General features: G+C 45.6%; 1 protein-coding gene across 2 annotated transcripts; it reads left to right on the plus strand.

Annotated features, from left to right (window-relative positions):
• The first annotated feature begins 15,160 nt into the window (after positions 1-15,160).
• Positions 15,161-99,594, plus strand: LOC141220973 (5-oxoprolinase-like). 2 transcript variants are annotated; one of them, XM_073666432.1, is made up of 27 exons: positions 15,161-15,415; positions 19,308-19,498; positions 19,591-19,782; positions 19,980-20,094; positions 20,216-20,339; positions 23,987-24,182; positions 24,262-24,427; positions 31,536-31,674; positions 31,823-31,890; positions 32,193-32,458; positions 33,728-33,840; positions 33,927-34,097; positions 35,466-35,603; positions 37,151-37,289; positions 38,278-38,390; positions 53,701-53,852; positions 53,931-54,091; positions 54,888-54,989; positions 57,366-57,540; positions 85,041-85,225; positions 92,395-92,541; positions 93,551-93,685; positions 94,321-94,470; positions 95,172-95,329; positions 96,115-96,275; positions 98,466-98,563; positions 99,294-99,594. In XM_073666432.1, exons 2-27 carry the CDS (start codon positions 19,331-19,333, stop codon positions 99,441-99,443), a joined length of 3,882 nt encoding a protein of 1,293 aa, XP_073522533.1. In that variant the 5' UTR covers positions 15,161-15,415; positions 19,308-19,330; the 3' UTR covers positions 99,444-99,594. The 2 variants fall into 2 exon arrangements, with proteins under 2 accessions (XP_073522533.1, XP_073522534.1); XM_073666433.1 differs by lacking the exon at positions 98,466-98,563.
• Positions 99,595-144,179: the final 44,585 nt, after the last annotated feature.

Genomic DNA, 144,179 nt, shown 5'->3' on the forward strand with positions numbered 1-144,179 from the left:
CGCTCCGGTGGCTTCTCCCTGCTCTGACTTACCCACAGCTCCGGCGGCTTCTCTCTGCTCTGACTTGGCCTCCGCTCCGGCGGTTCCCCTCTGCTCTGCCTAGCCCACCGCTCCGGCGGTTCCTCTCTGCTCTGCCTTGTTCACCGCACCTGCGGTTTAGTTCTGCTCTGCTTGCTTACCGCTCCGGCGGTTCCCCTCTGCTCTGCCTAGCCCACCGCTCCGGCGGTTCCTCTCTGCTCTGCCTTGTTCACCGCACCTGCGGTTTAGTTCTGCTCTGCCGGCTCACCGCTCCGGCGGTTCCCCTCTGCTCTGCCTAGCCCACCGCTCCGGCGGTTCCTCTCTGCTCTGCCTAGCCTACATCTCCGGCGGTTCCTCTCTGCTCAGCCCTGTTCTCCGCACCTGCGGTTCCGCTCTGCTCTGCCTTGTCCTCCGCTCCAGCGGGTTCGCTTTACTCTGCTTGTCTACCGCATCTGCGGCTCTGTACCTGTCTCCCAGTCTGTACTGGACCCTATCCAGCCTGCGCTCCAACCTGCTAGTACCTCCCGGTCTGCACTCCAGCCGTGCTTGCCAGTTTCTCCCTGTCTGCATACCAGCCGTGCTTGCCAGTGCCCACATGTCTGCATACCAGCCATACTTGCCAATACCCACCTGCCTGTATGCCAGTCTACCTGCCTGTTCCTGCATTCCCCGGTGTGGGTCAACAACTGTGACCGGGGTCTGACCTGCAGTCGCACCTGGTCCCTCTGCTCGGTTCCTCCTTGGTTCACGGAGTCGTTAGCCGCCGTTCGACCTTGGTCGGATTGGGTAGATACTTAGTTACGCCCCTCCAGGCACTCCTTGGTTCATGGTACAGTGGGATCACTAATCACGCTCACGCCAGTCAGTCCAGGCGCGATCGTAACAGTTTGCTCAGGCCATGGTTCCCGTTGAGCCCCACAGCCTTTCGCTCTCAGAGACATTTTGAATCCTTGTCTGGCGAATACGTGCACCAAGAAAAAAAAAATTCTCAAGCTATGGCCCAGGCGATTTATGCACCAGCCCAAATGGATTTATCAGTACTCATTCCTGCGGATCCTCCACGGTACTATGGGGATCCCAAAAGAAGCCGTGCATTTGTGGAGCAATGCATGCTGCATTTCAAGTTCTATGCTCACTATTTTCCTAACGATCGGGTTAAAGTGGCATTTATGATGTCCTACCTAGCGGGTGATGCCTTGAAATGGATCACCCCCCTATGGGAAGCATGGGATCCTATCATCTTTGACCTGCAGGCCTTCCTGGTGGCCTTTCTAATGGTCTTCGATGACCCTAAACCTGAAACCTCTGCTAAAGCTTCCCTTCCCAATATCCCGGAGCAGCCCCGATGGGTAATGTGTGTAGGTAGCCTACCAGTCCTCCAGCCCGAAGAGACTGCTGCCCACCCAGAATCCACACAGGATGACTATGCTCCACAGAATACTTCTCTTCCCAACCTCAAGAGACAGTCCAGACGTGCAAGGCGTAGAGGTAAACCGTCACGCCAGGTTCTGTCCGCCCAAAGACCCCTGTTCCCCAACCTGTAGAGGCAGCTTTCCGCACTGAATCTATGAAGGATGACTATGTTTGTCAGGCAAAGCAGAAGCCAGAACTCAGTCACAAAATCGGTTTGCAGCCCCGCTGCAGTGGTCTGGGACCCCCTGACGGTCTTTGTCCAGCGAAGGTTGGAGTATCCCAAGACATTAGGCCTGTAGGAGAGGCTGCCCTTGGCGTTAGTGTTTCCTCTCCACAGATGACCATGACTGTCTCCGTGGCAAGTGAAGGCCTCGGATTAACTGGAAGTTTCGGGCTTAAAGCCTTGAAGAGTCGGTGTCTGATTCCCGTCCGACAACTCCAGAAGCCGGTTTGGGCATTGTCAGCAGAAGGACGAGCCCTACTCAGAAACAGTCAAAATATGTCTGTACAAATTAAGCTCCAGATTGAAGCATTACACATGAAGAAATTCACATTCCAGGTGCTGACTGGCTTACCCACAGGTTGTCCAGAGCCGAGAGATCAAGTGCCCGCTCAGGTCTGGAGATCCTGCATGTGGTATCCTGGGGGACTGCTAAGGTACAAGGGGTGTCCAGTCCCCATATCTTCAGGACAGTCAGCAGTTTCTTCTTCATCTTCACCAGATCTGCTAGTCTCTGTCTCGCTGTGTGCTAAAGTCTCCGAAGGAAGAGAAGCGGAGGCAAATTCCCCACACAGTCTCGACGATTGTACCAATGATCTGGCTTCAGGTACCGTCCCGCCTTACAGACATGTCATCTCTGAAACCAGTTTGAAGATGGTCCTAAAGCAAGGACTCTCCGTCTCTAATAAATCTGGTCTTACGTCCATCAAGGCGGTGTTTACCCCTGAGTCTCTGCACCCCTCCAACCAGGCGGAGGACCTCCAGTTGTCTCCTGAATCCTCCGTGGTTCTACCTGATAACAAAGGGAGAGAGACTTTCCTACACCCTGTACCTGGTACTTTGCCCTCCTCATCCTGTAAGCCTGGCAAAGCGTACTTCGAAGCAGTGATTACCCCCGGGTCTCTGAACCCCTCCAACCAGGTGGAGGACCTCCAGTTGTCTCCTGAATCCACCAGGGTGCTACCTGATAACAAACGGAGAGAGACTTTCCTGTATGCTGTTCCTGGTACTTCTCCCACTTCATCTGTTGCTGAGGATGGCTTGATAGGAGGAAGCATCCTAGTCACAAAGATGATGAGATCAGTTTAGTTTCCTCTAATGTACAGAAGAGGTAATCCTCTTGAAGAGAAGGATTGGCCTCCAAATTCTCTGGAGAAGACCCTTGCAGGCTTGAAGAAGAGGGGGCGTAAGGGGGGGGGGTACTGTAACATCCCTGGCGGTGTGCTTGCATAGTGCACCACCTCCCACAATGCAAGACCGCAATCTTACCTGGCTGTCCAGTCTGCAATTACTGCTCCGGTTCATGCTGTGTGCATGTCCCTTGACTGACTGCTTAGGGCGGCGGCCCGGTTACTTCCTGATTCTTATAGCTGCTGTGGGCGCACCCCTAATGCATCTCCAGCCTATTGCTGTGAGTCACTGAATATTTAAACCCCCTCCACCCAGTAGGAGGTGCCTGAGCAATACCTTCACTCAGTTTGTCTTTGCAACTGTATTGCCAGGTCCTGTCCTCTTACCTCTGACTTCTAGTCTGTTTCCGCCTCTCTGGGGGCTGCATTCCCAGACCTGTTACCTGTGACTTCTAGTCTGTTCCCGCCTCTCTGGGGGCTGCATTCCCAGACCTGTTACCTGTGACTTCTAGTCTGTTTCCGACTCTGGGGGTTGTATAACCAGGCCTGCTCTTGTATCTCCTTGCAGTAGCAGTTCCTGTCTGAACTGCATCCTAGCCTGTTATCTGTTTGTCTCTATGTCCGTACCTTCCCTTTTCCTGCAGTATCTGAACCTGCACCTAACTCCAACTTGTTGTCTCTGTACTTCTGTTTGTGAGTTTTGTGTCCACTCGCTACTGCATAGTAAGTACCTTGTGTGTATCTGGTTCTGCTTGTCCCTTTTCCCTTCCTCCGTATCTTCCTGTATTTTCTAGTCTGTTCCATGTAAACAGAGCCCTGTCCTCTCTGCCTTGTCCACCGCACTTGCGGTTTCGCTCCACTCTGTCTTGCCCACCGCTCCGGCGGGTTCTCTCTGCTCTGACTTGCCCACCGCTCCGGCGGGTTCTCTCTGCTCTGACTTGCCCACCACTCCGGCGGGTTCTCTCTGCTCTGACTTGCCCACCGCTCCGGCGGCTTCTCTCTGCGCTGACTTACCCACCGCTCCGGCGGCTTCTCTCTGCTCTGACTTACCCACTGCTCCGGCGGCTTCTCTCTGTTCTGACTTGGCCACCGCTCCAGCGGTTCCTCTCTGCTCTGCCTTGTTCACTGCACCTGCGGTTTAGTTCTGCTCTGCTGGCTCACCGCTCCGGCGGTTCCCCTCTGCTCTGCCTAGCCCACCGCTCCGGCGGTTCCTCTCTGCTCTGCCTAGCCTACCGCTCTGGCGGTTCCTCTCTGCTCAGCCCTGTTCTCCGCACCTGCGGTTCCGCTCTGCTCTGCCTTGTCCTCCGCTCCAGCGGGTTCGCTTTACTCTGCTTGTCTACCGCATCTGCGGCTCTGTACCTGTCTCCCAGTCTGTACTGGACCCTATTCAGCCTGCGCTCCAACCTGCTAGTACCTCCCGGTCTGCACTCCAGCCGTGCTTGCCAGTATCTCCCTGTCTGCATACCAGCCATGCTTGCCAGTGCCCACATGTCTGCATACCAGCCGTACTTCCCAGTACCCACCTGTCTGCATACCAGCCGTACTTGCCAATACCCACCTGCCTGTATGCCAGTCTACCTGCCTGTTCCTGCATTCCCCGGTGTGGGTCAACAACTGTGACCGGGGTCTGACTTGGAGTCGCACCTGGTCCCTCTGCTTGGTTCCTCCTTGGTTCACGGAGTCGTTAGCCGCCGAGCGACCTTGGTCGGATCGGGTAGATACTTAGTTACGCCCCTCCAGGCACTCCTCGGTTCATGGTACAGTGGGATCACTAATCACGCTCACGCCAGTAAGTCCGGGCGCGAGCGTAACACGCCGATCAGAACGGACAACAGCAGGAGTGCCTCCTCACCGTTACGAACAAGATCAGTTTATATGGCAAGGTATGGTGCAGGAAGTCCAAGAATGTGAACGTTTGGTGAAGGAACCCTTGCCCGTGGAATGGCGAGTTAAAGGAGAGAGGGAGTGTAAGGGGGAAGACCGGGATGTAAGTACTTTCAGAACAAGTGATCTGGAACTGCCGGGGCCGTGCCTCTGGTTGCAGGGGGAAGACAGACTGCGAGCACAGGAGTCAGGTGACCGGGAAGCTGGGGGCATGTCCAGAGCTCAGGGGTCAGGTGACCGGGGAGCTGGGGTCGCATCTAGGAAGAGAGAAAAAAATGGAGGTTTGCGCTGGAAAGCAGAGAGTTGATAGTTGGAGTCAAGCCCCACTAGAGGGAGAAGAGACGCAGGGTCCGTGGAGCCGAGCAAGTGAGATGCAGTGTTATGGACTAGGGGCTCAACAGGTCAAACCAGAGACCGTTCGCTGCCGCCAGAAGACGGAGCATTGTTTAGGCGGGGAAACCAGAAGAAAACAACACCGGCATCAGCCGGCAACTGCCTTGTGGGGAACAAGAGTCAGCTAAATGTAAAACTGCCGATTACAACCGTGTCGACTCTGCTACATTTAGCCAAACTGTGGATTGTCGGTTATAGTCTGCTACCTGCTACTCCCCTTGTTGTCCCCATATTTCCCCTGTTACAATAAATCCCCCCTGTTTATTAACCCTGTACTGGCTGCTCTGTGTTTCTGTGTCACTGCATCTAAAGTACCTGTGTTACACTGTATCTAGGGATCTACGTGCGGCTGCGTACTGTATATAGGGAGCTGCATGCGGCATCATACTGTATATAGGGATCTGTGTGCGGCCTCATACTGTATATAGGGAGCTGCGTGCGGCCTCATACTGCATATAGGGAGCTGCGTGCGGCCTCATACTGTATATAGGGAGCTGCGTGCAGTCTCATACTGTATATAGGGAGCTGCGTGCGGTCTCATACTGTATATAAGGAACTGCGTGCGGTCTCATACTGTATATAGGGAACTAAGTGCGGCCTCATACTGTATATAGGGAGCTGCGTGCGGCCTCATACTGTATGTAGGGAGTTGCGTGCGGCCTCATACTGTATGTAGGGAGCTGCGTGTGGCCTCATACTGTATGTAGGGAGCTGCGTGTGGCCTCATACTGTATGTAGGGAGCTGTGTGCGGCCTCATACTGTATGTAGGGAGCTGCGTGCGGCCTTATACTGTATGTAGGGAGCTGCGTGCGGCCTCATACTGTATGTAGGGAGCTGCGTGCGGCCTCACACTGTATATAGGGAGCTGCGTGCGGTCTCAAATTGTATACAGGGAGCTACGTGCGGCCTCATACTGTATATAGGGATCTACGTGCAGCCTCACACTGTAATTAGGGAGCTACGTGCGGCCTCACACTGTATATAGGGAGCTGCGTGCAGTCTCATACTGTATACAGGGCTCTGCGTGCGGCCTCACACTGTATATAGGGATCTATGTGCAGCCTCACACTGTATATAGGGAGCTGCGTGCAGTCTCATACTGTATACAGGGAGCTACGTGCGGCCTCACACTGTATATATGGATCTACGTGCAGCCTCACACTGTAATTAGGGAGCTGCGTGCGGCCTCACACTGTATATAGGGAGCTGCGTGCAGTCTCATACTGTATACAGGGCTCTGCGTGCGGCCTCACACTGTATATAGGGATCTATGTGCAGCCTCACACTGTATATAGGGAGCTGCGTGCGGTCTCACACTGTATATAGGGATCTACTTGCGGCCTCATACTGTATATAGGGATCTACTTGCGGCCTCATACTGTATATAGGGATCTACGTGCGGCCTCATACAGTATATAGGGATCTACTTGCGGCCTCATACTGTATATAGGGATCTACGTGCGGCCTCACACTGTATATAGGGATCTACGTGCGGCCTCATACAGTATATAGGGATCTACTTGCGGCCTCATACTGTATATAGGGATCTACGTGCGGCCTCACACTGTATATAGGGATCTTCGTGCGGCCTCATACAGTATATAGGGATCTACGTGCGGCCTCATACTGTATATAGGGATCTACGTGCGGCCTCACACTGTATATAGGGATCTACGTGCAGCCTCACACTGTATATAGGGAGCTGCGTGCGGTCTCACACTGTATATAGGGAGCTGCGTGCGGCCTCATACTGTATAAATTTACCAGTAGCTGCTGCATTTCCCACCCTCGGCTTATACTCGAGTCAATACGTTTTCCCAGTTTTTTGTGGTAACATTAGGCGCCTCGGCTTATATTCGGGTCTTCTTACTGTATATACGGTATATTTGTAAATGTGTAAAGTTCACTTCTGAATGTTTTCTCCAGTGGATCCCGGAGTGGATCATGCATTGTGGTTGTACATATACCCCTTCCCTTTCTCTTTCCCGTCCCTCGGTTAAATTTGAAGCACATTTGTCTTTTTTTCAACCTTATAAACAGTGTAACTATTCGTAAAGAGCGCGTTTCACACCCTTTTTCCTAGAAAGTGAATAAAATTTGAAAAGATAAAAATACATCAGAATCTCACTAAATTAGAATATCATCAAAAAATTAATTTATTTCAGTTCTTCAATACAAAAAGTGAATCTCATATATTATATAGAGTCATTACACGCAGAGGGATCTATTATATAGAGTCATTACACACAGAGGGATCTATTATATAGAGTCATTACACACAGAGGGATCTATTATATAGAGTCATTACAGACAGAGGGATCTATTATATAGAGTCATTACACACAGAGTGATCTATTATATAGAGTCATTACACACAGAGGGATCTATTATATAGAGTCATTACACGCAGAGGGATCTATTATATAGAGTCATTACACACAGAGGGATCTATTATATAGAGTCATTACACACAGAGGGATCTATTATATAGAGTCATTACACACAGAGGGATCTATTATATAGAGTCATTACACACACAGTGATCTATTATATAAAGTCATTACACACAGAGGGATCTATTATATAGAGTCATTACACACAGAGTGATCTATTTCAAGTGTTTATTTCTGTTAATGTTGATGATTATGGCTTACAGCCAATGAAAACACAGAAGTCATTATCTCAGTAAATTAGAATAACTAACAAAAAAACACCTGCAAAGGCTTCCTAAGTGTTTAGAAGGTCCCTTGGTCTGTTTCAGTAGGCTCCACAATCATGGGGAAGACTGCTGACTTGACAGATGTCCAGAAGGCAGTCATTGACACACTCCACAAGGTCCCAGAGTCTGGAGGAAGAGTGGAGAGGCCACAATCCAAGCTGCTGGAGGTCTAGTGTGAAGTTTCCACAATCAGTGATGGTTTGGGGGGCCATGTCATCGGCTGGTGTAGGTCCACTGTGTGTTATCAAGACCAAAGTCAGCGCTGCCGTCTACCAGGACATTTTACAGCTCTTCATGCTTTCCTCTGCCGACAAGCTTTATGGAGATGGAAATGTCATTCTCCAGCAGGACTTGGCCCCTGTCCACACTGCCAAAAGTACCAATACCTGGTTTACACACAACAGTATCACTGTGCTTGATTGGCAGCAAACTCGCCTGACCTTAACCCCATAGAGAATCTATTATAAAGAATCTATGGGGTATTGTCAAGAGGAAGATGAGAGACCCCAGACCCCACAATACAGATGAGCTGAAGGCGGCTATCAAAGCCACCTGGGCTTCCATAACCCCTCAGCAGCCACAGGCTGATCCCTCCATGCCACGCCGCATTGATGCAGTAATTGATGCACAAGGAGCCGCGACCAAGTATTGAGGCATTTACTGAACAGACATTTCAGTAGGACAACATTTCAGATTTTAAAAACATTTTTCAAGCTGTTGTTATAAAGTATTCTAATTTACTGAGATAATGACTTCTGTGTTTTCATTGGCTGTAAGCCATAATCATCAACATTAACAGAAATAAACACGTGAAATAGATCCCTCTGTGTGTAATGACTCAATATAATAGATCCCTCTGTGTGTAATGACTCTAAATAATAGATCCCTCTGTGTGTAGTGACTCTATATAATAGATCCCTCTGTGTGTAATGACTCTATATAATAGATCCCTCTGTGTGTAATGACTCTAAATAATAGATCCCTCTGTGTGTAATGACTCTATAATAGATCCCTCTGCGTGTAATGACTCTATATAATAGATCCCTCTGTGTGTAATGACTCTATATAATAGATCCCTCTGTGTGTAATGACTCTATATAATAGATCCGTCTGTGTGTAATGACTCTATATAATAGATCACTCTGTGTGTAATTACTCTATATAATAGATCCCTCTGTGTGTAATGACTCTATATAATAGATCCCTCTGTGTGTAATGACTGTATATAATAGATCCGTCTGTGTGTAATGACTCTATATAATAGATCCCTCTGCGTGTAATGACTCTATATAATAGATCACTCTGTGTGTAATGACTATATATAATAGATCCCTCTGTGTGTAATGACTCTATATAATAGATCCCTCTGTGTGTAATGACTCTATATAATAGATCACGCTGTGTGTGATGACTCTATATAATAGATCCCTCTGTGTGTAATGACTCTATATAATAGATCCCTCTGTGTGTAATGACTCTATATAATAGATCCCTCTGTGTGTAATGACTCTATATAATAGATCACTCTGTGTGTAATGACTCTATATAATAGATCCCTCTGTGTGTAATGACTCTATATAATAGATAGCTCTGTGTGTAATGACTCTATATAATAGATCACTCTGTGTGTGATGACTCTATATAATAGATCCCTCTGTGTGTAATGACTATATATAATAGATCCCTCTGTGTGTAATGACTCTATAATAGATCCCTGTGTGTAATGACTCTATATAATAGATCACTCTGTGTGTAATGACTGTATATAATAGATCCCTCTGTGTGTAATGACTCTATATAATAGATCACTCTGTGTGTAATGACTCTATATAATAGATCCCTCTGTGTGTAATGACTCTATATAATAGATCACTCTGTGTGTAATGACTCTATATAATAGATCCTTCTGTGTGTAATGACTCTATATAATAGATCCCTCTGTGTGTAATGACTCTATATAATAGATCCCTCTGTGTGTAATGACTCTATATAATAGATCCCTCTGTGTGTAATGACTCTATATAATAGATCACTCTGTGTGTAATGACTCTATATAATAGATCACTCTGTATGTAATGACTCTATATAATAGATCCCTCTGTGTGTAATGACTCTATATAATAGATCCCTCTGTGTGTAATGACTCTATATAATAGATCCCTCTGTGTGTAATGACTCTATATAATAGATCCCTCTGTGTGCAATGACTCTATATCATAGATCCCTCTATGTGTAATGACTCTATATAATAGATCGCTCTGTGTGTAATGACTCTATATAATAGATCCCTCTGTGTGTAATGACTCTATATAATAGATCCCTCTGTGTGTAATGACTCTATATAATAGATCGCTCTGTGTGTAATGACTCTATATAATAGATCACTCTGTGTGTAATGACTCTATATAATAGATCACTCTGTGTGTAATGACTCTATATAATAGATCGCTCTGTGTGTAATGACTATATAGAATAGATCCCTCTGCGTGTAATGACTCTATATAATAGATCCCTCTGCGTGTAATGACTCTATATAATAGATCCCTCTGCGTGTAATGACTCTATATAATAGATCCCTCTGTGTGTAATGACTCTATATAATAGATCCCTCTGTGTGTAATGACTATATAATAGATCACTCTGTGTGTAATGACTCTATATAATAGATCCCTCTGTGTGTAATGACTCTATATAATAGATCCCTCTGTGTGTAATGACTCTATATAATAGATCCCTCTGTGTGTAATGACTCTATATAATAGATCCCTCTGTGTGTAATGACTCTATATAATAGATCACTCTGTGTGTAATGACTCTATATAATATATGAGTGTCACTTTTTGCATTGATGAACTGAAGTAAATTTACTTTTTGATGATATTCTAATTTAGTGAGATTCACCTGTATATGGAAATGTAATGGGGAAAAATTAAGTGTTTTTTTTTTTTTTGTCCCTTTGCCTTCTCCCCAAAAAATGCAGAGATCAGAAAATGGTGTGGACCTGAGAAAGGTGATGATACATGGTAACTATGTAACCTCATCTCACACCAGAATACAACACTATCAGCCAAAAATATAAAGTGACGGCTCTTGGAAGGCGATGAGGGAAATCAGGAGCCGGGAGGAGTCGGCTGTATACTGTCTGCACAGCGCGGCGCAGGTGACATCTCATATACTCGGTGTTTGCAGACATCTCAGATTTCAGAAAAAAGATGGCGGCGTTAGCGGCTCATCTGCGGGACGGAGCTCAGCGGCGTTGCAGCCGGGAGATGAGCGCCGCGAGGCGCTCATCTCCCGGCTGGTAACAGCAGAAGGAACCCGACCGCCGGACCCATCTGCGGGACGGAGATGCAGCCGGGAGATGAGCGGCGTGAGGCGCTCATCTCCCGGCCAGTAACAGCGGAAGGACTGCCGGCTCGCTGACCTCCATGCGGAAGGGAGGACCGGGGAGCGGTGTTGCGGGTCGGGATACTTCTGCTGGAGCGCCCGCTCATGTCCCGGGTTCTCGTAGCAGAAGTAGCCGCACAGGCAGCGCCGCTCCCAGGTCCTCACCAAGACGATTCGATGATTGGTAGCGGTCTTCGGACCCGACCAATCACTGATCTTAGCGCAAAAGTTAAATACTGCTGTGCTGATTGGTCGCGGACGCTGCCCGCGACCAATCACCGATTTGGGCGCCAAATTTATATATCGGCCGCGACCAATCAGCACAGCGGTGTTTAAATCTGGAGCCAAGATCGGTGATTGGTTGCGGACGATATTTAAATTTGGCGCCCAAATCGGTGATTGGTCGCGGGCAGCATCCGCGACCAATCAGCACAGTAGTGGTTAACTTTAGCCGCAAGATCAGTGATTGGTCGCGGGCCAAGACCGCGACAAATCACCGATTTGTTCGGCACATTTAAATAGCGGCCGCGACCAATTGGATGTCAGCGCCGCTCCCCGGTCCTCCCTTCACACCCTTCCCGCATGGATGTCAGCGGCGCTGCCTGTGCGGATACTTCCGCTGCGAGAACCCGGGACATGAGCGGACGCTCGCAGCAGAAGTATCCCGACCCGCAGCGCCGCTCCCCGGTCCTCCCTTCACACCCTAGCCGCTGATGTCCCCACAGTATCCGCATGGTGTTACAAAGATCCGGACATTTGTGTTAAAAATCGCTGATTGGTCGCAGGTGGTGCCCGCGACCAATCACTGATTTGGGCTCCAAATTTAAATATCGGCCGCAACCAATCACCGATCTTGGCTCCACATTTAAACACCGCTGTACTGATTGGTCGCGGCCGCTATTTAAATGTGGCGCCCAAATCGGTGATTGGTCGCGGGTAGCGGCCGCGACCAATCAGCAGAGCGGTGTTTAACTTTAGCGCCAAGATCACTGATTGGTCGCGTGCGGAGAGCGCGACCAATCAGCTAATCGTATTGGTGAGGAGCGGGGAGCGGAATCGTATTAGTGAGGACCGGGGAGCGCCGCTGCCTGTGCGGCTACTTCCGCTGCGAGAACCCGGGACATGAGCGACTGCTCGCAGCAGAAGTATCCCGACCCGCAGCGCCGCTCCCCGGTCCTCCCTTCACACCCTAGCCGCTGATGTCCCCACAGTATCCGCATGGTGTTACAAAGATCCGGACATTTGTGTTAAAAATCGCTGATTGGTCGCGGGCACTGCCCGCGACCAATCACCGATTTGGGTGCCAAATTTAAATATCGGCCGCGACCAATCAGCACAGCGGTGTTTAAATCTGGATCCAAGATCGGTGATTGGTCGTGGCTGATATTTAAATTTGGCGCCCAAATTGGTGATTGGTCGCGGGCAGCGCCAGCGACCAATCAGCGATTTTTAACACAAATGTCCGGACCTTTGTAACACCATGCGGATACTGTGGGGACATCAGCGGCTAGGGTGTGAAGGGAGGACCGGGGAGCAGCGCTGCCTGTGCGGATACTTCTGCTGCGAGAACCAGGGACATGAGCGGGCGCTCGCAGCAGAGGTATCCCGACCTGCAGCGCCGCTAACCGGTCCTCCCTTCACACCCTAGCCGCTGATGTCCCCACAGTATCCGCATGGTGTTACAAAGGTCCGGACATTTGTGTTAAAAATCGCTGATTGGTCGCTGGCGCTACCCGCGACCAATCACCGATTTGGGCGCCAAATTTAAATATCGGCCGCGACCAATCACCGATCTTGGCTCCACATTTAAACACCGCTGTACTGATTGGTCGCGGACGCTATTTAAATGTGGCGCCAAAATCGGTGATTGGTCGCGCCCAGGGTCGGCGACCAATCAGCACAGCGGTGTTTAAATGTGGAGGCAAGATCGGTGATTGGTCGCGGCCGATATTTAAATTTGGCGCCCAAATCGGTGATTGGTCGCGGGCAGCGCCAGCGACCAATCAGCGATTTTTAACACAAATGTCCGGACCTTTGTAACACCATGCGGATACTGTGAGGAGATCAGCGGCCAGGGTGTGAAGGGAAGACCGGGGAGCGGCGCTGCAGGTCGGGATACTTCTGCTGCGAGCAGTCGCTCATGTCCCGGGTTCTCGCAGCGGAAGTAGCCACACAGGCAGCGCCGCTCCCCGGTCCTCACTAATACGATTCCGCTCCCCGCTCCTCACCAATACGATTCGCTGATTGGTCGCGCTCTCCGCACGCGACCAATCAGTGATCTTGGCGCTAAAGTTAAACACCGCTCTGCTGATTGGTCGCGGCCGCTGCCCGCGACCAATCACCGATTTGGGCGCCACATTTAAATAGCGGCCGCGACCAATCACCGATCTTGCCGCCACATTTAAACACTGCCGTGCTAATTGGTCGCGGATGCCAGCCGCGACCAATCAGCGAGCTTGGCGCCAAATTTAAACAATGCTCTGCTGATTGGTCGCGGAGGCCAGACGCGTCCAATCAGCAGTATTGGCGCCAAATTTCAACAACGCTCTGCTGATTGGTCGCGGCCGGCGACCAATCAGCGATTTTGGCGCCAAATTTAAACCCCGCTTTGCATCGCTCTGCTGATTGGTCGCGGTCGCCGGCCGTGACCAATCAGCAGTAATGTCGCCACATTTAAACACCTCTTTGCTGATTGGTCGCGGTCGCGACTAATCAGCGATTTTGGTGCCAAATTTAAACACGCTCTCCATTCCTCACTAACACGGTTTGCTGATTGGTCGCGGCCGCCGCCCGCGACCAATCAGCGATTTTGGCGCCAAATTTAAACACCGCTCTGCTGATTGGTCGAGGCCGGCAACCGCGACCAATCAGCAGAGCGATGCACAGCGGGGTTTAAATTTGGCCCGAAAGTCGCTGATTAGTCGCATCTGACGGCCGCGACCAATCAGCAGAGCGTTGTTTAAATTTTGCGCCAAAATCGCTGATTGGTCGCGGCCGGCGGCCCCTACCAATCAGCGATTTTGGTGCCAAATTTAAACCTCGCTCTGTATCGCTCTGCTGATTGGTCGCGGTCGGCGGCCGCGACCAATCAGCAGTATTGGCGCCAAATTTAAACACCGCTTTGCTGATTGGTCGCGACTAATCAGCGATTTTGGTGCCAAATTTAAACACGTTCTCCACTCCTCACTAACACGGTTCGCAGATTGGTCGCGGCCGCCGCCCGCGACCAATCGCCGATATTGCCGCCAAATTTAAACACCGCTTTGCTGATTGGTCGCGGTTGCCGAACGCGACCAATCAGCGATTTGGGCGCCAAATTTAAACGCCGCTCTGCTAATTGCGCCCCGTCGGCTGCATACCCGATGCGTTCGAATCGGGCCACCATCTAGTCTATATATATAATCGTCTTATCCCGTCTGTCTGTCCAGGAAATCCCGCGTCGCTCATTGGTCCGGTGGCGGCCAATCAGCGACGCGGGATTTCAGAAAAAAGATGGCGGCCGTTAGCGACTCATCTGCCGGACGGAGGTCAGCAGCGATGCAGCGGGGAGATGAGCGGCGCTAGCAGCAGAACTACCCCGACCGGCGCCGCAGACCTCCATGCGGCTAACATCGGAAGATCAGCCGCGACCAATCAGCGAGATTGGCGCCAAATTTAAACAACGTTCTGCTCATTGCGCCCGGTCGGCCACATACATATTCTAGAATACCCGATGCGTTCGAATCGGACCACCATCTAGTTTATTATAATGTTTTTTTTTTACACTTTATGCAGATCTGATCCTGCCGCTGACTACATGCAGATTGTCCTCCGGCACTGCTGTATACACACAGACTCACGCCCGTATATACCCTGCTCTCAGGTCACATGACCCCGCACAATGCACAGCAGCGGACCATGTGGCTGCACCTTTCAGCTGAATGACTGCCCTGACCAATCACAGCCGGCTGCTCATCACTCCTGCCTTTTCATTGGAGGATTAGGAGGCGTGTGGATAAATCTGCATTCAGGAGTGTTAACCCCTTCAGTGCAGCAGGTTAGTGACACAGACACATGACACCAGGAGGTGAGGAATCTGCAGGAAGGGAATATACAGGACATTTAGCCTGAGTGTTACATCTCCAGGTTATAGGGGGCATTTGTCTGCTGGGTCCCCTCCTATCACTGCGGATCCGTCCTTCCTCCTCCAGGAGCCGGGGGGATTCTACCAGCTGATCTTGGAGAAGCGGCGTCCTGTCCTGGAGAAGCGGGTAGGTGGGAAGTGAGCGGCGCAGCCATACAGGCGTGTGTTCACACTGACGTAGCGGATCTCATCAATCATCACATTATACATAATAATAATAATAATAATAATTATACATCCCGTAACCTGAGAAAGATCAGATCAAGCGGAAAATGGGACAAGTGGAATTGTTATAAAGAACTATTTGGTTTTGTGGATCCCGTCACTTATTAATGCCAGCGTGTTACATAGGACTGCAGGTGACATCTACTACATTATCTGTACTCAGAGAGTTATCACTGTGTTATCTGTGGTGTTACATAGGACTGCTGGTGACCTCTACTGCCTTCTTTGTACTCCGTTATCTATGTTGTTACATGGGACTGCAGGCGGTTGTCCTGTGTGTCCTCTCTGCATATTCACAGTCGGGGTGACCGGCAGTGGTTGGCGGCCATTGCTTTATGTTATCAGCCGGCGTCTCGCACTTGACGCCTCGTTGGACTGGAGATGATAAGTTGTTGGAAATCATAAACTTCTGCTGCCAAAAAAGATTCTATCGCTCGGTGTAAACGGATGATGTGAGTGATGGAGAATGAAGGGACTGGTGTCCAGGGAATGGGGCGGTGGGCCCTGCGGTCTGGGGGGCAACAATCCCCTCTGGTCTTGTGTCAGGGTATTTAGACAGAGAGAACAGCGTTAATTATTTAAAGGGGTATTCACAAGTTTGAAAGTTATCCCCTATTCATGGTATAGGACGGTGTCCCCCCATCTCCGGTCCTCCGGAGCCACCGACGGGTCATGTTTTTTGAGGATTTCCTTAGTATTGATAATTCCGTCACTTGTTAAATTCTAAAGAAATCCTGACGGACATGTTACTGGCTCTTGAAGAAAGGAGTTGCAGAAGATCTTAACGATCCCTGGGGCTCTTATTTTGGTGACCCCCTAATCAATGCCCAGAACGGGGGCTCTGGAGATCCCTGTGTGAGTGGATTTGGTGGTAGATCATGCGCTCCACCGCTCTCTTCACTATTGATGGGGGCTCCGGAGAGACGCAGGTTTTAGTGAAGGGTTTTTAGATAAAGCCGGGAGTTGAACCTGCGGGAGTCAGCGGCGTATACGTCCTTTCTTCAGATTGCACGTTGCTGTTGAATATACTTTTAGCTTTCGCTTGGCAAAATTCTATACATTCTAGTGGTCAAATTTCTGTTGCGGACACTAGCGACTCCGCAAGAGAATTTCACTTGCTGCGATCCTGAAAGACGTGCGGCATGTCAGTGTCCATGGGTGATTCGCTGCCTCTGATGCACGCATAGTGGACATGGGATTTCTAGAGATCACATCCACTATGCGGGTTTGACGCTGTATAAACATGCAGCGTCAAACCTGCAGCGTCTACTGACTGTGGCCACGTACCCAAACTCACCCACAGCATGTCGATTTCGGTAGCGGACACGCTAGTCTCCGCTGCAGATTTCGACTGATTGTAGTGTCATTATATGCGGTGGATTCACATGTACCGACAACAAAAGTGCGGCATTAGAACACTGCGTTTTGGACGCAGCAAAAATAAGCTGCATTCAAAGCGCTCATTGTTGCTGTTCGTGGGAACGTAGCGGCTAACGAAACAGCTGTGAGCTGCTATTAATGGCTGGCGTACATGTTTGCCTAATGGCACCTTCCTAGCTCACAGCTGCCCCAGAAATTACATGAATGGAAATGCTAATGAGATTGGGTGAATGGGATAAGATGACAACTAGCTCTTTTGTTTGGTGATGACAAGGTGTCAATCAGACCCTTTCATCACCAAACCTAATTAAAGTAAAGTAAAGCGTTAAATAAACACACAGACACAGAGTAAACACTTTATTTGAAATACAACACACACATTATTTAATCATTTAAATTAACTAATATACTCACCCCAGTTTTGAGGGTAATCCAAAAAGCAATGTCCCACCAAATAACTTTATTTAGCTCCAAAGAACATTCATTGATCTACAAAAAAGCGTCAAAATCGCCCGGTTTTTCAGCAGCGTTTTTCCTGCCAAGGAGATGCAGAAACGCTGTGAAAATTTCTGCTTCAAATCCTGAACGTGCGCACATAGTTTAAGAGGTGCACACCTCTTCATGAATCTGGTGCATTTGACAAGTGACGTGCGCACAAATCTTCCTACATACTCTTGCAGCGTAAGGAACGCCGCTTGTCATGAATTTGATGAGCGAAAGTCGCCATACCGCTGGTCTGGCCCAGCAAAAATGGTATGAAAATGACGAAAAAGTTGCAAAATTTTAACACAACTTGATGTTGCTCTAAAATTTTGCGACTTTTCAAAGCTTTTTACACCAAAATTATGGCGTAAAAGCTTTAATGAATCAGGGCCCATGTGTTTTTGTTGAGTTTTTGGAGCAGAAACAGGAAGAGCTTTTGGAAAACGCCTAGTGTAAAAAAAACATAAAATGCATATCATGTTACTTCTTTGATGCAGATTCTGAAGATTCTCCAAACTAAGTGGTGTGAAATCAAAAGGCTGCAAAAAAATAAATAAAAAAACTCTTCAAGACCACTTTAAAACTCTCCTAAAAATATAAAAAATAAGATTATTTAATGCAGCAGTTTCTGTTTGGGAAAAACTAATGGCGAATGATTCATGAAGACTGGCCTTGTGCACGTCACTTAATAAATTTGGCAAAGTTTACAACTTTCCAAAGCAGTTTTTTTTGCATCAGTTTTCTGGCATAAAAGCTTTTGATGACATAGGGTTGATCGACACCGGTCCAGACAGTCGGACCCCACTAATCTGATATTGCTAATATTGTGATCTTGGAAAACCTCTAAATAATCACACGTTTCGGTGTCCTCTCCAGGGATGATCTTCTCAGGGCTGTAGATGTTCCCAGACAGGTTTTTTTTTCATTTGGACTTTAAAAGTCATTGTCTTCATTGAACCATGAAACTTTTTTTTTTCTTTTCAAATCCCAAGAACAGAAATAAGTGGATTAATGATTATCTCTGAGGAATGGGCCAAAGATTTCTGCTGTCAGCTGTTTCAAACTCCGGTTCAGACTTTGCCTTGTCGCATCGCCTTTCCCTCGTCCCCAATCTACTGATGGACCTTTCCATTCTGTTGTCTCAGTGAACATGTCCAATCTACAGACATCATTTTATAGAGCAGAGGGATATATCGTTTTAGGGGAAAAGATTAATCCATTTCTTTCAGAGGTTAGGAGTCCAGTGGACGGTCCTATCATTGAGTGACTCCACTCATTGGACTCATATGGCAACTTTTGATTTGATCATGCTTTAGTTTTGGATCAGATTCTGTAATAATTCACTGAACGGGAATCCTTTTTTTTTTCTCTTTCCACATGGTGTTTTTTTTTTTTTTTTTTTTTAAAACCTCTTCAGGAAAAAGAAAACACTTAAAAAAAAACTTCCTCTTATGAACCTCAAAGTGGATTCCCATAGAAATTAATAGGAAAAGTTTGCAAAGAGTTTTTGAAGCCCATATTCTTTAACACATGTGCATTGTAGTGTATAGCAAAACTCACAATATCGTGTGAAGAGCAGCCACAGCCCAATATATTATCTATCTTCTAAGGACATGTGGCCAATAGCCATGGACATATTAGATGGACATTCCATCATGGAGTCAAAAGAACAGAAGAGGGACACCATAACAAGTATGTTATAGCAAAGCCCAAAGAAAAGGAACCGCATTGGAGATTATCCTCTTTCCGCACTTGAAATTTTATTGACATCATCAGAATTTCATGACATGGCAATGTTTCCAACAGAGTCCTTCTTCAGGCAATACTGGAATCAGAATATGGACAGCAAGAAGCGGGCTTGCAATATCTAGGCTTGCAACAACATTTCTAAGTTATATTAATTGAGAAAACTATTATTGTTTTTTATCTAGGGTTGTGAGCTGCCCAATATATAATGGGCGAACGTCAGAAGTTCCAGTTTGCCATAGACCGTGGTGGCACCTTCACTGACGTCTTTGCACGATGCCCTGGAGGAAAGGTTCGTGTCATGAAATTATTATCTGAGGATCCAGCAAATTACAAGGATGCTCCCACCGAAGGAATCAGGCGGATCCTAGAAGATGTAAGAGTCCAAGACAATGGTTTTCACGGAGATGGAGCATTGATCTATATTGCATAATTTAATTTCTGGTTTTGTTTTTTCTTCATCTCCAGGAGACTAGGTGTATGTACCCCCGGGACCAACCTCTGGACACACAGCAGATAGAATGGATACGGATGGGGACAACAGTGGCGACCAATGCTCTTCTGGAAAGGAAAGGAGAGAGGATCGCGCTGCTGATTACAAAAGGCTTCAGAGATTTGCTACATATTGGAAACCAAGCCCGGCCTAAAATCTTTGACCTGGTGAGTCTCCATATTCACCATGCACCATATTCAGGCCTATAGCCGTAGGGGTTGCAGAGGTAACAATCGAATCTTGGCCCTGGTACCAATAAAAGTCCTTCTGTCCTGCATTATGTGACACTTGTATTATAGTTGGCATATGGTAGATGTGGCTCCTGTTATAATTTTGCATTTTTAAACCATGTTTTTCTTCTAAGGAAATCCGGATGCCTGAGGTTCTGTATGAAGAAGTAATTGAGGTGGAGGAAAGAGTCGTTTTGCGTCAGGGAGGCTGCCAGCTTCCTAAACACCTTTCTCTGAAGACCTTCATAGGTTAGATCAGATGATGTCAGACGTCTGGCAGATATCACACATAACAACTGTTGGGTGTTTGGTGGTCGCTTCAACAATCATTGAACCATTGTGATAGATGTTGGTATTTTCCTGTATTCAGGGTCCACTGGTGACACTCTAGAAGTCTGGGAGCCAATTAACTTGGAGAAGCTGAGGATCCTGCTACAAGGTGTCTTGTCCAGGGGGATTCGCAGTCTGGCGGTGGTCCTGATGCATTCTTACGCGTGAGTGGGGGAGTCACTTTTTGGGATATTGTCCTTAGCAATTTTTATTCTTTGTCCTTATATATCATGAATTGCACCTGAAGGGAACCAATGGAAACAGGATACCCAGGCAAAGTAAATGATGTTCTTGTTTGTCTTCACTCTCTCCTCTATAGTACTTCACTTTCTACTAACACCTAGTAAGGAACTCTTCATTTCTCCCTCCATCCTCCCCACTCGTCTCACCTCCTCCTCAGAACTATTCCTCAATATTCACTCCTCTGTTTCCAAACACAGACAGCCACTTCATGCCCTCTCCTGATCCCACCTGCTAACACTTTCCCTGCTCCTTCTGAATGCCTGCGATATCTCTCCAAATCCTGGTCCTCTTCACCACATCCCCATAGTCCTTTCCACCTCCAATCCACGATCTGTCACAAACTCTCGCAACCCTTTTAACCTTATTCCCATCCGCCCAGCCCCCGCCTCCCCAGCCCCACTAAAGACAGCTCTATGGAACGCTCGCTCCGTGTGCAACAAACTTTCCTACATCCATGTTCTTTTCATTACTAACAAACTCTCCTTCCTTGGCATCACCGAAACCTGGCTCACCCCCTCTGACAGGGCCTCCCCAGCTGCACTTTCGTATGGTGGATTCCACCTTTTTCACACCCCTCGCTCCAATGGCAAGCATGGTGGAGGAGTAGGTCTTCTCCTGTCAGGCAACTGCTCCTTCACCCATATCCCACTGCCACCCTCCAATACTCTCCCCTCTTTTGAAGTGCATTGTGTGCCCATCTACTCTCCCTCCAACCTCCAACTGGCCGTCGTTTACCGCCCTCCCACCTCCCCCCCGGACTAACCACCACCTTCTTTGACCACTTCACCACCTGGCTGCTTCATTTCCTTTCCGCTGACATTCCCACTATCATCATGGGTGACTTCAACATCCCCATTCACACTTCCCACTCATCTGTCTCCAAGCTTCTATCCCTCACTTCTTCCTTCTGCCTTGCTCAATGGACTTCTGCCGCCACTCACAAAGATGGCCACACACTGGACCTCATCTTCACCCGCCTCTGTTCCCTATCTAACCTCTCTAGCTCACCTCTCCCTCTTTCTGACCACAACCTACTCACATTCTCTACCCTCTCCTCTCCAGGTGCTCAAGCCCTACTCCACAAACTTGCACATCCTCGCAGAAATCTGAAACACCTTGACCTACACTCACTCTCTGAATCTCTTCTCCCTCTCACAGGCATAAGTTCATTACACGATGCAAATGCTGCTACCACTATATAAAACACCACAACAGCTGCAGCTCTCAATTTGGTCGCCCCCTCACGCATACCACATTTCGCCCACTCAACCGGCAACCCTGACACACCAACCTGACTAAAGAAAAGCAATGGGCCGCCAGGGTTGCTGAGCGGACATGGAAAAGGTTCCACTCCAACGAGCATTTAATTGCATTCAAACAGTCCCTCACTACCTTCAAGTCCACCCTCACTGCAGCAAAACAAACATACTTCTCATATCATCCCTGTCTCACAACCCTAAACAGCTATTTAAAACTTTCATTTCTCTCCTCCATCCCCCAGCGCCTCCTCCCTCTCCTCTCAGCTGAAGACTTTGCCACATTCTTCAAGCAGAAGATTGATAACATCAGACAAAGCTTTTGCCTAAAGTCCCCACAGCCCCTCCTCACACCTACTCAATCCTCCTCCAAAACCAGCTCCTCCACCATTAAGGAAGATCAACTCTCCTCTTTACTCTCCAAATCACACCTCACCACCTGCAAACTTGACCCAACCCCGTCCCACCTCATCCCTAACCTTACCACTATCCTCATCCTAACCCATACCCTAACCCACCTTTTCAACCTGTCATTAACAACTGGTGTCTTCCCCTCATGCTTCACGGTGGCTCAGTGGATAGCACTGCAGCCTTGCGGCGCTGTGGTCCTGGGTTCATATCCCACCAAGGACAACATCTCCAAGGAGTTTGTATGTTCTCCCCATGTTCTCGTGGGTTTTCTCCGGGTTCTCCGGTTTCCTCCCACATTCCAAAGATAGGGAATTTAGATTGTGAGCCCAGATGGGGACAGTGCCCATAATGTCTGTAAAGCGTTGTGGAATTAATGGCACTATATAAGTGAGTAAATAAATAAATAAATGCTTCAAACATGCCTCGATGACACCCATCCTCAAAAAGCCATCCCTTGACCATGTCTAGCTATCGCCATATATCATTCTCCCCTATATCTCAAAACTACTGGAATAACATGTCCATTCTGAACTGTCCTCCCACCTCTCCTCCTGCTCTCTCTTTGACCGCCTCAAATCTGGCTTCCGACCGCACCACTCCACTGAAACTGCCCCAACGACCTCCTAACCGTTAAATCCAAGCAACCCTACTCTGTCCTCCTCCTAGACCTGTCATCTGCCTTTGACACAGTCGACCATTCCCTCTTACTACAGACTCTCTCATCTCTTGGCATCAAAGACTTAGCCCTATCTTGGATCTCTTCGGCCTGGGACAGCTCATAGAGTCTCATGGCTTTCAGTATCACCTCTATGCTGATGACACACAGATCTACCTCTCTGGACCCGATATCTCCTCCCTACTAACCAAAATCCCACAATGTCTGTCCGCTATTTCATTCTTCTTCTCTGACAGATTTCTAAAACTTAACATGGATAAAAATGAATTCATCATCTTTCCACCGTCTCACTCAAGCCCCCCAACTGACATATCCATCAAAGTCAATGGCTGCCCACTCTCCCCAGTCTCGGAAGCCCGCTGCCTCGGGGTAACCCTGGACTCTAACCTCTCCTTTAAACAAAATATCCAAGCCCTTTCCACTTCCTGCTGACTCCTGCTCAAAAATATCTCCCGGATCCGCACATTCCTCAACTACGAATCTGCAAAAACAATAGTGCACGCCCTCATCATCTCCCGCCTCGACTACTGCAACCTCTTGCTTTGTGGCCTCCCTACTATCACTCTAGCACCTCTCCAATCCATCCTAAACTCTGCTGCCCGACTAATCAACCTGTCCCCCCGCTATTCCCCGGCCTCTCCTCTCTCTTAATCCCTTCTCTGGCTCCCCATTGCTCAGAGACTCCAGTTCAAAACCCTAACCATGACATACAAAGCCATCCACAACCTGTCTCCTCCATATATCTGTGACCTAGTCTCCCGGTACATACCCGCACACAACCTCCGATCCTCACAAGATCTCCTGCTCTACTCCCCTCTTATCTCCTCTTCCCACAATCGCATACAAGATTTCTCCTGTGCTTCCCCCCAACTCTGCAACTCTCTACCCCAACACATCACACTCTCGTCGACGGTGGAAACCTTCAAAAGGAACCTGAAGACCCACCTCTTCCGACAAGCCTACAACCTGCAGTAACCACCGCTCTACCATACCGCTGCACGACCAGCTCTACTCTCACCTACTGTATCCTCACCCATCCCCTGTAGATTGTGAGCCCTCGCGGGCAGGGTCCTCGCTCCTCCTGTACCAGTCGTCAACTTGTATTGTTCATATGAATTGTAATTGTTTGTTCTATGTACATCCCTTTCACATGTAAAGCTCCATGGAATAAATGGCGCTATAATAATAAATAATAATTCTGGAGTTGTCACTTTGTTGCCCACAGGTGGTCTTCTCATGAGCATCAGATCGGGGAGCTGGCTTGTTCATTGGGTTTCACCCATGTGTCTCTTTCCTCGGAGGTAATGCCGATGATTCGAATGGTGCCCAGGGGCTTCACAGCTTGTGCTGACGCCTATTTGACCCCGTGCATACAGAGGTATCTGGACGGGTTTCGCAGCGGCTTTCAGAACCATCTCAAGGTGAGACTTACAATATCTGTTATTCGCAGCCTCTTTGGCAATGATGCTGAATTCACATGATCTGTTACTTTTTTTGCAGGATCTCCAAGTTCTCTTCATGCGCTCAGATGGAGGACTGACTCCAATGCACAGCTTCAATGGGTCACGTGCCATCCTTTCTGGACCAGCAGGGGGAGTAGTAGGTTACGCTATCACCACCTATCAGCCCAAAAATCCTCAGCCTGTTATTGGCTTTGATATGGGAGGTGAGATAGAAGATCACTGGGGAATTAAAACCGTCCGTTCACCTCCGAGCACGATTATCCACATTCCACATAATCTGCAGAAGATGTCAATGTTAGCAGCTGTCTGTATACAAGCTAGCTGGCTGTTCCAATAATAACCAGCAGAATAGTGAGTGCAGCTCTGGAGTATAATACAGGATGTAACTCAGGAACAGTAATGTAATGTATGTACACAGTGACTGCACCAGCAGAATAGTGAGTGCAGCTCTGGAGTATAATACAGGAGGTAACTCAGGATCAGTAATGTAATGTATGTACACAGTGACTGCACCAGCAGAATAGTGAGTGCAGCTCTGGAGTATAATACAGGAGGTAACTCAGGATCAGTAATGTAATGTATATACACAGTGACTGCACCAGCAGAATAGTGAGTGCAGCTCTGGAGTATAATACAGGAGGTAACTCAGGATCAGTAATGTAATGTATATACACAGTGACTGCACCAGCAGAATAGTGAGTGCAGCTCTGGAGTATAATACAGGATGTAACTCAGGATCAGTAATGTAATGTATGTACACAGTGACTGCACCAGCAGAATAGTGAGTGCAGCTCCGGAGTATAATGCAGGATGTAACTCAGGATCAGTAATGTAATGTATGTACACAGTGACTGCACCAGCAGAATAGTGAGTGCAGCTCTGGAGTATAATACAGGATGTAACTCAGGATCAGTAATGTAATGTATGTACACAGTGACTGCACCAGCAGAATAGTGAGTGCAGCTCTGGCGTATAATACAGAATGTAACTCAGGATCAGTAATGTAATGTATGTACACAGTGACTGCACCAGCAGAATAGTGAGTGCAGCTCTGGCGTATAATACAGGATGTAACTCAGGATTAGTAATGTAATGTATGTACACAGTGACTGCACCAGCAGAATAGTGAGTGCAGCTCTGGAGTATAATACAGGATCTAACTCAGGATCAGTAATGTAATGTATGTACACAGTGACTGCACCAGCAGAATAGTGAGTGCAGCTCTGGAGTATAATACAGGATGTAACTCAGGATCAGTAATGTAATGTATGTACACAGTGACTGCACCAGCAGAATAGTGAGTGCAGCTCCGGGGTATAATACAGGATGTAACTCAGGATCAGTAATGTAATGTATGTACACAGTGACTGCACCAGCAGAATAGTGAGTGCAGCTCTGGAGTATAATACAGGATGTAACTCAGGATCAGACAGGATCAGTAATGTAATGTATGTACACAGTGACTGCACCAACAGAATAGTGAGTGCAGCTCTGGAGTACAATAAAGGATGTAACTCAGGATCAGTAATGTAATGTATGTACACAGTGACTGCACCAGCAGAATAGTGAGTGCAGCTCTGGAGTATAATACAGGATGTAACTCAGGATCAGTAATGTAATGTATGTACACAGTGACTGCACCAGCAGAATAGTGAGTGCAGCTCTGGAGTATAATAAAGGATGTAACTCAGGATCAGTAATGTAATGTATGTACACAGTGACTGCACCAGCAGAATAGTGAGTGCAGCTCTGGAGTATAATACAGAATGTAACTCAGGATCAGTAATGTAATGTATGTACACAGTGACTGCACCAGCAGAATAGTGAGTGCAGCTCCGGGGTATAATACAGGATGTAACTCAGGATCAGTAATGTAATGTATGTACACAGTGACTGCACCAGCAGAATAGTGAGTGCAGCTCTGGAGTATAATACAGGATGTAACTCAGGATCAGACAGGATCAGTAATGTAATGTATGTACACAGTGACTGCACCAACAGAATAGTGAGTGCAGCTCTGGAGTACAATAAAGGATGTAACTCAGGATCAGTAATGTAATGTATGTACACAGTGACTGCACCAGCAGAATAGTGAGTGCAGCTATGGAGTATAATACAGGATGTAACTCAGGATCAGTAATGTAATGTATGTACACAGTGACTGCACCAACAGAATAGTGAGTGCAGCTCTGGAGTACAATAAAGGATGTAACTCAGGATCAGTAATGTAATGTATGTACACAGTGACTGCACCAACAGAATAGTGAGTGCAGCTCTGGAGTATAATAAAGGATGTAACTCAGGATCAGTAATGTAATGTATGTACACAGTGACTGCACCAGCAGAATAGTGAGTGCAGCTCTGGAGTATAATACAGGATGTAACTCAGGATCAGACAGGATCAGTAATGTAATGTATGTACACAGTGACTGCACCAGCAGAATAGTGAGTGCAGCTCTGGAGTATAATACAGGGTGTTACTCAGGATCAGTAATGCAATGTATGTACACAGTGACTGCAACAGCAGAATAGTGAGTGCAGCTCTGGAGTACAATACAGGAGGTAACTCAGGATCGGTAATGTAATGTATGTACACAGTGACTCCACCAGCAGAATAGTGAGTGCAGCTCTGGAGTACAATACAGGAGGTAACTCAGGATCGGTAATGTAATGTATGTACACAGTGACTCCACCAGCAGAATAGTGAGTGCAGCTGTGGAGTATAATACAGGATGTAACTCAGGATCAATAATGTAATGTATGTAAACAGTGACTGCACCAGCAGAATAGTGAGTGCAGCTCTGGAGTATAATACAGGATGTAACTCAGGATCAGTAATGTAATGTATGTACACAGTGACGGCACCAGCAGAATAGTGAGTGCAGCTCTGGGGTATTATACAGGATGTAACTCAGGATCAGACAGGATCAGTAATGTAATGTATGTACACAGTGACTGCACCAACAGAATAGTGAGTGCAGCTCTGGAGTATAATACAAGATGCAGCTCAAGATCAGTAATGTAATGTATGTACACAGTGACTGCACCAGCAGAATAGTGAGTGCAGCTCTGGAGTATAATACAGGATGTAACTCAGGATCAGTACAGGATCAGTAATGTAATGTATGTACACAGTGACTGCACCAGCAGAATAGTGAGTGCAGCTCTGGAGTATAATACAGGAGGTAACTCCGGATCAGTAATGTATGTACACAGTGACTGCACCAGCAGAATAGTGAGTGCAGCTGTGGAGTATAATACAGGATGTAACTCAGGATCAATAATGTAATGTATGTAAACAGTGACTGCACCAGCAGAATAGTGAGTGCAGCTCTGGAGTATAATACAGGATGTAACTCAGGATCAGTAATGTAATGTATGTACACAGTGACGGCACCAGCAGAATAGTGAGTGCAGCTCTGGAGTATAATACAGGATGTAACTCATGATCAGAAATGTATGTACACAGTGACTGCACCAGCAGAATATTGAGTGCAGCTCTGGAGTATAATACAGGATGTAACTCAGGATCAGTAATGTAATGTATGTGCATAGTGACTGCACCAGCAGAATAGTGAGTGCAGCTCTGGAGTATAATACAGGATGTAACTCAGTATCAGTAATGTAATGTATATATACAGTGACTGCACCAGCAGAATAGTGAGTGCAGCTCTGGAGTATAATACAGGAGGTAAGTCAGGATCAGTACAGGATCAGTAATGTAATGTATGTACACAGTGACTGCACCAGCAGAATAGTGAGTGCAGCTCTGGAGTATAATACAGGATGTAACTCAGGATCAGTAATGTAATGTATGTAGACAGTGGCTGCACCAGCAGAATAGTGAGTGCAGCTCTGGAGTATAATACAGGAGGTAAGTCAGGATCAGTACAGGATCAGTAATGTAATGTATGTACACAGTGACTGCACCAGCAGAATAGTGAGTGCAGCTCTGGAGTATAATACAGGATGTAACTCAGGATCAGTAATGTAATGTATGTACACAGTGACTCCACCAGCAGAATAGTGAGTGCAGCTCTGGAGTATAATACAGGATGTAACTCAGGATCAGTAATGTAATGTATGTACACAGTGACTGCACCAGCAGAATAGTGAATGCAGCTCTGGAGTATAATACAGGATGTAACTCAGGATCAGTAATGTAATGTATGTACACAGTGACTGCACCAGCAGAATATTGAGAGCAGCTCTGGAGTATAATACAGGATGTAACTCAGGATCAGTAATGTAATGTATGTACACAGTGACTGCACCAGCAGAATAGTGAATGCAGCTCTGGAGTATAATACAGGAGGTAAGTCAGGATCAGTACAGGATCAGTAATGTAATGTATGTACACAGTGACTGCACCAGCAGAATAGTGAGTGCAGCTCCGGAGGATAATACAGGATGTAACTTAGGATCAGTAATGTAATGTATGTACACAGTGACTGCACCAGCAGAATAGTGAGTGCAGCTCCGGAGGATAATACAGGATGTAACTCAGGATCAGTAATGTAATGTATGTAGACAGTGACTGCACCAGCAGAATAGTGAATGCAGCTCTTCCAAGCAATTTCCAATATGTCTACTTTACATCAGCACAATTTTTGAAACATAATTTTTTTGTTAGGAAGTTAGAAGGGTTTAATGTTGACCAGCGATTTCTCATTTTTACAACACAATTTACAAAACCATTTTTTTAGGGACCACATAACATTTAAAGTGAGTTTGAGGGGTTTCTATGACAGAAAATACACTATTCTAAAAACTGCACCCCTCAAGATGCTCAAAACCACATTCAAGAAGTTTATTAACCCTTCAGGTGCTTCACAGGAACTGAAGCAATGTGGAAGGAAAAAATGAATATTTAACTTTTTTTTTCACAAAAATTTAACTTTAGACCCAAATATTTTATTTTCACAAGGGTAAGAGGAGAAAATAGACCCCAAAATTTGTTGGATTATTTTTCTTTGGCATGCTGACACCCCATATGTGGGAGAAAACTACTGTTTTGACGCACGGCAGGGCTCGGAAGGGAAGGAATGCAATTTGACTTAAGGAATGCAAAATTGGCTGAAATCATTAGCAGATGCCATGTCGCGTTTGGAGAGCCCCTGATGTGCCTAAGCAGTGGAAACCCCCCACAAGTGACACCATTTTGGAAACTAGACCCCCTCAAGGAATTTATCTAGATGTGTGATGAGCACTTTTAACCCACAGGTGCTTCACAGAATTTTACGTTGATCTGTGAAAATGAAAAAAAAAATAGATTTTTCCCACAAAAATGTTGTTTTATCCCCAATTTGTTTCATTTTCACAAGGATAGCAGGAGAAAATGGACCCCAAAATTCGTTGTGCAATTTTTCCTGTGTATGCCGATACCCCATATGTGGTCAAAAACTACTTTTGAGGCACAGTGCAAAGCTCAGAAGGGAATAAGTGCCATATTGGAGTTCATATTTTGCTGGACTGGTTTGACGGTGCCATGTCACATTGACAGAGCCCATAAGGTGCTATAACAGCAGAACCCCCCCATAAGTGACCCCATTTTGCAAACTACACCTCTCAATGAATTTATCTAGGGGTGCAGTGATCATATTGACAACCCAGGTGGGTCACAGACCATTGGCCAGTGAAGAAAGAATAATTATATTTTTACTGCCAAAATTTTGTTCTAGCCCCAGATTTTACATTTTCACACTGGGAAATGGGTAAAAATGGCACCAAAAATTTGTCCCACAATTTCTGCAGAATGTAGAAATACCCCATATGTGACAGTACAGTACTGCTTAGCCACACGGCGAAACTCGGGAGGGACGGGTCGCTATTTGACTCCTGGAGAGCGGATTTTCCTAGAATAGTTTGCAAACTCCATATACAGAGACCCTAAATGCTAGAAGAGCAGAATCCCCCCTCAAGTGAACCCCATTTTGGAAACTATTCTCCTCTTGGAACTTATCTACAGGTGTAGTGATGATTTTACTCCATAGGTGTTTTCCATAATCGAGCAGTAGTGGATGTTGCTGAGTGAAAATTGCAAACTGTCGTTGTATTGACCAGTACGTTGTGCCCAGCTTGTGCTTCTGGAGACACTCACCCGTAAATTAGGTGGCCTGTCATCGCTACAGAAATGCCAAACATTTTACTTTAAATGTGGTTTAGACACGCTGGGGCTCAGAAGGGGGGGGGGCATTTGGTTTTTTGAGTGGAGAATTTGCTGAATGTCTTTTGGAGGGCGAGGAGCCATAGTGCTTTTCCAGAGCCTTTATGCTAACAGTAACATGGAATCCCCATATACTTCCGATAACAGATGACGGACCTGAGTGGGGACTTTTTTTGTGAATGGAGTTGAAGCTTTTATTGGGAACATTTTACATAACATTTTGGATCACATTTATCCTGTGCTCTACCCTGAGCTCTTATATCGGGGTTTCCATTTAAATCTCTGAATGACGTGATTCAGATGAAACCCCCGAGGGATCCATTCACTATAATGAGGCAGTACAGTTACTCTGGACTCCATCTGGCCTCTGTTCAGTGGTGTTCTTCTTTTTAGAAGTGCATAAAACTGTGGCGGACCGCGCTTTTATGCACGTCTAAGAAGACGGACACCTCCGGATCACAGGTCGGACCCCGTCCACAGTGCCTTCATCTGCCACATTATAGGAAATCTTCTGTTCCGTCTGAATAATGTATTTCAGAGATTTACATGGAAACCCCGGTGTAAGCGCTCAACGTAGAGCACAGGATAAATGTAAGCCGAGCCTTACTGCGATATTGGGGAGGCAGAAAGAAAAAAGCAACAGCAGGTAAAGAATTGGATTTATTTTTTACGCCATTCCTAATGCTGTATATTTTTTTACGCCATTCCTTCCTCTGCCTGCCTTCTAAATGCTGCAATTCATATCAGTTGCAGCAGTTAAGGGGTTAAACTGCAGGTGTCAGCTGTCATATCAGTTGAATACCCAGCTGTGATGGCCCACCACAGCTCCTGTGTGCGGCTGATCACCATGACGTATATATCTCGTTGATCAGGAAGTATTTCCCAACCATGACGTATATATGATAGCAGCCCAGGCTATAAGTGCGGAGATTTCTGCACGTGCTCCTTATACTCAAGACTCAATAAATCGAGAGATTGTTAAAGCTTAGTTTCCACTCTTCCTTATCTTCCTGATCCGTGACGTCTCCATCCTGTGAGATCCATCTTTCCACCACTTTCCTTCTTGGAGTTGCAATGTTGAGGGTTGTATTAAATGCTGAGATACCAATGAATGCTGATCAGCACCGCTCCTTTCTCTATACCAGGGACCTCCACAGACGTCAGCCGCTATGCCGGAGAGTATGAACATGTGTTTGAGGCCACCACAGCTGGAATCAGCATTCAGGCCCCGCAGCTGGATGTGAACACCGTGGCTGCTGGCGGGGGCTCCATGCTTTTCTTTAGGTGGGTGTATAAAGTCATTACAAGACCGCAGTGACTTTCGTCCTTACCTGAAGGGCTTTGTTCACACTGGGCGTTCATCTAATCACAGAAGGACATTTGCCAAGTGTTAAGATAATGCTAATAATGAACTGCGATCTGTTTTTTTCAGATCGGGATTATTTGTTGTTGGGCCGGAGTCTGCGGGAGCCCACCCTGGACCCACGTGCTACAGGAAGGGTAATGGGCTGTAAGATGGGGGATTCCAGTCATATATGTAAGGAAAGCTTAACGGGACTTTCTATGAATAGAAAACCAAGGCTGCTTTCTTTGAGAAACAGCGCCACATCTATTCACAGGTTGTGCCTGATATTGCAACTTTCTAGTCGACTTTCTATTTCTACCTTTTTTTTTTCTAAGTCTCTGCTTGCTGTTAGTGACTGGAATCCTTCCCAGTATATATTCCAAGGCTGAATGTCCTGATTATGTCTTTTACGGGACATTTTTCTAATCCATTAGTTAACGAACCCATCCTTCTGTAGGGGGACCCCTGACGGTAACAGACGCCAACCTCTGTCTAGGCCGTCTCCTACCTGATTACTTTCCCCGGATCTTCGGTCCATCTGAGGACCAGCCTCTCTCAAAGGAAGACACAACACAAAAGTTTAAGGAACTCACCTTGGAAATCAACCAATTCCAACATGGCCGACCAGGGGGCGGAGCTTCACTTAGCATTGAGGAAGTGGCCATGGGTTTCATCCGAGTCGCCAACGAAGCCATGTGTCGCCCAATCCGATCACTCACTCAGGTGCGGACCGATGGGGAACATTCGCGAGAGTGAACCTCTAATCTCAGCGATCACTGACTTTTAACCCCTTAGATGCTGCATCAGTTGCAACCATGGTTAGACAAAGAAATTGTGGTACCTCTGTCAGCCCATTGCCCATCCACCCCTCTTCATAGGACATTTATAGGGTATTGGTAAATTTACAGCACACTGTGATACACAGGCATTGCAGCGTATTGTACAAGCTCCCTAAAGGGAGTCTAGAAAAATGTGAATAGTTAAAAAAACTGAAAGAATATATTAAACAAATTTATTGAATACATAAAAGCATAAGGCTATGTTCACATCACACTTTAAACTCCGTCTAGGATTCTGTCTTTAGTCCCTGAAAAAGCAGAATCAGGCGAAACTGCAGACAAAGTCTCTTTGTGCTCTGCCTGACGTCATTCTCCATAGTGTCTGCACTTTTGTTCCCATCTCAAAAAGGCGGTCATCCACACTTCAAAAAAAGGTGGAAATTGCAGAGAGAGGTCAGTGGGGGCGCAGAGTGACCCCGTCTGCTTCATTAAAGTCAATGTCTGCGTCACCATTTTTATTCACATCCAGCTTTTCAGGCATCAGACACAAGCCCCAGAGGAGGCTCTGACCGGGGTTAAAAACGTGATGTGAACATGGCCTAGAAGTTCAAACCCACCCCATCACTATTCTGTGGAAAAAAATAGAAATGGTTTTGGTTTCGCCATGTGAATAAAAGCTGGAAAAACCCCATAAAAAAAACAAACAATCACTAGAATTGTCTTTTTTGGTCCCTTCTAAAAATGTAAAAAACAATCAAAAAGTCATTTGTAACAATGAAGCTGATGACTCCTGCCACAGAAAACAAGAAAAAACAAAACAAAAAAATATATATACCGGTAGATATAATAATATTTTAAAGAGTAATGTATGAAGACGTATGTACATTTTATTGGGGTTGTGATCCTACCGACCTGCAGAATAAAAGTTACCAGATTACTTTTACCGCGCAGCGAATGCCGTAAAAATGCAACAATGGCGGAATTGCGTTTTGTTTTTTCACCATTCCAATCCATAAAGGATTTTTTTTATTATTATTATTTGACATAACAAATGACATGGTTGCATATAATACTACTGCTCATCCCTCAAAAAAAACCCACAAGCCCTCATGTGAGATTAGCAGAAAGAGAAAAATAAAAAAAATGAGAAGAAGTTACTGGGAAATTGGTGAATAATATTTAGCGTTACTTTTGGAATCCTCTGTGTCTACAGGCCAAGGGTCACGACACGTCTCGTCACGTGCTGGCGTGTTTTGGAGGGGCCGGGGGGCAGCACGCTTGTGCCATCGCTCGATCTCTCGGCATGAAGACCGTGTTTATCCATAAGTGAGCGGCTCGTATTGCTCAGTTCTTGCTCGAGGAGCCATAAGTTGGTTTATTTACCCCGGACTTTTTGTATCGGTTGTTTCCAGATACGGTGGCGTCCTGTCGGCGTTCGGCATGGCGCTGGCCGATGTGGTGCATGAGGCTCAGGAGCCGTGTTCTGTGCTGTACAGTAAAGAATCCTTTCCGCTTCTGGAGGAGAGAATCGCAGCCTTGGAGGCGCAGTGCATAGAAGCCCTTCAGCAGCAAGGATTTCACCGGTAATCGATTGACGCCGTAGATATTAGTCCGCGGTACAGAAGTATTATTTGTACAATTTACCATATTTCTCAGTTTTTACGATGCACCCAAGTTAACCCCCAAATATAAAGTTTTCAGACCTTGCTGCATTTCTAGTGCAGTCAGCATGTTGCAGGGGCTCATCTTCTGATATCTCCTGCGTTAGCGGACCCTCTAGTATTGGTGGTGGGATACTACACACCATTCCCCCCTGTTACATTCCATGTCCCCTAATTCATGTTTTTTTTGCCATTCATTGGAGTAGCTAATATCCCCATGTTGGTGGTGTAGTTCACTTTAGTTGTTAGTGCCCACTTTCAGAGGAGGTAATGTCACCATCCATGGTGGTCTCGGTTAATTTAAAGGTTATCTGCATCCCTGGTGGTCTAGAACAGAAGAGGCGTTAATGTCACCATCCCTCAGGTCTCCGCTAGTAAGGAGGTCAGTGCTTACATCCCTGGTGGTCTAGAACAGCAGACAAATTTAATCTCTTCATCCCTCGTGATCTAGAGAAGGTGAAAATATTTCCCCTGTGATCTAGGCCATCCTTGTGGTCTGAGTTATTGGAGATGTTAGTACCTGTTTCTCTGGTAGTCTAGAACAGTTTTAGAATCAAAACTTACCCTTAGGCCATAGGCTAGGAAATAACTTACTGATAATCATGGGATGGACCCCTGGAATCCTCAGTGATCCTGAGATCGGGGCTCTGGAACCTCCTGGGCTCTGCGTCAGGAAGGGATTGGTCCATCCATTCTCTATGGGACTGCTCGTGCATGTGCACCTCCAATCCCTTCCTGACAGAGCTGCAGATCCATATTCTCAGGGTTACAGAGCTTCCATCTCAGGATCACCGAGGGGTCCCAGCAGTCGGACCCCCAAGAATCAGCAATTAATCCACCATTTATGGTGGAAAGGAGACAACTTGATTTCTTGTGAATAATCTTTAGCGTCATCATCCCTTGTTCTACGTCTGCTTCCCGTGTGACCGCTTTTCATCTGATCTGATTTTGGCCGTGCTCCTTCCACTTATAAAGGAAATTAATAAAGCGGTGACATTTTAGGCTGTTCGCTCTGTGGAGTTTTTGTATCAGAACTAACACGCTGCATTATTATCCGGACCCCAGAAATCGCTCTTAGGCCACGGCCCCACTATCAGTATTTGGTCAGTATTCGGTCAGTATTTTTTCTCAGGAGTGGGAGCCAAAACCAGGTGAGGAACAATCAGAGAAAAGGTATAATGGAAACAAGTCACCAATTCTGCATTTATCACCCACTCCTGAGAAAAAATACTGACCGAATACTGATCATGGGGCCGTGACCTCACACAGTGTTTATATTATCTCATACAGGTCACAAATTGACACTGAGCCCTTCCTCCATCTCCGGTACGAGCGGACTGACTGTGCGCTAATGTGTTCTGCAAGAGGATACCCTGGGACCCCCGACTCCTACCGGGTGGGGGATTTCAAGGAGGCCTTCACTGCCAGGTACAATCCGGAAACTCCTTTTAGGTCTGGATCCTAAATATAAGGGCGACCGCTCAGTTGTGTCCCTTTAATGCCAGATACCACCCTGAAAGTCCTTCACTTACCGCCTACTTATCCTCAGTAATATAATGTCCTCCAGTCACATCCAGAGCTGCATTCATAACCTGCTTGGACCACAACGACCCTGCGCTGAACATTTCTACTTGTATCCACATGACACCATAATTCAGATGCATTGCAACAAATTAACAAAAACTCAACTCTCCTACCGTTACGTGTCAGCAGTTCTTCTGCAGAGTTATGTGTCTCCCCAATCTTCACACCACCCCTGTGCAATCTAAACCTTCTGTCATGTAATAGCCCCGCTAGTTGTGTTCCCTTTTCCAATGTGTAAAAGTTATGAAGAAGAGGGTGAGAAATAACACGTAAATATAAATTCAAGAGCTGTATACAAAAAACGCTGGGACATTTTTATGCGTTATTTTAGATGCATTGGAGGAAAAGAAAAAACTTAACATGGAATCCTAGAATGTTCGAGTTGGAGGAACCTCCTGGGTCCTCATGTCCAACCCCTGCTCAATGCAGGAGTCACTAAACCATCTCGGACCGACATCTGTCTGATTGAAGACGTCCATTGAAGGAGAACTCTCCACCTCTCGTGGCCGCCTGTTCCACTCATTGATCACCTCACTGTCAAAGTTTTTTCTACTATCTAATCGGTATCTTCTCCCATTCAGTTTCATCCCATTGCTTCTAGTCTTTCCTTGTGCAAATGAGAATAAGGATGATCCCTCTACAATGTGACAGCCCTTCAGATATTTGTAGACAGCTATTAAGTCTCCTCTCAGTCTTCTCTTTTGCAGCTAAACATTCCCAGATCCAGTAACCGTTCCTCATAGGACATGGTCTGCAGACCGGTCACCATTCTGGTCGCTCTTCTCTGAACTTGCTCCAGGTCTTCGATGTCTTTTTTTTAAATGTGGTGCCCAAAACTGGACACAGTTTTCCAGATGAGGTCTGACCAAAGAGGAGTAAAGTCCGATAATGACTTCACGTGATCTAGACTGTATGCTTCTGTTAATACATCCCAGAATTGTATTTGCCTTTTTTGCTGCTGCATCACACTGTTGACTCATCTTCAGTCTATGATCTATTAGTATACCTAAGTCTTTTTCACATGTGCTGTTGCTTAGCTCTATTCCTCCCATTCTGTATATGCTTTTTTCATTTTTATTGCCCAGATGTCGGACTTTGCATTTCTCCCTGTTAAAAACCATTCTGTTAGTTGCTGCTCACAGTTCCACTTTGTTTAGATCTTTTTGAATCTTCTCTCTTCTCTAGTATTAGCTATCCCTCCTAGCTTTCTTGCAAAAAAGATGTTGCAAAAGTCTACACCCCCTTTAACATATCACCTATTCTAGTAAATGTAAGGATGAAAAAGGCGAGTCAACCAAAAGATTGGGAGTAAAATATTTTCTTAAGATAATTCCAAAAAGTTCCCCGTCAGTCATATTTTTGATTTGTTAATATAATGTGACCCTCGACAGGTACATGAAGGAGTTTGGATTCACCATCCCCTCCCGGAATATTGTAGTGGACGACATCCGTGTGCGAGGAACGGGCAGCACTGGCGTCCGCTGCGAGACTCGTATCGTGCCCAGTGGTCGGCCGGCACGTGTGGAGACTGTGAGTGAGTCCTGCAGTTTACCAAGTGATAGAAACACAAATGATTATGTATGTGCTCCCCCCCACTCAATGTATGTGTCCCTCCATTAAAGATATTAGACTACCCCCTCAATGTACGTGCCCCCTTCCACTTGGTGTATACTCCCAGTCTTCTCAAATTATGCTCCCGACAATGTATGCTCCCAGTCTTCTCAAATTATGCTCCCGACAATGTATGTTCCCAGTCTTCTCAACGTATGCGCGACCTCTCCTCCATTCATGAGTCCTCTTTCCTCGGTGTCTGCACCCTCTCCCCTCAATGTTTGTGCCCTTTTTCCTCAATATACGCGCCCTCTCCCCTCAATTCCAAAAAACACAAAGAATTAGAGGCTAAGTATAAGTGCGTGGTTGCTTGGTACTCTGCTTATCCACCATACACATTTCAGACACTAGATTGCCACGTGCGTCACCTATCCGCTAGGTACGCGCCCGTCACCTATCCGCTAGGTACGTGCCGCACGCATCACCTATCCGCTAGGTACGCTCCTCACCTATCAGCTAGGTATGCCCCACACGCATGAAATATACCGAATAATCACATTCACGTCTATGCAATGCAATCACAGGACCCGTTTCCCACTCAACCACTGAATAAATGTGCACGCACCACCCAACACAGATGCAATCCACACATTTTACACTCGCATGCCAAATTAACAGCTGCCCACACTCCTCCTACCTATTGAAAAAATATTGTACCCTCCACTCCTCTTCTGAATAATTATAACACTTACAGCACTTGTCTGCTGGCCACAATTCACATTCAAGCGCCACTCACACAGAAGACAACCCACCACATCCACGCTAGACATCTGCCGCACACAACTCGCCCAATGGACACACATCCCACAAACCAATGATGTCGGTGAGATTAGTGCAGTTGACTGCTCTGTTCTTAAAATCTGACAACACTTTAGTTCTACTTTTTTAATCTGTAACCTGTTCGCAGGTCACTAAATGCTATTTTGAAGAAGGATACATGGACACCAGTGTGTATCTTCTGGAGGATCTATCCTGTGACCACACAATTGATGGACCGGCCATTATTATAGATAAGAACAGGTGCGGACATCACATAATACAGAGATGATCAATTCAATGTATGGAATCTATTGTGCCGATCTCTGGCAAGTGTAATCCGTCTCTAGCAGCAGAAGCACTGAACCAAATTACAGGAAGTGAGGGCGGGTCTTTGCCTCTTTACAGGAAGTGAGGGCGGGTCTTTGCCTCTTTACAGGAAGTGAGGGCGGGTCTTTGCCTCTTTACAGGAAGTGAGGGTGTGTCTTTGCCTCTTTACAGGAAGTGAGGGCGGGTCTTTGCCTCTTTACAGGAAGTGAGGGCGGGTCTTTTTCTTTCCACTGGTCCAACCACATGTAGGCACAAGAAAAACATATCAGAAAGGGTAACAAAAATATCACACCATAGTGAAGACAAGTGGGTGTCTCCCATTTGTGCCTGTTGGTAAGTGTAATGCGTTTCTAGCAACAGAAATCCTCTTATCAGTTGACAGGATGTGGGGCAGGTTCTTGTCTCTCTACAGGATGTAACTCTTAAGAACCACACCCAGTTGGCTAAAAAGACTACTTTTAAATACTGTAAAAAGGGGGGCATGTCTCAGAAATGGGGGTGCAGGAACAGAATATAAGCAATGCCAGATTCAGGAGAACTGCAGCATTTACACCAGATAAGAAAGATGACATGTAGGGCACATTCATAAGTCTATATAAATCTGTCTGAGATCGGACCGCAATGCACGGACTGGCTGGCGGGTCTCCTAACTCGAGCATGACAGCTTTCTAGAAATATATGAACCTGTCACTCTCGGGTCAGGAGACCCGCCAGCCAGTATGTGCATTGTGGTACTGATTCGGTCGACAGGGGTAGGGGTACGCGGATACCGGGATGGATGGGTTACTTCTGTGGGGATCACGGTTGGTCGGTTCACGGTCCCGTGCCCTGGACCGTCAGTAAAGGGATGGGGGTGAGGATGATGGGAGTATTGTGTCCTGACGCCTCCTGTGGTAACTGGTAAAGTCGGTTACCAGCGCTGTGTATGGTTGCTGAGGTGATCGTCATACGGCTTGTACGAACGCTATAGGCAGTAATGTCAAAGTAGGCACACACACATTAAGTCTTTGTTTCAGTACCTTTCTTTTACTGATGTCCGGTAACAGGTACAGTTCAGGAGGGTAACCAGGTTTTCGGTGCAGGTAGTGATATTCACCCTGGAGATTTGTGAGGCCTCCTCTAACAATGTGTGCGTTGTTTGGGGTCAGTCCTGCCTTAAGCTGAACCTGCCACCTTTTACTTTCTTTGGGGTCCTTCTCCACAACTGACAATGAGGACCTTTCCTTGGGGCTACCAATTCTCTTTCTGGGCCCCTGGTCCTATACTTGGTCAAGTTTGGCGACTCTTTCCCCTTCTTCTTCAAGGGGAGTAGATCCTCCTGATCTCTCCGGGTTTTCTATGCTATTCCTGAATTAATAGCAATCTCGGACTCCGGTGTCCAGGTGAGCTAAAGGGATAATAGTTTTATCTCTTTCTTTCTCCTTCTAGCCTCCGTCCCTCTCTCTAGGGCGCTTCACAACACAGACCTGTTTCCTAGTTCAGGGCTTCACTGGTCCTCAGCCAACAGCTCTCTGTCTCTCTCCTCCTTCATCCCTCACATGACTAACTGCCGCTTTGCTGTCTCCCTGGAAACTGACTCCTCCCCTCAGACCTGGGGTGGAAGGTGTTGTGTGTGCCCAAGTGTACATCTCTCCGTGCACCTATGGATCCTGTGGTAATCCCCCGCAGGGGTGCCACATTCCCCCCTAGTTAACTTCACTCCACCGGGACTGAAACAATTTTTTATTTTTTTTTTAACAAAGATAACATTAACATTTATATTTGTAATTTGGACAGAGTCTCCAAAATAAAATTTACAATATCCAGGGAAAATGGGAAAAACTGATAACCAGTCCATACAACGCTAGTCGATCTGCTGCAGGCTGTTAAAGGGAAAGTGTTTTTGCCACCACCAGTCCTGTGGCTTCGGTCCATTCTTAAAAAATTTTCAAAAAGTTTCAGACGTCCAAACAGGTAAAGTCTCTTTAGGCTTAAAGATTCAAATAGACTTAATAATTCACAATACACAACAAAACATTTACTACTTGTGCCTCGGCGCAAGGGTCCTAGGTACTGCAGGGGCCTCTCCCGGTCATAAGCACTGTAGGCCCTTTGGCCATGGGGTCACCTATTGGCCAAGATTTTGCTCTCCCTAGACCGCTTCTTACTTCAACTCTACTCACCCCTTTTTTTATGTTGTGTACCTGGTGTAACCTGTTTTGGTCTACTCGTCACCCTTCTATATACTGACTTTAACCACATATTTACATTTTTGTACCTACACTGTGTTCCAAATTATTATGCAAATAATATTTTCTCAGATTTTCCCAAATTACCTATATGAATTGCAGTCATTGTAATTTTCCAGTCAAATAACTATTAGAGTACAATTGAAAGGTTTTTGTACAAACTGCCTATGATAACAGGATATTTTTTAAAAAATAAAAAACTCAAACTGCACTCAAAATGCATGTTCCAAATTATTATGCACAGCAGAGTTTTCAACCTTTTCATTTTAATAAAGACCCAAAAAATGGTCATTTTTGAAATTATAAGCATTAGCATGTTATTACAAACTGAAATCAAACAGTTTTCAACTCAAAACTTTATTCTAGGTGATGTTACATTTGCACATAGGACCCCTTGTTCGAACGGAGCTTTTGAACTCTCTCGTCCATTGAATTTGTCAGGTTTTGGATGGTTTCTGCTTTAATTGTTTTGCATGAGGACAGAATACCCTCCCAGAGCTGTTGCTTAGATGTGAACTGCCTCCCGCCATCATAGACACTCCTTTTGATAATGCTCCAGAGGTTCTCAATGGGGTTGAGGTCAGGGGAGCATGGGTGCCACACCATAAGTTTGTCCCCTTTTATGCCCACAGCAGCCAGAGATGCAGATGTGTTATGTGCAGCATGAGACGGGGCATTATCATGCATGAAATGATCTCGATGGTCCAGATGGATGGAGTGGAGGATGGCTGGTTGATGGACACCCCATGCAAACACGGCTACGGCGCTAACAAGGAGGAGGTGGAGTAATGTTTTGGGCTGGAATCATGGGGAGAGAGATTGTCGGCCATTTTAGGATCCCTGAAGGGGTAAAGATGAACTCCATAATGTATGTTGAGTTTCTCAAACAGCACTTCCTTCCATGGTTCAAGAAGAAGAACCGTGCATTCCGCAGCAAGATCATTTTCATGCATGATAATGCCCCGTCTCATGCTGCACATAACACATCTGCATCTCTGGCTGCTATGGGCATAAAAGGGGACAAACTTATGGTGTGGCATCCATGCTCCCCTGACCTCAACCCCATTGAGAACCTCTTGAGCATCATCAAAAGGAGTGTCTATGATGGCGGGAGGCAGTTCACATCTAAGCAACAGCTCTGGGAGGGTATTCTGTTTCATGCAAAACAATTGAAGCAGAAACCATCCAAAACCTGACAAATTCAATGGACGAGAGAGTTCAGAAGCTCCTTTCGAACAAGGGGTCCTATGTGCAAATGTAACATCACCTAGAATAAAGTTTTGAGTTGAAAACTGTTTGATTTCAGTTTGTAATAACCTGCTAATGCTTATAATTTCAAAAATGACCAATTTTTTGTTCTTTATTAAAATGAAAAGGTTGAAAACTCTGCTTTGCATAATAATTTGGAACATGCATTTTGAGTGCAGTTTGAGTTTTTAATTTTTTTAAAAATATCCTGTTATCATAGGCAGTTTGTACAAAAACCTTTCAATTGTACTCTAATAGTTATTTGACTGGAAAATTACAATGACTGCAATTCATATAGGTAATTTGGGAAAATCTGAGAAAATATTATTTGCATAATAATTTGGAACACAGTGTATTTACTTTTCCCACTTGTTATGGTTTACTCCCTGTATCTGAGTGGTGGGTGTCCAAAATTAATATGTGATGACCTCCGTAAAACTGGTATCCCACTGGTGCGTAAGCCTGGTGGGGAGCGAACACTACTTACTGACTCATGTGTTGGTCTACGTAGCACAAGTATGCCGGAGTGTCTTCCCACTTCCCTAGTGGGAATGGCAGGTACACCGATTGCAGGATTCCCTAGCTCGGATGCAGCAGGTGGTTCTTCTGCTCTTGATCCTTCTACTGGTTGTGGGAATGTCAACATGGGAATTAAATATGCTCCTTCTATTTGGGGCCAATCTGCGGGTAACTCTCCTAAGATTGTCTTAATTGTCCTTGGCGTCTCTTCTTCTGGTATGGGACAAGGGATATATTCTTTTTGTTGTAAGGGTTGAGGACACTTCTTTAAGTGATCTCGGGACACTGTTGCTGTTGTTTTTCAGTTATCCTTGCTGATTAGACAGGTTTTCTGCTTGTCAAAATTGGATGGTAATACAGTGTATGGTTCTTCTTCCCATTGATTATCTAACTTATGAAGTCTCTTTTTCCTTTTCAAAACCAATTCTCCGGGGGTTAACGGGATTCCTTGTGCGTTTTTATTGAAATTGGTTTCTTGTCTTTCTCTGGATTTTGCTAGACTTTTCTCAACACACTCCTGTATTTTCTTGTATTGTTCTGTTCTTCTAGTATCCCAATCTGCACTTGAGGGGTCTTCCTCAGGAACTACAATGCCCATTTCAAAGTCCACTGGCAATTTTCCTAGTCTCGTTCTCATCAAGTATGCCGGGGTACAATTAGTTGAGCTTACTGGGATGTTGTTATAGATGTCAATCAGATCTGCTAATTTCTCTGGCCATCTGTTTCTGTCTTCCAAGGGTAGAGACTTCAGCAATGCTATTACCACGTGATTCATTTTTTCGCACATTTCGTTAGTTTGGGCATGGTAAGGCGTGGTACAAATTTTCTTGCATCCATACAAGCTACAGAACTCTTGAAATATTTCCGCTTCAAATGCAGGACCCTGATCTGTCAATACCTGTTCTGGATATCCATGTGGCCTGCAGAAATAAGCTTGAAAGGTTCTTGCTGCTGTCTGAGCTGTCAAATCCTTCACAGGCGCTACCACTAGGAATCTGGAATAGTGGTCCACCATTGTAAGAGCATAAGTATAGCCTGATCTACAGGGTGTGAGTTTGACATGATCCAAGGCTTCTAGTTCCAAGGGCTGTTTGGTTATGATAGGCTGGAGTGGTGCTTTCTGGTTGTTACGATCTCCTCTTCTTAATGAGCATGGGCCACAATTTTTACACCATTTTTCTATGGAAGACCTCATGCCAATCCAATAAAACCTCTCACGTAACAGTATTTCCAGTTTTCTCCATCCAAAGTGTCCTGCTCCATTATGGTACGCTTCCAATACCATTTGGACGTCTCTCTTTGGAACCACAACTTGCCATACCATTTCATGTGTCCTTGGATTGATATACCGTCTGCACAATTGGTTTTTATAGATAAACTAGATGGTGGCCCGATTCTAATGCATCGGGTATTCTAGAATAGGTATGCGGCCGACCGGGCGCAGTCAGCAGAGCTGTGTTTAAATTTTGCGCCAAAATCGCTGATTGGTCAAGGCCGGCAACCGTGACCAATCGGCAATGCTGTGTTAAAATTTGGCGCCGGCGGCCGCGACTAGTCAGCAGAGCGGGATTTAAATTTGGCGCCAATAATGCTGATTGGTCGCGGCTAGTGAACGTGACCAATGAGCAGAGTGGTATTTAAATTTGGCGCCAATTATGGTGATTGGTCACAGCCGGGACCAATTAGCACAGCGGTGTTTAAATTTGGCACTAATAATGCTGATTATTCGAGACCGGTAACCGCGACCAATCAGCAGAGCGTTGATTAAATTTGGTGCCAATCTCGCTGATTGGTCGCGGATGGCGGCCGCGACCAATCAGCAGAGCGGTGTTTGAATTTTGCCCCAAAATCGCTGATTGGTCGGGGGCGGCGGCCGCGACCAATCAGCAAGCCGTGTTAGTGAGGACTGGAGAGCGTGTTTAAATTTGGCACCAAAATCGTTGATTAGTCGCGACCGCTACCAATCAGCAAAGAGGTGTTTAAATTTAGCGACAATACTGCTGATTGGTCGCGGCCGGTGACCGCGACCAATCAGCAGAAAGATGCAGAGCGGGGTTTAAATTTGGCGCCAAAATCGCTGATTAATCGCGACCAATCAGCAGAGCGTTGTTTAAATTGGGCGGCAAAATCGATGATTGGTCGCGGCCGGCAGCCTCAACCAATCAGCAGAGCGTTGTTTAAATTTGCCGCCAATTTCGCTGATTGGTCGCGGCTGGTGGGCGCGACCAATCAGCAGAGTGAGGTTTAAATTTGGCGCCAATACTGCTGATTGGTCGCGGTTGTCGGCCGTGACCAATCAGCAGAGCGTTGTTTAAATTTGGCACAAAAAACGCAGATTGGTCGCGGCCGGTGGTTGCGACCAATCAGCAGAGTGAGGTTTAAATTTGGCGCCAATACTGCTGATTGGTCACGGCCGACAACCGCGACCAATCAGCAGAGCGGTGTTTAAATTTTGCGCCAATACTGCTGATTGATCTCGGCCAGCGACCGCGATCGATCAGCAGAGCGGTATTTAAATTTGGCGCCAAAATCGCTGATTGGTCGCAGCTGGAGTCCGCGACCAATCAGCAGAGCGTTGTTTAATGTTGGCGCCAATCTCGCGAATTGGTCGCGGATGGTGTCCGCGACCAATCAGCAGAGCGTTTAAATTTTGCGCCAAGCTCGCTGATTGGTCGCGGCTGGCGTCCACGACCAATTAGCACAGCAGTGTTTAAATGTGGCGCCCAAATCGGTGATTGGTCACGGGCAGCGGTGTTTAACTTTAGCGCCAAGATCACTGATTGGTCGCGCTCTCCGCACGCGACCAATCCGCGAATCGTATTGGTGAGGAGCAGGGAGCGGAATTGTATTAGTGAGGACCGGGGAGCGCCGCTGCCTGTGCGGGTACTTCCGCTGCGAGAACCCGGGACATGAGCGGGCGCTCGGAGCAGAAGTATCCCGACCCGCAGCGCCGCTCCCCGGTCCTCCCTTCACACCCTAGCCGCTGATGTCCCCGAGGTATCCGCATGGTGTTACAAAGGTCCGGACATATGTGTTAAAAATCGGTGATTGGTCGCTGGCGCTGCCCGCGACCAATCACCGATTTGGGCGCCAAATTTAAATATCGGCCGCGACCAATCAGCACAGCGGTGTTTAAATGTGGAGCCAAGATCGGTGATTGGTCGCGGGCCAAGACAGCGACCAATCACCGAATTGTGCGGCAGATTTAAATAGCGGCCGCGACCAATTGGATGTCATTTGTGTAAAAAAATCGCTGATTGGTCGCTGGCGCAGCCCGCGACCAATCACCGATTTGGGCGCCAAATTTAAATATCGGCCGCGACCAATCACTGATCTTGGCTCCACATTTAAACACCGCTGTGCTGATTGGTCGCCGACGCTGTGCGCGACCAATCACCGATTTTGGCGGCACATTTAAATAGCGTCCGCGACCAATCAGTACAGCGGTGTTTATATGTGGAGCCAAGATCGGTGATTGGTCGCGGCCGATATTTAAATTTGGCGCCCAAATCGGTGATTGGTCACGGCCAGCGCCAGCGACCAATCAGCGATTTTTAACACAAATGTCCCGGACCTTTGTAACACCATGCGGATACTGTGGGGACATCAGCGGCTAGGTTGTGAAGGGAGGACCGGGGAGCGGCGCTGCGAGTCCGGATACTTCTGCTACGAGCACCCGCTCATGTCCCGGGTTCTTGCAGCGGAAGTATCCGCACAGGCAGCGGCGCTGACATCCAATTGGTCGCGGTCGCTATTTAAAAGTGCCGCACAAATCGGTGATTGGTCGCTGTCTTGGCCCGCGACCAATGACTGATCTTGGCGCCAAAGTTAAACACTATTGTGCTGATTGGTCGCGGATGCTGACCGCGACCAATCACCGATTTGGGCGCCAAATTTAAATATCGGCCGCGACCAATCACCGATCTTGGCTCCACATTTAAACACCGCTGTGGTGATTGGTCGCGGCCGATATTTAAATGTGGCGCCCAAATCGGTGATTGGTCGCGGGCAGCGTCAGCGACCAATCAGCACAGCGGTGTTTAAGTTTTGCGCTAAGATCAGTGATTGGTCGGGTCCGAAGACCGCGACCAATCATCGAATCGTCTTGGTGAGGACCGGGGAGCGGCGCTGCCTGTGCGGCTACTTCCACTGCAAGAACCTGGGACATAGCGGGCGCTCGCAGCAGAAGTATCCCGACCCGCAGCTCCGCTCCCCGGTCCTCCCTTCCTCACGGAGGTCAGCGGCGCTGGCGGTCCTTCCGCTGCTACCGGCCGGGAGATGAGCGCCTTGCGCCGGTCATCTCCCGGCTGCATCTCCGTACCACAGATGGGTCCGGCGGTCGGGATACTTCTGCAGGTACCGGCCGGGAAATGAGCGCCTCGCGCCGGTCATCTCCCGGCTGCATCGCCGCTGAGCTCCGTCCCGCAGATGAGCCGCTAACGGCCGCCATCTTTTTTCAGAAATCCCGTGGCGCTGATTGGCCGCTGGCGGACCAATGAGCGACGCGGGATTTCCTGGACAGACAGACAGACGGACGGGATAAGACGATTATATATATAGATAACCTACTTCTTTGTATCCACAGGTATTGGGCTTCTGGGGGAGCATTCTTCTCAATTTTGGAATCCGGTTGGGTTACCAGCCTCTTCACTAGGCTCACTGCCGGATCGCTGTCTTGGGTTTCTTTCCATCCATAATGAGGCAGCGGGTTTAGTGCAAAATCCTGACGGTTCTGGTAGATATGGGTTTCTGTCATTTTCCATTTTCTACTTTTATGGAAAGCTGGAAGTTCTATTTCCTCCAAGTCATCTGTTTCTTCTTCAAGCCCTTGCATCCATTTAGTTTCATCCCAAGACTAGAAGCAATGGGATGAAACTAAATGGGAGGAGACACAGATTAGATATTAGAAAAAACTTTTTGACAGTTAGGGTGATTAATGAGTGGAACAGGCTGCCACGAGAGGTGGTGAGTTCCCCTTCAATGGACGTCTTCAAACAGAGGCTGGACAGACATCTGTCTGAGATGATCTAGTGAATCCTGCTTTGAGCAGGGGGTTGGACCAGATGACCCAGGAGGTCCCTTCCAACTCTACCATTCTATGATTCTATGATTCTATGAAATGTGCTTGAGGGTTTCTGGAGAGGGCATCAGCATTTGCATTTCCACGGCCTGTTCGGTACTTGATGGTAAAGTCGTAGTTCGATAGCCGGGCCATCCATCGGTGCTCCAATGCACCAAGTTTTGCAGTATCCAAGTGTGTTATCGGATTGTTGTCCGTAAAGATGGTAAATTTTGAAGCTGCTAAGTAATGCTTGAACCTCTCCGTGACTGCCCAGACCAAGGCCAGGAACTCCAACTTAAAGGAACTGTAATTTTCCGGGTTCCTCTCGGTAGGTCGAAGTCTTCTACTGGCATAGGCAATTACTCTTTCCTTGCCTTCTTGTATTTGGGACAGTACTGCTCCCAGGCCTACATTACTTGCATCTGTGTAGAGGGCAAATGGTAGGTTATAATCTGGGTACGCCAAGATTTCCTCACCGTTTAGGGCCTGTTTCTTTTGTTGGAAGGAGTCTTCTTGTTTCTTTCCCCATTCCAACGGCGGCTCTGAAGACCTTCTCTTCTTAGCTTGGCCTACCAGAAGATTTTGTAGGGGCGCTGCCATCTTCGTGTAGCCCTTAATAAATCTTCTGTAATACCCAACCAAACCTAAGAACTGACGTACCTCTCTGACGGTGGTCGGCCTCTGCCAGTCCTGGATAGCTGTCACTTTTTCCGGATCTGGTGCTACGCCATCCTCGCTGACCACATGCCCTAGGTATTGGACTTTTGGTTTCAGCAGGTAACATTTAGATGGTTTGAGCTTCATTCCATACTTTGTTAGAGCTGTAAATACCTCCACCAGGTGTTCCAGATGTTCTTCATAGGTTTTGGAATACACAATGACGTCATCCAGGTATAAAAGTACTGTCTCAAAATTCCGGTGTCCCAGGCAGCACTCCATGAGTCTCTGAAACGTCCCCGGTGCATTGCATAACCCAAATAGCATGCTATGGAATTCGTATAGGCCCATTGGTGTTGTGAATGCTGTTTTCTCCCGGTCTTCTTCTGCAACGGAGACCTGCCAATACCCACTAGTGAGATCTAATGTGGAGAAATACTTAGCAGTCTTTAATGCAGCAAGAGACTCCTCTATCCGGGGTAATCTTATTGACCTCCCTGTAATCCACACACATCCTCATAGTGCCATCCTTCTTTCTGACTAAGACTAAGGGGGCCGCCCAGGGACTACAGCTATCTCTTATAACCCCGGCCTCCTTCATGTCCTGCAGCATCTCTTTAGCACACTGGTAGTGGTTTGGTGGGATGGGTCTATGTCTCACTTTAATCGGGGGATGATATCCTGTGGGTATGTTATGGCGTACCCCTTTTATCCTCCCAAAATCTAATGGATGCTTACTGAATACTTGGCTAAACTCTTGTACTACCCAGGAAACTCCTTGCTTCTGGTGGTCGGGAGTGGCATCAGTTCCTATGTGCAACTGCTGACACCACTCCTCCAGCTGTCCCTTGGGGTTGTTGTCCTCCGCCTGACTTGACGGGGGCAAGGGCTCTAGTGTCTGTATGTTGTTATTACTGACAGTGTACAGCTTTGCTACAGTAGCATACCGGGGTAGTTTCACTTCTTCCTCTCCACAATTCAACACACGGATTGGTACTCTTCCCCTGCGTACATCCACCACCCCTCTAGCTGCCAGCAGTGTAGGTCAATGCTCTGAATATACCGGTTCTACAATTGCCTGGTATTCCTTTCTTCTGATGCCCATAGCTGCTCGACACCATATCATCATTTCACTGTTTGGTGGTAATACAATTGGAAACGGGTCTGTTACCCGCGCACTGCCAATCTCCCCCCCAAACAGATTTACCTGTTGCTTGTGAATTAAGGCACGGCTTTCTCTTTGAAGGACTCTCCTCCCCCCAATGCCAGCAGTCTCTGTAATCTGTTGGAGTAAAAACAGCACTTCTTCAAGGCAGTTTTCAATCACATTAGTACCAAGCACCATGTAAGGACATTTGTTATTGGGGTCATCTTCTACCACACATAACCCTTGGCCTCTCAACTCCACCCTCCCCAGCTTTATTGTCACCTCTCTAAACCCCATCTGATTCAGTGGTTGACCATTAGCTGCTATAATGACAAGACTAGAGTCTGGGGGGCTAAGATCAGCATCAGACTAAAATTGCTTGTAAAGGATATGTGGGATGGTGGTGACTTGTGACCCAGTGTCCAATAGGGCCGATGTGGGGATTCCTTCTAGCGTAATGTTGAGGTACGGGCGGCCTCCCACATACCGACTACGCCAGTCATATGGGCCCTGCCATTTTATTCCTGGGGATTGGCTCGCGGACCCAGGAATCTCAGGTTTAAACGACATCCTCTTGCAAAGTGGCCCGGTTTGTTGCAACTAAGGCAAACAGGTTGTCCTGAAGAATCCGTGTGGTCGGTGGCTCTGCGTCGGAATGGTGCGTTGATCCCCTCCATGGGCAACATGACTCTGCGTTGGAATGGTGCATTGGTCCCCTGCACAGGCGACATGAGCTTTCTCCTCATCCATGGAACATCCTCAGGGGATTCAGCTAACTGGATTTTGCTTGGTGGTTGTGCCTCCGGTCTGGCTTCCAAGAGTTTTAGCACGTAGTCCATGTTTTTGGTTAGTTGTAACACCTGATTACGTAGGTCATCAGCAGATTCGGGTGCGACAGCTTGTCCTACCACTTCTACAGAGTTTTTAGGGGTAGGCTCTAAGTTGATGTGAGAGGTATTAACCTGCCAGGATGGGATTGCAGGTTTTGCAGGTAATGGGTCTCGTAGTACAGTTATAGCACTGTCCTTTAAGGTATTAACATCCACATCTGGATGATCTAGGACCCACATGTGCACCTGCTGACGGTGAAAGTCTGAGCTCAACCCATTCATAAACTGTTCTGCAAGCAATTTATCTTCGTCTTACACACTTGCTGGATCTACCTGTTTTATGGACCGGAGTGCCGCTTGTAAACGTAGGGCAAAGTCTCTGATGGTATCTTGTGGTCTCTGCGTGCATTGGTAGAATAGCATCCTTAGTTCAGACTGTGTGCGCTTTTCAAAAGCAGCTTTGAGCTTATCAAACACATTTTCTATAGAGTCTCCATCAGCATCACTCCAAGTCTCAGCTTCTAGCTCCGCTGCACCTATTAATTGTCCCTGCACAACGGAGGCTCGCTGCTTTCCTGTCATTGCATACATGTCCAGCACCGCACACATTTTACGTTTGAAAGCTGCTAAGGTACCGGGTTTACCTTCATACGTCGGTAACCATTTGGCCCCCGGTACATACGGCAAGGCAATTGGCATTATCGGGGCCATCGCTCCAGATGCTGCGGCTCCTTCACCAGCTGAGGAACCGACTGCTGTTGTGTCTTGGGCATCCCCTCCCTCAAGGTCTCGGACATCATCTGTTTCACTCATGACGGTGCCCCCCTAGTTAACCGTTGCCAACCGCTACGATTAACTCCTTCAGTAACCGGTGACTCAAAAAAAAACGGCGGGGCTATCCTCGCGCTCCTTTAGCCGCGCCCCCGCGACTCTCTCCGTTCTGTGACGCAGTTTAATTTCTCTATGACGCAGTAATGACGGCCCGTTTTACAGTACACAAACTTTCAATAAAGTTCAATTTAAGCACACAGTACTCAGTTCTACCGGGCCCAGTATCCTGTTCGTGACGCCAAATTGATTCGGTCGACAGGGGTAGGGGTACTCGGATACCGGGATGGATGGGTTACTTCTGTGGGGATCACGGTTGGTTGGTTCCCGGTCCCGTGCCCTGGACTGTCAGTAAAGGGATGGGGGTCAGGATGATGGGAGTATTGTGTCCTGACGCCTCCTGTGGTAACTGGTAATATCGGTTACCAGCGCTGTGTATGGTTGCTGAGGTGATCGGCATACGGCTTGTACGAACGTTATAGGCAGTAATGTCAAAATAGGCACACACACATATTAAGTCTTTGTTACAGTACCTTTCTTTTTCTGATGTCCGGTAACAGGTACAGTTCAGGAGGGTAACCAGGTTTTCGGTGCTGGTAGAGATATTCACTCTGGAGATTTGTGAGGCCTCCTCTAACAATGTGTGCATTGTTTGGGATCAGTCCTGCCTTAAGCTGAACGTGCCACCTTGACTTTCTTTGGGGTCCTTCTCCACAACTGACAATGAGGACCTTTCCTTGGGGCTACCAATTCTCTTTCTGGGCCCCTGGTCCTATACTTGGTCAAGTTTGGCGACTCTTTCCCCTTCTTCTTCAAGGGGAGTAGATCCTCCTGATCTCTCCGGGTTTTCTATGCTATTCCTGAATTAATAGCAATCTCGGACTCCGGCGTCCGGGTGAGCTAAAGGGATAATAGTTTTATCTCTTTCTTTCTCCTTCTAGCCTCCGTCCCTCTCTCTAGGGCGCTTCACAACTCAGACCTGTTTCCTAGTTCAGGGTTTCACTGGTCCTCAGCCAACAGCTGTCTGGGTCTCTCCTCCTTCATCCCTCACAAGACTAACTGCCGCTTTTTCTGTCTCCCTGGAAACTGACTCCTCCCCTCAGACCTGGGGTGGAAGGTGGTGTGTGTGCCCAAGTGTACATCTCTCCGTGCACCTATGGATCCTGTGGTAATCCCCCGCAGGGGTGCCACAGTACCATCTCGGACCGATTTTATACGAACGTCTGAAGGCACCCTTATGGTAAATGACAGGTTCTCTTTGGGTCAGAAAGTAATTGGACAATGGCAGGAGCAAGTCTTGGTAGAGAGTGAGGGGAAGGTAGTTACAACACCTGTAGTGCTAGTAGAATTCTGTTTAAGGAAGAACTGCCCTCTGAAAAATAGTGGATGCCAATTTATATAGAAATGAGACAACTCCTGGACATATTAAACTGGTATGTGGACTAAAAGCAGGTTTAAATTGTGGTGGGAGATGAGCACAGAAGGACCACGGTTTTATGTAGGGGTAGTCTGAAAGAGAGAGTACAAGCAGGTTATAGTTATATCAGTAGCTGAACATTACGTAAGTCACACTCGGCTATTAAAATGAACAAATAGTGTTGGTGAACTTCTAAGTGACAAGATAGAATCAAAAATTCACTGCTACAAACTCAACATGTAGAGGAAGGAGCAGAAGGAATTTGTAGAATAAGGAAAAGAAGACAGAATCGGAGGAGCGAGGTGAAACACCTCACAAGGCTGGGTGGGGGCAAAACAGAGTAAGTGGGGAATGAGAACATTTAGGGTCCGGAGAGCGTGAGACAATTTACCACATCTGAAGAGTATCCAGGATCGAGAGGCTCCGATCTATTATGTTTAGTTCTTCCGAGTTTTTATTAAAGTTAACCTGGGAGAGTAGAGGGAGACTTGGGTCACTCATATCTAAGATTATCTGGTGGCTGCTTGGTTGGGTCTAAGGCCACGGCCCCACCATCAGTATTTGGTCAGTATTCGGTCAGTATTTTTTCTCAGGATTGGGAGCTAAAACCAGGTGAGGAACAATCAGAGAAAAGGTAGAATAGAAACAAGTCACCAATTCTCCATTTATCACCCACTCCTGAGAAAAAATACTGACCAAATACTGATAGTGGGGCCCTGGCCTTAAGATGCCTCTTTAATCGAGACGTGGAACCTGGGATTAGGGAGAGGAGGGAAACGACAGGTTTGTTAGACGAGGTGGAAGAGGTCATGAAACTGTATAAGGAGAATGTGGCTTCCCGTGAAGGCTTGATTTTGAAGCAACTCTGTAGAGGCATGAGCCAGTGTCAGAGGAGCTCCTCCAGCGGGTATCGGGGACTGACCAGTCATCAGTAATAACTGGACAGTGATTTGTACTTCTAACTCAAAATGGAGCCTTTTGAGAACGGTATGCCACTGTTGATCACTTGGCCACAATTACTACCCCCAACGACCATCTTGACATATTTGTGTATCACTGAGCCTGAAGGCAAAGCAAATGACGTACTAAGGGGAGTCTATGACTGGAAGCTCGAGGCTCCAGTTCTGGTATTCAGGTACATTTACGAATAAAATCCAGCCTATGACTATGACTTTGAGCAGGGGGTTGGACCAGATGACCCAGGAGGTCCCTTCCAACTCTACCATTCTATGATTCTATGATTCTATGAACGCTAAACCTTTGAATCTGGAGTATCTTGCTGGATTTAACATACATTTGTATCTTTAGCACTGTATTGGTGGAGCCCGACTGCACGGCCTCAATTACAGAGTATGGTGACATCCGGATCTCTGTGGGGAGCGGAAAACATAAAACAATTGGACCGGAGCTCGACACCATCCAGTTGTCCATCTTTTCCCACCGCTTTATGAGCATCGCCGGTCAGACTCTTACATTGTCTTGATTATGAGACATATGTCCATTCTGTTACTAATCAGACATCCCCTCTTTCTGCGTAGAACAAATGGGTCGTATCCTTCAAAGAACGGCCATCTCCACCAACATCAAGGAACGCTTGGACTTTTCTTGTGCTCTCTTTGGCCCTGATGGAGGTTTGGTGTCCAATGCCCCCCATATCCCAGTGCATTTAGGGGCGATGCAGGAAACTGTCCAATTTCAGGTGAGGCTTCTTTGCATCCATTCCCCAACTCCTCAAGACGCCAGTCTTGTTCTAGTGCGCACTGGAGTAAGATGTGCCATATTCAAGAGGCGTGTTTCTCTAAGCGAATTTGGCCCCTCTTCCACCTGCCGTGCTCCACCAGAAGGATTGCAGTTCTGGCAGGGACTTCAGTACTGAATTTGTTTTCAGCCGTTCTCGGCTATGTTTCTCCCACCCCTCTTCCACCTGCCGTGCTCCACCAGAAGGATTGCAGTCCGGGCAGGGACTTCAGTATTGAATTTGTTTTCAGCCATGCTCGGCTATGTTTCTCCCACTGGGCGATGCCCACTTTAAAAGAAAGAAATGAGCGAAGCCGGCCAGAGCTGCCGTAAAAAATCAAAAGTCACAACATTTTTTCAAGATTTCAAACAGTTTTGCACCTAAAATCTAAACTGATGAACTAAGGCTTCTTTTTTTTTTTTTTTGGGAGGCAAAAAGTAAAACCTAGACAAAAAAGCCTCCAAATTAGTATTTGTCGTTTTTGTAACAGAATTAAACCTTGTACATCATGTGGGAAAACAAGAAAAGGAAACCTTAATTGATAAAAAGTATCTAAAATACAACTCACCCCAGAAAAAAACACAAACTGCTCCGTGGATAAGAAAATAAAAAACATGTAGGACTCGCGGATTGAGCTGTTTCCTTCTCTGTTCCATCTAGTCCTGGTCCGCACTGAGTTTTTCCATCTGTCGGACAATTCAGTTTTTTTGGGGGGGGATTTGCCTAAATGAGTTTTACATTTGTTGTTTGGTTTTAGATTAAAAACTTGCAAGATGATCTGAAAATAGGCGACGTGATTCTGAGCAATCACCCGTGTGCCGGGGGCAGTCACCTGCCAGATCTGACAGTGATCACACCAGTAAGTGCCCACCAAACCCCGGCCTGATGTTGTAGTCAGAGTATCATTTTGTGTTTTTTCTATGGTTATTTTTTTTATTGCTGATTTCCATTTTATATGCACAGCGCCTTATGTAAGACTGTGGCCGTGTCTGGTACTGCGGCTTATAACAGGGGGCGATTCCAACATTTATATTTGTAAAAATCTATATATTTTTTTAACTTGTATTGCCCCTTTAAGGTACAAAGATGGGGGCAAATAGGCTGCAGCCATTGCACGCAACACATTCATGTCGCGTGGAGAGTGGGGGAAACAATTGGTTTCCCCGGGATCGCGTCACTTAATGCCGCTGTAAAAGATTAAAGGGACTAAACAGCAGTGATTGAACCTAGCTCCGATCTCTGCTGCTAGAGGCTGATGCCGGCAGTATCACACAGCCGGCATCTGCCATTTTTATAGTGAGTTCAGCTGCTGCGACCTGAAAAATGACGGAAAAAAAAAAGTGGTACTGTCCTAATAATGACGTGATAGGGGTTGTCCGGTGAGGACTCGCTGATCCTGGGGGTCCGACTTCTGGGATACACACTGATATGCAAAATGGCTCCGCACTGCGCATGCTCAACTGCTTCTCTATTCCTTCCCCGCACTCGGCTGTTTTCCTGCAGCCCCATAGAGAATAAATGGAGCGGCAGTCGGGCATCTTACCTGACGCTCAAATTTGTAATGGGGTTAAAAATTCCCCATTCTGACGATTGATGACTGGAACCTGAACCGGACCGATCGGTAAATTATCCTATGGATGGATAATGTCTTTTATTCATCAGGCAACCCCCCTTTATACTTTACAGTGAACAGCGTACATACGAAGCTACCAAAAAATAAATATATGGATTTGTCCTCCCCCCTCCTCATAAAGATTTTTTTTCTTGTTTTTCAGTGTATGGTAGGGTACTACATCTCCTCCTGCAGAAAAAAACCCTACATAGCTGAAAAATACATTTTACAAAAATACAGCTGTGGAAGTCGGAAAAGGAAAACCAAATTGAAAAGAAAAAATAGGGAAATGCATTTAGAAATATGAACAGTATTGTGCAAAAGTTTTAGGCAGGTGTGGAAAGAAAAATGCTGTAAAGCATAAATCCACAGAAGATCTGGAGTAAGTTCTCCAAAATGTTTGGAGCAACCGCCTGCTGAGTTCCACTATAACTGGTGTAGAAGTGACAAGAAGAAGTGATGGATGTGACGGGCGGCCACCAGCCACTGATGACGTGCGGCCACCAGCCACTGATGACGGGCGGCCACGAGCCACTGATGACGGGCGGCCACGAGCCACTGATGACGGGCGGCCACGAGCCACTGATGACGGCCAGCCACCAGCCACTGATGACGGGCCACCACCAGCCACTGATGACGGGCAGCCACTGATGACGGCCGGCCACCAGCCACTGATGACGGCCGGCCACCAGCCACTGATGACGGCCGGCCACCAGCCACTGATGACGGGCGGCCACCAGCCACTGATGACGGGCGGCCACGAGCCACTGATGACGGGCGGCCACGAGCCACTGATGACGGGCGGCCACGAGCCACTGATGACGGCCGGCCACCAGCCACTGATGACGGGCGGCCACCTGCCACTGATGACGGGCAGCCACTGATGACGGCCGGCCACCAGCCACTGATGACGGCCGGCCACCAGCCACTGATGACGGCCGGCCACCAGCCACTGATGACGGCCGGCCACCAGCCACTGATGACGGCCGGCCACCAGCCACTGATGACGGCCGGCCACCAGCCACTGATGACGGCCGGCCACCAGCCACTGATGACGGCCGGCCACCAGCCACTGATGACGGGCGGCCACTGGTGACGGGCGGCCACCAGCCACTGTTGACGGGCGGCCACGAGCCACTGATGACGGGCGGCCACGAGCCACTGATGACGGGCGGCCACGAGCCACTGATGACGGGCGGCCACGAGCCACTGATGACGGCCGGCCACCAGCCACTGATGACGGCCGGCCACGAGCCACTGATGACGGGCGGCCACGAGCCACTGATGACGGGCGGCCACGAGCCACTGATGACGGGCGGCCACGAGCCACTGATGACGGGCGTCCACCAGCCACTGATGACGGGCGTCCACCAGCCACTGATGACGGGCGGCCACCAGCCACTGATTAGATTTGCATTTTTCTTTTCTTCATTTACTTTGCATTTGTAAATTGATTGAAAGCTTCTTTGCAGCATTTCTCCTCATACCTGCATAAAACTTTTTGCCAGTACTGTACATGAGCTCAGGAAAGCACGAAGACATCTTCCCACAATCACAGAATGCTGATGCCTGCTATTACATTGTCAGTGACAGTTTCCATTGTCTTCACACTATATTTTGCAGGTTTTCCGGGTAGAAGCCCCACGCCCAGTCTTCTTTGTGGCGTCCCGCGGGCACCATGCTGACATTGGAGGCATCACCCCCGGCTCCATGCCACCCCATTCCAAGTCCTTGAAGGAAGAAGGAGCTGTTTTTACTTCCTTCAAACTCGTGAAGGAAGGAACATTCCAAGAAGAAGGTGAGCGGACATGACACACCTGAGGGGAATGGGTAAAGGCCGCAAAATTGGGCAAGGCAGCAATGCTTATGAATCAGAGACCATCCAGTAGCTGCTGTATTTCACCCCCACTGCTGACATATGATGAGAAAGCGTCAGAATATGACCTTTTCACATGTGGCGTTAGCAGTTTTGCATTGTACAGAACATTGATATTTGACGACAGCAGCTGGAAGAATTTTCCTTTTACATACAATTTTGAAGCTACGTCTTGGCCTCTTTTATATCTAAGATGTAATGAATGGTAGAGGTACGTAGGTTACTATTTAAAATCACCAACAATCATGTAAACAGACACACCTAATAGGATAGCTGTGAAGACCCGGGGTCTTCCGTGGGCGTAACACTACTCAGACAATGCAGCGTGAGGGTCAAACAGCGTGGCAATACTTTATTGAACCACAAAGTGGACAATAAACACATAGAACAGTCCCAACAAACACCCAAGATGGTACAACATTACAGTCTCACCCTTCCGTTCCGCCCAACTGGGATAGAGCAACTGCAAATTTGGAACTTCCAGGACCAACTACCTCAACCAGTGGCCCCCTGCTTCTGGCGAGCCCCCAAAGAGAGAGGGTAGCGGCAAGCTTAAGAAGCTAGCAGTCCATCGAGGTACAAGGCCAGGAGACCCGAGGGTCCCATCCTGGCCTCTCCGAGAGTTTCCATGGGGCCAGATGACCGACTGGTCCCAATCTGGCTTCGCCGAATGTCTCCATGGGTTCCAGGCAACCAGAGGGTCCCAACTGGCAACCCCAAACATATCCATGGGACCAGGTGACTTCATCGTCCCAACCTGGTCTCCCCAAACGTATCCATGGGCTCTTTGATGGTCAACGGAGCAGAGCCGTATCTTTCCAGTCAGGGCCATATACCCTTAGACCGGAATAATGTAGAATCCAAATCTGTGTTTCTTTGGTTAAAGCCATGCTTCCAAGCTGATGGTCTCAGAGAGTCTGATCTTTGATTCTCCTTGAAAAGTCTCTTTCCAATTTCTGTTTCAAGTCTGACTTCTACAGAAGCATGTGTCCCTTAAAATAGTTACAATTGTCTGTTCAATTACACATTCACAGGTAAGGAGTTAGGGAGGGCATTACTCACAGGGCTCAGGTATCATTGTTAGAGCTAATCTATTTACATAATTGGTATAGTAGGGGGCTCGTGTAAATAAATATCTAGCTAACTCATTATAATATGTCATTAGCATATTAACAAACATCATTGTTTCCAAACAAAGAGAAGTCAACATTCTGTTTTATACACATAATAGTGTGTCCTTCTTGACCAGCCACAGAAATACACATACATTTACAAGTCAACATGAACACAGTAATGTATTTCTCTTGGCTTAACAAATCTATTTGTCCAGCTGATTAAGATTATAAGCTGTATCGTCACAATAGCTATTACACTTCAACACAGCAAAATGTTTTTGCTTGTTTTTTTTAAAATATATACCTCTGAGAAAATCTTCAGTGCTACCTCTCCGAAGAACTGAACTAGCAGGGAATGCTGAGATAATTCAGCTCAAGCGGTCTAGAGTATTAAAAAGGCTGTAACTCAGGATCAGTACAGGATCAGTAATGTAATGTATGTACACAGTGACTACACCAGCAGAATAGTGAGTGCAGCTCTGGAGTATAATACAGGATGTAACTCAGGATCAGTAATGTAATGTATGTACACAGTGACTGCACCAGCAGAATAGTGAATGCAGCTCTGATCAGCTGTTGCTCACTGTGGTGATTGTGGGTGTGGTGGCTGCAGATCCTGCTGTTTGCTCCAGAGCTCTGAGAAACAACACCTCTCCACCTGGGGATCTGATCTCTCTCCTACCCAGGGGGGGAGTTGGTTTCCTGGGATGAGTGATGGAGCCAAGTCCCAGGCTTCTGCTTCCTGAACCAGGCCGGCGGGGGGCAGGAGAAACCAGCAACCAGCCTGCACATCGGAGGACTCAGGGGTGAGACGCTCCACTAGGTGTCGCAGCAATGTGGCTCCTACTCCACCCCCCCCCCCCCCCCGGGACTGTGGAGACTCCTAGAAGCCGCAAGGCTTCCAGCATGGAGGGTAAGCCTGACAGCGTGCATGATGGCGCTCCTTCCGGAGGAAAGCTGAGTGCTCACGGAGGTGAGGCCGACCTCACTGAGGAATGTTGGGCGATTCAAAGTCCCTGGGAGTCTGTGTCCACCTATGCCTCCCGGGTCATGAGTCGCCTCCGTGAGTATGAAGATGCGAGTAAGCTCGTCAGGAGGCTCCGGGAGGAGCTTGCGCTGCACAAGCGCCAAAGCTGCAGGGACCTCCAAACAGAGGAAGGCTAAACTCCAGGTGGAGGTAAAGAGGCTCACCAGTGAGATTCATGTGCTGGAACAAATGAGAGCTACCATCAGAGAGCAGAGTGGTCTGTTTAAGGAAAAACTGATAAAAGAAGACCGATTCAGAGAAATGGCTGATAACAGAGAGCAAAGGCAGATGGGGCTCAGCCTGAGAGCCAGGTGGATGATGAGAGTGATGATGACCAGCAGAAAGCCCCACCTGGCAGCCTGCAAAGTCACCCGCAGGCCACGTGCAGCGAGCTCCCGGCAGGACAGGCAACAATGGCATCCGGTCGCAGTTCTGCCGGCTCTGGGGAGGACAGTGACAGCAGCGGCCAGTGAGGGGCGCTAATGGCGGAAATAAAGCTCCTGGAGTCCCCAGTGTGCCTCCAAAACTTCTATCTTAGTGACGATCTACCAGAAGAGGCACCTGGGGACAACAAAAAGGCTAAGAAGACCAAGCCAAAGCTGCAGGAAGCGGTAAGCTATGTCTATGCCCCCCTCCCTGTACCCCCTGAGTCGGCGGTAGGCTCAGCTCGCTGTATAAGCCCCGTTGCCCAAGCCCAGCCCGGGTTCTGCTGTGGATCCGGTGCAAAGGCGCGGGGAAATTACAGAGCGTGGTAGTGAGGCGCAGAGCTCCATCTCTGCTTGTAGTAGCGGGGGCGCAGCAGGAGGTGCATCAGCCGAGAGGCTGGACAGTGAGGGCGGCCCGGTGGCGGGCGTTCGGTCTAGCCACGATGCTGTGGTGCGCTCCTCAGTGGGAGGGGGGAGCAGCCCGTTGTCGGGGGCAGCTCCGGTAGCCTCGGCGCCTCTGAATGCTGTTGCCGCTGATCACTTAGTTGAGAAGTGGTAGCAGTGTGAGGGGGCTGCTGAGGCTGAGAGTTCCAGTCCTCCCACGAAAGTGCTATTTTGTGTTGGCATCGCTGGTCCGGAGGATCCTGATGCTAGAGATCAGCGGCGCCTCACAGCAGCTAAAGATCAGCGGCGCATTATACCTAATGTCAAACAGAAATTACCGACTGATGTGGAGGGCACACATAAGACCAGGGGTGAGGTCGCCTTCAATTCTATGGAGGTGACTGAGCCCCTTGTGCCTGATGATGCTGAGGTCAAAATGTTATCCACCATTGTTACTGGTCCAGCAGGAATGAATGTGGTGGTGGGTGTGAATGAGGCCAATTCATTGTCTAGTGGTGTGGTTGCTGGTTTGGTGGAGGGTGAGATGGAGGTAGGTAATGGTGATGCTGTTGGGGCTGATGTAGTCACTGGTCCGGTTGCCCCCCCTCGGTGGTGGCAACGCCTGTCCAGAGTTATGCCAGTGTCACCTCCGGGGCAAATAGGGCCTCCTACTCCTCGTCTCTGGGATTTGGGGACGGCATGTTGCAACGGCGCCTTCTGGAGGCTCTAAAGAAGGGGGAGAGATCACTAATGGTAGAGGGTCGAGAGGTTGATCTATCCTTCTGGATAGAGAGGCATGGCCTCGGTGCCTTCCGAGAGCAAAAAGGGGGGGATACAGTGTGGTCCCTCCCAACAGCCGGGCCAGGGAGTGTGCATAGGAATGTGGTCCGTCTTCGGTGGAGGGGCAGTGATGCATGTCTTCCAAGGTCTAAAGTTGTGGAGCTACTGCTGAGGATGGGCTTCAACGCGATTTGATATCTACGCCTTGATACATCCCTATTCCACGCCTGAGTTTGATGTCAGCTTTGTTCGGCTGGAGGGGCTTGAGCTCTTCTGGACGAATTATGAGTTGGCAAAAAATGAGCCCAGCTGGCGAGACTTTGCCGTTCAGGCAGTGTCTCGCCAAAAAGAAATCAAGAAAGTGACCGTGATGACTCGTAACGAGTCACTTTCTTGTTATGACATCATGACGTGGCTTGGTCGGTATGGAGAGGTGGTGGAGATGCCAAAGAAAAACCGCGACGAGTTTGGTATCTGGTCAGGGGCCCGGACGTTTATGGTAAAACTTAAGTGTTCAGGTGGTACGGTTGCCTACATTCCATCATCTGCCTTCCTGGGTAGGGATCGTATCCTGGTCTTCTACCAGGGGCAACCGAAGCTCTGTCACAGGTGCGGTGACCCCACACACTTCAGTGCAAACTGCACTGTACAGAAATGTGCGTTGTGTGGGGGTGTCAGCCATCTTGCTGCCTCTTGTGTGGAGATTAGGTGCCACCTGAGTGGTGAGTTAGGTCACCCATTCAGCTGTTGTCATCGCTCCTTCGCTAATGCAGTCGAGACCCCGGTGGGAGAAAGCCGTGAGGCCGATTCTGCTGGGGAGGGGACTAGCAGGGGTGGGGGACTGATGAGCCAGGGAAGAAAAGCTATAAAAAGACGCCTGCCCAGCTGAGGCGTCTAGACAAGCGCAGACAGGAGAGGGAGCGGGGCGAGCCCCGGGCTACTGGGGCGGCCCCTGTCCTGGATGCCAGTGTTGCTGCTGAAGCCCCGAGGGATGATGAGTTGGATGAGGAGGCCAGGAGGATCCTCAAGGATGAAACCACCTCTGCCTCAGAATCCTCCCATTATGAAAGTATGGATGAGGATAATAAGCAGTGGCAACAGGACAAGCGTAAGCTCGGCACCAAAAAGAAGAGAAAGAAGGGAGATAAAACATCTTCTCCCGCTCTGACCAAGGTACCTAAGGAAGGTAAAACTGACTGCCCTCTAGTTTGTCTTTCTAACCGGTTCCAAGCCCTTGATAACATCTCTTCCTCTGAGGAGGAGGCTGAGGGTGAGGTTCCGGCTTCGGCAGAGCTTACAGGGGGCGCCGAGTCTCCTGGGGATGCAAGGTCCATGGGGGGAGGGACTGGTCTGGAGATGAGGACGAAAAAAGAAGGGAAAATGTGGGAATGGACACATCTGTATCGTTAAAGAGGGGGAAGGATTCCTCGTCTGAGGCAGAGGATAAGGGCAGTGGGAAGAAGAAAGCCGTCTAACTCAATCACCAATGATGGCGGTACCCACTCCGTTGACACTGGTGTCTATTAATGTCGCCAGTATTAAGTCAAATATGGCTAGATTTGCGGCCTTTGATTTTCTCAGCCGGGTTGAAGCTGACATTTTCTTTTTGCAAGAGACCAGGCTGCCAAATATGGCAGAGGTGTTTATCGCTAAGAGGGAGTGGAGACTCTGGCCCTCCTATTTGTCTCTTGCGGCTGAGCCGTATAGCGGAGTGGCGGTCCTTTTTACTGCAGCGGTAGAATGCCGACGGGTTATTGAGTTAGAAATGGGGAGGTGCCTGATATTAGATGTCCTCATGAAGGGACAAGAGCTCTGGCTCATTAACTATGGTCCCCAATCTAAGAGGGACCGGACGTGTCTCTTTATAAGGATCAAGCCCTACCTTTTTACTAGTCGGCAGGTCGTCTTTGGAGGGGACTTTAACACTGTCACGAGGCCCCGGGATAGAGGAGGTTCCAGAGACAAGCTGACTTATGATAGTGTCGCCCTTAATAGTATAGCTAGTGAGATTCGCCTGGTGGATGTCCACATCCGGCACACCCCAGGCCACCAGGGGTTCACCTATCGTAGAGGTAACTGTAGGTCCAGGATAGGCAGGTTTTATTTAAAGGAGGAAGCCGTCTCTTCAGTATCTGTTGTTCAGGTGGAGTTCTCCGATCACAGTTTGATTTTGTTTTGCCTGAATGTTACAGAGACCCCCCCGGATGGGAAGAGGCTTTTGGAGGCTCAATTCTTCCCTCTTGGAAGAAGCGGAGATAAGACAGTCCTTTGAGGATTTTCTTCAGAGCCAGGTACCCTTACTGGATCTTTGTAGTAGTAAGTCAGAGTGGTGGGAGATGTTCAAGAAAAGGGTTGCGAGATTCTTCCGCCAGATCTCGAGCCTCAGGAGCCTGGACTGGTATTGCCTGTATCAGGGCCTGAGGAGGAAATTCGAGCATCTTGTCTCAACTGGATGTAGCCGCGAGGAGATCTCCAGAGTGAAATCTTTGCTAATGAAGTGTCAGTATGATAGCATCTTTGGTTTTTGAGAGGGATTATTGGAAGTACCGCTCGCCTGACCATTACAGAAACTGCAAGATGTCAGTGAATAGTAAAGTTGTTTCAGGACTGGTTGACACTGCGGGGTCCCTGAAAAGATCCAGATCAGGGATCCTGGACGTCGTCAGATCCTTCTACTCGCACCTCTTGGGGAAGAGGGATCTGGATTGGGATGAGATGTCGGCTTTTCTGGCTAAAGCTGTCCCCGAACCAGGGGTAGACCCCTCTCTTGGCGTTTTGACAGAGATGATCAGAGAAGAGGAAGTTAATTTGGCGATTGAAGGGCTTGCCCTAAAGAAATATCCCGGTCCAGATGGCTTAACATCTGAATTCTATAAGACCTTTAAGTACGCCTTGGTTCCCCTCTTGACTGAGGTATTCAATGAGTGTCTTTCCTTGGGCACTCTGCTAAAATCAATGAGTAGGTCTGTCCTGATCATCTTGTCAAAGGGTAAGGACCCATCTTGCACTGAGAATTGACATACCATAGCGCTTCTCAATGCAGACAGGAAGGTTTTGGCAAAGGTGCTGTTTAATCGGCAGGTAAAATTTGCGCCCCGACTCCTTTCGGGAGCCCAGCATTGCTCTGTTACGGGCCTCCGTACAATTAGTGCTGTACTCTGTGTCCGAGAGGCGATGGAGAAGGGTAGGGCTGGCCACTGGAAGGGGTACATCCTGTCACTGGACCAGGCAAAAGCATTTCATTGGGTTTATCATGAGTACCTCTGGTCTGTCCTTCTGAGGTATGGCCTGCCGGGGGGTTTGTTGATTGGCTTAAGACCTTGTATGCTGGGGCCGAGAGTTTCCCGCTTGTGAACGGTTGGATTGGCCGCTCTTTTGAGGTTGGATGTGGTGTTTGCCAGGGTTGTCCTTTGAGCCCGCTGCTGTACGTGTTTGCGATTGACCCACTTCTTAGGAGGGTGGAGCATGGACCGTTGGCTGGGATCGTGATGGACCGGGCAGCATCGGAAGCCACTCTGAGAGTGGTGGTGTATGCCGATGACGTCACCGTTTTTGTTTTCTCTGATGGGGAGGCAGAATGGCTGATGTCAGAGGTAAATCGCTACTCGGAGGCATCCAGGTCTAAGATCAACCGGGATAAGTGTGAGAGTCTCTGGCTGGGAGGAGGAGATCCTGGTTTTGATCTCCCGGACACCCTTCCAGGACCCAAAGTCTCTGCAAAAGTTCTTGGCATTGAATTTGGCCAGGGGGATTACCCCAAACAAAATTGGGACAGCAGGCTAGAGATCGACACCCAGAAGGTGAACCAATGGAAGGGTTGGTCTTTGACCCTAAGGGAAAGGATAAACCTGATCAAAACTTACCTGCTCCCTTTGCTGATCTATCTGGGCAGTGTGTGCATCTTGCCGGAGCCTCTCTGGACTCGGGTCTACAGTTTGTTCTTCCAGCTGTTATGGGGGAATAGACTGAACCTGGTCAAGAGGGAGGTTACTTACCATACGAGGAGACTAGGAGGGTTGGGTATGGTCAACCCTGTGGTATTCCTTGTGAATACCTTCATTAAGATCAATATTGCAAACCTATGGAAAGAGAGGGCTCCTCCGTGGGTATTCTCCTGTAGGGGATGGTTTCAGTCTTTCTGCCAGGAATGGCAGACAGGAGGGCAAGTGAAGGATTTACGCACACCGCATGGACATCTCCCGGCTTAAACTACCCTGGTTCTGAAGGTAATTCGCCGGTGGGGTCTGGGAATGTGGGAGGTCAGGACTGCAGTCTGCAGATCCTGCAGGGCACGTATCAGGTTAGCTAAAGCTGACAATGAATTAAGGCTTGCAAGAGATGTCAAAAGCAATAAAAAAGGATTTTGGGGGTATGTCAAAAGTAAAAGAAAAGTCAAAGATGCTATAGGATTTTTACAGGATGAAAATGGAGAAATGGTAAGAGAGGATGTTGAGAAGGCCGAACTTTTTAATTCCTATTTTGCATCTGTTTTCTCTCAGAAAGAAAATGTAACATCAACTGATTTTCACTGTCCTTTTAAAGGAATAGAAGAATCCAAGTTATCTGTAAACAGAAAGATTGTGAGGGAATATTTAGCTAACATAAATGAGTTCAAGTCTCCAGGTCCAGATGAATTACACCCCAGAGTACTGAAGGAGATCGTAGAAGAAATTTTAGAACCACTCTCCATAATCTTTGAAAATTCTTGGAGAACAGGAGAAGTCCCAGAAGACTGGAGAAGAGCAAATGTTGTTCCTATCTTCAAAAAGGGGAAGAAGGTGGACCCAGGGAACTATAGGCCGGTGAGTCTGACTTCTATACCAGGAAAGATCTTTGAACAAATTATTAAACATCATGTATGTAAGTACCTGGATAAGAATGAAGTGATTAACCAGAGTCAGCATGGGTTTGTAACTAACAAGTCATGTCAGACTAACTTAATTTCCTTCTATGACAGAATCACTGACTGGGTGGATCAGGGAAATGCTGTAGATATAGTATATCTTGACTTCAGCAAAGCATTTGACAAAGTATCTCACACCATCCTTATTGAAAAAATGACCAAGTATGCAATGGACCAGGCAACTGTTAGGTGGATTCATAACTGGCTTAGTGATCGGACTCAAAGGGTGGTTGTAAATGGCTTCACATCCAGCTGGATGAATGTCTCAAGTGGGATACCACAGGGCTCTGTCCTGGGACCTGTATTGTTCAACATCTTCATCAATGATTTAGATGAAGGAATTGAGGGTAAACTGATTAAATTTGCTGATGACACAAAGCTAGGAGGGATATCTAATACTAGAGAAGAGAGAGAGAGGATTCAAAAAGACCTAAATAAACTGGAGCAGTGGGCAGCAACCAACAGAATGGTTTTTAACAGGGAAAAATGCAAAGTACTACATCTGGGCAATAAAAATGAAAAAAGCATATACAGAATGGGAGGAATAGAGCTAAGCAACAGTACATGTGAAAAAGACTTAGGTATACTAATAAATCATAGACTGAACATGAGTCAACAGTGTGATGCAGCAGCAAAAAAGGCAAATACAATTCTGGGATGTATTAACAGAAGCATACAGTCTAGATCACGTGAAGTCATTATCGGTCTTTACTCCTCTTTGGTCAGACCTCATCTGGAATACTATGTACAGTTTTGGGCACCACATTTTAAAAAAGACATAGACAAACTGGAACAAGTTCAGAGAAGAGCGACCAGAATGGTGACTGGTCTGCAAACCATGTCCTATGAGGAACGGTTGCAGGATTTGGGAATGTTTAGCTTGCAAAAAAGAAGACTGAGAGGAGACTTAATAGCTGTCTACAAATATGTCAAGGGCTGTCACATTGTAGAAGGATCATCTTTATTCTCATTTGCACAGGGAAAGACTAGAAGCAACGGGATGAAACTAAATGGGAGGAGACACAGATTAGATATTAGAAAAAACTTTTTGACAGTTAGGGTGATTAATGAGTGGAACAGGCTGCCACGAGAGGTGGTGAGTTCCCCTTCAATGGACGTCTTCAAACAGAGGCTGGACAGACATCTGTCTGAGATGATTTAGTGAATCCTGCTTTGAGCAGGGGGTTGGACCAGATGACCCAGGAGGTCCCTTCCAACTCTACCATTCTATGATTCTATGACTCGGCAGAGGAAGCTCCTTGACAAAAGGGTTCTGTTGACCCATTTTCAGAGGCCTCTAGCACTCGAGATCGAGATCTTACGGTGGGTCTGCATCTTTTGAATTCTATCAGGATCCCCTCGAAGTTCTGGGACTTGGCTTGGCACTGCTTTCATGGGAAACTGTGTGTGAGGGACAATCTGAAGTGTAGGAGCTCTGAGGACAGGAACTGTCCTCGGGAGCATTGTGGTACCATGCTGGAAAGCATGGACCACTTCCTGCTTCGTTGTTCCTTTAACACAGAGTTGTACACCAGGGTGGGCGCCTCCATTGGCTGGCCCAGGCTGGCCGGTCTCTCTTATGCGGAATGGGCCTATGGAGCATTCGGAGACCTGGGTGGTCGGGACCGCTGCACCTTATTTCTAGTTAGTGCAGTGGTTAGGTATCACACGTGGAACGCACGGTGCTTAGTATCGACGCAAAGGAAAATCCTCCCAGTGGACAATGTGTTTAGGACCATACTCGGTGACCTGGTGAAGTTGCATTCTCTGGAGTATGAGAGAATGGTTACACGAAGGGCCGCTCTCCTCTGGAGAGGCTTTTCTTTTAGTGTGCCCTAGTCTGGTCATCTCCTCTCCTGATGGTGGGCTACTGCTGACACCATAGATTTTTGTTTTGTTTTGATCAGTAGACAGTGATGTAGGGCTGCAGGCGCCAAACTTGGGCTTTGTCAGTTGTGGTTATTGTATTGTTTGTTATTGTATTGTTTGTTTCTGTATATATTGTATAGGATATGGATTTGGGTGTAGGTGATAGGTTGGGTTGTTGAAAAAAGGGGGGAGGTGGGCTCATCTTGTGGGACACTTTATTATTTGGGTGAAAAACTGGCACTGCCTGATCTGACCTATGGACGTTGGACATGGACTGAGGCATGAGACGCAGGACCAGCTCTCAGGTCAGTGACGGGGTTGGGAATATGGTGGGCTTGAGTGTGGGGTGCTTAGTTTAGTCTTGTATATATTTGTATAGTTAGTATTTATTTTATATTATTTTAAAAATATATATAAAAAAATAATAATTTAAAAAAAAAATGTATATATTAGTTTGTATATATTTTTGTCAGCTATTGTTTATTTTACTTATTATATTGTTATTATTTTGCTTGATAATCGGACCAGATGTCACAGTGTAAGTTGTTATTAATCTGTATATATGTATAATATGTGTGTGAGGAGAGAGGGAGCGGCTGGACCAGTTCATTACATTGTTTATTTTGTGGTTGTTAATTTTGTTATGTTTCTGTTATTATTATTGTTATGTTTTTCATTTTTATAATAAAAGATCTACAGGATGTAACTCAGGATCAGTAATGTATGTATACAGTGACTGCACCAGCAGAATAGTGAGTAGTGTTGAGCCTCCCCCGTAGTGTTCGAGTTCGGTTCGGTTCGTCGAACACCCGTGTGTTCGCCGAACTGTTCGTCGAACACCTTCGAACACCGTTAAAACCAATGGCAGGCAAACAAAAACACATAGAAACACATAGAAAACACCTTCAAAGGTGTCCAAAAGCTGACAAACTGCTCAGAAGACACAACTAACACATGGAAAAGTGACAAGTACATATAGTCATGCGAAAAGAAAAGAGGTGGAGGAGTAAAAGGAGGGGGAGACACAGATATAGGCATGTCATGCCCTTCTAAAATCCAAAAAGTGAGAAGCCGACACGGCCAGTCCGTTCCTGCCCGTGCCACCTCTGTGTCGCCGGGTTTGTGCCAGAGCCGCGGTGGACCCTGACGGCCAGCCCCCCTATCCCAATACTGGTGCCTGTCCGCCGGTGGGTCGAGGCCCCCCACGGTGGGGGGGAGTAACATCTGAAGAAGAAAGACCATCTTCTAGCCAAACTAAGATGTCGACTTCTTTTCGTGGACAATGTGATACGATCCCATTCTTACGGACACGCCCATCGCTACAAATTCTAAATGAGGCACAAAAACAGCAGGTGCTTCAACGGATATCAAGTGCTCCTTCAAGTGGGCTCTCCATCACCTCAATTTCAACATCACAAATACTCCAGTCCTCAGAGGTGTCACCCCAATCGCACTTGCTTCCTCACAGCTCCCAAATCTCCAGCTGCCCGTCTGAGTATGGGGTAGCACAGATGGTTGAGTCTGCACAGCTGTTTACTCATACTATAGCCTGGGAAACGGAGGTCTGCTCCAGAGCTTCTGTTAATCCAGATGAGAAAATGATCTGATCTGATGCCCAGAATCTTTATAAGTCGGATCCAGGACCAGATGAAGAAGGTTCTGAGCATAATGTAGACCCTTGTTCCCAAACTGTAACTCCTGTTGGTGGAGACAATGATGAAGACGATGATGAGACTCAAATACCTGATTGGAGCGACAACTTGACTTTTCGGTCAGGGCAGGAAGAGGTTGGCTCTGAGGACGACGGGTGTGATAACACACAGGGTGATGATGACGAGGTTGGAGATCCCACTTACTGTCAACCCACAGTCAGCCAGTCGATGAGCTCAGCAGAGGAGGTGGAGGAGGATGTGACTAGCCCTGGGGATGGGGATGACTCGGTACCCGGGCATTTGCCTGGCTTTGGGGATGTCGCGGTGGTCGGCTCCCTGGCCCGTACCCTGGGGTCTCTCTTTAAAAGGGTGGATAATTGTTAATTTTATAAGAGTTCATGACGCCACCTGTGGTATCTGGTGACAAGCACCAGCGCTGCAGCAGTCCACTGAGGCCGGTGATAAGGCAGCTCGATGGTATAGATCCCCACAGGTGGACCTAGGTCTCAGGGCAGCGTATGCAGGGGGAATGCAGGACAGGCGAGACCCAGCTGGGTCAGAGCAAGAACGGGAACGGACACGGTAGTCACTTCAGTACCTTCTACTGGTGGAAATTCAGGCACATCCCGGAGCACTGTAGGGTGAAGGGTGCATATCAGGATCCTCCCCAATGAGCGGGTGTAGGGCCTCCTGTTTCTTGCCTCTGCGTAGTAAGTTTCTGACCTGCCTGGAGCTAGGCCTAACTTTGTCTCTGTCCTGCGCTGGCTGACCTTGTGGTAGGGCCTTCTCTTGGAGTTCACGCTCCCAGTATGCGGGGCCTAAGCGTTTCCTGGCTCTGTTACATATCAGCACCTTAGCGATCCTGGGACTTGTAGTTCTCCAGGGATTCCGGTTATGCCTTACTGGGTCATAGAGATACCGGTAAGCTCGGATCCTGTGTCCGGTAAATGCTTCGGGGTGAGCTGGTTAAGCTCCTCTGCCCCTTATGTACTAACTCGCCACTCGCCTTCGGCCTACTCGGGCCCTCACTAGGCTATACACACTAACGGCAGCTTGCCGCGCTTCACTGATCTTACGGCACCGGCACACCTTAAGCTCTATCTGGGCTCCCTGAATCTAGCAAGCAGGAGCCTCGTGCTCCACTGCTGAACTATTAACTGCGTTCTCTAGACTAGACTGAGCTCCACTGCAGACTGACCTCTCTTAGGCTTCTCTACTGCAGGAACTCTTCAGAGGAACTGAACTGCCTAGCTCCACCTTCCCTATTTATATCCCTAACGGGCTCCCTCTGCTGGTCTGAGGTGGAAGGTGGAGATGTGTGAATGTTTATGGGGGCCTCTTGTGGAGGATTCCATCAATGCACTCTTCTAGGATCTGTGATACCAAGCGCAGCGGGGCATCACAGATGCTATTGACGACGAGGTTAGGTTGCGCCTTCCTGAACAGAGACTGAGTACTGGAAGCACGTCAACAACTGCATCCTCAACCACAACTCTGCCTCTGACCACAAGTCGTAGTGGCTCTTCAGGTCACATGGGCTCTAAGCCTTGCATAGCCTGGGCATTTATTCAGATCGATAAGGATGACCCAACTCGTGTTATCTGTAATATTTGTCAGCAAAAGCTAGGTAGAGGCCAAAAAATCCATTGTTTGAGTACTTCATGCATGTACCGTCACATGGATATGAAGCATAAGTTGCAGTGGGAAGCTCACTGTGCTACAATGCGGCCTAGCCGGCTGGGCCAACAACCGTCTGCCCCATCTTGTGCATCCGCAGCCTCTTCATCCTCTGTGACTGGGGGGACAGCAGTCACACATGTTTTTGGACGCAGACCTGCCACCTCTTTACCCGCAACAGCCAGTGTGATTGGCAGGTCGTCAGTTCATTGGGAAGTGGAAACACCTGCTAGTGTTGAGCGCTCTCCGACATCGAGAGCACCACCTTTGGATCAAGGCAACCTAACATGTCCGCCTGCATCTTCCTCACAGACCGACAGTTTGCCGGGGACAACCTACTCAACACCGTCTAAGCACAACAGCCAGCCCTCGGTCCCTCAGATGTGGAAAAGTAAAAGACCATTTCCTCCTAGCCATGAGAAAGCTAAGAGGTTGAATTTCACCATCTGCAAGCTGTTGGCTACAGAAATGCTGCCTTTCCACCTGGAGGACACAGAGGATTTTCAAGACCTTATGTCCGTCACAGTGCTCCAGTACCAGATGCCCAGTCGGCACTACTTCTCAAAGAAAGGTGTGCCTGCGCTCCACTAGCATGTCGCACACAACATCACCGCTTCTTTGAGAAACTCTGTGTGTGACAGGGTGCACTTCACCACAGACACTTGGACGATAAGGCATGGACAGGGGCGTTACATGTCACTGACTGGGCACTGGGTAACTATGGTGACAGCAGGACAAGGGGCTGCTGTCCAAGTCTTACCGTCCCCACGAGTTGTGCGTCAATCCTCTCTATCTCGAAGTTCCTCCACTGCTTCTGCCTCCTCAACCTCCTCTCGGTCCTCCACCTGCACCCAAAGCCTGTCTGGTAATGCCACCTGCTTTCTAACTGCGCAGAAGGAATCCTGCACACCTCCTTACTATGCTGGCAGTAGGGCTCAACGGCATCAGTGTTTACTTTGAAATGTCTGGGAAATGTGAGTCACACAGCTGAGGAGTTGTGGTCAGCTCTGGAGACCCAGTTTCATTAAAGGTTGTCTCCACTGGACCTGCAACCAGGGAAGGCCATGTGCGACAATGCTGCAAACCTGGGTGCGGCCCTTCACCGGGGCAATGTCACACACGTGCCTTGTATGGCTCACGTGTTGAACCTGGTTGTTCAGCAATTTTTAGCCCACTATCCCGGACTAGATGGCCTTCTGCAGAGGGCACGGTCGCTGTGTGCTCACGTCCGCCGTTCGCATCCCGCAGTTCAACGACTTACATCTCTACAGAAGTCGTTGGGCCTGCCAGTTCACCGGCTGAAATGCGATGTGCCGACACGGTGGAATTCAACTCTGCACATGTTGCAGCGACTGTGGCAGCACCGACAAGCCCTGGTGCAATACGTTCTGACGTATAGCCTGGGCCAACGAGATCCAGAGGTGGGGCAAATCACGCTGCAGGAGTGGTCTCAGATCAGGGACCTATGAAGTTGACGCGCCCCCTGGGCCATTTGGTACCCTGAGCCGGGCCGGTAGACGCTGGGGGTTGTAGTCACTGTGGCGGTGACCCAGTCCGTGACCCAGGGCGGTCAATCCAAGGGTAATTTGTATATATGGATTTTATAATGTCTGACTACGCCACCTGTGGAGTGCGGCCAAAGGGGCCGTCGCTGCGGAACAGTCCTCTGAAGCTGGTGGTTTTGCAGCAACGGTATTATTACTCACCACAGGAAGAGTGTAGCTTCAGGGCAGTGTGGGTGGATGATGGTGGTTGTAGTGCAGGGAGTCAGTAATGAACACAGAGTCCGTGTGATGCCGTCTCAAGATATTACTCACAGTTGTTGTAGTCCAGATTACAGGTACCAGAGCAATCTCCCCCGTCGTGCTGTGCATACTCATTGAGGGGCTCAGTCCACGCCCAGATAGCTCCGGAGTACTTAGCAGGACCCCCTTCTGTGTGTCCTTTCTCTGGCCTTCTCCCTGCACCTCACACCCAGTGACACTTCTATCCGGTATCCTCGGGCCTTGGCGGGTGACGTGTGTTCCATCCCCTGGGTCCTATGTGGCTACCTTCTTAGTGAGACTGGTGTGGACTTTGGCCTGCAGTACATGAAATGCAGCAGCCTCCGGTTTCTAGTTGAGCCTTGCTGTTTCTCCGCTAGTTGAGGGACCGGTTCCCCTTATCTGGCCTGACCCCTCTACCTCCTGGTAGCAGCGGGAGTACGGGTGGCCTTCTGCACGGCCCGTAGCCGTAGGGTCCCTTCGGTTCCTGGAGCCTTCCAGCTCCCACTCCTCTCTTCTCTCTTTCAGTCCTGGGCCTCCCAGGCTAGGCCCGCCTCCGGAGCAGAGCTCATGCCTAGTCTCTGCTCCTGTCACTTTTCCTCCTCTGTCTGGCTTTCTCTTTCTAAGATGGCTTCCTATTTATACTCTCCTTGTCATGTGCTCCCCTAAGCTGCTCCCCTAAGCACCCACTACATAGGACCCTCAAACCAGCTAGGGACCTGGGACTGTGCTCTCCCTTAGGAGCAATCTCGCCCTACCCCCACTGCGGGTATGTGTTGGATGCAGGAGTCAGGGTCCCGAGCCATACGCCTTCCTTACCTGAGGGTGAGATACCACACCTCTGGGTGAGATGCAGTAACTCTGTGGCGACTGAACCCTCAGGGGCGCCACACACCCTTCTGCACAGTTTTGAATTGGTGACTAAGATGTTTAGTGCTGACGACGATGCCATTATCAGCATGACTATTCCGGTGATTTACATGCTGGAGCACACATTAAACAGAATTCAGAGTCAGGTGGTGGGACAAGAGGAGGTGGAGGAAGTAGAGGAGGAGTCGTATGCGGAAGGGATAACATCTCCAAGGTCCAGACGGTTGGCAGCACCAAGGCGGCAGGCATGGGAGGGTGGGGGAGAGGGATTAACCAGGGCGCATGGTAGCAGCCAAACTGTTGAGGAAGGTGCAGGAGCCGAGGAAGAAGTGGAGGACGAACTGGCAATGGGCATGGAAGACTCCTCAGATGAGGGAGACCTTGATCACATTTCTGTTGTGCGAGGTTGGAGGGAGAGGGCAGAGGAAGGAAGCATGATTCTTACCTCGCTACCAACACAACAAGGACTTGGTACTTCTGGATGCGCAAGACACATGAGTGCCTTCTTGCTGCACTACCTGCAACATGACCCCCGGATTGTCAGAATTCGAAGTAATCCCGACTACTGGGTTGCCACACTCTTAGATCCCCGGTACAAAAGTATATTTGCCGAAATAATTCCTGCCATAAAAAGGTATTGACGAATGCAGGAGTATCTGCAGACGCTGTTGCAGAATCTTACATGTGCTTTTCCACAAAACACCAGTGGTGCACGTAGTGAATCTCACAGTTCTAACTTGCCAACGGTGGGACTGTCGAGTCTTCATCACTCAAACAGTAACAGTAACACAGTATCTGCTGGTAACAGCAATTTTGTGGAATCGTTTCACCACTTTTTTAGACCATCCTTTGCAAGGCCACAGGAGACAAGAAGTCTGACACATAGTCAATGCCTAGAGAGGATGGTACAGGAGAATCTCCAAGTGAACATCGAAGCCATGACTGTGTCACTGGACCCTTGCTCATTTTGGTATTCCAATCTGGAATAATCGCCGGAGCTCGCCACTCACGCCTTGGAGATCTTGTCATGCCATGCAGCCAGCGTTCTCTCTGAACGTGTGTTCCGCGCTGCTGGTGGTGTGCTGACAGATAAGCGCACGCGGCTGTCCACTGAGAATGTAGACAGACTCACGTTCATAAAGATGAACAAATCATGGATTCGCAAGGACATTTCTACCCCTGTGTCATCCTTGGGAGACTAAAAGCTTGGGGATTTGGTAAAATCACCTCACCAACTGTTATGCACACGCCCGGGCTAAGCGGCGTGTGCGTGTGATTGGTAGTGATTCCACTGGACCGTGCCGGAGAGTGAATGCCTGGAGGGGCGTGACTAAGTTCACCCGATCCGACCAGGGTCGCACGACGGCATACGACGCCAGTGCACCAAGGAGGAACCGAGCAGAGGGACCAGGTGCTACTCCAGGACAGACCCCGGACACGGCTGTTGACCCACACAGGGAAATACAGGAACAGGCTGGTAGGCTGGCACACAGACTGGAGGGTATAGGCAGGCACGACTGGTATGCAGGCAGGCGGGTATGCAGGCAGGGGGGTAAAGGCAAGCACAGCTAGAGTGCAGACAGGGAGGCACTAGCAGGTAGGAACACAGGCGGGATAGGACCCAGTACACACCGGGACTCAGGAACAATACAGGCAGAGGGTTACAGGCAAGCACAGCTAGAGTGCAGACAAGGCTGAGCAGGGAGGACAGGGCTCTGTTCACACGGAACAGACAGGAAGGGAAAGACAGAGCCAGATACTCACACAGTACTTGCAGAGACAACAAGCAGGAGTTAGGTACGAGTTCAGACTCTGCAGAAAAAGGAAGGGAACGGACATAGAGGCAAAACAGGTAAAGGACAGGAGAGAGTTCAGACTGGAACTGAGTGTACGGAGGAGACCGACACTGCAGAGGGATACAGGAGCGGGTCTGGGAATACGGCCCCCAGAGAGGCGGAACGAACAGGCAAGGAGCGTGTTCAGACAGGACAGACCAGACACAGGAGCGGGTCTAGGAAATCGGCCACTAGAAGGCGAGAGGAACAGGCTAGGAGCGTGTTCAGACAGGACAGACAAGAGAACACAGAAAGGAGTCAGTTCAGACACGGGAGCTGATACCGCAAAGCAGGAGACATACAGGACTCAGTTCAGACACGGGAGCTGATACCGCAAAGCAGGAGACATACAGGACTCAGTTCAGACACGGGAACTGATACAAAAAGCAGGAGACAAGAGACGGGACCTGGCACCTTCAGAGTGCAAGCACACACTGAAGGAAACACTATGCACAGGCCGGGATAGAAGGGAGCTGCTGAGCTATATACCAAGTGACAGACAGCAATAGGCTGAGGACGCAGAAGGGGTGTGACCCACAGCAGGTACAAAAGGCAGGAAGTGATCGGGCGCCGCCCTTAAGCAGCAGAAACAGACACAAACAGACAGCATGGAGGGAAGCCAGAGAGACATTCTGGACAGGAGATCAAGTGCGCCCTCTTGCACAGTGGGAGATGGACCACCATGCAAGGACGCCGCCAGGTATGTTACAGTACCTCCCCCCTTACGCCCCCTCTTCTTCAGGCCTGCCAGAATCTTCCGCAGGGAATTCGAGGGCCAGTCGTTCACTGGGTTGGAGGGGGACAGAGACTTAAGGGTAATCTCTGCTTCGAGGTACATCTTGTCAAGCTCACAGGAAGAAATAGACGGGTTATCACGTACATAATGAGGAAAAGTCACTGTCTCTTTGTTATCTGGTGGTATCCCGGAGGATTCAGGAAACAACTGGAGGTCCTCCGCCGGGTCAGAAGAGTGCAGAGGCTCAGAGAAAACAACTGCTTCAGAGTACACTAGGTCGGACTCACTGGAGGAAGCAGGCGAGGTATCGGGTACCGAGTATAGGAAAGTCTCTGTCCATTCACCACCAGGTGGCACCCCGAAGGGTTCTGGAGACAGCTGGCGGTCCTCCGCCTGGTCAGAGGGGTGTAGAGACTCACGGGTAACCTCTGCTTCAGAGTACACTAGGTCGGACTCACTGGAGGAAGCAGGCGAGGTATCGGGTACCGAGTATAGGAAAGTCTCTGTCCATTCACCACCAGGTGGCACCCCGAAGGGTTCTGGAGACAGCTGGCGGTCCTCCGCCTGGTCAGAGGGGTGTAGAGACTCACGGGTAACCTCTGCTTCAGAGTACACTAGGTCGGACTCACTGGACGAAGCAAGCGAGGTATCAGATCCAGGATATAGGAAAGTCTCTGTCCATTCACCACCAGGTGGCACCCCGAAGGATTCTGAACACAACTGGAGGTCCTCCGCCTGGTCGGAGGGGTGTAGAGACTCAGGAGTAACCTCTGCTTCGGAGTACACTAAGTTGGACTCACTGGACGAAGCGAGCGAGGTATCAGGTACAGAGTATAGGAGAGTCTCTGTCCTTTCGCTACCAGGTAGCACCCCGAAGGGTTCAGGAGACAACTGGAGATCCTCCGCCTGGTCGGAGGGGTGTAGAGACTCGGAGGTAACTACCACTTTGGGGTACCCATTGTCAGGCTCACAGGACGAAGCGGACAAAGTATTGAGTACCGGGTGTAGAGAAGTCTCTCTCCATTTGTCATCGAGTGGTATCCCGGAGGGTTCAGGAGGCAACAGGGGATCCTCCGCCAGGTAGTAGAGGTGCACAGACTCTGAGGTAACCACAGCTTTGGAGCATCCTTGGACATGCACACCGGTTAAAGAGAAAGAAGCATCTGATGCCGGGTGCAGGAAGTTCTCCTGTGTGGAGTCTGGATGGGCAGAAGTCTCTTCGGCCAGGAGAACTGGTGCACTACCCACGCACATTACCCATTGGGGTTTCTCCGGGATACAGGGAGATGAAGCTTCAGTAGGGACTCCAAGGCTGGGGTCAGGAGGTCTCAGGGAGGACAGACCCTGGCGTGACGGCTTGCCTCTAAGTCTAGCACGTCTGGACTGCCTCTTGAGGTTGAGAGAAGTATTCCGGAAAGCGTAGTCACCCTGTGAGGATTCTGGGTGGGCAGTAGTCTCATTGGGCTGGAGGACTATTGCGCTACCCACACACATTACCCGTCGGGGCTGCTCCGGGATATTGGGAAGTGAAGCTTCAGCAGGGGCTTCAGAGTTAGGGTCCTCGAAGACCATACGAAAGGCCACCAGGAAGGCCTGCAGGTCAAGGATGACAGGATCCCATGCTTCCCATAGGGGGGTGACCCATTTCAAGGCATCACCCGCTAGGTAGTCAATCATAAAGGCCACTTTAGCCCAATCGGAAGGAAAATAGAGAGGGTAGGCCTTAAAGTGTAGCATGCATTGCTCCACAAATGCACGACACTGTCTTGGATCCCCATAGTAACGTGGCGGATCCGCAGGAACGAGGGCTGATAGATCCATCTGGACGGGTGCGTAATTCGCCTGGAACTCAGCTAAAGGGGGAAAAAAAATTTATTTATTTTATTTTAATGCATGTATTCGCTGGAAAAACTTCTCAAAGAGCGAAGGCCGTGGGGCTCAACGGGAACCATGGCCTGAGCATGCTGTTATGCACACGCCCGGGCTAAGCGGCGTGTGCGTGTGATTGGTAGTGATTCCACTGGACCGTGCCGGAGAGTGAATGCCTGGAGGGGCGTGACTAAGTATTCACCCGATCCGACCAGGGTCGCACGACGGCATACGACGCCAGTGCACCAAGGAGGAACCGAGCAGAGGGACCAGGTGCTACTCCAGGACAGACCCCGGACACGGCTGTTGACCCACACAGGGAAATACAGGAACAGGCTGGTAGGCTGGCACACAGACTGGAGGGTATAGGCAGGCACGACTGGTATGCAGGCAGGCGGATATGCAGGCAGGGGGGTAAAGGCAAGCACAGCTAGAGTGCAGACAGGGAGGCACTAGCAGGTAGGAACACAGGCGGGATAGGACCCAGTACACACCGGGACTCAGGAACAATACAGGCAGAGGGTTACAGGCAAGCACAGCTAGAGTGCAGACAAGGCTGAGCAGGGAGGACAGGGCTCTGTTCACACGGAACAGACAGGAAGGGAAAGACAGAGCCAGATACTCACACAGTACTTGCAGAGACAACAAGCAGGAGTTAGGTACGAGTTCAGACTCTGCAGAAAAAGGAAGGGAACGGACATAGAGGCAAAACAGGTAAAGGACAGGAGAGAGTTCAGACTGGAACTGAGTGTACGGAGGAGACCGACACTGCAGAGGGATACAGGAGCGGGTCTGGGAATACGGCCCCCAGAGAGGCGGAACGAACAGGCAAGGAGCGTGTTCAGACAGGACAGACCAGACACAGGAGCGGGTCTAGGAAATCGGCCACTAGAAGGCGAGAGGAACAGGCTAGGAGCGTGTTCAGACAGGACAGACAAGAGAACACAGAAAGGAGTCAGTTCAGACACGGGAGCTGATACCGCAAAGCAGGAGACATACAGGACTCAGTTCAGACACGGGAGCTGATACCGCAAAGCAGGAGACATACAGGACTCAGTTCAGACACGGGAACTGATACAAAAAGCAGGAGACAAGAGACGGGACCTGGCACCTTCAGAGTGCAAGCACACACTGAAGGAAACACTATGCACAGGCCGGGATAGAAGGGAGCTGCTGAGCTATATACCAAGTGACAGACAGCAATAGGCTGAGGACGCAGAAGGGGTGTGACCCACAGCAGGTACAAAAGGCAGGAAGTGATCGGGCGCCGCCCTTAAGCAGCAGAAACAGACACAAACAGACAGCATGGAGGGAAGCCAGAGAGACATTCTGGACAGGAGATCAAGTGCGCCCTCTTGCACAGTGGGAGATGGACCACCATGCAAGGACGCCGCCAGGTATGTTACACCAACCGTTTTAAGCAACAGTGGGGCAATTGATGCCACTTAACCCTAGAACGCATGACCATAAAAATCTACACTTTCACATACCTGGGGCCCTTTAGGCCCGTGTGCAAATAACATGGAATAACTCAAACTCAAATGACAAACAACTATATACATGAAGCATACCTAGAGTTTCAAAATTCTAACTAAAGTAATCTTGCAGAAAATAGAAAACAATTAACTGGGCGGGCCTGCAAGGCCACAGGTATGCATTCTAGGGTTAAGTGGTGTCTGTGCCACAATTTTGGGAGTCCCCTTGCTGTGTCTTGCGTGACGTTGGCATCGTCAATTCCAGGTGGGTTGGGTCGCACCCCCCCCCTTTTTAACTGTAAGAAACTACATACACTATGGCTTTGGGTAACACAGATGGTTGAGTCTGAAGAGCTGTTTACTCAGAGGTCTGCTCCAAATCTTCAGTGTCTGCTAGTCAGCGTAGAATTTTTAACTGCATCTAGCCTAGGCAATACTTTGGGCGTAGTAGCCCAGCTGCGAAGCCAGCTGCACCGCCTGTGTATCTAATAAGAATTTTTAAATGAATCTAGCCTAGGCAGACTGTGGGGACCCCCAACCAAACCCAGACACTCAGCCCCCCTACCGCCCCCCTTTCATGGACAATACAATAATGTAACTCTTACAACTGGATGGGTGAGGATCGGTCACAGCTTTATTAACTCTTTATACTCATTCCATTAGAAAGGCATTTTATTTCTAAAATAATTCAGCTTGTTGCAGCATGCCCTGGGTCCCCACTCCGGCAAGTTGGCCAAGAAGTGTAACTCTCCAACATGTCCTTTCTATTTCCAGGCCACGGAGGATCCAGCGTACTCGTATGCAGGACTCTGACCCCCACCCATCACTCTTAACGCTTGTTCCACTCCGTCCTGGAGTCCTGACAGGAATATGTCCAGTCCAATATCTATTAAGTGAACACCGTCGGGCCGTATGAGGCCTGCTTTATCTCCTTCCAGTTGTCTGTGTCGTATCACTACACCGCCTCTGTCTCTTCTAAATTTTGCCATCCGAATATTTATTACCCGCCTTGTCCATTCGATGGCCGTGATGTCTCGCGCACCTTGCCATACCGCTATCGGCACAATCTCTGACCATACTATAGCTAATTTTGTGAAAAATTCTCTGAAGCGCTCAGTGTCTAGTTTCATTATTGCCATTAGTTATGCGCTCTTGTGATGACCTAGGTTGTTTCCCCTGGCCTGTATAACTAAGATGACCGGACCTCTTGCCTCTCTCCCTATCTTGATTACCTCCATTAGTACCTGTGGCCATAGCAGGCCTCTAATACCTCTCCAGTTGAAATATGTGTTATGAAACTCTAATTTCCTCCCGCCTGGGCGGACTTTCGCCCTTTTTTGTGCCCAATATATATACGAGTGGCCTATCACTCACACTGTTGGCTTAGCGTCACCTGTAAAAGAAACAAACCACGTTAGGATAACAAGTCCGGTCTTATGTATCTCGCCAAACACGTGGATCGCCATCTCCCTATCCTCTGAACTTCCGTTTCTGACAGTCCTGCTCTTGCTGCTTCCGTGGCCGCACCTATGCGGAATGAGTGTGTCCCGTAATCTTTGGGGTGGTTCCCTGCCGATGTTATGCATTTATTAAATATAGCTTGGAACAGGTATCTTGATAATGGCGTTCCATCAATGTGTGATAGGAAGAAATTACTTTGTGATCTGATGGTTAGATATGTTTTTACTATTGTTACCCGACTCAGTGTACCGTTTGTGGGTTGTAGAAGTACCCAAGTGCCCCTGCCCGCTGGAACCGTTTTCGATTGGTGTATGCGTAGACGTATTGCATTATTGGCTATGACTACGTCCTGGTGTAATAAGCCTCCACTGGTGGTAATTTTGGATTGAGGGACTAATTCGCTTATACATAGCGCCCCGAAGAAGGCGATCACAAATGCAGTAGACATTAGTGTTGCTTCAAATTGTGAGTGTCATGTTAATGGTGTTAGGGATATGATGTGAGAAATCAGTTTTAGTGACACGGGACGGGACGTCTACATTCCTGACTTGGCTGACCCCTTTTCCACCCTTTTATGGATTGTCTGATGATGAATCTTTGTCACATCTCCCCAATTCAGTAGTTGGAAGTGAAATGCTACTCCGGTCAGACACCGCTGCTCTGACGCTCCTGATGTGCCCCTCATCATTAGCTGGTGGAGAAATTCTATGGTGACTTGTGATCTGGCTTGTTCACATTGGTCAACCCATCTGCCTGCTACTAGTCGTGTCCACTCTTCCCATGCCTTACCGTATGCTTGCCACGTTGACGGGGCAACTGACGCTCTGATTAATGGCATCAACTATTCGCCACTAGATCCCATAGGGAGGGTGGGCAACTGTTGCCCGATGGGTGGGCGTTGTGGAAGAGCTCTGTGAAAATCTGCCAATTGAATTGTTATAAAGCGTTAGCAGCAGCTTTATACCCCTCAGCATAGTGGCTAGCGCGGACCCATACATTGTGTTTTAGGCACAGGAATGCTAGCCTGCGTAGTAGGCCTAGCACTGGGAGAGACGATGATGCCATCTTATTAATGCAGTGCGCTAGGCTGGTGTTTTGTGTTATGAAGCGTATATTTTTGTTAGCCAGGCGTGCGCCCCATATTTCTATTGCTACCACTATTGGGAAAAATTATTTTCAGGGCTAGATGCAGCTAAAAATTATTATTAATTTCAAAGCTGGTGGAGCTTGGTATAGATGGCCTAATACAATGAGTCCCACACACTGCTAGAAGCCCAAATATTTTTTCAGAGCTAGATGAAGAAAAAAATTATATTCAGTTTGCAACCTGATGGAGGTCAGTATAGATGAACTAATAGAACAAGTCCCACACACTGCTAGAAGCCCAAATACTTTTTCAGAGCTAGATGCAGATAAAAATTATTTTTAATTTGCAACCTGATGGAGATCAGTATAGATGGACTAATAGAGAAAGTCCCACACACAGCTAGAAGCCCAAATATTTTTTCAGAGCTAGATGCAGATAAAAATTATTTTTAATTTGCAACCTGATGGAGGTCAGTATAGATGGACTAATAGAACAAGTCCCACACACAGCTAGAAGCCCAAACATTTTTTCAGAGCTAGATGCAGATAAAAATTATTTTTAATTTGCAACCTGATGGAGATCAGTATAGATGGACTAATAGACCAAGTCCCACACACTGCTAGAAGCCCAAATACTTTTTCAGAGCTAGATGCAGATAAAAATTATTTTTAATTTGCAACCTGATGGAGATCAGTATAGATGGACTAATAGAGAAAGTCCTACACACTGCTAGAAGCCCAAATATTTTTTCAGAGCTAGATGCAGATAAAAATTATTTTTAATTTGCAACCTGATGGAGGTCAGTATAGATGGACTAATAGACCAAGTCCCACACACTGCTAGAAGCCCAAATATTTTTTCAGAGCTAGATGCAGATAAAAATTATTTTTAATTTGCAACCTGATGGAGGTCAGTATAGATGGACTAATAGAGAAAGTCCCACACACAGCTAGAAGCCCAAATATTTTTTCAGAGCTAGATGCAGATAAAAATTATTTTTAATTTGCAACCTGATGGAGGTCAGTATAGATGGACTAATAGAACAAGTCCCACACACTGCTAGAAGCCCAAACATTTTTTCAGAGCTAGATGCAGAAAAAAATGATATTCAATTTGCAACCTGATGGAGGTCAGTATAGATGGACTAATAGAATGATGCTATGCCCAAAAGATTTTACTTCACTAGGTGCAGTAAAAAAATTGGTATTCTATACACAGGTGGTATATCTTGCAACACAGATAGGCTACTCCACTGACTAACACACTCTGCAATAGGCCAAAAAGGATTAGCTTTGCTAGATTCAGCCAAATGCTGTGAAAAAAACTTGCACAGCAGTGGCACAGACCTGCCTGGCAAAAACTGATAGGAACTGATGTAACCTAGTCCTGAAAAGGACTCCAATTACAATTAGTCTTTACTCCCACAACCTATCTATTTAAGAGCACAGACCTGCCTGATAAAAGTCGTAGGAAATGCTGTAACCTAGTCCTTAAAAGGACTGCAATCACAACTATTCCCTACTCCCAAGCTATCTGTATATTTGTGCGAAAATTGGCTTGAAATTAACAAGGTATAGCGCACACAGCAACAGCGGTGCCGTCTAACACGCAGCTGCAGCAGTGAGAAAATGGTGGCGACGGGGAAAATGGCTTGGTCTTATAGGGCAAGGACATGTGACATACACTGCCAATCACACATGCCCTTGCTTGTGTGAAAAAAAGCACTTCGCTCCGTGTGTGCGCTGCTGATAGGCTGACAGATTGCACCTCCCCACTGTAAATGCGGGAAAGAGAAAAAAAAATGGAGATCTTCATTGTTCCTGCAGAGATCCATCCCCTGCCCCTCCCCCCACCCCGCTGTACACTCAAACTGCGTATTAACATTAATTTTCATCATTACTGAGAAAAAATCCAGTTATGATTTTGGTGCACGAACAGTTATCGAACATAACCTCGAACAGCCGAATTTTTCTCAAATCGTTCGTGTTCGCCGAACGGCTCGAACACCGCCCAAAACAGCTCGAATTTGAGATTGGCGAACAGTTCGAGTAGAACAACGCTCATGTCTAATAGTGAGTGCAGCTCTGGAGTATAATACAGGAGGTAACTCAGGATCAGTAATGTAATGTATGTACACAGTGACTGCACCAGCAGAATAGTGAGTGCAGCTCTGGAGCATAATACAGGATGTAACTCAGGATCAGTAATGTAATGTATGTACACAGTGACTGCACCAGCAGAATAGTGAGTGCAGCTCTGGAGTATAATACAGGATATAACTCAGGATCAGTACAGTATAAGTAATATAATGTATGTACACCGTGCCGTGACTTTTTAAGTCTAATGTTATTTGTAGAATGTTTTTCATTGGTGAATGTTTGCTTTAATTACAAGATTGTTGGTTAGTTTTTGGGATTTTCTGGCCCTATTACTCCATGGTATATTAGTCCCATTAAAATATTTCTTTTTTTCTTACATCTGTGTGTCCTGACAGCTGTCACAGAGGCTCTGATGGCTCCAGGACTAATACCTGGCAGCAGTGGAACCCGTAATCTTCATGATAATTTATCTGACCTGAGAGCACAGGTAGCAGCCAATCAGAAGGGCATCCAGTTGGTAAATGAGCTAATTGACATCTACGGTCTGGAAGTGGTGCAGGCATACATGGCGCACATTCAGGTTAGTACCAAAGCCCTGAGCATTGGACACTGCCAATCACTGATTATATATCTGACCTATTGCTAAAGGTGTTCTCCAAGAATGTAATAAAATGACCCCCGTCACTCAATGCAAACGACAGCTCAACCTGGTCACGTATCAAGGAGGGCTACAGCGTGAAGAAACACAGCTCCCGAGACCTATGTCTGAACTGACAGAGGAGCTGTATGTAAGTGCACATACCGGTGAGGTGACAGGAAAATAAATAAATCTTCTCAGCTGACTGAGTACCGAGGACTACAGCTGGAGAAAAAAATCCTGTGTGTTCAGTCAGCCGAGAAGATGATTTATTTATTCTCCTGTCAGTCCTTCTTGAGAAGCTCTGTGGTATGTGCGCTTACAATACAGCTCCTCTGTCAGTTGAGACACAGGTCTCGGGAACTGTTTCTTTAGACTGCAGGTCGGGCCGTCGTTTGAAGTGACGGGGGGCCATTTTATTACATTCTAGGAGAACCCCTTTAAAGTGTAACTATTGTTTCAGGAGACCTTGCAGCAGAATAACTGTGTCTCTCTCTAGCTCCTCACCTGTCCCCTCTCCATATAATCTTATGTGCATCAACTCCCGTCACCCCTCTTAGTGATGAGAAAATCTGTTTTCACCAAATACAAATTTTACCCCTGTATTGAGTGAAAAATCAGCCCAGGAGGAAAAAGGAGCAGATTTCTGAGAGGTTTTACAAAGTTACATATTTTCATTTGCATTAATGATTTATGGAAAAAAATATATAATGATGGATCAATAATAAAAGTGTTTTAACACTAAGCATCTGCTCTGCTCACTAAATTATTAGGTAACACAATTCTGGAGCTATCATTTTAAATTTTGTACATATGGGCAGTATTATAAATATATCACTAGTATAATACTGCCCCTGTGTACAAGAATATAACTACTATAATACTGCTCCTATGTACAAGAATATAACTACTATAATACTGCTCCTATGTACAAGAATATAACTACTATAATACTGCTCCTATGTACAAGAATATAACTACTATAATACTGCTCCTATGTACAAGAATATAACTACTATAATACTGCCCCTATGTACAAGAATATAACTACTATAATACTGCCCCCTATGTACAAGAATATAACTACTATAATACTGCTCCCTATGTACAAGAATATAACTACTATAATACTGCCCCCTATGTACAAGAATATAACTACTATAATACTTTCCATATGTACAAGAATATAACTACTATAATACTGCTCCTATGTACAAGAATATAACTACTATAATACTGCTCCTATGTACAAGAATATAACTACTATAATACTGCCCCCTATGTACAAGAATATAACTACTATAATACTGTCCATATGTACAAGAATATAACCACTATAATACTGCTCCTATGTACAAGAATATAACTACTATAATACTGCCCCCTATGTACAAGAATATAACTACTATAATACTGTCCATATGTACAAGAATATAACCACTATAATACTGCTCCTATGTACAAGAATATAACTACTATAATACTGCTCCTATGTACAAGAATATAACTACTATAATACTGCTTCTATGTACAAGAATATAACTACTATAATACTGCTCCCTATGTACAGGAATATAACTACTATAATATTGCTCCCTATGTACAAGAATATAACTACTATAATACTGCCCCTATGTACAAGAATATAACTACTAGAATACTGCTCCCTATGTACAAGAATATAAATACTATAATACTGCTCCCTATGAACAAGAATATAAATACTATAATACTGCCCCTATGTACAAGAATATAACTACTATAATACTGCCCCCTATGTACAAGAATATAACTACTATAATACTGCCCCTATATACAAGAATATAACTACTATAATACTGCCCCTATATACAAGAATATAACTACTATAATACTGCCCCCTATATACAAGAATATAACTACTATAATACTGCTCCCTATGTACAAGAATATAACTGCTATAATACTGCCCCTATATACAAGAATATAACTACTATAATACTGCCCCCCTAAGTACAAGAATATAACTACTATAATACTGCGCCTATGTACAAGAATATAACTACTATAATACTGCTCCTATATACAGGAATATAACTACTATAATACTGCCCCCTATATACAAGAATATAACTACTATAATACTGCTCCTATGTGCAAGAATATAACTACTATAATACTGCCCCCTATGTACAAGAATATAACTACTATAATACTGCTCCCTAAGTACAAGAATATAACTACTATAATACTGCTCCCTATGTACAAGAATATAACTACTATAATACTGCTCCCCTATGTACAAGAATATAACTACTACAATACTGCCTCTATGTACAATAATATAACTACTATAATACTGCCTCTATGTACAATAATATAACTACTATAATACTGCTTCCTATGTACAATAATATAACTACTATAATACTGCTCCTAAGTACAAGAATATAACTACTATAATACTGCCCCCTATATACAAGAATATAACTACTATAATACTGCTCCCTATGTACAAGAATATAACTACTATAATACTGCTCCTATGTACAAGAATATAACTACTATAATACTGCTCCTATGTACAAGAATATAACTACTATAATACTGCTCCTATGTACAAGAATATAACTACTATAATACTGCTCCTATGTACAAGAATATAACTACTATAATACTGCTCCCTATGTACAAGAATATAACTACTATAATATTGCTCCCTATGTACAAGAATATAACTACTATAATACTGCTCCCTATGTACAAGAATATAACTACTATAATACTGCCCCTATGTACAAGAATATAACTACTATAATACTGCCCCCTATATACAAGAATATAACTACTATAATACTGCCCCCTATATACAAGAATATAACTACTATAATACTGCTCCCTATGTACAAGAATATAACTGCTATAATACTGCCCCCTATATACAAGAATATAACTGCTATAATACTGCCCCCTATATACAAGAATATAACTACTATAATACTGCCCCCCTAAGTACAAGAATATAACTACTATAATACTGCCCCTATGTACAAGAATATAACTACTATAATACTGCTCCTATATACAGGAATATAACTACTATAATACTGCCCCCTATATACAAGAATATAACTACTATAATACTGCTCCTATGTGCAAGAATATAACTACTATAATACTGCCCCCTATGTACAGGAATATAACTACTATAATACTGCTCCTATGTACAAGAATATAACTACTATAATACTGCTCCTATGTACAAGAATATAACTACTATAATACTGCCCCCTATGTACAAGAATATAACTACTATAATACTGCTCCTATGTACAAGAATATAACTACTATAATACTGCTCCTATGTGCAAGAATATAACTACTATAATACTGCCCCCTATGTACAAGAATATAACTACTATAATACTGCTCCTATGTACAAGAATATAACTACTATAATACTGCTCCTTATGTACAAGAATATAACTACTATAATACTGCCCCTATGTACAAGAATATAACTACTATAATACTGCCCCTATGTACAAGAATATAACTACTATAATACTGCCCCCTATATACAAGAATATAACTACTATAATACTGCCCCCTATATACAAGAATATAACTACTATAATACTGCTCCCTATGTACAAGAATATAACTGCTATAATACTGCCCCCTATATACAAGAATATAACTGCTATAATACTGCCCCCTATATACAAGAATATAACTACTATAATACTGCCCCCCTAAGTACAAGAATATAACTACTATAATACTGCCCCTATGTACAAGAATATAACTACTATAATACTGCTCCTATATACAGGAATATAACTACTATAATACTGCCCCCTATATACAAGAATATAACTACTATAATACTGCTCCTATGTGCAAGAATATAACTACTATAATACTGCCCCCTATGTACAGGAATATAACTACTATAATACTGCTCCTATGTACAAGAATATAACTACTATAATACTGCTCCTATGTACAAGAATATAACTACTATAATACTGCCCCCTATGTACAAGAATATAACTACTATAATACTGCTCCTATGTACAAGAATATAACTACTATAATACTGCTCCTATGTGCAAGAATATAACTACTATAATACTGCCCCCTATGTACAAGAATATAACTACTATAATACTGCTCCTATGTACAAGAATATAACTACTATAATACTGCTCCTTATGTACAAGAATATAACTACTATAATACTGCCCCTATGTACAAGAATATAACTACTATAATACTGCTCCCTATGTACAAGAATATAACTACTATAATACTGCCCCTATGTACAAGAATATAACTACTATAATACTGCTCCTTATGTACAAGAATATAACTACTATAATACTGCCCCTATGTACAAGAATATAACTACTATAATACTGCTCCCTATGTACAAGAATATAACTACTATAATACTGCTCCTTATGTACAAGAATATAACTACTATAATACTGCCCCTATGTACAAGAATATAACTACTATAATACTGCCCCCTATATACAAGAATATAACTACTATAATACTGCCCCCTATATACAAGAATATAACTACTATAATACTGCTCCCTATGTACAAGAATATAACTGCTATAATACTGCCCCCTATATACAAGAATATAACTGCTATAATACTGCCCCCTATATACAAGAATATAACTACTATAATACTGCCCCCCTAAGTACAAGAATATAACTACTATAATACTGCTCCTATATACAGGAATATAACTACTATAATACTGCCCCCTATATACAAGAATATAACTACTATAATACTGCTCCTATGTGCAAGAATATAACTACTATAATACTGCCCCCTATGTACAAGAATATAACTACTATAATACTGCTCCTATGTACAAGAATATAACTACTATAATACTGCCCCCTATGTACAAGAATATAACTACTATAATACTGCTCCCTATGTACAAGAATATAACTACTATAATACTGCTCCTATGTACAAGAATATAACTACTATAATACTGCTCCTATGTACAAGAATATAACTACTATAATACTGCCCCTATGTACAAGAATATAACTACTATAATACTGCTCCTTATGTACAAGAATATAACTACTATAATACTGCTCCTATGTACAAGAATATAACTACTATAATACTGCTCCCTATGTACAAGAATATAACTACTATAATACTGCTCCTTATGTACAAGAATATAACTACTATAATACTGCCCCTATGTACAAGAATATAACTACTATAATACTGCTCCCTATGTACAAGAATATAACCGCTATAATACTGCTCCTATATACAGGAATATAACTACTATAATACTCCTCCTATGTAGAAGAATATAACTACTATAATACTGCCCCTACATACAAGAATATAACTACTATAATACTGCTCCTATGTACAATAATATATTCCTGTACATAGGAGCAGTATTATAGTAGTTATATTCTTGTACATAGGGGGCAGTATTATAGTAGTTATATTCTTCTACATAGGGGCAGCATTATAGTAGTTATATTCTTGTACATAGGGGCAGCATTATAGTAGTTATATTCTTGTACATAGGAGCAGTATTATAGTAGTTATATTCCTGTCCATAGGAGCAGTATTATAGTAGTTATATTCTTGTACATAGGAGCAGTATTATAGTAGTTATATTCCTGTCCATAGGAGCAGTATTATAGTAGTTATATTCTTGTACATAGGAGCAGTATTATAGTAGTTATATTCCTGTCCATAGGAGCAGTATTATAGTAGTTATATTCTTGTACATAGGAGCAGTATTATAGTAGTTATATTCCTGTCCATAGGAGCAGTATTATAGTAGTTATATTCTTGTACATAGGAGCAGTATTATAGTAGTTATATTCTTGTACATAGAGAGCAGTATTATAGTAGTTATATTCCTGTCCATAGGAGCAGTATTATAGTAGTTATATTCTTGTATATAGGAGCAGTATTATAGTAGTTATATTCTTGTACATAGGAGCAGTATTATAGTAGTTATATTCTTGTACATAGGAGCAGTATTATAGTAGTTATATTCTTGTACATAGGAGCAGTATTATAGTAGTTATATTCCTGTCCATAGGAGCGGTATTATAGTGGTTATATTCTTGTACATAGGAGCAGTATTATAATAGTTATATTCCTGTACATAGGAGCAGCATTATAGTAGTTATATTCCTGTCCATAGGAGCAGTATTATAGTAGTTATATTCTTGTACATAGGAGCAGTATTATAGTAGTTATATTCCTGTCCATAGGAGCAGTATTATAGTAGTTATATTCTTGTACATAGGGGCAGTATTATAGTAGTTATATTCCTGTACATAGGAGCAGTATTTTAGCAGGTATATTCTTGTACATAGGGAGCAGTATTATAGTAGTTATATTCTTGTACATAGGAGCAGTATTATAGTAGTTATATTCTTGTACATAGGAGCAGTATTATAGTAGTTATATTCTTGTACATAGGAGCAGTATTATAGTAGTTATATTCTTGTATATAGGAGCAGTATTATAGTAGTTATATTCTTGTACATAGGGGCAGTATTATAGTAGTTATATTCTTGTACATAGGGGCAGTATTATAGTAGTTATATTCTTGTATATAGGAGCAGTATTATAGTAGTTATATTCTTGTACATAGGAGCAGTATTATAGTAGTTATATTCTTATACATAGGAGCAGTATTATAGTAGCTATATTCTTGTACATAGGGGGCAGTATTATAGTAGTTATAGTCTTGTACATAGGGGGCAGTATTATAGTAGTTATATTCCTGTACATAGGGGCAGTATTATATTAGTTATATTCTTGTACATAGGAGCAGTATTATATTAGTTATATTCTTGTACATAGAGTCAGTATTATAGTAGTTATATTCTTATACATAGGAGCAGTATTATAGTAGTTATATTCTTGTACATAGGGGGCAGTATTATAGTAGTTATATTCCTGTACATAGGGGCAGTATTATATTAGTTATATCTACTATTCTTGTATTATGCTTTCTCTTTTATTGCTCATTCTCGCTCTTTATGGTACAATCAGTATTTGTATGATTTTTGGGGAGCTGTGATGGCTTTTCTATTATATAGGGTAACGCAGAGGTGGCAGTGAGGGGCATGCTGAGGGAGTTTGCTCATCGGTGGGAGCAGCAGTCCGGAGCCCTAGAGGTGGAGTCTGTAGATTACATGGATGACGGGTCTCCTATCAAGCTGAAGGTGACGATTAACAAAGAGGAGGTAAAACAACAAGTCTCGCACTATAATGGACGGTAATTGCTGTAGTTTGTCAGTGTCAGGATTTGGTATAAATAACTGGTAATAGTGATGTCGTGTAGTGATGCGGGGGGCACAGATTGTGTCTTTCCTGGGCTTTATGATACATTTATACTAGAGAAGGACACATTTATTTGTATGGGACTGAACTGTACTTGAATTTTGCAAAAATCTGCATTCTGGAGAATATGGATTTTTGGTAATCCTCTTGGCGCGAATTCAGTGAAATGGCAGCCAGCTGCGGCCGCCATCTTACTGCACAGTAGAGGGCCAACAAAACGTTAAAAAGAGAGAAACCTCTTCGGCTGCAGCCGCGGCTCCCTGTCCTCTGTCCGCCGTGAGCAGGTCCTGGTGTTCACCGCTCGCAGCCTAGATCAACGACTGGCCGGAGTTGCGATGGAGGAGCGGACAGAAGCATGGAGTGGTTGTAGAGGTGAGCGGTGACGTCAGTATGAGAGTTATTTTTTTTTAGTTTTCACATTTAGTCTGCCCTGGGGTCTAGAAATAAATGCACCAAAACATCAATTTTGCCTGATCCGCTCATCTCTAATTTACATACAACTTTGATTATATACATAGTTTGAAAAGCCGAATAAAGACTTGCGTCCATCAAGTTCGACCTGTAAGTTCTGTAGTTGCTAAAGTTGATCCAGAGGAGGGCAAAAACCTCCATATTTCTTAAGCACAATATGAGGACATTTCACCCAACAATTTAAGGATAAATCATGTATTTTTTTTACATATTTTTGGAGCTGGTGATTTTTGTGTTTCCGACTCTTTACAAATAACTTTTCCACTACTTTACCTTATGCCCAAGTATTTTGGTCGGCATGGCTCCGTGTTCAGATTAATATTGTGTAATTCCTTTATACGTCTCTTGGGTGCAGATTGTTGTGTTTTTTTTTCTGTTTTTTTTTTAATTAAAAACAGAAATTTTCTGAGTTTTCTGATACATTTTCTCCACTTGTCGTAGGGAAGCGCGGTCTTTGATTTCACTGACTCCGGATATGAAGTCTTTGGGAACTGTAATGCCCCTCGAGCCATCACCCTCTCCGCCCTCATCTACTGTCTACGCTGCATGGTCGGCCAAGATATTCCCCTAAACCAGGTCAGCAGAGGAATCTCTCCACATGTATCACATGAGAGAAGTTAATGGATTATATGGGCACGGCTGCTTTCCCCAGAAGCACTCACAGTCCATGGGTTGTCGGGTGATTCATGCTGCCTAAATCACAGGCATGATGACTCGGACCTGGCAGCTTGGCTGCAGCTTGGAACGTTTTTCCCTGAATATTTCCAGCGTTTCAGAGGAAATATACAGTAGTTAGAGGTTTCGGTTAGGGTCATCTCCAGGTTTGGTTCCCAGCTCCACTCCAGGTGATTGAGAGGTTTTTCCCAATGCAAGAGACCTGTCAATCACCTAGAGCGGTGCTGGGAGAAGCCGCCGGAGGCAGCGGTGGACCAGTCTGATTTCTGGTTATGGTCCCCGCCTGGGTCTTCTAACTATATTTTCTCTGAAATGCTGGAGAATTTCGGAGAACATTATACCTGACTGCAATCGTGCAGCCGGGATCTGGTTCATGCTGTGCGTAGTTTTGGCAACATGAATCGTGCGAATGAAATAATGTATAAGACACAAACATAAAAGTCTCTATTAGAACCATCTTTATGCCTTTTTTTTTCCTTGAGTAAAGATAGGAAGGCTCAGATTCATTATTGTTTTTATTTTTGGAATTCTTCTAGGGTTGCCTGGTGCCCATTCGAGTCATTATCCCAAAAGGATCGATTCTGGACCCCTCTCCGGACGCTGCCGTTGTGGGGGGCAACGTGCTGACGTCACAGAGGATTGTTGATGTCATCTTTAAGGCCTTTCAAGTGTGTGCGGCTTCACAGGTGAGATGGGTTAGTGCAAACACAAATCATGGGTCAGGGCTCATTCACACGATTATGCCGCGCGCGCAGACCCTGTACTATGGGGCAAGGACTCATAACCCATTACGGACACTTTTCCGCATTTTGTTTCTTCCCCCCCCCCCCCCCCCAAGTGCCACCACTTTTCTTTATTTTTCCGTTGACCAAGTTTTATGGGGGCCCGTAGTTTTCGGGACGAGTTGTAAAGTGAATAGTGTGAATCAGAACTACAATATAATGGGCTGAAAAAAATCCAAGTGGGATGACACCATTAAAAAAACACAACTCCACAATTGTTTTTTTTTGGGTTTCATTTTAACAGTGTTTGTTACATTGTAAGAATGACCTGGAATCCTGATTCTCCAGGTCCATATGATTATGGAGATACTAAATTTGTAACGTTTTATTTTACTGAACTTTATGAAAAAAAAAAAAAAAAATGGTCTTGTGTCGCCATTTTCTGAGACCTGTAACTTTTTTATATCTTATTGTGAGCCGAGCTGTGGTTTTTACCATTCTACAGTACATACAACTTTTTATTGCATTTTTGGGTGGGATGTGATATGGTGAGGGGGTGAATATAATTGGAAATTTTTCCAAAATATTTTCACCCCTCTGCTGAAATCCCCCATGATGTATGAAGAAGCAGCAGCACGTCACCATAATGGAGTCCTTTTCTTCAGGGCTGTATGAACAACATCACATTTGGTAACCAGAACATCGGATACTATGAGACGGTGGCCGGCGGTGCCGGGGCCGGTCCACACTGGGACGGCAGAAGCGGAATTCATAGTCACATGACCAATACGCGAATTACAGACCCGGAGATTCTGGAGAAACGGTACAAGGAATAGCTCCTGAGCCTTTTCCCATACGTGCGGACCCAATGTGGATGTATTTTTTAATATGTGCCCAGAGGTTAAAGACGAAGTAAATATTTTTTTATTATTTTTTTTTAGCCATAACTTTGTAATTTATCTGATCTAGCTGTAGGGCGCTTGCATTTTGAGCGTTGTATTTCTCAAAGATGCCATTTTGAGGTAATAAGATCTAATTATTTACTCTCAAAGGTAAAAGTAAAAAGCAAGAGTGAAATTTTTTTTAATGTTCATTGTGTGGGGAAAATAGTTTCACTGTATTCCTACACACTTGTACACAGTTAAAGTTTTGTTTTATTTGACCCTTTTTAGTAATCTTGTGTAATAAACCTGCAATTTTTGGGTAGTAGATAAATCCCGAAAGCCAGAACAAAAAAAACAAATTTATTAGGGCAAATTGTTTTTTTTAATGATACTGTTGAAATTTTTCATTGGTAAAATATGGGGCCAACTTTTTTTTTGGGGTGGCAGGGGGAAAAAAGTATTCATTTCTGCCAATGTGGGGGAGGGGTATATTTATTCTCAAGTTATTGATTTTTTTTTTGATTTTTTTATTTCCTTGGAAGAGGATTTCCTTCTATAATGCTTTGCAGCACATAACATTCAAGGAAGAAATCCACTTGGATTAATATCTAATGAACATTCTAGTATATTCTCCTGCATGCGATTAGTAATAATCTAGCAGGGATCGGGCTCAGACATCGGCTCTAGATGTTTCCTGCAGTTTGTTCCTCTGCCCCTCTCTTAGGTATCCGGTGGTCCTGAAGCGTTTCCAGTTACGTCTGGACTCTGGTGGTCGGGGAAAGTTCTGTGGTGGTGACGGCGTCATTCGGGAGCTGCTGTTCAGAGAACGCGTCATCTTGTCGGTTCTCACAGAGCGAAGGGTGTTCCGACCCTACGGCATCCAAGGTGGCACGATAGATGGTCCTCATGATACAGTCTAATGTCACACTACCTAAACGCAGAGCTGTGGAGTCAATACATACACGGCAGACAGCTATCAATCCACTGGAGCGAGATGTGGTGAAGCCGGCCGGGGACGTCATCGGACCAGTCATATCTCTTCCTGTGGGCCCTGGACGGCTTTCAAACTTCACTCCTCAACACTGAAATCCTAACACCAAGAAGGAAAAGTCACAGAATTATAAAAATCATTGGATCAATAGACATGTTAATTATATGCAAAGCATGAAAAAAATGGAAAAAAAAATGTCAAAACATTTCAAATTATTCAGTATCTGGTATGTTTCTGTGCGGATATTACCTTTGACCGGATAACCGTTTTATTAACCTCAGTGATATAAGAGTTGGTGTGCTCAGTGCGTGTATAAGTCTGCAGTCACTTTGCGCGACTGCAGACTTATGAATCCACCCAGTGCAGACACTGTGCGCTGCGGGATTTGCCGGTTTCAGACTCTGTAACAGAGGGTGTGTATACGTTATACATACCTCCGGCCAGTGGGCGCAGCCTCGCTCTCCATAGACTTGTATTGAGCGAGGCCGCGCCTTTTAGTCGGACACACCTACTGGCCGTCCAAGTCACTAGACGGCGCGTGGCCTCACTCCATACACCTGTATGGAGCGATGCGGTGCCGGCTGCCCGGGTATATGTATAACATATACACACTCTCAGTTACCGAGTCTGACACCGGCGGATCCCCGCAGCTCACATCAATCCCCCCCAGCGCAGGTGCTAAGTCTCACAGAGTGACTGCAGACTTATCACTTTTGACCAGACAACTCCTTTAATGCTCGTCTGAAGAATGTTTTGATGCTGAATGCACTTGGGCAAATCACCAAGATCCACTGCTGGCAGCTCCTGTGTAATTACCAACCTTTGACATCTCCAATGTGCTCGTTGGGAGACAAGTCCAGAGACACGAGGGGCCATGGTAGCACGCTTATTCCTAGTGGGACTCGTCGCTGCAGAGGCGAGGACTCCATTGCCATATTGATCTGCACCACGATGGCCTTTGAGCAGAGTCACTTGAGATCTATGGATGCCTGTAGATGGCCATCTGGCTTGTAGCTCAGTGCCTTGCCAATGCCTTCTGATGGTTTGTGTAGAGACTGTTTGATGCCTGCCCTCGGGTATGTGACATCTACTTTCACTTGCAGTACAAAATGGATCACTACACGTCTTACTTCAAAACTGACAAGACCGTATGGGCAATGCCATGAGGAGCTTTCACGAGGGAATATCACACCGATCATAAACCCGGGATTACGGTGTGGGGTAGCCGGACTCTTCTAGTCTTCCTTCGGAGTACATTAACAGCTCGGCTTTACATTGATGTGGTCATGTAACCAGTGGTGCAGCCTTTTCTTTAACGAGTCCCATGAGCTGTTTTTTTAAACATGACACCAGACCACATTTTACTGTGAACCGCCTGCGTGCCCTAAACGTTATACCGCTGCAGCATCTCCAGACTTCTCTCCCATCAAGCACATCTGGACGTCATTGGTCAGTAAATACGCAAGAGCTGCCAGCAGCAGATCTTGATGATTTGCTCAGAACATTCGTCAGACGACCATTAATAATCTTAGTGATAGTAACTGAAGCTGGAAGTGTCGGTATTTCTGCACGTGGCTCGTACTCCATACTGAATAACTCAAGATGTTTTGAAAATTGTGTTTCCATTTTTTTCTTGATTTGCAGATCAGTGACATCCATCGATCCTGTGATCTCAAAAATTACATGACTTTTCCTTCTTGGTGTTGCAGCGTCAATGTTGAGTAGTGTATATTTTCTCTGTAACGCCATCGCTAAAGAAATACCTGGAGGCAAAATTGCGCAGCCAGACTCTGATTCGCGCCATCTGTGGTTCAGACAGCGTTAGTCTAGGTCAGTGTCACAGGATATGCCATTAATGGCTGTCACTAAAGAACCCGACAGGTGCTGGTTTCATCTCTGGTACCCTCAACTTTTGGGGAAAAAAATTATTTGCTCAACACCATTACAGATTACTAGCTGACTCAGTATCGGCAAATAAGAGGTCATTGGACCTGTGTTTTGTAAGGCGTGGGTTCTTGTGGATGTGTCACAAATATATCAGATGGCAATTTATTTTAACAACGTATAAATCACTTTAATTCCAGGTGGATCTCCTGGTGCTCCTGGGCTCAACTTCTTGCATCGAAGTGAAGGGAAAAACATCAACTTGGGTGGGAAAACTTCCATTTCATTAGAACCTGGGGTGAGAGAATGAAGGATTAATCTTCACTTGAATTTACACATTAATATTGCGCCAAATGTATGCGCTTCTCCCAGCCTCCTTGGTTCTCTTTTCTGCTTGGTTATCTTGTACAGGGATAAAGTTATTGCAGATGTTAGAGAGGCCTGGTACCTAAAGGCAAGACCAGCTCCATGTTTAGGTGGACCCCCTTTGCTTTCTATCATTTTCTCTTCTTCCAAGACCTATAATTTTTTTTTTATTTTTAGGTCCGTAGTGTTGTATGAATGCCTGTGGCCCTAAGTTACCATGTAGTAAATACCATCTGTCATTTCCTTTTTGGGGTCCTTTCTGATGTCTACATGTGAGACACAGAAGTCTCCAGCATCTTCCCGATTGTGGGATGCTGATAACTTGGTTATCACAATCATGTTGCGGGGGTATGATGGGTGACAGAACAGGCACCATTTCCAACCTCTTAAATGCTGCTGTCCCAACTGATGACATCTAAAGGTTGCGCGGGCCGTGTTGCAGATCTTCCGGAGTCACCTTTTGGTCTTGGCGCTTTACATTGCCATAACTAGAGATTAGAAATGAAACCCTTCATGTCATGTATCAGCTTTGGGGTCTGTACTTGGCATAACAGGAACTCCAGCAAATCTACCAGATGCTTTTCTTCGACATCACAACCCCAGGAACATTGGTCTGTTATGGTTGAAAAATAAAACGTACAATCTGTTTTTTTTTCACCCAGGACATATTCACTCTTCATACCCCAGGAGGGGGAGGGTATGGCGACAACAAGGCTGGTGATAATACACAGAAGCCTATAAAGAGTCAAAGTCGCAGCTTTGCAGAGCGAGGAAGTGTCTACGATTACCGCGTGGCTCAGGAGACTGTGTGAATCACTCCAGAAGCCTGAGACGACGAGATACACGACTGGGCGATAGGAGGCAGATGTAGCACTTTTGAGACACGATCTACTATCACTGTCGTATCAGATTATATGATAGAATTTTATTAATAAAAAATAAATAACGCTTTTGCAGAAATTACTCATTTAGATTTTTTTTTTCTTTTTTAATAATAACTTTTATAGAAAACGTAGATCTTGGTTAACAGGTAAACGACGCCGGCAAAGACCAACATGAAATAACATGCAGTGTCCGTCTGTCCATTCTAGACGTCTTGATGCCGGAGGTGACAAGCACAAGCATCCAATATCTTTCAGACACATTTATAATTTCAAAAATGAAATCGTATTATGTGAAAAAATGTCAGTCGTGTACCAGTGGTGTTCTTCAGGACACGGCGGAGTGACCGACAAAGAAACCCGACTCTTACACAGTTTGTTTTCAAGAAAAACGTATTTTAACCAGACAATGGCAAATGTATGCAGAATGTTATGAATGTTTTCTAAACGTCTGGAACCCCTGTGCTATACAGCGTGGCACTCAAGTGATCGGGATTTCCTCTTTTCTCTAGACGTTTGCCTCTTGGTGTGCCTGTCTAAATCAGCCCGCTACTACTGGCTTGCACGCATACAGTTAATCCATTTCTCAGGGTGTAACGTAGAGAGTAGTCTGCAGTACAGCACCAGAGTTTACAAACTTAACGTCTCCCTCTCTCTTCCCATGATGTCTTCAGTGAATTTGGAGGAATAGTCCATTCTCAATTGCATAGAAAATACCCCAAAAAATTACTATGACGGCGGTTTAGCCTTGAGTGAAGTCTATCACAGTTAAATACCTGTCCAATAATACAATACTCCGCAAAAACTTTCTCCTGAAACAGAATGAAGTTCAAGTTTTGGTCCGGAGTCCGTTTTGTGCCATGTCGGCACCTGAGTGTGATTTGTGTTTTTGGCTATTAACCCCTTTACCCCCCAGGGTGGTTTGCATGTTAATGACCAGGCCAATTTTTACAATTCTGACCACTGTCACTTTATGATGTAATTACTCTGGAACGCTTCAACGGATCCCCCTGATTCTGAGATTGTTTTTTTGTGACATATTGTACTTCATGATAGTGGTAAAATTTCTTAGATATCACTTTCGTTTATTTGTTAAAAAAATGGAAATTTGGCGAAAATTTTGAAAATTTTGCAATTTTCAAAATTTGAATTTTCATGCCCTTTAAATCAGAGCGATGTCACACAAAATAGTTAATAAATAACATTTCCCACATGTCTACTTTACATCAGCACAATTTTGGAACCAATTTTTTATTTTTTTTTGTTAGGGAGCTATAAGGGTTAAAAGTTGACCAGCAATTTCTTATTTTTCCAACAAAATTTACAAAACCATTTTTTTTTTTTAGGGACCACATCACATTTGAAGTGACTTTGAGGGGTCTTTATGACAGAAAATACCAAAAAGTGACACCATTCTAAAAACGGCACCCCTCAAGGTGCTCAAAACCACATTCAAGAACTTTATTAACCCTTCAGGTGCTTCACAGGAATTTTTGGAATATGGAAGAATAAAATGAACATTTAACTTTTTTCACAAAAATGTTACTTTAGACCCAATTTTTTTTATTTTCACAGGGGTAACAGGAAAAAAATGGACCACAAAATTTGTTGTGCAATTTCCCCTGAGCACGCAGATACCCCATATGTGGGGGAAAACCACTGTTTTGGCGCACTGCAGGGTTCAGAAGGGAAGGAGCGCCATTAGACTTTATGATTGTAAAATTTGCTTGAATAATTAGTGGACGCCATGTTGCGTTTGGAGAGCCCCTGATGTGCCTAAACAGTGGAAACCCCCCACAAGTGACACCATTTTGGAAACTAGACCCCTCAGGGAACTTATCTAGATGTGTGGTGAGGACCCTGAACCCCCAAGTGTTTTACCAAAGTTTATAACATGGAGCCGTGAAAATAAAAAATTTGGGGCTAAAACATAATTTTTGTGGAAAAGGTTTGATTTTTTTTATTTTCACAAGGGTAAGAGGAGAAAATGAACCCCAAAAACTTTTGTGCAATTTCTCCTGAGTACGCCAATACCCCATATGTGGGGAAAATACAGTGTTTGGGCACGGCATAGTTCAGAAGGGAAGGAGCACTGTGTGACTTTTTGAACGCAAAATTGGCTGGAATAGAGAGCGGACGGCATGTCGTGTTTGGAGAGCCCCTGATGTGCCTAAATAGTGGAAACCCCCATAAGTGACACCATTTTGGAAACTACACCCCTCAAGGATTTTATCAAAGGGTATAGTGAACATTTTGAACCCAGAGGTACGACACAGAATTTGATAACATTGTCATCATATTGAATAAGTTGTCATTAGTCTTGAGCGCAAGTGCTCGCTACTTGAGTTTGCATCGAGTACTCAGGTATGCACCATGTATCACTGGTGCTCAAGTGAAATGCTCGAGTCCCCGCCCCGCATGTTTCACGGTTATTAGACACCCAAAAAAAAACATGCGGGGATCGCTCGCGCATGGCAGGCAATCCCCAAGAGGTTTTTTTGGCCGCGAAGCATATGGGGCGGAGACTCGAGCATGTCACTCGAGCACCCTCGATACTCAGTGCATACCCGAGCACCCGATGCAAACTCAAGTAGCGAGCACTTGCGCTCAACACTGGTCGCCATATCTTAATTTTTTTATTTTTGTTTCACTTTTGTAAAAAATCCTAACACAACCCTAACCCTAACCCTAGCCCAACCCCAACCCTAGCCCTAGCACAACCCTAACCCGAGAATTTATTTTTTACGCCATTCCTCGTGCGGTATAAGTGATTAGACGACTATTCTTTGGGTCGGTGCGATTACAGTGATACCAGAATCATATCGATTTTTTATGATTGACAGCTGTCACACACAAAAAGACAAATTTTTTTTGTAAAATCTAGTTTTTGCATCGCCATATTTTGAGAGCTATAAATTTTTCCATATTTTGACCGACAGAGTCATGTGACGGCTTGTTTTTTGCGGGATGAGTTGACATTTTTATTGGTACCATTTTCAGGCATGTGACATTTTTTGATCGCTTTCTATTCCGATTTTTGGGAGGCAGAGAAAAAAAATTCCTGAATTGTTGTTTTTGGTTTAATTTCTTTATGCTGTTCCACGTGTGGTGAAATTTATAAGGTAGCTTTATTTTGGGGTCAGTACGTTTACAGCGGTACCACATTTATATAGTTTTTCTATGTTTTGGCGCTTTTACACAATAAAAGCTATTTTATAGAAAAAAAAATTTTTTTTGCATCGTTTTATTCTGAGAGCTATAACTTTTTTATTTTTCAGCTGATGGAGCTGTATGGCAGCTTGTTTTTTATAGGACAAGATGATGTTTTCAGCGGTACCATTTTTATTTAGATTCGTCTTTTTGATCGCGTTTTATTCCATTTTTTGTTTGGCAGTATGATGATAAAGCATTGTTTTTTGCTTTTTTTTTTTTTTACCGTGTTCACTAAAGGGGTTAACTAGTGGGACAGTTTAATAGGTCAGGTCGTTCCGGACGCGGCGATACCAAATATGTGTACTTTTATTGTTTTTTTGGGGGGTGGTTTTCATAATAATATTTATCGATCAGTACATTATATTTTTATTTTTGGTGGATTTTTTTTTTTTTTTTTAAATATTTTTACAATTTTTTTTTTCACTTTGACATTTTTTTTACTTTTATTCTTTGTCCCACGATGGGACTTTCACTTTTTTTTATTCTGATCACCTGTATAGCATAGGGATGGAGCACCATTCCTCTGCTATACAGGCTGTCAGTGCTGCAGATGCGGAAGATATTTTGGTCATGCGCAGTGCATGACCAAAGTATCTTCTGCATCTGCAGCACTGACAGCCTGTATAGCGAAGGAATAGTGCTCCACCCCTATGCTATACAGGCGATCAGAATAAAAAAAGTCTGGTGACCCAGATGTTGTCATGACGACATCGGGTCGTCATGGCAACATCTGGGAAGCCGCGGCAGACAGCGCTGGAGGCCGGCAGGAGAGGTCAGTATCCTGATCACCTCCCCTTGCCACCACAGTGCTGCAATCGACTTCGATCGCAGCATTGCAGGGGTTAATGTGCCAGGAGCGGTGTGGGACCGCGATCGCAAAGACGTACTAATATGTATCAGGCTCTTAATACGTATCTGCGCCCTGGGCTTTAAAGAGGTTAAACAAACAGACAACGTAGCAGCAGATCCATAAGTCCTGGATGCTTAAAATAGAAATAAACGTATCTTGCATCAGTCAATTTGCCTAACTACAGGCTATGCCTCATCCTTAGATATTTTGGCGCCAAAATGTTATGTGATGCATGCACAGTTACTCACTGCCCTTCCACTGCCCCTCCAACCGGTGAGCAGTACCAATGATGCTTGTGGCTTGAGTCCTCAGTGGCGTCCTTCACCTCTCACTGTGGGTCCAGGCCTTTAAAGTCTTAACCGCGTTCCTGACAGTAATCTCCTGCAATCTGGAGAGGTTCTGGTCACGGGCAAGTTCAACTCCAATCTGCCACTTCTCTGCTGTCTGTGGGATTCTCCCAGACACAGGTGCTGCTGGATCCCTTTCCAGCACGTCTTTCACTGTTTAGGCCATCTCTAGACTAAACACAAGATGGCTACATTTCCTCTTCCTGTGTCCCATGAGTCAGACTGTAACCCCTCCTCTGACAATTCTATATGCATTACACAGTCTTTCAACAATACTTAAGGAACAGCAACATCTTGTGGCCAGATAACATCATTGGAAAGAAGCAAAATCTATTTACAAGTACAGTGTTACACTGGTAGGAATACAAGTATACACCACTATACCAATATGGATTGACACGCATCTCACAAAAGCTCATCTTACATGAACAAGATAGAGGAAAGAAAAGGACAAGACTGTAAAGAAATAAAAGCGATGAGAGAACAAAGATGTGAGATGCAGAAACTTATAAAGATGAATTATGAAAAGGTCACCCTTCCTGTCAATCACGTAAGAAGGCCGTAGAAGATTTAGGCAATGACAAGGGATATCATGTGTTGACGTCTTTTGTTCTATGGTCGTTGGGTGCTGTAATCTTCTGCATGGACACTACATTTAACGCTTCAACCCATAAAAGCCTATTAAGAGATGATGATGATTTCCAGAGTCTGAGGATAATTTGAAGCAGTGCAAGAATAAATTGTCTCAGTAGCCCACGTTTGATTACAGGGATGGGGCTGGGGAGCTGAGACAACAAAGCCATCTCCAGTCATATGGAGATTAGTATGACACAACGTGATGTACAGTGGGTACGGAAAGTATTCAGACCCCTTTAAATTTTTCACTGTTTCATTGCAGCCATTTGGTAAATTCTAAAAAAGATCATTTTTTTCTCATTAACGTACACTTTGCCCCCCCATCTTGACTGAAAAAAGCAGAAATGTAGAAATTTTTGTAAATTTATTAAAAAAGAAAAACTGAAATATCACATGGTCATAAGTATTCAGACCCTTTGCTCAGTATTGAGTAGAAGCCCCTTTTGATCTAGTACAGCCATGAGACTTCTTGGGAATGATGCAACAAGTTTTTCACACCTGGATTTGGGGATCCTCTGCCATTCTTCCTTGCAGATCCTCTCCAGTTCCGTCAGGTTGGATGGTGAACGTTGGTGGACAGCCATTTTCAGGTCTCTCCAGAGATGCTCAATTGGGTTTAGGTCAGGGCTCTGGCTGGGCCAGTCAAGAATGGTCACAGAGTTGTTCTGAAGCCAATTCTTTGCTATTTTAGCTGTGTGCTTAGAGTCATTGTCTTGTTGGAAGGAGAACCTTCGGCCAAATCTGAGGTCCAGAGCACTCTGGAAGAGGTTTTCATCCAGGATATCTCTGTACTTGGCTGCATTCATGTTTCCTTCAATTGCAACCAATCGTCCTGACCCTGCAGCTGAAAAACACCCCCATAGCATGATGCTGCCACCACCATGTTTCACTGTTGGGATTGTATTGGGCAGGCGATGAGCAGGGCTGAATACTTTCCGTACCCACTGTATAGTGAAGTAATCTCCTTCCACAGTAATAAAACCGGAGGAAAACTCCACTAGACGTGGAGATGTGCTTCAGCTACAGGCTCAATGTTACAAGTTAGAGGCTGAGGAAAATATTATGTACCTTTGCAGGGTCCTACTACACTATTGGAAAAGGATCTGAGCAATGAGTTCCTGCAATCTATGGGAGACTGATAACACAGGTCTGAAAGGGTAAAAATTGTTTGAAAAGTGAGTGGTGGTTGCCATCTACTTTCGATCGCTGAACTCTGTGAAATAAACTGTATGTGATGGAATTTTGACATTTTTACTAACGCTGACTCCATAGGCTTTTACTTGCACCATACTTTGACCACTTTGTGTGACCTTTGCTGGATGATTTTTGTGTTATTGGATTGTTTAGAAATTAATGGATTGATGAACGGCGATTGGCTGCTGTGGGCAAAAAAAGATTTTCTTAACCCAGCTTCCAAACAGCGTGGTGGTGTTCATAGCATATCTTTCATTTTACCTCATCAAGAACTGACAACGGATTCCCATAGCAATCAATCACAGTGCAAAGGCAGACTTTCTTTGAGACAGTTCATGAGAGTGTGGTGCTGCGCTGCTTACCACGATTCTTTTCCACATTTAGTGGTTGTGGTGGATTAAACTTCTGTTTCAAACAAAGTGATCTACAAGGGGGTGTTCCAATTCACCCAACAACTTATTTGCGTTTGTTTTGTAGTGAAGTAACAACGAAGGAATATTACGGACTTTGTCAGAAAAATGTATTATGGGTAACTTTGGTGTAAAATTAGGTGATCAGGGCAAGTTGTGAGCTCCACGTGCAGTGTGTTAGGTTCGTGTAGAAGAACTACGACAGTGGTCTAAAGGGAAGAAGGAGCTATAGTTTTGGCGTGCCTATTTGGACTGAAACACAAAATCATAGAGATGACTGCTACTTTTGTACGTGCAACGTAAAGGGATTCAACTTTAAAAATAAGGAAATTATATACCCGGACCTCCTGTCAGCGATTCGCCTTGTGCCTCACAGTCCAGGAATACCTGTCCCTCCATCTCTGGAGAAACTTGAAGATACACTGCATTTAAAACATGAATAGCAGGATTCTGACAAAGACTTTCACACTAGTCCCAACAAGCCACAGCTTTTTTCACATCTCGAATTAAATAATTTAGTCAGGAACTTGGAGCCTCCTAGAACTTTTAGGCTTTAGCCTAAAGGAAAAGAACTTACTAGCCCCTGGTACCTGTTTTTCATGGTACAGAAGCAGAGAAAAGGAATTTCTTCCATATTTTCTCAAGACGGTGCTCTAGTGTATTGCAGTGATTTTCCTGGGCTCATGGAAAAAAATGTAACATTGAGTCAATGTGAGTGAATGGAGACTATTGATTCATCAAAAAAAAAAGTCTGAAAGCTGTGCTACTGCACAGTGGCAGCAAGTATGCTTGAATGCCTGTAAGGGATTCTGTGCACTTGAAGGAAAGCTAGGAGAATTTAGACTTTATTCTCAAGAAACGTAACTACAAGGATGGTCCATATGTGGTGATCTGAAAGTTCTCCTAGCTCTTGGGCAGCAAGGAGGATGCACAAAATAGCAATGCTTTTTGTGTGAATGGGACAGCCTGGATAGAATTCTTCGTTCACCAACTTTCTTGGCTCCAGCAATAACCTCTTTAGTTGATCCCGCTAAAGTTCTCACTCCATATTAAGCTTGGACTGATGAAGCAGTTTTAAAAGTCTTTCCTCCTTTCACTAGAGCTTTTACAAAGTACCTGTGTACCAAGTTTCAGGGACTGTTCCTTCAGTTGTGCTTTGAAGGCATTTTTGGCGGTCCAGAGATCCGGAAACTCACGAAGGACAAATTGTTCGAAACAAAAAAAAAAGCTGTTGAGGAAAGGCCTTGGGATTCTTTTAAAGGAGTCATGAAACATTTTGGATCATTGTAGTTACCTAGAAATTTCAAGTCCATCGTGGAGAACATGCTGAAATGTTTCAAAGCCTTGCGTTGTCTGATAAATTTGAAGTTACATTTTTTACATTCCCATTTGGACTAATTTCCTGAAAACCTTGGTGCTGTTAGCGAAGAGCAAGGAGAAAGATTATCAGGATAACAAGGAGATGAAACGATGATACCAAGGTAGATGGAACGTGGACATGATGGGGAGGTGGGGTGGGGGAGCTACTGCTGGATACTTCACAGAAAATATCTGCAGGCCTTTTATAAGAGAGAAGGCATTAAAAGAAGCTTTGAAAAGAAAAGGAAAATGTGCAAGAATTAATTTTAAAGTTGTAGAATGAATGTTCAATAAATTTTTATATATAATATTTTGTACATTTTTGGCTACAATAAAGATTTTTTTTTGTTCATCTCACATCTGCGTAATATCATTTGTGTTTTGTGCAAAAATCAATACATGATGGGTTAAAAAAAATGAAGTTTTTTTTAATTCAGGACATAAGAATCAGTTATTGAATTTGAAAACACTTTCATAAACCCAAATCAAATTTTTCATACCTGTGTGATATGCAAGACTCGATCTACAGCTCCTGGAGAATTGTGCAACCAAGTTTTTCTCCCATTAAAGAACAAAAAAATATATATTTTTTAGAGTCCCGCGCAGGCAATATGTTGTAGAACAAAAACTGTGTGTTGGAGCATCAGACTCCATGTACAAATATTCCAATGAGGTAAATGGAGCTGAAAGGACTGAACCCAATGTAAATGATTTCAGAAAACTGGGTAATCATACCAACTTCATCCAGGCTCCCTGCAGGAGACCACGAGCCACCTATATCTGCTAATGTCAGAAGGTAGCGCTACAGCTCTGGTATCTTCAGCACTAGATCTGATGGACGGCAATAAAAAGGAGCATGTATCATTAGCAGCCGTATGTGCAGCGGTATCACATATCCTCCCCGTAAGCTTTATCTGTAGTGGAGAAGTCTCTGCATATAGAGGACAATAATAATGTCAGGAGCTGGTGCTGCTCCGTACCAACAAGTCATGTGGCCAGGCTGCGAGATACCGCTGGTGTCCATAAGCCATATCCTCCTCTGCTGGGGGAATACAGCTTCATTCATAAACATTCTCATTAAGCGGTAAAATTTTTAGTTCTAATCCGGCTCTACAGAACAATGGAATAACTTCCATAGATCTCCAAAACTATCAACCACGGAGGACTCTTCACTAGTTTTGAGCATTCCGATACTGAAATATCGGGTATCGGCCGATATTCGCTGTATCGGAGTTCCGATACTTAATTCCGATACTTTTACAATATCGAATACCGGAATCGGAAGTTCCCATAATGCCTGCGCTCTGCAGTGTCTCTGAAGGATGACAAGCTGGATGGCAGCGCTCAGCTGCGATCCAGCCTGTCATCAGAATGCCATCCCAGCTTGAAAGAATTCTCCTGATTGTTTAATAGCCGGCGGGCGGTAAAAAGCCGCCGGCTTTTAAACAAACACACAGCCCCATACAGCTTCCCCGCAGCCTCCCACCCTGATCCTCCGCTCCCCTCATCCTGATCGTAAGTTAGGACCGGGCGGGGAGCGCAGCGCCAAGGAGCGGGGAGCGAAGGACCCGGGCGGGGAAGCCGGCAATGAAAAGACTTCACAGCCGGCTTTCCCATTCTGTGCTGCGCTTTCCCGCCGGTTATTTCAAATGAACAGCTGAGGTATCAGGTGATGCCGATCAGCTGTTCATTTGAAGTAGCCGCGGTGCCCTCAGAGGGTTCATGTGAGTTCATGCTTGACTGCATTGCATGAACTCACATGAACTTTCCCACGGCCGCACAGGTCAGCCTCACCTCCCAGACCATCAGCCTGTCATGATTAGTGTGTGCGCGGTGTCTGTGGGTGTCTGTGCGATGTCTGCGAGTGTGTGTGGGTGTGCGCGGTGTCTGTGCTATGTCTGCGGGTGTGTGCGTGCAGGCAGACATAGGCCGATGTGACACTACTACTCCCATCGGCCTATGTCTGTCCCCCGTCCACTCGTGCCAGCAGGATCAGCTCGATGGGAGCAGTAGTTCCCATCAGCCTGATCCTGCTATTTAAATTGCCCTACTGTGTCCCCAATAAATTTTAAATACATGTCATTGGTGGCCAGTGGTTACCTAAAATAAATTAGTTTATACATTACCTGTCCCCGCCGATCGCCACCTAAAATAAAGTAAAAAATAAAAAACTACACCTATACTCACCTAGACACCTAATTCCCCGAAGCCATCGATCTCCTGTAATAAAATATAAAATAATAAACCACAACCTTATCCTTACCCCTCCGTAGTAGTCCACGAGTGTCCCACGATGATCTCCAGTTTAGAGCAGCCACATAGAATGTGACCGCTCTGAACCGCTGCCGCCGCTAGAATGACGGGGCCGTAAGGGTTCGCCGGAGTTCAGACAGCGCTGCTCCGGTTAGCTCCTTTACAGCCCTGCTGTACCGTGAGAAATTCCCACGGTACAGCAGTGCCGTAAAGGAGGTCTCCGGAGCTGCGCTGCCTGAATGCACTCCGGTGACCTCAGTCAGTGGCTCCCGCTGCCGGGAGCGGACGTGTTCCCGGCAGCGTGAGCTTACAGCAGCCATGCACAGCTGTCACCATCTCCAGATGTGACAGCTGTGCATGGGAGATCAGCGCAGGAACGTGGACAGGTAACTATTTTTTTTTAGTAAACTAAGAATTAAATAAAATGGTGTGTTTTATTTCAAATAAAAATTTTTTTTCTGGGTGTAGTGTGTGTGTTTTCTTTTTAACACTTTGTAGGTTAGTAATGGGGGTGTCTTATAGACGCCCATCATTACTAACCTGGGCTTCATGGCAGCTGGCGCTGACATGAACCCCACCACTATTTCCCCCTGCCACCGCACCAGGGCAGCGTGGAAGAGCGAGGCTAAGTGCCAGAATTGGCGCATCCTATGGATGCGCCATTTCTGGGGCGGCTGACGGCTGGTGTTTCTAGCCTGGGAGGGGGCCAATATTCATGGCACTCTTCCTGGGCTATTAATATCAGCCCCCAGCTGTCTGCCTAGCCTTTGCTAGCTATTAAAATAGGGGGGACCCCACGTCATTTCTTTGGGGGGGTCCCCCATTTTAATAGCTGGTAAAGGCTAGGTATTCAGCTGGGGGCTGATATTAGTAGCCTGGGAAGCTCCGTGGGTATTACCCCCTTCCCAGGCTTCAAACATCTGCCCCAGCAGTCTGCTTAACCTCCGCTAGAGACTAAAATTATGGGGGATCCCACGCCAATTTATTTTTTAATAAATCCTTTATTTTAACACTAAATGACACTTGAGGAGTTAATAAAGATGCAGTCCCTAAATTATTATTTATTTTTTAATTAATTTTTCCCAAAAATTTTGACGTGGGCTTTGCCATATTTTTGTATGCCAGCCAGGTACAGCATCCAGGAACGGGCTGCCCCCAACTCCCAGATGCCTAATTGTACCTGGCCGGACACAACAATATAGGGAAGCCCTTTTTTTTATTATTATTTCATTAATTTCATGAAATAAGTAAAAAAAAAAAAAAAAAATATGTGGGGCTTCGCTCTATTTTTGTGTCCAGCCAGGTACAACTAAGCAGCTGGGGGCTGGAATCCACAGCGCAGGGAGGCCCAAGCTTTGTGGGCCCCCCCCTGCTGTGAACTGCAGTCCGTAGCCACCCCATAAAATGGCGCGTTCATAGAAGCGCCATCTTCTGGCGCTGTATCCAACTCATCCAGGGCCCTGGTGCGGTGGCTCACTGGGTAATAAAGGGGTTAGGGCCAGCTTTGTATTATCCGCTGGCCCTAAGCCCGAAATTCATGGGGTCACGCCAATATTAGACATGACCGCCATGAATTTCTAGTAAAGTATTTAAAAAAAAACACAACACCCAGAATAAAGTCCTTTAATTGAAATAAACACACAATTCTTTAATGTTCTAAATTAAACCATACTTACCGTCACGCCCATTCCAGCTGAAGCCAACGATCTCCTGCAATAAAAGTAAAATAATAAAGCAACATCATCCTTACCTTTCCATGGTTTCCAGGACAGCTTCAGCTCTGCTACATCGAGATGACAGGCTGGATCGCAGCAGAAAGCTGCCATCCAGCCTGTCATCCCGCAGACACTGAGAAGCGCAAGCATGCTTGCTCTCCTCAGTGTCTGGCTGTGACGGCATCCAGATGAGCCGACAATGAACTCAGCTCACCTCATGCACGTCACTGACAGCGTGGGAGAATTCTCCTGCGCATGCGGTGAGCGTGAGAGACTCTGCTCATCTGGATGCCGTCACAGCCTGACACTGAGGAGCGCAAGCTTCTCAGTGTGTGCGGCATGGCAAGCTGGATGTCAGCTTTCTGCTGTGATCCAGCCTGTTATGTGAATGTAGCAGAGCTGAAGCCGTCGTGGGAACCATGGAAAGGTAAGGATGATGTTGCTTTATTATTTTATTTTTATTGCAGAAGACATTGGCTTCAGCTGGAATGGGCGTGATGGTAAGTATGGTTTAATTTACAACAATAAAGAATTGTGTGTTCATTTCAATTAAAGGACTTTATTCCGGGTGTTGTGTTTTTTTTAAATACTTTACTAGAAATTCATGCCGGTCATGTCTAATATTGGTGTGACCCCATGAATTTAGGGCTTAGGGCCAGCGGATAATAAAAAGCTGGCCCTAACCCCTTTATTACCCAGTAAGCCACCGCACCAGGGCCCTGGATGAGTTGGGTACAGCGCCAGAAGATGGCGCTTCTATGAACGCACCATTTTCCGGGGTGGCTGCAGACTGCAATTTGCAGCGGGGGGGGGGGGGCCCCAGAAAGCTTGGGCCTCCCTGCGCTGCAGATTCCATCCCCCAGCTGCCTAGTTGTACCTGGCTGGACACAAAAATAGGGAGAAGCCCCACGTATTTTTTTTTTTTAATTATTTCATGAAATTCATGAAATAATAAAGAAAAAAAGGGCTTCCCTATATTTTTGTGTCCAACCAGGTACAAATAGGCAGCTGATGGTTGGGGGCAGCCCGTTCCTGCCTGCTGTACCTGGCTGGACACAAATATAGTGTGAAGCCCCACGTCAATTTTTTTTTAATCATTTCAGGAAATTCATGAAATAATTAAAAAAAAAAAAAAAAAGGGGGGGGTTCGGCCTATTTTTGTGTCCAGCCAGGTACAACTAGGCAGCTGGGGCTGGAATCCGCAGCGCAGGGAGGCCCAAGCTTTCTGCCCCCCCCGCTGCAAATTGCAGTCCGCAGCCACCCCGGAAAATGGCGCGTTCATAGAAGCGCCATCTTCTGGTGCTGTACCCAACTCATCCAGGGCCCTGGTGCGGTGGCTCACTGGGTAATAAAGGGGTTAGGGCCAGCTTGGCATTATCAGCTGGCCCTAAGCCCGAAATTCATGGGGTCACGCCAATATTAGACATGACCACCATGAATTTCTAGTAAAGTATTTAAAAAAAAAACACAACGCCCAGAAAAAAGTCCTTTAATTGAAATAAACACACAATTCTTTATTGTTCTAAATTAAACCATACTTACCATCACGCCCATTCTAGCTGAAGCCAACGATCTCCTGCATAAAAGAAAAATAATAAAGCAACATCATCCTTACCTTTCCATGGTTCCCACGACAGCTTCAGCTCTGCTACATCGAGATGACAGGCTGGACCGCAGCAGAACGCTGCCATCCAGCCTGTCATCCCGCAGACACTGAGAAGCGCAGGCATGCTTGCGCTCCTCAGTGTCTGGCTGTGACGGCATAAAGATGAGCCGAGGTCATGTCCAATGAACTCGGCTCACCTCATGTACGTCACTGACAGCGTGGGAAAATTCTCCTGCACTCATCGCTTCAGTGTGAGAATTCTCCCACGCTGTCAGTGACGTGCATGAGGTGAGTTCATGTCCAATGAACTCAGCTCACTTCATGCACGTCACTGACAGCGTGGGAAAATTCTCCTGCACTCAGCGCTTCAGCGTGAGAATTTTCCCACGCTGTCAGTGATGTGCATGAGGTGAGTTAATGTCCAATGATCTCAGCTCACCTCATGCACGTCACTGACAGCGTGGGAGAATTCTCACGCTGAAGCGCTGAGTGCAGGAGAATTTTCCCACGCTGTCAGGGACGTGCATGAGGTGAGCTGAGTTCATTGGACATGACCTCGGCTCATCTTTATGCCGTCACAGCGAGACACTAAGGAGCGCAAGCTTCTCAGTGTGTGCGGCATGGCAAGATGGATGTCAGCTTTCTGCTGTGATCCAGCCTGTTATGTGAATGTAGCAGAGCTGAAGCCGTCGTGGGAACCATGGAAAGGTAAGGATGATGTTGCTTTATTATTTTATTTTTATTGCAGAAGACATTGGCTTCAGCTGGAATAGGCGTGATGGTAAGTATGGTTTAATTTAGAACAATAAAGAATTGTGTGTTTATTTCAATTAAAGGATTTTATTCTGGGTGTTTTTTTTTTTTTTTAACTTTGACTATGGGGTTAGTAATGGGGGTGTCTTATAGACGCCTCTCCATTACTAACCTGGGCTTGATGTCAGCTGGCATTATAAGCTGACATCAACCCCAGCCCTATTACCCCACTGCCACCGCTACAGAGCAGCGTGAAGAGCGAGGCTAAGTGCCAGAATTGGCGCATCCTATGGATGCGCCATTTCTGGGGCGGCTGACGGCTGGTGTTTCTAGCCTGGGAGGGGGCCAATATTCATGGCACCCTTCCTGGGCTATTAATATCAGCCCTCAGCTGTCTGCCTAGCCTTTGCTAGCTATTAAAATAGGGGGGGACCCCACGTCATTTTTTGGGGGGGGTCCCCCATTTTAATAGCTAGTAAAGGCTAGGTATTCAGCTGGGGGCTGATATTAGTAGCCTGGGAAGCTCCGTGGGTATTACCCCCTTCCCAGGCTTCAAACATCTGCCCCAGCCGTCTGCTTAACCTCCGCTAGAGCCTAAAATTATGGGGAACCCCACGCCAATTTTTTTAATAATAAATTCTTTATTTTAACACTAAATGACAAGTACAGTAATTAACACTGTCACTGTACTTCATATATATGTGACTGACATGTTTCTATCTATCTAATCTATGTGTGATTCTCTATTCTTTCTGTTCTAAATTGTCGGGTACCGGTGTTGCCGCTGCTGAATTGCCGGCTTTTCATGTTTCACTGTGAGCACTGTTCCCATCGATTTGGGCAATCACTGCAATGCCACAACCACCATGGCTGTGGCATTACAGTGAGTGGCAGACAATCCCTGCATGATTGGTGCTCTAAATAGCGCCAGACATGCAGGACACGCTTTTGGTGCACGAACAGTTATTGAACATAACCTCGAGCAGCCGAATTTTTTGCAAATCGTTCGGGTTCGTCGAACAACTCGAACACCGCCCAAAACAGCTCGAATTTGAGATTGGCGAACAGTTCTAGTCGAACACCGCTCATCTCTAGTAGCGAGCACTTGCGCTCAACACTAGTCGCCATATCGTCGTCTTTTTTTTTTTTTACTTTTGAAAAAAATCCCAACCTTAGCCCAACCCCAAGACTAGCCCAACCCCAACCCCAACCCTAGCCCTAGCACAACCCTAACCCGAGAGTTTATTTTTCATGCCATTCCTCGTGCGGTAAAAGTGATTAGACGACTATTCTTCGGGTCGGTGCGATTACAGCGATACCAGAATCATATCGGGTTTTTAAGATGGACAGCTGTCACACACTAAAAGACGCATTTTTTTTTTATAAAATCTAGTTTTTGCATCGCCATATTTTGAGAGCTATAATTTTTCCATATTTTGGCTGACAGTCATGTGACGGCTTGTATTTTTGCAGGATGAGTTGACTTTTTTATTGGTGCCATTTTCAGGCATGTGACATTTTTTGATCGCTTTCTATTCCGATTTTTGGGAGGCAGAAAAAAAAAATTCCTGAATTGTTGTTTTTTGTTTAATTTTTTTATGCTGTTAAGCGTGTGGTGAAATTTATAAGGTAGCTTTATTTTGGGGTCAGTACGTTTACAGCGGTACCACATTTATATAGTTTTTCTATGTTTTGGCGCTTTTACACAATTAAAGCTATTTTATAGAAAAAAATATTTTTTTTGCATCGTTTTATTGTGAGAGCTATAACTTTTTTATTTTTCAGCTGATGGAGCAGTATGGCAGCTTGTTTTTTATGGGACAAGATGACGTTTTCAGCGGTACCATTTTTATTTATATTCGTCTTTTTGATCACGTTTTATTCCATTTTTTGTTTGGCAGTATGATGATAAAGCATTGTTTTTTGCTTAGTTTTTTTTTTTTTTTACCGTGTTCACTAAAGGGGTTAACTAGTGGGACAGTTTAATAGGTCAGGTCGTTTCGGACGCGGCGATACTAAATATGTGTACTTTTATTGTTTTTTTGGGGGGTGGTTTTCATAATAATATTTATCGATCGGTACATTATATTTTTATTTTTGGTGGATTCTTTTTTTTTTTTTAAATATTTTTACAATTTTTTTTTTTTCACTTTGACATTTTTTTTACTTTTATTCTTTGTCCCACAATGGGACTTTCACTTTTTTTATTCTGATCGCCTGTATAGCATAGGGATGGAGCACCATTCCTGTGCTATACAGGCTGTCAGTGCTGCAGATGCGGAAGATATTTTGGTCTTGCGCAGTGCATGACCAAAGTATCTTCTGCATCTGCAGCACTGACAGCCTGTATAGCGAAGGAATAGTGCTCCAGCCCTATGCTATACAGGCGATCAGAATAAAAAAAGTCTGGTGACCCGGATGTTGTCATGACGACATCGGGTCGTCATGGCAACATCTGGGAAGCCGCGGCAGACAGCGCTGGAGGCCGGCAGGAGAGGAGTATTCTGATCACCTCCCCTTGCCACCACAGTGCTGCGATCGACTTCGATCGCAGCATTGCGGGGGTTAATGTGCCAGGAGTGGTGTGGGACCGCTCCCTGCACATAGCACCGGGTGTCAGCTGTGACAATCAGCTGACACCCGGCGGCTATCGCTCCCGCACAGCCAGTGTGCGGGCGCGATTGCAAAGACGTACTAATACGTATCAGGCTCTTAATACGTATCTGCGCCCTGGGCTTTAAAGAGGTTAAACAAACTGACAACGTAGCAGCAGATCCATAAGTCCTGGATGCTTAAAATAGAAATAAACGTATCTTGCATCAGTCAATTTGCCTAACTACAGGCTATGCCTCATCCTTAGATATTTTGGCGCCAAAATGTTATGTGATGCATGCACAGTTACTCACTGCCCTTCCACTGCCCCTCCAACCGGTGAGCAGTACCAATGATGCTTGTGGCTTGAGTCCTCAGTGGCGTCCTTCACCTCTCACTGTGGGTCCAGGCCTTTAAAGTCTTAACCGCGTTCCTGACAGTAATCTCCTGCAATCTGGAGAGGTTCTGGTCACGAGCAAGTTCAGCTCCAATCTGCCACTTCTCTGCTGTCTGTGGGATTCTCCCAGACACAGATGCTGCTGGATCCCTTCCCAGCACGTCTTTCACTGTTTAGGCCATCTCTAGACTGAACACAAGATGGCTACACTTCCTCTTCCTGTGTCCCATGAGTCAGACTGTAACCCCTCCTCTGACAATTCTATATGCATTACACAGTCTTTCAACAATACTTAAGGAACAGCAACATCTTGTGGCCAGATAACATCATTGTAAAGAAGCAAAATCTATTTACAAGTACAGTGTTACACTGGTAGGAATACAAGTATACACCACTATACCGGATGGATTGACACGCATCTCACAAAAGCTCATCTTACATGAACAAGATAGAGGAAAGAAAAGGACAAGACTGTAAAGAAATAAAAGCGATGAGAGAACAAAGATGTGAGATGCAGAAACTTATAAAGATGAATTATGAAAAGGTCACCCTTCCTGTCAACCACGTAAGAAGGCCGTAGAAGATTTAGGCAATGACAAGGGATATCATGTGTTGACGTCTTTTGTTCTATGGTCGTTGGGTGCTGTAATCTTCTGCATGGACACTACATTTAACGCTTCAACCCATAAAAGCCTATTAAACAATTATGAGGATTTCCAGAGTCTGAGGATAATTTGGAGCATTACAAGAATAAATTGTCTCAGTAGCCCACGTTTGATTACAGGGGCTGGGGAGCTGAGACAACAAAACCATCTCCAGTCATATGGAGATTAGTATGATACAATCTGATGTACAGTGGGTACGGAAAGTATTCAGATACCTTTAAATTTTTCACTTTTTGTTTCATTGCAGCCATTTGGTAAATTGTAAAAAAAAGTTCATTTTTTTCTCATTAAAGTACACTCTGCACCCCATCTTGACTGAAAAAAGCAGCAATGTAGAAATTTTTGTAAGTTTATTAAAAAAGAAAAACTGAAATATCACATGGTCATAAGTATTCAGACCCTTTGCTCAGTATTGAGTAGAAGCCCCCTTTGAGCTAGTACAGCCATGAGTCTTCTTGGGAATGATGCAACAAGTTTTTCACACCTGGATTTGGGGGTCCTCTGCCATTCTTCCTTGCAGATCCTCTCCAGTTCCGTCAGGTTGGATGGTGAACGTTGGTGGACAGCCATTTTCAGGTCTCTCCAGAGATGCTCAATTGGGTTTAGGTCAGGGCTCTGGCTGGGCCAGTCAAGAATGGTCACAGAGTTGTTCTGAAGCCAATTCTTTGCTATTTTAGCTGTGTGCTTAGGGTCATTGTCTTGTTGGAAGGTGAACCTTTGGCCAAGTCTGAGGTCCAGAGCACTCTGGAAGAGGTTTTCATCCAGGATCTCTCTGGTTGCAATTGAAGGAAACATGAATGTAGCCAAGTACAATTGTCCTGTCCCTGCAGCTGAAAAACACCCCCATAGCATGATGCTGCCACCACCATGTTTCACTGTTGGGATTTTATTGGTCAGGTGATGAGCAGGGCTGAATACTTCACTATACAGTGGGCACGGAAAGTTCCTCCGGTTTTATTACCGTGGAAGGAGATTAAACTCCACCAGACGTATTGGAGATGTGCTTCAGCTACAGGCTCAATGTTACAAGTTAGAGGCTGAGGAAAATATTGTGTACTTTTGCAGGGTCCTACTACACTATTGGAAAAGGATCTGAGCGATGAGTTCCTGCAGTCTATGGGAGACTGATAACACAGGTCTGAAATGGTAAAAATTGTTTGAAAAGTGAGTTGTGATTGCCATCTACTTTCGATCGCTGAACTCTGTGGAAAAACTGTACGTGATGGAATTTTGACATTTTTACTAACACTGACTCCATAGGCTTTTTCTTGCACCATACTTTGACCACTTTGTGTGACCTTTGCTGGATGATTTTTGTGTCATTGGATTGTTTAGAAATTAATGGATGCTGTACGGCGATTGGCTGCTGTGGGCAAAAAAAAAGATTTTCTTAACCCAGCTTCCAAACAGCGTGGTGGTGTTCATAGCGCATCTTTCATTTTACCTCAGCAAGAACTGAAAACTGCTTCCCATAGCAATCAATCACAGTGCAAAGGCAGACTTTCTTTGAGACAGTTCATGAGAGTGTGGTGCTGCGCGGCTTACCACGATTCTGTTCCACATTCGGTGGTTGTGGTGGATTAAACTTCTGTTTCAAACAAAGTGATCGAAATGGCTACAAGGGGGTGTTCCAATTCACCCAACAACTTATTTGCGGTTGTTTTGTAGTGAAGTAACAACGAAGGAATATTACGGACTTTGTCAGAAAAATATATTATGGGTAACTTTGGTGTAAAATTAGGTGATCAGGGCAAGTTGTGAGCTCCACGTGCAGTGTGTTAGGTTTGTGTGGAAGAACTACGACAGTGGTCTAAAGGGCAGATGGAGCTATAGTTTTGGCGTGACTATTGGGACCGAAACACAAAATCATAGCGATGACTGCTACTTTTGTACGTGCAACATAAAGGGATTCAACTTTAAAAATAAGGAAATTATATACCCGGACCTCCTGTCAGCGATTCGCCTTGTGCCTCACAGTCCAGGAATACCTGTCCCTCCATCTCTGGAGAAACTTGAAAATACACTGGATTTAAAACATGAATACTAGGATTCTGACAAAGACTTTCACACTACACTGTGTTCCAAATTATTATGCAAATAATATTTTCTCAGATTTTCCCAAATTACCTATATGAATTGCAGTCATTGTAATTTTCCAGTCACATAACTATTAGAGTACAATTGAAAGGTTTTTGTACAAACTGCCTATGATAACAGTATATTTTTAAAAAAAATAAAAAACTCAAACTGCACTCAAAATGCATGTTCCAAATTATTATGCACAGCAGAGTTTTCAACCTTTTCATTTTAATAAATAACAAAAAAAATTGTCATTTTTGAAATTATAAGCATTAGCAGGTTATTACACACTGAAATCAAACAGTTTTCACCTCAAAACTTTATTCTAGGTGATGTTACATTTGCACATAGGACCGCTTGTTCGAAAGGAGCTGCTGAACTCTCTCGCCCATTGAATTTGTCAGGTTTTGGATGGTTTCTGCTTCAATTATTTTGCATGAGGACAGAATACCCTCCCAGAGCTGTTGCTTAGATGTGAACTGCCTCCCGCCGTCATAGACACTCCAGAGGTTCTCAATGGGGTTGAGGTCAGGGGAGCATGGGTGCCACACCATAAGTTTGTCCCCTTTTATGCCCATAGCAGCCAGAGATGCAGATGTGTTATGTGCAGCATGAGACGGGGCATTATCATGCATGAAAATGATCTTGCTGCGGAATGCACGGTTCTTCTTCTTGAACCATGGAAGGAAGTGCTGTTTGAGAAACTCAACATACATTATGGAGTTCATCTTTACCCCTTCAGGGATCCTAAAAGGGCCGACAATCTCTCTCCCCATGATTCCAGCCCAAAACATTACTCCACCTCCTCCTTGTTAGCGCAATAGCCGTGTTTGCATGGGATGTCCATCAACCAGCCATCCTCCATTCCATCCATATGGACCATCGAGATCATTTCATGCATGATAATGCCCCGTCTCATGCTGCACATAACACATCTGCATCTCTGGCTGCTATGGGCATAAAAGGGGACAAACTTATGGTGTGGCACCCATGCTCCCCTGACCTCAACCCCATTGAGAACCTCTGGAGCATCATCAAAAGGAGTGTCTATGACGGCGGGAGGCAGTTCACATCTAAGCAACAGCTCTGGGAGGGTATTCTGTCCTCACACAAAACAATTGAAGCAGAAACCATCCAAAACCTGACAAATTCAATGGACGAGAGAGTTCAGAAGCTCCTTTCGAACAAGGGGTCCTATGTGCAAATGTAACATCACCTAGAATAAAGTTTTGAGTTGAAAACTGTTTGATTTCAGTTTGTAATAACCTGCTAATGCTTATAATTTCAAAAATGACAATTTTTTTGTTCTTTATTAAAATGAAAAGGTTGAAAACTCTGCTGTGCATAATAATTTGGAACATGCATTTTGAGTGCAGTTTGAGTTTTTTATTTTTTTTAAAAATCTCCTGTTATCATAGGCAGTTTGTACAAAAACCTTTCAATTGTACTCTAATAGTTGTTTGACTGGAAAATTACAATGACTGCAATTCATATAGGTAATTTTGGAAAATCTGAGAAAATATTATTTGCATAATAATTTGGAACACCGTGTAGTCCCAAAGGGCCACAGCTTTTTTCACATCTCGAATTAAATAATTTAGTCAGGAACTTGGACCTTCTTGAACTTTTAGGCTTTAGCCTAAAGGAGAAGAACTTACTAGCCCCTGGTACCTGTTTTTCATGGTACAGAAGCAGAGAAAAGGAATTTCTTCCATATTTTCTCAAGACGGTGCTCTAGTGTATTGCAGTGATTTTCCTGGGCTCATGGAAAAAATGTAACATTGAGTCAATGTGAGTGAATGGAGACTATTGATTCATAAAAAAAAAAAAAAAAAGTCTGAAAGCTGTGCTACTGCACAGTGGCAGCAAGTATGCTTGAGTGCCTGTAAGGGATTCTGTGCACTTGAAGGAAAGCTAGGAGAATTTAGACTTTATTCTCAAGAAACTTAACTACAAGGATGGTCCATGTGTGGTGATCTGAAAGTTCTCCTAGCTCTTGGACAGCAAGGAGGATACACAAAATACCAATGCTTTTTGTGTGAATCGGACAGCCTGGATAGGACTCTTCGTTCACCAACTTTCTTGGCTCCAGCAATAACATCTTTAGTTGATCCCGCTAAAGTTCTCACTCCACATTAAGCTTGGACTGATGAAGCAGTTTTAAAAGTCTCTCCTCCTTTCACTAGAGCTTTTACAAAGTACCTGTGTACCAAGTTTCAGGGACTGTTCAAAGGACAACTGAAGGAAGGCATATTTGGCAGTCCAGATGTTCGGAAACTCTCGAAGGACAAATTGTTCGAAACAAACAAAAGCTGTTGAGAAAAGGCCTTGGGATTCTTTTAAAGGAGTCATGAAAAATTTTGGATCATTGTTGTTACCTAGAAATTTCAAGTCCAGCGTGCAGAACACGCGGAGACGTTTCAAAGCCTTGCGTTACATTTTTTTACATTCCCATTTGGACTAATTTCCTGAAAACCTTGGTGCTGTTAGCGAACAGCAAGGAGAAAGATTATCAGGATAACAAGGAGATGAAACGATGGTACCAAGGTAGATGGAACGTGGACATGATGGGGGAACTACTGCTGGATACTTCACAGAAAATATCTGCAGGCCTTTTATAAGAGAGAAGGTATTAAAAGAAGCTTTGAAAAGAAAAGGAAAATGTGCAAGAATTAATTTTAAAGTTGCAGAATGAATGTTCAATAAAATTTTTATATAATATTTTGTACATTTTTGGCTACAATAAAGCTTTTTCTTGTTCATCTCACATCTGTGTAATATCATTTGTGTTTTGTGCAAAAAATCAATACATGATGGGTTAAAAAAAATGAAGTTTTTTTTAATTCAGGACATAAGAATCAGTTATTGAATTTGAAAACATTTTCATAAACCCAAATCAAATTTTTCATACCTGTGTGATATGCAAGACTCGATCTACAGCTCCTGTAGAATTGTGCAACCAAGTTTTTCTCCCATTAAAGAACAAAAAAAATATATATTTTTTAGAGTCCCGCGCAGCCAATATGTTGTAGAACAAAAACTGTGTGTTGGAGCATCAGACTCCATGTACAAATATTCCAATGAGGTAAATGGAGCTGAAAGGACTGAACCCAATGTAAATGATTTCAGAAAACTGGGTAATTATACCAACTTCATCCAGGCCCCCCGCAGGAGACCACGAGCCTCCTATATCTGCTAATGTCAGAAGGTAGCGCTACAGCTCTGGTATCTTCAGCACTAGATCTGATGGACGGCAATAAAAAGGAGCATGTATCATTAGCCGCCGTATGTGCAGCGGTATCACATATCCTCCCCGTAAGCTTTATCTGTAGTGGAGAAGTCTCTGCATATAGAGGACAATAATAATGTCAGGAGCTGGTGCTGCTCCGTACCAACAAGTCATATGACCAGGGTGCGCGATACCGCTGGTGTCCATCAGCCATATCCTCCTCTTCTGGGGGAATAAAGCTTCATTCATAAACATTCTCATTAAGCGGTAACATTTTTAGTTCTAATCCAGCTCTACAGAACAATGGAATAACTTCCATAGATCTCCAAAACTATCAACCACGGAGGACTCTACACTACTTCTTACAGGAACGGAGGAAAGCTTCAAACACAATATACTGGTGTCTCTGAAGTGTCACGGTGAGCGCTGAAACGGGGGGAAAAAAACAAATCTAAACGGAACTGGCGGTTTTTTGTCACCACAATTCCACCCAAACAAACTAAAAGGAGTCCAAAAAGTCACATGTACTCCAAAATGCCATCAATAAATTGATCAGCTCAGTAATAAAAAAAGAGAGCCCTAACACAGCTCCATCAAAGCACAATGAAAGCCGTAAAAGGAAACCTAATCAAGACTACAACTCCTTCTGCCAAAAGACAAGCCTTCATACGGCAATGTCCCCAGAAAAACACAACTTCTGGCTCTTGAGGCGACATCCTCATGTTTAGTTTTTGATGTTGCAAGTTTTCTACACTCAAAAAAACAAAATGAAAATACACAAGTGACCTAACTTTATCTGAGTGGGGTTTTATCTTTACATGCATTCTTTGACACTTTTTGTCTTTTTGGAATGTCATGTTTTAAATAAAGCTGCTTTGTTTTTGATTCTTCCTGGTATTTGGCTTTCACAAAACTTTAGAGCAGAAACACATCAAAACCTCATGTAATACATGACCGCATCAATAAAAACGCACTAAAAAGGGGATGTGGGTTTTTTACCTGCAGATTTTTCGCATCTAATGCAAGTTTATGGGAAAAATCTGCAGATAACTTCTCTTATAGATCGGCCGCATTAACATGTTGCAGATTTGAAACCCCACAGGTCAGTTTACGTGGAGTAAAGAAGCGCAGTGCGTGAGAGATTTCTATAAATTTCATCCACTTTGCTGTAAGACACTGAATTTTTGACACGAAAATACATGGCATCAAAAACTCATTGTGTGCACAAAGCCCGAGCGGAAGAAAAAAATAAAATTACTCGGTCCTTAAAAGGTTAATGTGGAGTTTAATAAATTTTACATTTCTTGAAATGTTTTTATCTTCTTAAGGTTGGAGCCATCTTTCATTTTGGCGCTGTTTTTTCCACTCTTAAGCTCCATGACATTTTTGTTTTACTGTCAACATCTCCCACAAGAAACAAGCTCTCTGATGACACCATACACTTTCCCATACACTGCACAAAAATATGAGAAAATAAACTCCAAAAATTCTGTCATTTTTGTGCAGGTTTGTTCTTATGACATTTATTGAGCAGTGGAAAAAAAATCTGAAAAAAAAAAAAAGGTTTGTGTCACAACTTTGAGACCAATAACTTTTATTTTTCCATTGATGGAGCCATGTAAGGGCTTTTTTTGTGTGTAGGGCAAGCTGAAGTTTTCAGTGGCAACATTTAATATGGCCTTTTGATTATTTTTTTTGAGGAATGTGTGTTAATTGCTATTTTTTTAATATTTTCTATATTTTTTCTCTACATTCATTGTACAATTAAAATATTACATTTTTAGAGATTGGACTTTTATCCATGTGGCGATACCAAATGTGCTCATTTTTTATTCATATTTAAATGAGGAAAAGGAGAGTGAATGGAATTTTATTTTTTAATATTTGGCTTTCTTGGGAACTGAAACCTGCAATCAACTGGTTCTATATCCTAAATTAATTTAGTATTGGACTATATAGTGGAAAAAACATGGTCTCCAGTGGCTAGGTCAAGCATTAAGGTGGCATTTATCAGGCCACCGGCTACAAAGACAACCCATTGGCACCCAGCAGGGGAACCGATGGAAGTCTAACCCATGCCCAACAAGCTTGCTACACTTAAATGCCACAGTCAGAGGTTGACAGACATTTTAAGAGTTAATGGCAATTGGACCAAGCTCTGGTCTCTGCGGTTATACAAACCTGACAGTATCACTACTACAACCCCTGGCAAAAATTATGGAATCACCGGGCTCGGAGGATGTTCATTCAGTTGTTTAATGTTGTTGAAAAAAAGCAGATCACAGACATGGCACAAAACTAAAGTCATTTCAAATGGCAACTTCGGGGCTTTAAGAAACACTAAAAGAAATCAAGATAAAAAATGTGGTACTCAGTAAGGGTAATTTTTTTCAGACCAAGCAGAGGGAAAAAATTATGGAATCACTCAATTTTGAGGAAAAAAATATGGAATCATGAAAAACAAACACACAAAAGAACACTCCAATACATCACTAGTATTTTGTTGCACCACCTCTGGCTTTAATAACAGCTTGCAGTCTCTGAGGCATGGATTTAATGAGTGACAAACAGTACTCTTCATCAATCTGGCTCCAAATTTCCCGGATTGCTGTTGCCAGATCAGCTTTGCAACCTCCTTCGCATTCTGCCATTTACACTTTTTGGGTACTGTATGTACAGTGATATTTTTCCTTTGAAGCAATGTTAAATTACTAGGAGTTTAGGAAAAAAAATATAATAAAAACATAAGCAAATGCCACAAAGATATTTTATTATTTTTTTACTTTAAATAATTTTTATTGGGTTTTGACAGCATTGATATGAAAACAGAACATTACAATTACATACAATACAGAAGTTGACAGTTGTTAATAAGTCATCTTGAAACATTAGAATACAAGTATAAGAAACCTGATGAGTTCATATAAACTCTTACATAAACCAAAGAAGAAAGGAGGGCGGAAAGCGCAAGAATGATGGAAAGGGAGGTGGGGGGGGGGAGCACAACTTATTGAAACCAGCACTTCAGGAGACATCTACCATAACATACTATTTTAAGTATTTTCTGACAAGCAGATTACCAGGTTATTCCCCTCACTAAATAATATCCAACAAGTCCATTGGTGATGAAAAGCTTCGAGGCGATTGTTGTGTAATCAGGTTTTCAATTTTCATAATATTTATCAAATAAATCTCAACTGATCCAAGTATATTACATTTATTAAAGGTCCCATATGGCACAAGGAAATGTAAGACATTGTTGTACTTTGTCTGTTTTTCAGTATTTGCTTTAATTGTATTATTCATCAATCTTCAATAAAAACATTAAATTTATTAGGGGTAAGCATATAACCGATAAAGGAAAATGTGCAAAGAACAAAGAAAGTGGGTGGGTGAGGTAGTCAAAAAACCACATAGCAAAAAGGATTCATAATTACATGTGTGCAGAGGTATATCAAATGTAAATCACCATAGAGTGATAGCTAGCTGGTCTATTGTTGCCTATACATGTGTATATAAGTCCTTAGATCAAGCAGATTTTTGTGATGTAGCAAAATGGATGGTGAATCCCCTTCAAAAAGACCATATTAATAATACTAAATAGTAATGAATAGTGAGTACAAATAGGGGATTGCATCTAGTATACAGACAAAAAGCAAAAAAGATCAGTAATACATAAGGACGATCAGCTCACCCACCAAGAAACCAGACACACGTTTCACCACAGCTGACGAAGATTTGGGTCAGTCACATTGTAACTGATGTAAATACACAGCGTCCGGAGCAGAAGACGACCGAAGCAGAAGACGACGACGACAGGAGAAGAAGACGACCGAAGACGAACCGAGCCGAAGACGACCGGAGCAGGACAGGGAGATCTTACACAGAAAATAATCACAGCTTTACTGTTACTATTATCACAAGATCTCATCTTCCCACAATCGCACACAAGATTTCTCAGGTGCATCCCCCCTACTCCGGAACGCTCTACCCAAACACATCAGACTCTCGCCGATGGTGGAAACCTTCAAAAGGAACCTGAAGACCCACCTCTTCCGACAAGCCTACAGTAACCCTCGCTCCACCATACCGCTGCACGACCAGCTCTACCCTCACCTACTGTATCCTCACCCATCCCTTGTAGACTGTGAGCCCTCGCGGGCAGGGTGCTCGCTCCTCCTGTACCAGTCGCCGTCACGTTTTGTTCAAGATTATTGCAATTGTTCTTGTATGTATACCCGTTTTTCACATGTAAAAGCTTCATGGAATAAATGGCGCTATAATAATAAATATAGAATTCAATAATCCATCGTTGTTGTAAGGAATCCAACAAATCAAAAAAAGGCCTTTAATGAGAATTCCTCTGTAGCTTCACCTTAATTTCTAACACGGCAATTTCTATCTAAATTGATGCACATGTGCAGAGATCAAGGGATCAGTGAGCATTCACTCGTTTGTCCATCATATTTGTTATAAAGACCTAAAAATGTATTTTAAAAAATCTCCTCCGGTAAAAAGGAGAAAGAAGAGGAAAAACAAGTTTTCTTAAAATAGGAATTTATGTTACAAGAATTTTCGATAAGAGTAAAACTAGCAAAATCTTTTCTTTTTTTTTTTTTTTAACTTTACATGAAAAGAACTTCAAATGTTTTGTGGGTATAAATCTCCCTACAAATGAAAAAGAAATCGGAATTATTTTTGCATTTAATTTGGAATTATTATTATTATTTATTATTATAGCGCCATTTATTCCATGGCGCTTTACATGTGATGTCTTGTAAGTACAATACTCCACAGCCCAAAGACATTTTATTACACTTTTCCATGTTTAATACCTAGCAGTACAGTTTCCTAAAGAGCAGTACTTTATATTTATTTTTTGCATCATTTTTAGATTCAAAATATAGACTTATAAAATTAATGATTAAATATATTTTTTTAATTGGAAAATTTAACTTTACTATTATAAACATTAGAGCAGGTATGAATGACAGTTCAAGCGCATCTTATTGACTTCGCTCCCGATATAGACAGGTTGTACCGACACTAGTGTGTCTAGGAACACAGGCCAACTGACTGTAAAGAGGACATGTCGATCAGGCATGTCCTATTTCGGACCGTCGATTTGTCTGTTGGTGGCTTTCTCCTAAACACAGAATCGCTCAGCCGAAATAGTGTGTGTGGGAGAGACATCCGACATAGGGGGCCTTTAGGATCCCTCAAGATTCAATTTGATAAAAGATCAAGCCGAATTAGGATCTGGATTCACGTAGAGAGGTACATATCGTGTATGCAGGAATCCCATTCACTGAACAGCCAAAGTGACCTCTTTCGGCTAAGCTGAATAGTCTCTGCGATCGGTGTAGTAAGTCTCTTTTGTTTTATCCCTTTTATTTTATGTAACTGTATATGCTGTATTGTTTTGTTCCCTTTGTACAATCTTTCATATATTTTTCATTAACCCTGGCTCCCTTCGGAGTAAATCTAAAATGTAATAGTTCTGTTCCTTTTATTCTGAAAACTTCACCCCGAAAACATACGCTACTTATTAGGTGTCCAATTGGCCTGTAAAAATGGATTGGTGGTGGCAGCAGTAAGTAGTCTGAGGTCATCGTGGAGTTAGCGGTGATCGTACGGGGGTATATACACATATTCCATGTGTTGGAATCCAGAGGTGTATATACCATAGGCTCACTATTAGTTTCCCAATAACTGGCCTGTTGGAGTGCAGCCTCCTCGGTTATTCAGACAATAGTGTTATTGTCTGGATGATAGGGAGCAGTAGAGAACTGTTCACTCCAAAGATCAGAGCGGGTGGTTCTCATTACCTTCCCAGGCTGTGGTTAATAAATCCCTGACACATGACAAAACACATTTTAAGGATGTATTACACCCAAGGACAAACTTTATGTATGCTCATGGTTATTGATTTATGGATCAAGGTCTTTCTATAGCACTTGTGATGATAACTCCCAGCACAAGATGGAGCCCGTAGCTGGTATCAACATAAAGCCAGAGGTGGGGTTATCAGCCCTCATCAAGTCTCCTTCGCTGGCACAGGGTTACATCAGATCTAATATTGGCATCTGTGAAGACAACTGAGACATCAACTCAAATCTCCAACCCTTAGAAGCCATCAATATGCCAACACCCGACCTGTTCAGCATTGAGCAGATACTAGAAGTGGACTCCCAACATTGACCATGGTCCAGGACAGGAGAGTAGTGCACAGTGTGCCCCAGGCCCAAAAGGTCAGGAGGAGAAGACCTCTGGGGAAGAGAAGAATTACCAGCGATACCCCAAACCTCCATACTCTTACCTGGCCATGATTGCGCTGGTGATACAAAGTGCCGCAGACAAGAAGCTCAAGGTGTCGCAGGTAAGAGAACGATGTCATAAAGAAATAGGTTAGTGGGATATTGACTGAGGTTTGACAAATATTTTAAGGCTGCGCTCCCACTGAGTGGTCAAATTATAATTTGTGCAACAATTTTGTTGCTTAATCATACACAAAAATACCAAGATTTTCCTTCATTGTGTAAATAAACCTGGATGTTTGCCGCTGCTATAAGATGTAATAGTATAAGATTTTATAAACTTACTGGCTCTTTACTCTCCACATTAAATTTACATTCCTAACACTATAGGAAAGGAGAATTCAGAATTTAGGATAAAGGGTTCACTGTTATTGACCAATTGCAGGACTGAATGTTTTTTGTTGTTGTTGCTTTCATATTTTATTAAAGATCAGCGACTTCTTCCCAATCTTCAAGGGACGATACCAAGGATGGAAAGACTCAGTCAGACACAACCTGTCCTTTAACGACGGCTCCAGAAAGGTGAGGACTCAGAATTATCACCCCAGTAAATGACCACACTAATGGACTTTGCTGTTTTTTCATATATAAAAAGGGATATTTCTTTATATTTTAAAATGCATCATTCTATTAGATGGTAGAAATTGGGAAAAATCATCAAAATGGTGCATGGGGTAAGTTACATCTGTAAAAACTCACACACTCTCACCAAACCCTAAACAATTACAGCCGGCAAGTGCTGACGGTGGATGGGCTCTCGGACAGAGATCTGTGCCGCCATCATGTCCCTCACCATGCCGGCTGCATTGCACCACAGCTCACACAGATCAGGTCCCAGTATCACTCCGCTCCCTCCAACTCCGCACAAGTGAAACTGTCTCCGGCCAGCAGGGGGAGCCAACCTCTAGAATGCAGGGAGACCTGACAGCGATGCGGCTTTATATGTGAGAGCCCATTCACTTACTGACTATTGTTTAGGGTCTGGTAAGTGCAATTATTTTGGGGGTAAAACAGATGGAGAATAAAAAATTTAAAAATGGAAATTAAAATATAAATACTTTATATATTTAGCCAGTAGATGGCACCACATGCAACAAAAAAATAGGGAAAGGTATGAACATAAATTACTGCAATAACCCCGAGTGGAGTATTCACATGATGTACAGCCATGAATTATACAATCATCTAGTACTTGTATCACATATCACACAAGGTTAAAACAAGGAGAGAACTTCATCATTTATTCAGGTCTTTACCTCATTTGTTTATACCGATGATCTGTTTTTACATGTAGAGTATACCTGTACGGTAACGGCCTGGATACTTTACTGATTCGGCTTTTCTTGGTGTATAGACCTCCACCATTTACTGTGGTACAGTACCGTATGTACCGCTAAACAGAGGAACAAGAAATATACCGTATATCGTACTGGCATTTTGACCCTCAGACAACACGAGTTCAAAAAGGAAGAGCTATTCCAGCGAGTACAAGGAAGGAATCGTGGAGGACGCCCCGGGCACAAATCTTACTGCTTCCAGCATAGAGAAGATGTTAGATAGCCGACTGGTCTGAAAATGGCGAGCAGGTATAATAAACTCAATCAACAGGTGGCAAGAGAAATGCTAAGAAGTGTGGATCAGGTCGGCATCCATTATTTCCTGAGCTGGAAGAATCTGTGACTGGGTTGCTGACAGGAGAGCAAAGGTTGTGCCCAGGGCGGATATTCAAGAATCTGCCCTTACAATGGCCCCACAATTAGAAATATCACCAGAAGATTACAAAGCATCGCCACACTGGCTGGACGGCTTCCTTCAGCCATGTGAACTGTCTCTAAGAAACACAACAAAGTTTAAGCTGGAAGATGCTGAAGTTATTACACGAGAGCTTGCATTCAAGTCCTTTGTTGATGGCATCAACTTTTCTCAATACCAACTTTCCAACATGATCGTTATGGATGAAACTGCGATGTTTATGGGCCAAGGATCACAAATGACCATCAGCTGGTGCCTCCTCAGTCTACGTTCCCTCCGCGGTTTATAAAAGTGCAGGTGTTACCTGTATTTTGGGAATTCGTCTGGATGGAACTAAAGCTGCACCTCTAATCATTACTGAGGGCAAGAAGGAGAAGACTGAACGGGCTTCAGGTATTTATATTCTTGAAACCGAAAAAGCCTGGTGTGCACAAGCTGTTATATGGAAATGGGTCAAGCTATTGTTGCCGCTTGTTTTGCGAGGTGGTCAAATAGGCCTGCTAATCTTGGATCCAGTTCACACTGTGCTAAAGACATGAAGAACTTCCTTCATAAGAGAAAAATAGATCAAAATGATTCCCGCAGGAATGACTGCCCATCTCCAGACTCGTGATATTGCAATAAACAAGACATTCAAGGACCATTTACACATGGAAACTAATGACTACATTGAAATTAGAATGGAGAGAAATCAGCGTGGCAACTACGTGAATTCCAGACTGCAAGAGGTTGTGACTGGTGAACAATTCATGGGAGAAAATCACTGACCGTTGTGTTGCCAATGTGCTACAAGCGGGCTACATGGACAAGAGGCGCTCATCTAAGGAAAGCACGATTGCTAGACATGAGGAATTGGGGACAATTATTCTAAAGGCAACAGAGTCACAAGAAATTCACAATCTTCCTTCCAGGATAAGCTAGAATACTAGAAAGAGCATGTGATGACTGTGTAATCCCAAAAAAACTGCTCACCATTATTCACGAGTTCCATCCCCGTCTGCAAACCTTTTATATAGGATACCTAAAATTCACAAAAATCTCCAAGACCCCCATGGCTGCCCAATTGTGTCAGGTATAGGGGGGCTTTGTGAGAGGATTTCCAGTTTTGTGGACTACTATTTAAAACCAATGGTGTCCACCATCCCCTCTTATCAAAGACACGACTGCTGATTTACAAAGAACTGACAAATTTACAGCTAGAGAAAGATATGATAATGGTCACAGCGGTAGTAGAATCATTATATACCACAATCCGCCATGAAGATGGTCTACAGGCGGTCGCGTGATTTCTACAATCCAATGACTTGGACCAAACACTTATCCAATTACTCCTGACTCATTGAATTTATTTTGAAACATAACATCTTTATCTTTGACTACAAAATTTACCTCTAATTACAGGGCGTTGCAATGGGGGCATCATTTGCCCCATCATACGCTAACCTATTCCTTGTGGCATGGGAATGACATTTCAGGAAAAATCCATCCCAGAAAATATGCAAATCCACGAATGGATGCGCTATATAGACGATGTTTGGTTTATAAGGCAAGGTGGAGTGGACGATTTGGAAAAAGTGATGAACAAATTGAATCAGAATGAACTCCACATAAAATTTACATCTCAGTACAGCAGAAATCTGGATTTCTTGGACTTGAAACTTCAGGTATCAGAAGATGGATATATTATTACTTCAGACATTCAGGAAGCCTACGGCAACCAATACTCTTCTCACACCACATCATCGCATTTAGAAGCCACAATTCGAGGTATCCTAAACAGCCAAAAAGTATTTGTTCCATTGAAGAACTATTTGAAAAACTCTTGTGAACTAGCATTGAGATTTGGAGAGTGTATAGCAGGAGGAAAATTAGAAGGGGCTATAAAAGAGCAAGAGACCGCTCCAGAGACCGCTCCAGAGACCGCTCCAGAGACCGCTCCAGAGACCGTCCTTAACCACAAACACTACATCAAATCAAGTGATCACAATGAGATAAGACTAATAACTTACAATACCCACTGGCAGGTCATTATATCATGTGCCAACATTGGGATGTCCTTAAAACTGATCCTATTCTGAAGAAAGCCCTTGCACCCTCTTCCTCTGTTGTTTGTAGGAGATCAAAAATTTCCGCGATCCATTAGTCCTTAGTCACTTTAATTCCCCAAAAAATATCCAGAAAAAAAATCAAGAAGGATTTTTTCCTCGCGGCCTGTGCAAAGCATGCATCAACATAATTAGAGCAAAATAATTTAGAAATAGTGAAAACACCAAAACCTGAGATTAGGAAACCTATAACATGCTCTTCAAAGGTAGTAACTAGGGCTGAGCAAGTATGTTCTGTCCGAGTAGGCTCGGGCTGAGCTTCGAGTATTTACAGCTGCTCGCTGATATGGTTGAATCGCTCCCGTGTGCATGATTTGCAACTGTTTGACAGCTTTATTACATGTGAGGAATGTGTAAGAAATAGACATTCCTCACATGTAATAAAGCTGTCAGTCGCAAATCATGCACACGGGAGCGATTCAACCTCATCACCGAGCAGCTGTAAATACTCGAAGCTCGGCCCGAGCATACTCGGCGAAAGATTTAATAGAACATACTCGCTCAACACTAGTAGTAACATATGATCCGGCAGAATGCCCTTGCAGCAATTGTATTTTAGCCTTACATGTGAATTAAAAATCGCCGTTAGGGAACATATATGGGATATTGAAAAGGCAAAAAACCATAGAAGGTGCTATGTTCCTAAAAACAATCCCTAAACATTTTAAACTATATCACGGATGCAATTCTAAAAGTTCTTGCCTTCAAAAAGGCATTGACCAAATAGATCTGGGTACAAGAGGTGGTGATAGGGGCAAAATGTTGGCACAAATAGCGTGTAAATGGATCCATAGACTGGGAACACACTCCACATGGACTAAATGAAAATACAGGATTTGGGACCTTTTTCTAGTATGCAGAGGTATTCAATAAGTAAGGACTACCGGTTTCTGCTATTTCGATAATCCTCTTTTTTTCACGTATTTTATTTTTCCCTTCAGTTTCTCTACCCAATCGGTTTGAATCCTTGGATTCTGGCTTTATGTATCAAGATAATGTGGTGGTTATAAAAAAATTCCTCTTCCAGCTCTCTCATAGTGAAGACCACCACAAGATTCTGTGGAGGAATCAGCTCTCAAGATGACCATCATCATTATCTGGAATCATTAATTGCAATTATTTTGCATATTGTTTTAACCCCTTTAGAGCCCATGACGTCTTAGTACGCACATTTGCGTACTGCCCGTTCAGTGAGGGCTGCTGCGCTGAGCCCTCACTGAACCGAGCACAAGTCAGCTGATTCTTACAGCTGACATGTGCCCGCAACAGCCGCGGGTGGAATGACGATCCACCCGCGGCTGTTAACCTGTTAAATGCCGCTGTCAATCTCCGACAGCGGCATTTAATGCGCGCTTCCTGGAACCGCGTCCTAAGCCCCGCCCACCGGCGACCCCGTCACGTGATCGCGGGTCGCCAATGGGTGTGCATGACAACCGAGGGTCTGCAGCAGACACCTGTGGTTGTCATGATCTGGTTGCTATGAGCGCCACCTAGTGGTCGGCGCTCATAGCACAGGACCATTTCAGCTGCATACAGGGGACCTGCTGGTCCCCTGTATGTAGCAGAGCCGATCAGACAACTGCTGCTTCTAGTCTCCTATGGAGACTATTGAAGCATGCAGTAAGTGAAAAAAAAAAGTTTTTAAAAAAATAAAAAAAAATATAAAAAGTTTAAATCACCCCCCTTTTGCCCCATTCAAAATAAAATAAAAAATAAACCCCACATACACATATTTGGTATCGCCACGTTCAGAATCGCCCGATCTATCAATATAAAAAAAGAATTAATCCGATCGGTAAACGGTGTAGCGAGAAAAAAATTCTAAATGCCAGAATTACGTTTTTTGGTCGCCGCAAAATTATAATAAAATGCAATAACGGGCGATCAAAACATCGGATCTACCGCAAAATGTTATCAATAAAAACGTCAGCTCGGTGCGCAAAAAATAAGCCCTCACCCAGCCCCAGATCACGAAAAATGGAGACGCTACGGGTCTTGGAAAATGGCGCTATTTTTTAAATTTTTTTTACCAAATTTTGGAATTTTTTTTCACCACTTAAATATAAAAGAGCCTATACATGTTTGGTGTCTATGAACTCGTAATGACCTGTAGAATAAGAATGGCAGGTCAGTTTTGGAATTCAGTGAGTGTGGTAAAAAAAAAAACAAAAAAAAAAAACCAAACTGTGGTATTGTACTTTTTTTGCAATTTTACCGCACTTGGAATTTTTTTCCCATTTTCCCGTACACGATATGGTAAAACTAGTAATGGCGTTGAAAAGTACAACTCGTCCTGCAAAAAAATAAGCCCTCACATGGCCATATTGACCAAACAATAAAAACGCTATGGCTCTGGGAACAAGGGGAGCAAAAAACGAAAAAGCAAAAACGACAAAACCCAAGGTTGCGAAAGGGTTAATATCCCATCTCTTTACAGTGACTACTCACTTCTGCTATGCCAGGATCTGTTTACATATAACCATGGAGGGTAGTTGCCACCCTTGCGCCCCCTCTCGCCACTCGTTTAATATTTCACATAAGTGGATATCTATTTCCTCCAGGAGGATAATGGACAGTACACTGTCTATTGAGTTCTGTATAAGGAGCACTTGCTATATTGTACCCAATTTTTCTTCATGGCACTTTATGCATACGTCGCACTTTATTATATTTGAAGCCTTCACCATTGTAATTTCAATAGGCATTGTTCTTATTATACTTACTCCCCCCCCAACCACTCACTCCCCTCCCACTCCCCCCCCCCCATTTTCAGGCCATTGAATACCAGAATGTTGCCCTGTGACTATTTTTATGTTCCCCAAATAGATTTACAGCTTATCAACCATCTATTAGGCTATATTTCATTAGAAATTAAGCTAGTTTACACATAATCCTCCAGCTCAATCCTCTTTTAGATACCTGGTCGATATAACCTAGACCTATTGACGTAAGTGCGTATACGTCTCCTGCGGACCTCAGACCTCACTCTCACGCTTGCAGTTAACATCGCACATGAAGGAGATCACTTCCTTATGAGGCAGTCCAAGGATATCATGGGCTGACTACCTCGCTTTAGCCTGTATATCCACCAATTTGACAGTTTACAGGACATTACTAGATGTGAACAAATTTGTTGGAAACTTAACCCTTAAGTGCCATTCCTCTGATGAGAAGAACGATTTAACATTAGAAGACGCTCCGCTAGAGAACCCCTCCAACCCAGGAAATAACTATTGACTTGGCTCCCCATACACATTGGACTAATAACTGCACTCGCCGATATCGACAGGTTGTACTGACACTAGCGTGTCTAGGAACACAGGCCAACTAACTGTAAAGAGGACATGTCGATCAGGCATGTCCTATTTCGGACCACCAATTTCTTTGTCTGTTGGTGGCTTTCTCCTAAACACAGAATCACTCGGCCGAAAGAGCGCTAGTCTGTGTGGGAGAGACATCCAACATAGGGGGCCTTTAAGATCCCTCAAGATTCAAATTTGATAAAAGATCAAGCCGAATTAGGATCTGGATTCACGTAGAGAGATACATATAGTGTATGTGTGTCACCCCAGGCCTGGATGCCACAAACTTGTAAGGCTGTGTCTGAGAGCAGGAGGGAGGTTCTCTGGTCATGGACAATTAGCATACAGCACCTCCTGTCCCAGGCCAGTAGGGGGAGCAGGCTGCCCCTATAAAAGCTGGTACTGAGGGCAGGGTTAGGGAGACCAGGACCCACTTCTGAAGCATCCAGAAGGGTTCCCAGAGGAGAGGGACAGGTCAGCCGCAGCTGAGGAGTCCAGGAGGCATAGGAGGAACACCAAGCCAGGGACAGAGGCGACGAGAGCCTGGACTGCATTATTGGACTCTGTGTGATTACTGCTGCGCCTGCACCATCACCCCCAACATCCTATTACACTGCCCTGAGGCTACACTTCTCCCGTGGGGAGTTGTACTATTCCCTGCTGCATCCCCAACAACAGCCTCAGCGGTCAGCCTTGCAGCGGCGGTCCTCCTTGACCGCAATCCACGGGTGGCGTAGTCGGACTTTCAAAACCTACAAATACTCTGCCACAGCATATGGTCTGACCACCCTGAGCCATGGGACCGGGTCGCCACTACTACTCCCAGCATTGCCCTGAAGTCTGGTTCCGAGTGCCCCACGGCCCAGGGGGTGAGTCAGCTTCGGCGTAGTCGGCAGGATTGTGACCAACCCGCCACGAACGAGTATTGCGTGCCTGAAAAAGACTGTACACGTACCTTAAAAGGAGGTTTCCCGCCATCCGGAGCAGTCTACCGCCATCTTCAGCCGTTTTCCCGCCATCGGACGCCATCTTCAGGACGCCACGCGGGAAGAAGAGGGGCGTGGATGTCCAAACCGCGCGAGACCTGAAGCCCCGCCCTACGCACCGACGCTGCACAAGGTCCTGGAAGGAGAGAGAGCGACGCTAACGTCACCAGGACGCGACGCAAGGTCTTCGTCCGGAGCAGCACCAGCGTAGTCGCGGCCTACAGAAGAGGATAGTCGGAAGGTAGGCCACGCTTAACTAGGGGGGAGGAAGATGACGGACGCGGAGGGGCCTTCTACAACCAGCGGGGCTGCAGCAGCAGTGATGCCGTTCTCTATGCCCTACATCCCCGGAGCAGCTTGGCTGCCCCAATACTCAGGTGACTCCCATACCTTAACTGACTTTAGGGAAAGACTGCACAGTTTATTTAAAGTTTATCCCCTGACAGAAGAGCAGAAAGTGAGCATTCTGACGGGGCAGCTAACCGGTGCAGCCCAGCGGGAAGTGAAATCATGGTCAGATGAGGAGAAAAGGACATTGTGACCCGGTTGTGGAGTACCTTTGATACCCGTACCTCAGCAGAAATCAAAATGCGGTTCTATGGCTGTAAGCAGCGGGCCCAGGATAGTATGAGAGACTATGCCTTGAACCAGCAAGAAGCCCTGTGAGCTATCAAAGAAGCTGACCCTGGTAGCGTGCAGGACACTGATAAACTGTTGACTGACCAGTTCATAGAAGGTCTGCTGTCCAGCGCCCACAGAACCCAGCTGCACCTCATGGCCCTACAGAACCCAGATTTGACTTTTGCGCAGTTCAAGGATAGGGCCATCCGGGTGCTCAGAGAACCCGCACCAGGTGGCGCTGTAGCTTCCCAGCGCCCTGCCATCACTTACCACCAGGGGGCAGCGCCCTACCCCGCAGACCTTGTGAGGGCTGATGCACAGGCCCTAAATCCATCCCAGCCTGCAGACCTGCACCATCAGGTCCAGGAGCTAACAGAGTGTGGCTGCATTGACCAGGACCGTACAGTCGTTGCAGGTGGAACCATCAAGACCCATCAAGCTGGCTTCCAGTCCAGAGGATGTCCCGTGGCGTCGACAGAGGATCCCGCCGTTCAGAAGGAGACCCGCCGACAGCTACACTGAGGATGGACAGACGATTTGCCGCCGTTGCAGTCAGCCGGGACACATAGCAAGGTACTGTACTTTAAATGGGTCTGACCTGGGGCAGTGGGCCAACTCCCAGGCATAAGGTCATCAGGCCCATCTAATTGGCGTGATAAGTACGTGGGGGGACGCCCGGTCTTACCCGTAGTGCTGGACGGTATCCCCATGAGTGCACTGCTGGACACCGGGTCTCAAGTGACTACCATCCCCTACGTACTTTTCAAGCGGTACTGGAGTGACGCTGACATAACCCGCTATCCAGACGATGACTTAAGCATCATTGCCAGCAATGGCCAACCCATGCCGCAGGTGGGGTTCAGAGAGATGACCATCAAGATTGGTAAGGTGGAACTGCCGGCACAGGGAGCGATCATTGTGGACACTGACCATCGTGAAAGTCACCCTAAAATAACATTGGGTACAAATGTGATTGAAAACTGTCTTTTGGAAGTAATTATGATTTTGCAGCAGGTGGCGATGAATGCGAGCTCCAGCCAACAGAGGGTCCTCCAGAAAGAGATAAGAGCCCTGATGAGACGGCAACAGGTAGACCTGTCTGGTGGTGAGATCGGTAGCGTAAGAATGAGTGACCCATTCCCCTTTTCCATGCCTCCCAAAAGTGAAATTATGATCTGGTGTCGGACTGCAATCGGGTTGAGAGGCAGAGACTACCAAGCCATGGTAGAACCCGTGTACTCAGACAGCAGGCCCACCATTTTGACAGCCCGGGGGGTGGTTGATGTCCGTCATGGGAGGGTGCCCGTTCGCATTCTCAACATTGGGGAGAGGGAGGTACACTTACCCAGGTACGCTACACTTGCCAAACTGTTTGCTGTTGAGCACAAAGCTATTAGGGTCGTGGAACCATTGCCTCCATCTCCACAGGCGGAGGGTAATGGCTCCCAGAAACAAAAGGAGGACTGGTGCCAGAAACCCCATGTGGGTGCTGACTCCACTCCCCTGCACCAAAAACAAGGAGTCTAGCGGGTGGTACAGGAGTACGAGAGAATCTTTAGTAAGCACCCGCTAGACTTCGGCAGAGTAAAAGGGATAGAACACCATATCCCCACGGGGAGCCACCCACCAATAAAAGAGACACAGGCCTGTACCCCCTGCACATTATCAGAACGCAAAGGGTATGCTAAGAGAAATGAAAGAAGATGGGGTCTTTAGAGATAGCTGTAGCCCCTGGGCAGCTCCCTTAGTTTTGGTAAAAAAGAAAGATGGTACCATGAGAATGTGTGTGGACTATAGACAAATTAATCGTATCACCCATAAAGATGCGTACCCGTTACCTAGGATAGAGGAGTCTTTAGCAGCTCTAAAATCAGCTAATTTCTTCTCTACTTTGGACCTTACTAGCGGGTACTGGCAGGTTCCTGTGGTAGAGGCTGACAAGGAGAAGACCGCCTTCACCACCCCGAAGGGATTGAGAGAGTTCAACTGTATGACCTTCGGGCTCTGCAACGCACCAGGGACGTTCCAGAGGCTGATGGAATGTTGTCTAGGGCACTGAAACTTAGAGACGGTCCTCCTTTACCAGGACGATGTGATCGTCTATTCGAAGACTTACGAGGACCATCTAAAGCACCTGGCCGAGGTGTTCGAAGCCCTGGCAGGCTATGGCCTGAAAGTGAAGCCTTCAAAGTGCCACCTGTTAAAACCGAAGGTCCAATACCTAGGACATGTGGTGAATGCAGAGGGAGTAGCCCCCGACAAAGTTACAGCCATCAAGAGCTGGCCAAGCCCCTCTAACATCAAGGAAGTGAGGCAATTCCTCAGGTTGGTAGGCTACTACTGAAGGTTCATCCCCGGGTTCACTAAGATGGCAGCCCCTATGCAGGACCTCCTGGTAGGGCAATCTAAATCCAGAAGTCACAAGCCACCCTTCAAGTGGGACAAGCCGGAAGAGGAGTCCTTCCGCCAGTTGAAGATGGCCCTCACGGGGGATGAGATCCTGGCTTACCCAGATTATGGCCAGCCTTTTATCCTCCACACAGATGCCAGTAATGTGGGGCTGGGAGCCGTACTGTCACAGAACCAACAGGGCAGAGAAAGGGTGATCGCGTATGCCAGCCGGAAGCTGAGGCCCACTGAAAGAAACCCGGAAACTACAGCTCCTTCAAGCTAGAATTCTTGGGAGTGGTATGGGCCGTCACAGAGCGGTTTAAGCATTACCTGGCCTCCGCAAAGTTCACCGTGTACACGGACAACAACCCGTTGACACAACTGGACAATGCAAGACTAGGTGCCCTAGAACAGCGGTGGATGGCCCGGCTATCCAATTACGACTTCACGATCAAATACCGGGCAAGCAGAACCAACGCCAACGCCCTATCAAGAATGCCCCACCTACCTGAAGGAGAAGACAACTCAGAAGAGCTGGAGGAAATAGAGTTCCCTGCGTTCCACCAGTATGGGGCCACTCAGCATTCTCACCCGGTAAGAGAAAGACTTAACCACCGTCATGTTCAACCCCTTACCCCACCACGGCTGGGCTGAAACGCAAGATAGCGACCCTGCAATACGCCTGGTGAAAGACATGTTAACCCAGGAAGACGCTAGCCCTGGCCCGGACGCTCCAGAGGAAGCCAAGCAGATATGGAAGGAGAAAAGCAGGCTATTCCTCTACGAGGGTAAGCTGTGCAGAAGGCTTGTCAACTACCGGACGCACGAGCTGACCTGGCAGATAGTGGTCCCAAGGCGAGATGCAGCAATGGTCCTGGAGGCCTACCATGACAGAGCGGGGCACTTCGGGTGGAAGAAACTGGAGTTCCTACTGAGAGAGCGGTTCTACTGGGTCAGCATGAGAAGGGCCATAGAGAAGTGGAGCAGGGACTGCGGCCCATGTCACCTCAGAAGGAAGGACCGTACCAGCCAGCAGACACCCCTGAGGCCCATCGTCACCAGGCAGCCTCTTGAGCTGGTAGCTCTGGACCACGTGAAATTGGCTACAAGCCGGTCAGGCTACATCTATGCCCTGACAATTGTGGACCATTACTCCCAGTTTCTGGTAGTGGTTCCTGTTAAAGACCTGACAGCCCAAACCGCGGCCATAGCCTTCCAGCAACACTTCTGCCGTCCACATGGATATCCGGAACAGGTCTTGACAGATCAAGGTCCAGCGTTTGAGGCTGAAGTATTCCAGGAGTTCTGCAACCTCTACGGCTGTAGGAAGATTCGGACAATGCCTTACCACCCGCAAACCAACGGGCTGTGTGAGAAAATGAACAATATCGTCATTGATCTCCTCAAGACGTTACCCCTGGAAGAATGCAGCCTGTGGCCGGAGAAGCTTCCAGACCTGATTGATTTGTACAACCATATCCCGGTGAATGCTACAAATTGCACCCCGGCTTACCTGATGCGAGCAAGACCAGGTAAGCTGCCGATAGACCTGGAGATGGGAGTCCTGACACCCGAGGACACCTCCCCAGATGCAGACTGGGATATGGAACGGCGGCTACAGTACAAGAAGGTACAGGAGAGTGTGGAGAGGAGTCTGGCTCAAGCGAGAGAAAAGCAAGAGAGGCTCTTCAACCAACACGCCCCTGCTGGTCCCCTGGAACCTGGAGAGTAGGTCCTGAAGCGGAAGAGAAGGCTACACAAGCTGGATGACCAGTGGGAAAGAGACCCGTACACAGTACTGCAGTCCGACCACGACGACCCGAAGGTATGTGTGATCACCAAGGATGGAGGAGAAACCACTAGTACTGTTTCCACAGACCACCTAAAAAGGTGCCCCGAGCAACTACAGAGTCCAAGTGAAGATCAAGATGACCTTGAACCCGCGGAGGACAAGGAAGAGATGATCAGCACAGTTCTCGGAGAGTTCCCCCAGACCTGGACTCCGATAAATGGCGCAATAGTGGTACCCGTCCTACACTTCCTTCAGCCTACACAGCAGGAGCCTACAGGAGGGCAGGAAGAGCAAGAAGAGCAAGCAGCCCCAGAGGCAGAAGAACCCATGCCAGCAGCCCAGCAGAGTCAACCCTCTGCTGACAGTGAGCCTGCCATGCCTGCGGTAAGCCAAAGAACCTGCGGACAGCTGCCTGCCCTGCCTATGAACCTAGCTAGAAGCTGTACCCTCAATGATAGTGGGGAAAGCCAGGTTGGTCCACCACCAGACAGTGGGTTAAGGAGGTCAGCCAGGAGCACTAGGGGGTCAAACACCAGTTCGCTGGAGGATATAAGTGCCAGATCTAAATGTACCATGTATATATTTAATATGTTTGTTACCTGTAACTAATAGTGTTTTCTCCAGTTTTTCTAGATATATGGACTGACAGGTTATGAACTTTGTATAACCGGAACTACGTTGTAAATAGTTTCACTTGGTGCCTTTTGCGAAGACGACCACGGAAGAAAAACGTGTCCGGCATGGCCCCGTGTGGTCCAACGTAGGTAGCTTCGCCTTGCAGCCACGCCCAGGGCCAACGCTTGGGGTTTGCTTTGGACAGGTCCCCGCACCGTTTAAGACTTCGCCTTACTGGGTGAAACGGACACCCGGTCACAGACCACACTGTGACCTAAAGAACTCAATATGTGGTGTTTGTTGCTTTCTTCTCTGTTGTGTTTAGGTTATAATTTATACCCTGTATTTGTGTTTCTTATTAGTCCCGGAGTACTAAACTTTACTAGGGGGGAATGTGTCACCCCAGGCCTGGATGCCACAAACTTGTAAGGCTGTGTCTGAGAGCAGGAGGGAGGTTCTCTGGTCATGGACCATTAGCATGCAGCACCTCCTGTCCCAGGCCAGTAGGGGGAGCAGGCTGCCCCTATAAAAGCTGGTACTGAGGGCAGGGTTAGGGAGACCAGGACCCACTTCTGAAGGGTCCAGAAGGGTTCCCAGAGGAGAGGGACAGGTCAGCCGCAGCTGAGGAGTCCAGGAGGCATAGGAGGAACACCAAGCCAGGGACAGAGGCGATGAGAGCCGGTCCTGGCAAAGAGAGAACTACTCAACCGGACACTGGGGTCCGAGGCTGTGAGGGTTGCAAGCCTGGCAGCAGATCACCTACCTGCGAGGGATTTTAGGTCCCTTGGCCTAAGAAGCCTGGAGGCTCCGCCACACAGAGGGACCGGTACAGCACAGAGAAGCTACAGGTACCTAAGGCCCGAGTCGCAAGCCATACAGGCGTAGTACACGGCCAGCTCAGGGACGTGGGCTATCATACCACTAAAGGGGGAAATAGTCAGCAAGGTCTGAGAGGGAACGGTAGGCCTACCCACTCACCCTGACCAGTGGAGCTCGCCCGAATGCCCTCAGACACCCAGGTCCATTCCTACCCTGTACTCCTGGTGGGTCTGTGATAAGATCTGCAGTAAAAGACCCTGGACTGCATTATTGGACTCTGCGTGATTACTGCTGCGCTTGCACCATCACACCCAGCATCCTATCACACTGCCCTGAGGCTACACTCCTCCCTTGGTGAGTTGTACTATTCCCTGCTGCATCCCCAACACCAGCCTAAGCGGTCTGCCTTGCAGCGGCGCTCCTCCTTGACCGCAATCCACGGGTGGCGTAGTCGGACTTTCAAAACCTACAAATACACTGCCACAGCATATGGTCTGACCACCCTGAGCCACGGGACCGTGTCGCCACTACTACTCCCAGCATTGCCCTGAAGTCCGGTTCCGAGTGCCCCATGGCCCACGGGGTGAGTCATATGCAGGAATCCCATTCACTGAGCAGCCAAAGTGACCTCCTTCGGCTAAGCGGAATAGTCTCTGCGATTGGTGTAGT

The sequence above is a fragment of the Phyllobates terribilis genome, unplaced genomic scaffold (assembly GCF_046119375.1).
Source record: "Phyllobates terribilis strain yellow unplaced genomic scaffold, ASM4611937v1 Scaffold_305__1_contigs__length_2280687, whole genome shotgun sequence".
Taxonomy (NCBI): Eukaryota; Metazoa; Chordata; class Amphibia; order Anura; family Dendrobatidae; genus Phyllobates; species Phyllobates terribilis.

Coding starts and splice junctions, on each gene's coding strand:
- LOC141220973 (XM_073666432.1), top strand. CDS start 19,331: ATGGGCGAACGTCAGAAGTTCCAGTTTGCCATAGACCGTGGTGGCACC. Junction 31,891..32,192: donor ACCCACGTGCTACAGGAAGG/GTAATGGGCTGT, acceptor ATCCTTCTGTAG/GGGGACCCCTGACGGTAACA. Junction 54,990..57,365: donor ATCTGACAGTGATCACACCA/GTAAGTGCCCAC, acceptor TATATTTTGCAG/GTTTTCCGGGTAGAAGCCCC.